Source organism: Vulpes vulpes, chromosome 1 (assembly GCF_048418805.1).
Source record: "Vulpes vulpes isolate BD-2025 chromosome 1, VulVul3, whole genome shotgun sequence".
Lineage (NCBI taxonomy): Eukaryota > Metazoa > Chordata > Mammalia > Carnivora > Canidae > Vulpes > Vulpes vulpes.
In genome coordinates this window covers 140636872-140778396 of record NC_132780.1, presented here as the reverse complement: position 1 = coordinate 140778396, position 141525 = coordinate 140636872, and the positions used below count along the sequence as shown (strand labels likewise).

Sequence of the window (141525 nt, the reverse complement as noted above, 5' to 3'; positions counted from 1 at the left end):
GAAAAAAAAAAATCACTGCCAACATTGAGATGGGTTTTACTTTGTTCTTGCTCCCTTCCACACACTTAACATATATTCTTAGCTCATTGGCCATCTTCAGACTTCAAAAGGTGATTTTTAGTCAAATAGTGTTTACATACCATAATCTATTTGGCCTATTTGGACAGTATAGGTCGTTTGCAATTTTTCACAAACACAAAAAAATCCTTAAATTCAGAAAGGTTTTCAGAAAAGAGGTGATTAGAGTTTTGGGGAAGTTGGCTAGAGAGATGGGGTGGGTGTGGCTGTTATGTTCAATGGAGGCTACAAGAAAAATTAGTCCAGGGGCTCCTCCTTTATGTGTATTGGAGGTGTCTGTAGGCAGCTGCTCTGCATGGGCTAGGGACCCATCCTATCCAATGTATTGAAATTAAAGATGGTGAAATCTTCATCTGAAGGACTAGAAGATGGGCAGTGGGGTTCCTGTCCTCTGCCCTCTTGCCCTGTGAGAACAATAAATAGTTTGCTGTCCTTGCCTTGCACAGGTGTCTCTGAGCCATTAGCCTGGAGGAGTAGTCCTCCCCCACTCCCCCCCCCCCCCCAACTCTATATGTCTGAGCTCTGGGTTTGGGCAGTTGACAATTAGCCTGAGATGAAGAACGGTTGTGATCGGAGTACAGAAGTGGGAAACTGGGAGGCACATCTACAGAGTCAGGGGCGTTCCCAGCCCAGGGGAAATATACAGTCTTGATGGAGCGGGGGGCGGTGCGAGAGGCTGATCCCTAGATAGGCATGGGTCGATCCTGGAAGGCTGGGAATGGCAACGAAGAAAGAAGAGGAGGGCGTGGAGGAGGAGGAGAGCACACAGACGAAAGCCGGTGATGTAGGATTTACAAACGGAGGAGGCGTGGGCTGGTGACAGGAGGAGGGCCTGGAGCCGCAAGGCTGCCCGGAGCGTGCATGGGATTTAAAAGAGAAGCGTGATGGGAAGCTGACCGGCGAGAGCAGAGGTGGGGCACAGGAGGAGGGGCGCGGGTCCGGACGGCAAGGGATGCAAGATGGGAGAATAGCGGCTGTGCACATTTGGCTGGCACTTGGCAGTCTTCTTCCTTTTTGATTCCCCTAATTTCCTCTTTTCGCTGAAGAAAGCGAGGTTCGGAAGGGCTAGGTGGCGGCGAAGGCGGGGGCCCCGGGGGGCGCGGGGCGAGGTGTGAGCCCTGCGTCGCGGGGGTGGGCGCGGGACGCCCGCGGGTGGGGGGCGGGAGCTCCGGGGGGGGCGGGCTCCGCCGGCACACGCCGCCCCTGGCAGGCGGCCTGAGCGCGCGCGAGGAGCCGCCGCCGCCGCCGCCGCTCGGGGTCGCCTTGAGCCCCAGATTTGCGAGCGCTCGGCTCGCATGGCAGCCGCCTCGGCGCCCGCCCCCGCGGCCGGCTAGGGGTGGCCCCGCGCCCGGCCCCTTGGCGGAGCCCGTCGGATCCCGCCCCGCTCTGCGTCCCGGGGCGCGCTGCCTCCCAGCCCGAGGTGAGGACCGCGAGGGCAGGGGCGCGCGGGGCTAGGGGCGTTCTGGGGACCCCAGGCCCCGCGCCGCGGCCGAGCCGAGGCGACGGAGATGGGAAGGGGACGTGGAGAGCAGGTCCGGGGGGGGCGGGGGGAGTCGAGGTGGGAGGCGGAGACTGCCCGCTGCCGGGAACCGGCCCCCGCGTCCCCTCCGCGCCCAAGGCCGCCTCCCGGCGCTGTCCCCATCCCCGCGCAGTCCGCCGTGCGGACTCCGTGCCCAGCCCGGCCCCTCCGGCGCCTGGACCTCGTTCCGCGCTGTCCATCCTTCGCCTCCTTCCCACAGAGCCCGCTCCGGGCTCCTGTCCCCAGTCCCCTCGCCTGCCCAGCCTTCCCCGCCTCCGCCCCCCCGCCCCCACCTCCTTCCGTCCCGACGCCCCTCTTCCCCGTCGACTCGTGTCCCTCGAACCGGAATCCGTGCCACCGTCTCCGGGTCCCGCCGCCTCCCAGCCCGTGCCGTCCCACAGGTGTCCGCACGTCCGGCCGTCCATCCGTCCTTCCCTCCTGAGGCCGGCGCTGACCATGCCCAGCGGCTGCCGCTGTCTACATCTCGTGTGCCTGTTGTGCATCCTGGGGGCACCGGTTCAGCCTGCGGGAGGTGAGCGCGCCCCCGGGCTCGGGTCGCGGCCCTGCCCCGCCATCCCTCGCTTGCGCGTTGACCTCTGCCGGCCAGAGACGGCACTGCAGCCTCCCGACCCGCGGGCTTGACCAGACCTAGAGAGCCCCTTCCCTTGCGAGGCGAGGCGAGGCGAGGACTCTGTTCTGCCCCAGCCTGGAGCAGGGCCCAGCCAATTAGTGAGACCCCGCTCCTCCGAGCCCCGCATCTCAGGGAGCGGATCCCTGACTCGGTCTCACCCTTCCCACCTCAATCTCTTGCAGCCGATGACTGCAGCTCCCACTGTGACCTGGCCCACGGCTGCTGTGCGCCTGACGGCTCCTGCAGGTACCTCTGTCCAACACGTGCTACCAAAAACCCTTTGCTCACCATTTCCCAGCAGGTCCACACCCACATCCAGGTCAAGCCCCAGGGCAGAGTGTCCAGGGGCTTAAAACCCTACTGTTCACTCCTCATCCCCTCGTGGCCACAAGGCAGGCTGGCTAGCCTCTCCCGGCCCCATTTCCCCTCTGCTTTGCCTCTCTTTTCTTCTTCTGGCTTATGCCTCTCCACTCCCTACTCCTTTACTCTCCCAAAGCTGAACCAGGAATTCTGAAACGTTCCTCCTCAAGATACCAGTAGAAAGACCTGAAGCTTGAGAGTTTGGAGATTGGGGGCCATGAGGAAAGGGAGAGATAAAAATATAAAGAGAATGGGTTTAGCCTGGGAAAGAAAGGCTACAGGAGGGTTGCTGGGGAGATGCACTTAGAAAGAGTATCTTTCTTGATGAATTTGAGTTAATTGACTCACTGGGGTGGGGGTTGGGCCAATTCTGCAGCACGAGAAAAGTATGTCTGAACATAAGGAAATGAGCTGACAAGGCAAGGTATTGGAGGAGGTGGCTATGTTTGAGACACCCTGAAATACTTCAGGTCTTTGTCCTGGAATGAGGATGGGAAGAGAGTCCTTATGACCTTTCAAGGTCACTCTTTTTAAACTGTTTCTGAGCACCTCAGACATGCCAGGAATGGTACTGGGGTTATTTACAAATGTCATCTTAATTTCTTCCTCAACCCAACCTAACCCAACCTATTACAGATGAGAACACTGAAGCCCAGAGAGGTTAGACAAAGCACAAACCCAGGACTTGAAGGCTGGTGTCTCATGGTCTGACTCCATATGTATGTCCTATGACCCCATACAGCCCTATACCTACCTGGGGCAGGCCTGGTCTCTCTTAGAGGTTCTCATATGTCCTTGTGTTTTCTAGAAGCTCTGGTCTTGCCTCTCCCATCTCCTCAGATCCTCCCACCCAGAGCTCTGCCCCTGTGCTTCTCCCCACCAGGTGTGATCCAGGCTGGGAAGGGCTGCACTGTGAGCGCTGCGTGAGAATGCCTGGCTGCCAGCATGGGACCTGTCACCAGCCCTGGCAGTGCATCTGTCATAGTGGCTGGGCAGGCAAGTTCTGTGACAAAGGTAGGGGAGCAGTGAGGGTAGCTTTTGGACTGGGGACCCCGTGTGTCTTGGGAGAACATGCATCGATAACATTTATCGAGCACCTATATTTAATATTAAGCACATATTTAAGAGCACTGTCTGGCTTAAACTCTCAAATACATGGTATTTTATCATTTTAGACTTTATACCAGTTGCCTAATTCAGTCAACATAATCCTATGAGGTGGGCAAGGCAGCTGCTAAAATGTACTCATTTTACCGATGAGGAAACTGAGACCCACAGATGAGATACAACTTGCCCAGTAGCTTTGAGACAGACAGATGATGCTGGGGCTAGGAGCCTCCTGACACCAATGCAGTGTTGTTTCCCCCCACTACACCACAGAAGCTCTGGGTGGGTTTGTAGTACAAGTCATGCCCACAGAGCTTCAGGTGGGGCCTGGGCAGGTCTGGGCACCCAGACCTCAGGCACCCAGAGCCTTCCCGGTCTCCTTTCCAGATGAGCACATCTGTACCACACAGAACCCCTGTCGGAATGGTGGTCAGTGTGTCTACGATGGGGGTGGCGAGTACCACTGTGTGTGTCCACCAAGTTTCCATGGACATGACTGCGAGCGCAAGTCTGGACCCTGTGAACAGGCAGGGTGAGTACTGGCCTGTGGATGAGTGGGAGGTTAGGGGAGAAGTTGGTGATGGGAAAGGAAGCAGGACTATAGAGAGGGTGATGGCGAAGTATTAGGTCTGAGGGTCCAGGGAGCCAAAGTGTCCCTCGTCCAGGGTTTCTCAACTTTTTTGGTACCATTTGAACCGTTTCTCCAAAACCAAACTTGAAGTTGCTGAAGGTGTACCACATTAACATGTGACTGCTCTGGTTGAGAAGGTGGGTGTAGAGAGGTTAAGGACCTAGGACTCCGCTTGGCCCCTTGGAAAAGCTGGCACACAGCTCCCAGAGATGTTCCGCTCAGCAACTCTCTGCCTTGTGAGTGAGCAAATGGGCTGCAGGGCTGGACTTGTCCTCATTTCTGCTGCAGGTCCAAGTGTCTCTGAGGATAATAATAGCACGCCTGCGTTGAGCCTTGCCTTGGGGCCAGGTCCTATGCTAACCGCTTGACATTGAATTAGCTCATTTAACCCTCACAATTTGGGGGGACTAGGGGACTAGTCTTATTCTCATTTTTAAAATGGAGGCATTGGAGGCTCAGAGAGAGGGACTCAAGGTGACTTAGCCAGAAAGGGGGTTGAAGGGTGGCGGCGGTCAGGATGCTGACCTGGGCTACCCTAACAGTGTGAGTTGGCCTTACTGACCTCTTTCCCTCCCACTGCAGCTCCCCATGCCGGAATGGTGGGCAATGCCAGGATGACCAGGGCTTTGCTCTCAACTTCACCTGCCGCTGCCTGGTAGGCTTTGTGGGTTCTCGCTGTGAGGTCAATGTAGACGACTGTCTGATGAGACCTTGTGCCAATGGCGCCACCTGCCTGGATGGCATAAACCGCTTCTCCTGCCTCTGCCCTGAGGGCTTTGCTGGTCGCTTCTGCACAGTCAACCTGGATGACTGTGCCAGCCGTCCGTGCCAGAGAGGGGCCCGCTGTCGGGACCGCGTCCATGACTTTGACTGTCTCTGCCCCAGCGGCTATGGTGGCAAGACCTGCGAGCTCATCTTACCTGTCTCAGAACCCGCCACCATAGTGGACATCCCCTTGGGGACCACCTCGGCTCTGGCAGTACCTGCCACAGGGCCTGTCCCCCACAGCGTGGGGGCGGGTCTGCTGCGCATCTCAGTGAAAGAGGTGGTGCGGAGGCAAGAGGCTGGGCTAGGTGTATCTAGCCTGGTGGCTGTGGTGGTCTTTGGGGCCCTCACCGCCGCCCTGGTCCTGTCCACAATGTTGCTGACCCTGAGGGCCTGGCGCCGGGGTGTATGCCCCCCCGGACCCTGTTGCTACCCTGCCCCACACTATGCCCCGGCATGCCAGGACCAGGAGTGTCAGGTTAGCATGCTGCCAGCAGGGCTCCCCCTGTCACCTGACCTGCCCCCTGAGCCTGGAAAGACCACAGCACTGTGATGGAGGTGGGGGCTCCCAGCCCCCCACCCTCACCTCCTCAGCTTCTCAGACTGGAATAGGCCTTCGTCGCCACCCCTCTCCTGGGGCACACACACTGAAGGACCTTAGCCACACACCAGAAATATTATTTTTTTAATACATAGACTGTAAAATGGAAATTTTATCAAATAAAACTATGAAAAGTGCACATGGGCTCCTCTGCCAGAAAATCTGCCTGAAGTCCCAGCTGTAAGAGGGCCAGAGCAGAGGCCTGGTTCTGGAGCCTCAGGACTCTGCCCCGCAAGAGAACAGGGGTTCCAGAGAAGACCTAGGGTCCCCTTTTCCCCTCTGGGAAGTGAGGGAGAGGTAGAGCCACAAAGGAGAATGTAAACAAGCAGCCAGCACCCCTGCAGCTGCTGAGGACTAGGTAAGACCGAGGGGAGACCCTGTAGGACGGTGGGAGGGCAGGCTCAGGACCCTCAGCGAGAGGACTGGGATCCCTGCTGGCTGCTCTGCAGCAGCTGCTGGAATAGCGAGTGGGGCTGGCTGCGCAGGGCAGCAGGGGAGTCCAGCTCCACGACCCTCCCTGCTTGCAGCACCAGTATACGGTCAGAGTTCAGGATCGTGTTGAGCCTGTGTGAGAGAAGGTGGTCAATGGGGGGACAGCGGACAAGGCCCTAGAGAAGAGAGCTGACTTGCTCTTCCCTCTTCTCCCCTGGACAGCACAGGTATGCCCCACAGGCTTTAGTGTCTGGCTTTGTGCTGGGGAAGACCGCAGATACCCTTGGACAGTGTGCTATAAAGAGCCTGGAGAACAAGGAGCTGAGATTCATGGGGGGTTAGAATCTCTAGAACCCAGACCCCTGGGGTCCCTGAAAGGAAGGGAGGCTCTGGGTTCATGTCACCATAGGCCTTGATTCAATTCTCACTCCAGACACTGGCACACCTGTGCGCAATGGTCAGCACTGTCTTGTTGGCAAAGCGTTTGCAAATGGTCTGCTGGAGCAGTTGGTCTGTCTTCTGGTCCACACTCGCCGTGGCCTCATCGATACACAAGATCTGGAATATGCGCAGTGGGTGGGGGGAGGGGAGGGAGGAAGCGGGTTAGCCTTGGCTCCCATCCAAGTACCAGCCCCCACCTCCGGGCCCAGACCAGCCAACCTACAGCTCCCCACCTCCAGCTCTAAAAGGAAAACTAACTTAGTCCCCCAAAACCTCTCCCCAACCCACTCCTTCACCCTGACTGCCCCCTGCCTTCTTCCTGGCTCTCTTTAATGTCCCTTCCTGTTGCCTCACCTTGGCATCCGTGAGGAGAGCCCTGGCCAGACACAGCAGCTGCCTCTGCCCCAGGGATAAGCTCCGGCCCCCCTCACCCAGCTCACCATCCAGGCCACCTGCAAGGCACAGCATCCTCAGCCCCAGGTCTCAGGCCTTTCCCTGCTCCCTCTGACTACCCTGCAGGGTAGGGTAGGGCCTAGTACTCACCCAAGGACACGATCACCTCGCTCAGGTGGCACTGCTCCAGGGCCTGCCACAGGGCCCTGTCCTCATGCAGGCCCTGGGGATCCAGGTTTTCCCGAACAGTCCCACTAAACAGAAAGGGTTCCTGGGGGATGATAGCCAGCTGGGATCTGGGGGGGGGGCGGTAAGAAGGCGACAGGATATGGGATCTAGACTGGAGATGTGGCCACTTCTGTTCCTAGCACAGTTTTTTAGTGGGGACTTCCAGGAAAGCTTGGGGGGAGGGGTAAGACCTGAACAAAATCCCCACTCTGCTCCCCAGCTGATCAGTCATGTACCTATTGTGCCAGTGCTACAGGGAGCATCAAAGATACCAAAGGTCTTGACCCTATCCTTAAGGAGCTTACATCTCACTAAGGCACAAAATATGGAGAAACACTGAGAACAGGAGTGGGCTAAGCTGTGTGGGCCCAACTCTATCAGCCACTGGGCAGCAGTGGCAAGGAATGACCAGAACATGAATGGGGAGGGGACACTTCAAGGTCAGAAGTGGGCCTGGAATCAAGTCCTGAGGAGCTATATGTTTGAGCCATAAGGTAAGGCTGCCACAGGTGAGAAGAGAAGGCAGGAAGACCAGGGCCAGGGCTTGGGATCAGTCATGGGCTTTAGGACAGAGCTGCCCTACCTAGTGCATGGCACAGAACTCAGCAAAAATGATACTAGATCACTTTTGAAATTAAAAAAAAAAAAACAACCCTAGATGTGGGGATGGGGAGATGATTAGCTCCAGAAAAGGCCAATTGTGGCTGGGGGCAACCGACCCAGGTCTTGAGCTGTCCCAAGCACTGTCTGCCAAGCCTCAGGGCTGAGGACATCAGTATGGGGCACTGCCCCTGGAAGACTGGTTCAGGAGGCAGTGACTGGTGGTCTCGAATGGAGGCTATGTGCCAGAAAGTATAAGGCAAAGCTGGAAAGGTGGGCCTGGGTCAGACTGCAGACCTTGAGACCACAGCTAGGAGTTTGAACTTCGGTACTAGGATCTCGCTGTCCTCACCTGCTTGTCCTGTCCTGTGTCCTGCCACTGACTGGCCCTGGCTGCCCCGGGTTGATATAAAGCATTCCTAGCTGGACATTCCCCCATGTCCCAGTAGCCTGGTGTCCCTCTTCTTCCTCCCCCAGACCTGAGTTCAGCCAGCTCCAGCTGGCTGGTGTCCACACCGTCCAGCAGCACTCTCCCCGAACTAGGTTCCAGCAGCCGGAAGAGCACCAACAACAGGGAAGACTTGCCAGAGCCTGTGCGGCCCACGATGCCCAACTTCTCTCCAGGCTGCACACGGAAAGTCACCCCATCCAGGGCATTTGGCAGCCCCGGCCGGTATACCAGCACCACATCCTGGAACTCCACACTCCCCTGGGTCAGCCAGCCAATGCCCAGCTGGTGAGGTCCATGGGTGGGAGAGAGACAGAGATGGGTAAGGTGGAAGAAATGAGGAGGAGATGCAATGGGGAGTGGGAAGAGGGGAAAATAGGAGAAAGGGTTGGCACAAGAGGAAAGGGCATGGGCAGCAGAGGTGAGGCCCTCTGGATGGACACAAGGATGAGAGACACACCGTGAAGAATGCGACATCACACAGTGACATGAGAGGGGCTGAGAAAAACAGTGAGGACCAAAAGGAAAGGAATGAGGGGAGGCGGGACTGTCGGGAGGGTCCCCCAGGGTTCCAGTGCCCAGGCCCAGGGCAGGGATTGCAGGCCTACCCTTGGCAGCTGGCCCTGGGGCTCTTGGGGCAGGTCACAGGAGTACTCCTCGAGGCGCTCGACGCTTACCAGCATGGTTTCTGTCTGCGTGAAGCTGCTCACCAGGCCAGAGAGCAGGCCCGTCAGGGACAGAGCGTAAGACAGTGACAGGCCCACCAGTCCTGGAGGGGAAGAGCACAAGCTGCTAGCGGATGGACACTAGGATACATGTGGGAGAAGAGCTAGGGCAGGAGGGAGAATTGAAGGCTCTGGACTGTGGCACGTAAAAGAAGCCTGCCGAAGGCAGCCTGGGTGGCTCAGCAGTTTAGCGCCTGCCTTCGGCCCAGGGTGATCCTGGAGACCTGGGATCAAGTCCCACAACAGGCTCCCTGCGTGGAGCCTGCTCCCTCTGGCTGAGTCTCTGCCTCTCTGTCTCTCTGTTTCTCATAAATAAGTAAATAAAATCTTAAAAAAAAAAAAAAAAAAAAAAAAAGCCTGTAGAGAAGCAGGAAGATGCTGGGACCCAGATGGGGTCCACAGGAGGTGAGCCACAAAGGAGTGAGGTGGGCCTGGATAGGCTTCGAGGGAAGACAATGGAAGATGGGCCTGGCAGTGTCAGTAATGGGGCAGAGCAGGGAAGGGGTGAAGGTCAGAATGCTTGTTTTAGTCCCAGACCCACCACCACCTGGGCAAGTCTCTCCCTGGGACTCAGTTTCCTCAACTCTAAAATGGGAGTGATGACAATGACAATACATCCTCACAGGACCCCAGGGTGGGAGATGAAATGCTGGGGGGGACAATGCAGAGAGGGAGGTCTGGGATGCTTCTGAGTTGAGAGTGAGGCTCCCGGGGTGGCACCTGGGTTGGTGAGGCCCTGCTGGTGCTGCACCAGGGCGATGCCCGCGATAGCACTGACCACTGTGGCTCCCATGAGCTGCAGCCGAATGTCTAGCCACTGCATCGTGGCACTGGCAGCAAATTGGCACCTCTGGTTTAGCTCCAGGAGTCTCTGGTTCTCCTCCTCAAACCTGGGGGAGGCCAGGAGGGATGAGAGGCCACTCCCTTGTTGCAGTGATCCCACCAGACTCCTTCCCCGCAGAACGCAGCAACTTTTTCGGAGCTGACCTACACACCCAAAGGCCTCTGCTCGGGGGGTACAGAGGGACCATTGTTCTGCCCCCTATCCCCCATCCCTTTCTCTGCACTCACCCACCCTTCCTTTCTCAGGAGACCTGGGGCCTGCCCCCATGTGCCCTTCTTTTCAGGGGTCCTTCTCACCTCCCTCAGCTTCTCCTCCCCACTGGCTGTGGCCAGAGGCAGATTCCACGCACCTGGAGGTGGCCCCTGCGGCCCGGAGCACAGGGAGGCCAGCCAAGGTGTCAGCCAGGTGGGTGTAGAGAGGTGACAGGGTGAGGCTGCTCAGGCGCCGCAGCTCCCGGGAGGAGGCCCTGTAGTGGCGCTGCACGCGGTAGTAGAGGACGCTCAGCGCGGGCAGCAGCAATAGCAGCCAGGGCAGGCCCGAGCCCAGCACTGCCAAGAGGCCCAGCAGGCCCGCCGCATTGGCCAGCAGGATGTTGAGGGTGAAGGGCAGGCTGTCATCTGCACAGGCCACGTCGGAGGAGAAGCGGTTTAGAACCTGGCCGGCTGGTGTGGAGTCGAAGAAAGTCACTGGCGCCTGGGAGAGGGGTTGTGGTTGGGCGAGGGCAGGGCCTGGCAGCAGAGGGGCTGGGGACAGCCCTGCGGGGGAGGTGGGGTGGGGAGAAAGGCCCAAAGTAGAAAAGAGGAAAGGAGGAAAGTGTCCCCAGAGTTTGGGGGCAGAGAGGAAGGGGCTGGTGGAGCTTGGAGGGAGACCCTCTCAGGGTGGGAAAAGTAGAGACTCTCCCGGCCAGTGGTGACCCTGAGAGGCCATGCTGGCCATTCCTCTACCTCTGTGCTAGACATGCCAACTCCCCTTTGCAGGGCAGGAGCCAGTCTCTTTCCAGAAGAAGAGGACTTTAGGCTCGTGAGTAAGATTTAGTTAGAGGTCAAGAGGAACATCCTGATCGCCCGTGGCTGGACAGCAGTCTAAGTCAGTATGAGCTCATAGCTCAGCACTCAGGCTCTGGAATCAGACTGCTGGGATTCTGGCCCTGCCATTTGCTGGATAGGAGGCCCCGGGCAAAGAGCTTAATCTCTCTCTCCTTTTTAAAGGTTTTACTTATTTATTCATGAGAGACACACAGAGAGAGGCAGAGACACAGGCAATGGGAGAAGCAGGCTCCCTGCAGGGGGCCTGATAAGGGACTTGATCCTGGGACCCCGGGATCACGACCTGAGCCAGAGGCAGACCTGAGCCAGAGGCAGACGTTCAACCACTGAGCTACCCAGGCGTCCCAAGGAGCTTAATCTCTTAAAGGCCCCTGTTCCTCATCTCAAAAGCAGGGATAATAACAGAACTGCAGCTCTCAGGGCTGCTGGTAGGATCGAAAGCACCTGTACAGCAGTCAGATGCTGAGCACAGTCTGCCTGGCAGAGAGTGAGTGCTCAGCAGTCTCTAGCTGTTTATTTTTTATTTTATTTTATTTTTAAAGATTTATTTATTTATTTATTCAGAGAGAGAGAGAGAGAGAGAGAGAGAGAGAGAGAGAGAGGGGGGCAGAGACACAGGCAGAGGGAGAAGCAGGCTCCATGCAGGGAGCCCGACGTGGGACTCGATCCCGGGTCTCCAGGATCACACCCTGGGCTGCAGGTGGTGCCAAACCGCTGTGCCACAGGGGCTGCCCAGTCTCTAGCTGTTTAGATGGCTACTGGGTGGGCCATCTCAGAGACAGCCTGTCCCTTTCTTCACCTTCTCCATCCCCCAGCTCTCTGCCTTTACTTGAGGAATAATCCCCTTAGGGCAGGGGACTAGGGCAAAGGACTTCTGGAAGCACCTCCTAATGCCAATTTATAAGAAACGAATTCCTTCACAGCCCTAAGAGGCCGTGGTCCTGGAGGAGAGGCAGAACCGTGGGTGGTTACTCCCTGACAGGCAACAGGAATACCTATATAGGACTGGGTTCCCAGCCCAACTCTCCACAGAACTAGCCTTACCCAGGTCACTTACGCTCTCATTGCCTCAGGTTCCTTATCTGTAAAATGGGGATAACAGAGTGGGGGGGGGGGGAGTAAAATAAAATAAAATAAAATAGGGATAACAGTACCTACCTCACAGGGTTATTACAAGACCTTGATAAGATAACGGTCAAGAGGGTGCCTGGCTGGCTCAGTTGGTGAGGCACAATCAAGGTTCTTGATCTTAGGGTTGTGAGTTCGAGCCCCATACACAGTGTAGAGATTACTTAAAAAAAATTTTTTTAAAGGATAACAGACAAGGGCAGCCCCAGTGGCGCAGCGGTTTAGCACTGCCTGCAGCCCAGGGGGTGATCCTGGAGACCCGGGATCGAGTCCCACATCAGGCTCTCTGCGTGGAGCCTGCTTCTCCCTCTGCCTGTGTCTCTGCCTCTCTCTCTCTGTGTGTCTCTCTCATGAATAAATAAATAAAATCTTTAAAAAAAGGATAACAGACAAGAAAAGGGCTTTATAAGAACAACAACAAGGGGCGTCCCAGGTAGCTCAGCGGTTTAGCGCTGCCTTCAGACCAGGGCCTGATCCTGGAGACCCAGGATCGAGTCCCATGTCAGGCTCCCTGCATGGAGCCTGCTTCTCCCTCTGCCTGTGTCTCTGCCTCTCTCTGTGTGTCTCTCATGAATAAATAAAATCTTAAAAAAAAAAAGAACAACAACATGACTAATAATAATTGCTGATTGAGTATTTAGTATGTTCCAGGCACTATCCTAAGCACTTTCCATGTACTAATTAATTTAATCCTCATAATAAGCCTATAGGGTCAGCAACAGACTAAATATGTACACAACAACAGGGATGGATCTTAAAAACAGCCCTAAATAAAAATTGTAAGAAATAGAATGCCAGGGGTGCCTGAGTGGTTCAGTTGTTTAAGTGTCTGCCTTTGGCTTGGGCTCTGATCTCAGAGTCCTGAGATGATACCTACTAAGAATGGTTGCTTTATCAAGGAAAGAAGGGGAAACAGAATAGGGTACATAGATAAAAGGGAATGGGTAAATAAGTAAAATAAAAAAGGGAACTTATGATCTAAGGGGTGTCCCATGCCCCACAAATAAGAGGTGACTAATTCAGGCCTCTGCACTTGAAGTCCAAAACAGGAGTAACTCAGGAAGATTCTCTTCTCCCAATTTTACAGGTTAGAAAGCTACCAGCTTAAGAAACTGGGTTTGAACTCAGAGAGCTGCTCTGCTCTCAGCCTCCCCAGGTCTCAAGCTGCCAAGTGCTGCACACACCAGTGAGGGCTGTCTTCTCCTGAGGACTAGGAGGTAGGATGGGGCACCTGATGGAGCCCAAGTACTGAGAGGGTTCCCCCATGCCACCCCACCCTCCTATCCCCTCACCATAAGGACTCGACACAGCAGGCGGCGATGTAGGGTGGCGGCCGCTTGGAGGGTGCCTGCTGCAAAGAGCACTGCCCGGAGAAAGGTGCAGAAGGAGTTGACACCAGCAATGGTTGCGTATACGGTGAGGTAGAAACGGATGTCTGAGGAGCCATTGGAGGCAGTTTTTGGCAGTGGGAACACTGAGGTGCTAGGTGGTGAGGAGGGGGCTGTGGGTAACCAAAAGAAGGGCCCCTCGGGGGTCCCTTCCCCTCCCCCACGCCAGCTCTCCCCACCAGAAGACACACACCTGGAACATCAGCCCCTACCCCCACCCCCACCCCCGCAACCCCTCTGGGAGCCCCAAGCCTGCTCTAGCTCCAGCCACTCACTAGAGGTTTCCGGAGGAGAAGAGGAGCAGCTGGGCAGAGAGGAGCCCTGTGGATCCCGGGTTGGTGGGGGCTGGCATCTCCTGGGAGTTATTCTTGTTTGCCTTCAGCTGGGATATCCAGTGGGAGAGCCACCAGTCAGCAGCGTTCCTTGTGCCTGGGTGGGGAAAGGGAGGGAAAAGCTGTGACTCATCCCTTTTTTCCATTCAAACACCCCCTTAACCTTCTGCCCTTAACCCCCATCCCTGGCCCTCCCCACCTTCCTACTATCCCATGTCCTCCCCAGTGTGCACTCCTTCCCTGGGCCCATCACCCATCAGCTCTGAGGAGTGGATGATCTGGAATTTGCAGAGGGGAAGCAAGCTGTGGGGGCAGACCAGAAGATGGCTATGGTGTACACCCCTCTGGTCCCTGGGACTCTCAGAACTGGGGGTGTGTATCTTGTCCCAGCTGCTGTCCATGACTGGGGAAGCTCAGGGCTTTGTAATGATCAGTTGGAGGTGATGGCTGTGATGGGGACCTAGGACTGGGGCAGGATGAGGGGCTCTGGGGTTCACTCCCACCTTGCATGAGGAGCAAGGAGAGGAGGATGGCTAGGGCCAGGCCCAGGCCCACAGCCCTCAAGTATGCTCGGTACACGTGCAAGGCCACGGCACCCTCCTTCTTGCTTTCTTCCTGCAGCACATGGCCACATGTTTTCTCCTCCACTTCCAGCCTCTCCTTTGTTTTCTCCAGGTTCCCGACTGACTGCACTGCAGCTGTGAGGATGGGCAAGGAGGGCAGGGTGTGGATTAAGTTTGCAGGAAGACAGTTAAACTTCAGTGTTTCAGATGGGCAGGGGAGCTTTGAGGAAAACGTATCTCTATAGTGAAGTGGTGGAGGGCAAGCCCTTTCCTCAGCCCTGAGCCACACCTGAGTCAGCCTCTTGTCCCTCCTCAGCCCAGGCTTTGGGGACAGCTTGTACCAACGGCAGGATCTCAGAGGGAGGCCCTGGAAGGTAGCAAGGAAATCATCAGGGGGCTCCTGCGTATATACTATATACTCTGCCTTCCTCAATGAGTGTGCCAATCCACCTCCTATTCTTTGTGGACCCCTTCCCTGACTCTCACTAGCAGGGCCTGCCCTGGACCCCTAGACTCTGAAGAGGACTCTCCCTCTGCCTGTAGTCCAGCCAGCTCAGACACATGTTCACTCCAGGAGAGTCATAGCCATCCATGAGCACTCTGTCCAGAGTCACCTCTTGTTACTGCAGAGCTTTCTCCTCAGGCTTCACAAAATTTCTAACAGTCTGGTGGAGCCTGATTTCCTCCTGTTTCTCTCTCAGTGAACTTCCCTGGTCATGTCCCTCTGGATAATAATCCATCAGAGGTGGGGTTTTGTTAATATTTGTTTGTATTTTTAATAAAAAGATCGTTCTAAACCTGACTGTTGTCTCTTCTCTAAGGACGTCAGTGTTCCTGGAGATCTTGGTCCTCTGTGTTCCCAAAGTACCCAGTCACACAGCCCAAGTTCCAAATCCACTGGCTCCCACCCTGGCGGCCCATATTACCAGCCCGGAGAAGGCGCCCGGCCTCCATCAGCAGCACCAAATCTGCCTTCTCCAGGTACTCAGTGCGGTGGGTACAGAGTAGCCTTGTAGTGTGGCTCAGCACTCCCAGGATGCACCTATGCAGAAGGTGGCTGGCCACGTCTGCGTCCACAGCAGCCAGAGGGTCATCGAGGAGATAGAGCTCCTTTTCCTAAAAGAGGTGGGGACATCATGGGTACCAAGTCCTGGGTCCTTTGGTCAGAACCCAGACCTCTCCTAGGACACGATCTTGAGGCCGTCAGAGAAGACAGTTGCAAAGAACTCTGGGGGCTGCCCCGAGAGCAGTGGCAAAGCAGGTGAGACTTGAGGGTAAACTTCCCTCCAGTCAAGCAAGGCCAGTGCTTAGCGCTTCAAGTCACATAATTTTTTTTAAAGGATCTTTAATTCTGCCTTCAATCTGCAAAAGGGGCATGGGGTGGCAAAGGGATAAACATCTCAAGAACATGAAGGGAGAGAGAAAAAGAAACTAGATTCTGATGAAAATATCCCCGTTCCCCACTCCCTCCAAGGACCTCCTCATCTTTAATTCACCTGGTAGATAGCGCGAGCAAGGGCAATCCGGGCCCGCTGTCCCCCGCTGAGGGTCACACCCTTCTCCCCCACCTCTGTCTGGTCTCCAGCAGGCAAAATCTGGTAGGAAAGGCCTCCTAGCATTGGTCAATGGGCTCCCCAATACCTTCTACTCCATCCCTTTGCAGGGAAGAGGTAGAGGGCATCAAGAGAGCCAGGGAGCTTAGGGAGAGTAGACTTGAATTTGGGGTGATCAAGCAACAGGGTTAATCCGTAATTCTGACAATCCAATCCCTATGACAACCTTATGGAGTTGGTATTATTTCTCTTTCACAGAGGAAACCAAAATTCAGAGTAACTACCTTGCCCTCAGGTGGTTCTACAGCTAGTAAGCAGCAGGACATGAATGTAGATTCTTAGCCACCCTGTCACACTCACTACCTTTTTATTTTTTATTTTTTCTAAGATTTTATTTATTCATGAAAGACACACAGAAAGAGAAGCAGAGACATAGGCAGAGGGAGAAGCAAGCTCCACGCAGGGAGCCTGACGAGGGGCTCGATCCCAGATCCTAAGATCATGCCCTGAGCCAAAGGCAGATGCTCAACCGCTGAGCCACCCAGGCATCCCTACCCTGCCTTTTTAAGAGCAAGGATGACGATGGGCAAATTCAATGTGGAAGCTTTCATAGATTTTTACACAAAAATGTACCCCAAGCCTTCATGGGGCCTCAGGAGTGGTCTCCTTAGCTAAGGGGGGCCCATTACAGTGGAAGCACCTGTGGTCTATCAGACAGTGAGTCCCCCTGAGGGAAAAGCTTTATAATTTACCACTTAGTGCCTAGAACCGTTCCCAGTACCCGACAGGCATTTGAAAAATGTCTGATGTAGAAACAAATGATTCATGGGCATGGGATACCCCATAGCCAAAGTAAAGGTCCCCTTTTCCAGGGAAGTTCCACATTTACCTGGACAGAGTAGTAGTGATGACAATCCTGCTAGGGACATGGGGATTGAGTGGGGAAGTCATGGGTGAGATCTGGAATCTCATCCTCCTAAATTCAGTACTCTGGATTGTAGGGGATCTATTGGACTTGCCTCTAGTAACCCTAAATCTCTTAAGCCTCCCCAGGGGAAGGTGTAGGAGAAGCTCTTTTATTTTTTTTTTTTTAAGATTTTATTTATTTATTCATAAGGGACACAGAGAGAGAGAGAGAGAGAGAGAGAGAGAGAGAGTGAGAGAGGGAGAAACATAGGCAGGAGAAGCATGCCAGGAGCCGGATGTGGGACTCAATCCCAGGACTCCAGGATTAAGCCCTGAGCTGAAGTCAGGTGCTAAACTGCTGAGCCACCCAGGCATCCCAAGCCTCTTGAACCAGAACCACCAGCCAAACCTACATAGAGCTAAAGCCTCAGAGGGAACCCTAGCCTAGAGGCTGCTATGTGGAACCCCCCCACCACTACTGTCCCTTTGGGTCCTACTTGGAAGGGGGAACTACACACTGGATGCTCTAGGAGGACCAAACCTGACAGCCAGTCTCAGGTTAATGGTGCCTTAGCAGAAGCAACTTCTTCCCAGAGAAGCAAATCTCTGACTTGAGGTGTCAGGGACATGGGGAAGAAGGCAGTCAGGGGGTCTTAGGGCTTGGGCACTCACATGGAGGTCATCAGTAAGGGCGCAGGCCTCGATCACTTCTTTGTAGAGTTGGGCATCAAATGTTTTCCCAAAGAGAATGTTGTCTCGGATGGTGGCAAACTGGATCCAGGGTTCCTGGGTGGCCAGGCCAAAGCCTTTGGACAGCCCCCACACTGCCACCCGCCCACGCAGCCTGCAGAGAGCAGCATGAGGGGGCCAGCCCTCGACTAGGTCCCTCTATAACCAGCCCCCTGCCTCCCAGAAGCCTCTCCAGACTGCTGTCTTCTACATCGGGTCCCCTTTCATGTCACATGGGTCTCTGGATTGGTAGCCACTGGGGTCGAGGGGACCTAATGAGGCTGGAGGCTCAATCTGGATTGGGAAGGGAAGCAATTGCTCTTTGGCTATAGCCAAGTGGTGGTCAGATCTGGATGTGCTCAGAGAAGAGGATGGCCACCACCCTGCTCCCATTCATTCTCACTGTAAAATAAAAAGGCCCTCCTTTATCCCTCTGCTCCTCTCTAGATCCCTCCCTGCGTAACCACATTTTCTGAAAGATGAACTGATGCAGGATGTTTCCATTTATTTCTTTACTCACTATTATGGCACTGATAATACTCTGGTATGAAGCTTATGATAACTCACTTTGACTGCCTTCTCCTTTCTAGACTAAAACTCTCCCAAGAAAGGGACAAGGTCTTGTTCGTCTCTGACTCTCAGTATCCTGGGACCCTATAAAGGCATCCACCACAGGGCAGGGGCTAGGCAAGTGTTTGCTGCAGGTCAAAGCTGAGGACAGGGGACACTAGAGGTTACTCACCTGTGGAGCTCCCCAGCAACGGCGGCCAGCAGCGAGCTCTTCCCACAGCCCACCTTCCCCACGATGCCCACCAAGACACCCTGCAAGGAAGCCAGACAGTAAGCATCAGGTCTTCCTCCTGAGGCCCTGAGCTGCCAATCATTCCACGGAGGCTTCTGTTTAGGCCCGTTTGTCTGTGAAGAAAGAATTCTCCAGTCCATAGGCTGAGCTGTGCCTCACCGAGTAGGAGGTTCATATAGGAACTATAGAAGTACAGTGCTTACTTTCCACTTAGAGGAGTGATCAGTTTCACTGATCTGCACGAAAGGCCCCTGGAGAGGCACCAGAGAGAATGGAGGAAACTGCCTAGAATTTCCAAGGAAAGGTCAAAGCAGGGAGCCTGGAAAGAGAAGGGAGGGAGGGACTCCAGGATGCTGGGCTACTTAAGTTCACCTGTGGCTAGACTTCTGCTATGTCGGGGCAAAAGGCAGTGGTGCTTTGCACAGGTGCCCATTTCTGTTATTTGCAGTTTCAAATTTTCTGTTCTCCCTTCATTTCTTAGTTGTAACATACATCCATGGAGCTATCTTCCTGTACAAAAAGGAAAGAAAAATCCCTTTTCTAGAAACAGATAGTGCTCTCAGGAGCTCTGTCTGTGGTGCCCCCACTCTATCAGCCAGGATTGACCCATCTCTGGGTGGGTGCCAGAGTGAGTTGAGACCCTTCCCTGAGAATTTTCCCTTTTTCTGGCTGTAGCTGTTAAGTGGGAGGTCTCTATGCAGTCACCTTTTATGCTCAGTGGAGAGCAGGTCCACTGAAAGAGAAGCATGAGGCAGATACAGAGAAAAGCAGACAGAGGGAGAGTTCTAGGAGTTGAGTCCTGGTTCTGGGTGGCTGCTGAGATCCAGCTGTATGCATGCCTTTGGATTCTGTAATTCATCTCTATAACCTTATTATAAACTCTTGTTTGCTTAAGCTAGCTCCAGTGGGTTTCTATGACTTATATCCAAAAAAAGCCCCAACTGACAACATTAGTAAAATTCCTTTGAAAAATTCCAGCCTTGTCTTGCCTGAACTAAGAAAAAAAAAAAAAAAATACAGCCCATGCCAGAAATGTGAGCCAAATGTGGTAGAGACTAGAGAATGCTGGGTTGAGCTGTGGGGCAAAGGGTTGGACAGGGGTCAAGGGAGAGGGAAAATTCAGGACGGGGGTGGGGTGTGTGTAGAGGAACAGGAGTCCTGTCCTGCCAGGAATATTCTTTCAAGTGTTTCTTTGACGATGTATGCATGCAGTGGTGTGAGTCACAGGGTGTGATTTCTTTTCAGTAGGCTAAATAGAGGATTATCTACCCCATTTGCAAAATCCTTCTCAGAAGAGGCTACAGGGCCTCTCCCCTGGTCCCTGACCTGGGGCAGATGCTGAATAAGCTCTGGGGTCTATTCTGAGTTTGCTGGCTCCGCAGGAACAATGGAGAGACAGACGTACTTGTTGGCCTGGACTAGGTGGATATAGCTGTCTAGAGACCAGGGACAGAGTAGAGGACTCTGAGAAAGCTATGCTAGTGGGATGATGTTCAGAGAGGAGTGTAGAACCTGCTCACCAGAGCTCCTCCGTTCCTTCCCTTGGTGCTTTGAGATGCAGGCCATCTAGCTATGACTGGCTCCATGCATGTTTATCTGTCACTGAGTCTTTATCCCTCATTCATCCAGGGACTCCCCTAGATTGTCTATCCAACAACAAACCTTCTTCACTTCGAGGTGATTGATGAAGATCTCCTGGCTGGTTCCAACTGGGTCCCAGGAGAACAGGGCTTCATGGAGCTCCAACGCTGTAGATGGCTCTGTGGGGGGATCTGAATAGGGAATAAAATACTCAACTTGGACTGCTAAGGCACAACCTACCTACTTGGAGAGGGTAAACCAGGAACATGTCATTGGCTTGCCTGTCCTGTATCTACTGGCCCAGGGCTAATTCAGCCTTAGTCTTGGTCTGAAGATTCTTCCCCAGGAAATGTCCACTTGCTCTGCCTGGATTCTGCTGCCTCTGGCCCTTCTTGCTGGCACCTATGTACAGCGTCCTAGGGGCTATTGTTCCCTCCTCACCCTGTGCCAGGCTCTTCCTTCTAGCTTCCCATTACCTGGGCTATAGTAGACTTGGGGGCTGTGGCTGGGAAGGTCAAGGAAACGCTGGATCCGGTCCAAGGACACTTTGGCCTCCAGGAGGCCATTGATCACCCAAGGGAAGTTGTTGAGGGGAAGAATGAGCAAGCGCACCAGTGCCAATGCCGTGAACACCTAAGTAGGGCAGAAGGGGGATGAAGTATCACCTGAAGCCCAGGAGCTATCTGAAGGCAGACAGGGGTGTAAAAGGAAGAACAGGGCAGCAGCAGAACTGAGGGGTGGCTGGAAAATCCTTGGGTGGCAAAGGTAGCCATCTCAGAATCTTAGAAATTCCAGATGTTCCTCCAGAGATCCAGGTAGCACCTCAATAACACACAGGCCTGGGGCATTCTGAGACTTTCTCAGAATTTCTAAGTACATTGTCTGGCCCTGGCTAGAGCCAGCACTGGATCATGGATTTTTTTCCCCCCCAAAGTAATTAGAATGAGGATAAGGGAACCTAACATGGAGCCTGGGGCTAATATCAAAGAGGATGGAAGAGAGGGGGAAAAAAAAGGAATTCCTTCACAGAGCAAAGGGTGATATATTTGGGGCCCTAGAAAGTTCGGAGAACTCCCCCTCAGTTGGAAAAGGTTAAGGTAGCCAGATATCCTCCTTCCCAGCAGCCCCAAGGGCCTGAGGCTATGTCTTAACTCCATCACAGCCTGGGCTGTCACCTCTCTACACTTTCCTACAGCCATCCCCTCTTCTGGGACTCACCTTGGTAGCAGTGAGCTGGTGCCCCATGAGGACATAGGTGATGAAGATGACAATGGAGATGACAACCGGCAGGGCAGCCCACAGGTACACACAGGCTGCATCCAGGTATTTGATGACTCTGAGCCGCCCCAGTTCTTGAGCCCGGCAGGCCTCTACCCGGGCCCCCAGTGCCTGCTCCCACCCGAAGAACTTGATGACCCGAACGCCACTCAGCAGCTCTGTCATGAGCTGGGGAGGGAGACAAGAAAGTAGAGTGAAGTGGAAACCCTGCTCACAGGTGTCCACTCTCCTCCACCCAGAAGTTACTGGGAGAGAAAGAGTACTAGGCTCCTAGATACCCTGTACTGCCCTAGCACTGGTCTCCTTCCTCACCTCAGCTCTTTCTGAAGAAATACCACCCTCAAATAAATCCCTTTCAGGGGGATCCCTGGGTGGCTCAGCGGTTTAGTGCCTGCCTTTGGCCCAGGGCGCGATCCTGGAGTCCCGGGATCGAGTCCAACATCAGGCTCCTGGCATGGAGCCTGCTTCTCCCTCCTCCTGTGTCTCTGCCTCCCTCTCTCTCTATGTCTATCATAAATCAATCAATCAATCAATCAATCAATCAATCTTAAAAAAAAAAAATCCCTTTCAGTCCTGAGTTGCTTCCCCTGCCAATCTTTTTACTTTTCCTCTGTGTGTGTGCTCTAGAGTGGAGAATAAGTCAGAGCTGGAGTCCCTTCACCTTCCTACTCCCTAGGTAGAAAGTACTGAGGCGCTACCGCACTGGCCTAAAACCTCTCCTTCCATAAGAGGAAGGACTAAGAACTACTTCTCAAGGCCAGAACAGAGGGCTTTAGGAGCCAGTCGCCAGTCTGGCCCATGGCTTGGGTGGTACAGGAACTATTTCTGTAGGAGCGTACAGGTATAGGAGGCCCACACCACAGCCCAGGGTCAGACAAACCAACGAGTCTAGGCAAGGTGGGCAGGGGCTAGAGAAACTCCTTGGATCCAAACATTCACACATCCCCAGTCTGCAAGCCAGGGAGGCACTGGGAGCTTCCCGGATGGCGCTAGAGACCTAGTCTGTAGCTGTCATGGGTAGGAGAAAAGGGCCTGGGCTATGAAGGACCTTCCTCCTATTAGCGCTCTGAGCTATTCCCATAAGAGGCTGACAACTATGCTGTGCGGACCTCCAGGCCTGCCATCCTCCTGTCACTGCAGAACCCAGACACTCAACACCCAGAGCCGGCCCAGGCAGAGCACTGGCCTACTCCCTTCCCCTCAGCCCATCCCTTAGAAGTAGCTGGGGGCTCTCCTAGACCTCTCCACTCCACCTGTGGGCTATGAGATGGTCTCTGCCCTAGATGAAGAGGTAGAGGACTTGGGTCCTGGCACTCATACTAAAAGCCCATTTAGTTCCAGACAGGCTACTTCCTACCTTCTCAGTTTGCTGCTTACAGCTGCATGAGCTAATAACTGCAGTGCTACTAACAGGCCACTTTTATTTATTGCTTACTTTGTGACTGGCCCCATACCCAGAGTCACCTCATACGATCCTCACAACCACCCTCTGAAGCAAGCTATTACGGTCATTATTCAGATGAAGAAATAGAGGCCCAAAGAGGTTAAGTGACTCGTTTGAGGTGATTAAACTAGTAAGTGGTAGAGTTGGGATACGAACTCATGTCTTTCTCCAGTTGGAGCTCTTAACTTCTAGAGTATGCCCTCACCCTCAGGCACTGTGCATGGGAGGACCTGGGGACCAGGTGGGTGGGTCCTCAGCTCCAAATTGCTGAGGGACCCTAAGCAGCCCTCACCTTAACCCTTGCATCCTTGTGCTGTAGCATCTCCTGGTTGCTGGCCATGATGCGCGTGGCAATCACTTTGTTGACAGGGACCAGCAGCAGGGCCAGGATCAGACCACCCACGAAGGCCACACCCACCTGCTGGTGCAGCAGATAGAGGGTAATGGCCAGCTGCAGGGGCAGGCCCCAGGCTTCATGGAAGCTCCCAGCAAAGTTGAGCAGCCGCTCAGAGTCGGTGCCCAGTAGGTTCAAGGCCTCCCCGGCAGGAGGGCGTCTGGGTCCCAGCTGTAAAGCCTTTCGGTACAGAATATTCAGCACAGCCCCCCGTGCCTGAAGTGTCACCTTCCGTATCTCATACCCATACTGATTCTGTAGCACAGCACCCAGGACGGCCCCACCAGCTAGCCCCAGGGCATACAGTAATCCATTGCTTAGTGGTTCCTGCCCCTCCTCCAGGAAGCCCACCAGGAGGGAAAGCAGCAAGGGCCCTGAGAATCCCAGCATGGTCCCCACCAGCTTCAGGAGTCCAAGTGCCAGGTAGTGCCGACCAAAGGCCTTATACAGGGCTTTCCACAGCCGGACCCCTTCCTGCCAATGTGCCTGGAAGATACGAGCCAGGTAAGCTGGGTGCAGTCTGCGTGGAAGGTGGCAAGTGTCCTGAGGCTGCCGGAGCTCTCCACGGGCCCCTCGGGCCAGCAAGGGTGTCAGCCAGGCATAGGAAAAGCGTGACAGCCAACTTTCTCCATCTTCAGCTACCTCAGACTCCTGTCCTTGAGACAGGAGGAGCTCCTGGGCCCAGGGCCCCGGTGATGCCCCAGGAACCGCCCAGCCCAATCCATAGGCCAAGAGCGCAGCCAGCTGCAGGATGAGAAGACATAGGCGGGATAGGGGTCCTGGGAGAAGCGGGGGCAGAAGTGTGCCTCGCTGGCAGTGCCACAGCAGAGTCAGCACTAGGGCTGGGGCTGGCAGGAAGGCAGCCAGAGCCAAGGCCAATGGTCCCCGGGAGTGGCCATGAGGGGAATGAGCCAACGCCCACAAGGCCAGGCAGTGGCTGATCCAGGCCACAGCTGCCACACCCCCTGCCAGCACTTCTAGCCCTATGGGTCCTGGGCCTGCCCCTGGTGGCAAAGTCACTGGAAGGAGGTCTAGTAATGGAAAGATGAAGAGCAGGAAGGAGGCTGTGAGTCGGAGGCGCCAGCCGGGACTGCAGTACAGGATATACTCTGGATTCCTAGGGACGGGGGGACAAAAGAAAGGGAGGCACATAGTGGCTGATTGAGGGCCAGACACATCACTAATAACTCACTTACCTAGAGGCAATCAGCTCCTTTCCTGCCTTTTACACCTTATCTGTATCTCGCTTTACCCTGAAATACCAGGGGTTTTTCCCAGGAAGTCTTCCTGGCACAACCTAATCTGTTTTCCAATCTACCCATACCATTTCTGATCATTCTTTTGCCACAAACTAACAATTCTTAGTTAAGGATGTATGAAACGTGCAGTGCCTGGGTGGCTCAGTTGGTTAAGTGTCGGCCTTCAGCTCAGGTCATGATCCCAGGGTCCTGGGATCAAGCCCCACATCGGGCTCCCTGCTCGGCCAGGAGCCTGCTTCTCCCTCTCCCTCTGCCCTTCCCTTGCTTGTGCTCTCTCTCTCTCACTTTCTCTCTATCAAATAAGTAAATAAAAAAAAATTTTAAATGATGTATGGAATGTGAAGACTAATTAGGAAAAAAAATCCTAAATTTTCATACAGATAACAACCAAGAAATGAATATTCACTTTTATAAAAATATCTACCTAAAATAATCCTTAAACTCACCTGAAACACTACTAGATGAATAAAGACTTGATTTATATATGGCTTCTACACTCGATTACAATAGCCTAAATTTTACAAAGCCTCAGAATATTCTACTCTCTGACTTTCCAATGGTTCTAGAAGGTGGTATAGGTCATATTTGTGACTCCACTTGCTGAACAAAACGTCTTTTTTAGTTTTGTCTCTATCTTCTTGGCAAGCCAAAAACATTTTTAGTCAACAAAAGGGTGATCTGCCTACGTTAAAAATTAAGTACATTATACCTGCAGCAGTGCATATGAGAATGTCTTGGGGGTTTACATAATGAGAGGACTAAATCTATTGTTCCTTTTATTGGCAGGGCTGGGTTACTGAAAAAGTTTAATCCTAGATTAGAATGCTTTGGATTTCCTCTAAAAAGTCCAGTTAATCGCAGTAATATGGAGCAGTTTATACTGGAATAAAAGTCAACCTTTAAGAATTCTTTAAGATGTAGGGACAAAACACTGGGCTCTTGGAGGCCCCAAATTGGCCATCAGTCAGTCTTAAGCCCATGAGTAAGGTCTCCTTCCCTCTCTGCACTTCATTTTTCTCATCAGTATGGTGAGCAGTGAAGAGTCTGGACCGAAAGCCCTCTACAGTCCTTTCTTGTCTGAGATTCTGGATCTAACCCTTTTCAGCAATGTACAAAAACTCTTAAAAGTGAAATGCAAAAACCATAATTTCTATTGATTATATGATGGTCTTTCTTGCCTGCTCAAAGACTGAGTTCTTGAAGCACTGTGTCTATTTTTAATAGAAAGTCCTCTGAGCAGGCTTTGGATGTCTATGCTAACTGACTAACCCTCTCTAGACTTCTGCCTCATTCTATGTAAAAGACAAACCAGGATTCCTCCCAGACCAACAGATCCCAAGCTTCTCCTCCTCAAGGAAGGGATTCATCAGCCCCCTGATTCATCTGGGATAAGGACACATTCCATCTATCAGACTAGGGATCCCAAAAGGCAGACAGTAGACTTCTCTCCTGCTTTGTCAATAGCCAGAGTGAGAGTAACTTTAGACATATCTAGCCATACAGAAATAAATACAAAACCAAGGTAAGTTTGGCACATTACGGCTCCAAACCCAGGAAGATTAAGGTTTTGATTTTGCTCTTCTCTTCTACCTACTGCTTCCTCTCCATCTGGGTAGATATGCTTCTCTATTCTAGGGAATACTGAGTTCTCATGGATGGAAGGGGTGAGAAACTGGTCCTACAACTTCAACACAAGCTACCTTTATTGGCTATAAACATTGTTCGCCCAGTTTTGCGTTCAATTCATGACACGTTGCTGCAAAGTGCTAATGCTAGATTTTATTCTATTTTTGCCCTACTCCACAGACTTCACTATTCTGATTACACTCCCGCGGAGATGTGGGTTTCAGGAGAGGTCTGCAAGCACACATGGACAGATGCGTTGCACCGGTTTCTACCCACCTCGGAGTGCCCCAGTGGCAGGCACTGAGCACGGCGAGGAGCGCATGGGGCAGGGCGCTGAGCACCAGCTGGGTGAAGCAGTGGCCGGTGGTGTCCCCCTCCCACACCGGGAGCGGGTGCAACACACTGGTGTCGCACAGCTGGGCCAGGAACCGCTCCATGGTCGCTGCACCTGCGAGCAGAGCCGGGGGTGGCGGCAGGCAAGGATCCTCCCAGGTAGGGGGGAATCCGTGTTTCCAACGGCGAGGTCCAGGCAGGCAGCCGACACCCAGCGGGACAGAGTGGGGACGCGCACCCGGAAGCCGGGGTGCCGTCAGCGGGCCGGGACAGCCGGGTCTCCCCGCCTCCAACCCCGCCCCCGATCCGGGACCGCCCCTCGCTGCGGCCCGGAGGCCAGACCCCACCCACTCTCGCGTTACCTCAAAGGGAAGTGGTTCGGCTTCCAAGAGCCGGCAGATTTCGGGAGCGGTCGCCCGGCCGGCCTCGCTTGTTCCCCCGTCCCTTGTGTCTCCGACCCCAGAGATCCGGAACGTCTAACCTGAAGGTGATGCTCGCCCGCGGATCCCGAGATCCCGAGCACTGGTGAATGCAAAAGAGCCTGGCGCTGTGTCAGGGTGCTAGCCCGGCTCGCTTGGCGCCCTGTGTGGGCGGGACGACCTCTCCGGCGCCGCTCGCCCCGCCCACTCGCCGGGCTTCTGCGCGCGTGCGCACTTCTCTCCGTGCCCGCGGTGTCTGGGAGCCGACGCGCCGCGGCGGTCTGTCTCGGCCTTCAGCGGGCTTATAGTGCCTTATTTGCATGGGACGGATGTCAGCCCTAGTGCAACGTCATTTATACCCTCTCAGGTAGAGTCCTCGCTCCCATCTGTCTCCTGTTTACTAGCAGGCACACGCATTGCACTAGTTCTTAAAGCTTTGGGACTGAGAAGCCAAACGTGCATGCTACACTGATGAATAATGCCACTTGGGGACATTTAGACCATTACCGTCCTTATTCCAAGGCTGCATGGCTTTGGGGAAGTTACCTGGGCCCTTTGAACTTCAGGTGTTTTTTGGTTTTTGTTTTTTTTTTTATTAGTCCGTGCAATTGGGCAATACCACTACTAAGGTACTAATGAGAGTGTTGAATAAAATCTTTAGGGCAAGTGCCTTGCTTAAAGTAGTCCCACAATACATAAATACATTTTTTAAAGGTTTTATTTATTCATGAGAGACACACACAGAGAGAGGCAGAGGCAGGAAGGGAAGTAGGCTCCCTGGGAGCCTGATGCCAGGACTCAATCCCAGGACCCCAGGATCACAACCTGAGCCCAAGGCAGATGCTCAACCACTGAGGCACCCAGGTGTCCCAATAAATACATTTTATTTATTTATTTATTTATTTATTTATTTATTTATTTATTTATTTAAAAATATTTTATTTATCTATTCATGAGAGACACAGGGAGAGAGAGAGGCAGAGACACACGCAGAGGGAGAAGCAGTCTCCCTGAGGGGAACTCCATGCGGGACTTGATCTCAGGATCAGAACCTGAGCCAAAAGCAGATGTTCTAGCATTGAGCTACCCAGGCACCCCTCAATAAATACATTGTAGAAAAGCAGTGGGAAGAGTAGTTAGATGCACCTGGCTTTAAATCCTGACTCAACCATTGTTTAGCAATGTGGTCTCTGGACAAGTTGCTTCTTCATCTTAGTTTTATTATTTGTGTATTGGACATAGTGTTGGTACCTTACAAAAGTATGTACAGCACTCAAAAATAGCTCAACAAATAACTGTGATTGTCCCATTTAGTCTTTTTTTTTTAATTTTTTTTTATTATTTATTTATGATAGTCATACAGAGAGAGAGAGAGAGAGAGGGGCAGAGACATGGGCAGAGGGAGAAGCAGGCTCCATTCACCAGGAGCCCAACGTGGGATTCGATCCCGGGTCTCCAGGATCATGCCCTGGGCCAAAGGCAGGCGCCAAACTGCTGCGCCACCCAGGGATCCCCTGTCCCATTTAGTCTTAGTAAGAAGCCTCGTATCTCTAATATCAGGAATTAGTGTTCCTATTTTTATAAATTAAGAAATGTAGATGGATTGCTCAATGAGTTAAGCGTCGATTCTTGATTTCTGCTCAGATCATGATCTCAGGGTCCTGAAATAGAGCCTGGAGTTGGGCTGTGCATTGTGTGTCGAGCCTGCCTCCCTAAGATTCTCTTTCTCTCTCCTTCACACACCTCCCCACCCACCCACCCCCACAGGCACTCTATCTCTCTCTAAAAAGAAAAAAGAAAAAAAAAAAAAAGGAAATGTAGATTTGCATTTCACAACTGAGTTCCCCCTACTCATCTGAAGAAAGTGATACAGGGTGAAGCCCCCTCATTTGCATAACAGTCAAATGCCCTAGTTTTCTTTTTTTAATTTCTTATTAAGATTTTATTATTTTATTTATTCATAAGAGAGAGAGAGAGAGAGAGAGGCAGAGACATAGGCAGAGGGAGAAGCAGGCTCCATGCAGGGAGCCCGATGTGGGACTCGATCCCAGGACCCCGGGATCACGCCCTGAGCCAAAGGTAGATGCTCAACCTCTGAGCCACCCAGGTATCCTTAGTTTTCTTTTGTAAGATTTTTTTTTTAAGATTTTATTTATTTATTTGAGAGAGATAGCAAGGGACAGCACAAGCCAAGGAGAGAGGCAGAAATGGACTCCTCACCTGGCAGGGAGCCTGTGATGCAGGGCTCAATCCCGGGGTTCCTAGAACCATGACCTGAGCCAAAGGCAGATGCTTAACCAATTGAGCCACCCAGGTGCCCTCTAATGCCCTGATTTTCATTAGGAAGTTTGACAAAGGAGTCATACCACTGACAGGATCATTTCTGAGTGTCACAAACAACCAACTTACATTTTCCCCAGAACATAGATCATTTGAAACAAATCCTTTCTCCAGTCAGTATCATTTAGCACCTTACTTTTAACCAGTTTCCCAGAGAAATTTTACACCATGGTTTCTAAAATATGAGGCAAACGGTACAAATTTGTCTTCCTTTTACTTTTGGGGAGTTGTTGGTAAGTGGAGTGATAGCCAGGTGCGAATATGAGGTAAAGAGGGAGAAGAGGAAATCATTGGTCACTAGATAATTCACAATCCGTAGAGTAGAAGGATGACCAAATTATCCAAAATCTGGATGGTTAAAGGAAGATTCTACAACTTTGAAAACCAACTTCAGACTCATCATATCCAGATCTAATACGAACTGTCCACCTTAAAAATTAAACAACAGAGGTTATGGAGCAGCAAATGAGTTTATTCAGGAATAGCAAGAGGAAATGCAATTCAGGACACTCAAGTGATGACAAACAGTAGGCAAGTACAGAGAGCAGAGGAGGAGAGTGTCCTTGTGTTCTTTTAAGAGGAAAGGAGGGAGCTGGAAGGGGTGGTTTTGAACACAAATCTATTGGAGGAAAATGAGCATTGGAAGCGGCTGCAGGTGAGGGCAGCTTGCTATTGCTGGGCTGGGAGGAAATCTTCCTTCTTCCTACTAAGCTGTGCAAGCTTTCATGAGTTATAGTGCATGAGAGCTCCCCCTTCGTGGCTTCGTTATTCCTTTTTTTTTATGATTTTATTTATTTATTCATAGAGACATGCAGAGAGAGAGAGGCACAGGCAGAGGGAGAGGGAGAAGCAGGCTCCACGCAGGGAGCCCAACATGGGACTCGATCCAGGGTCCCCAGGATCAAACGCCCGGCTGCAGGCGTCCCTAAACCGCTGCGCCACCAGGGCTGCCCCGTTATTCCATTTTGAATGAGGTTTCCTTTATGTATTTTTACAGAACTGAGTCCGGGGGACCAGGCACTCCCAGAGTTAGTGGGAATGAGAGTAGGCAAATTGAGATTCAGCTGAGTACCTAAGAGGGGCTGGGAGAGAAGAAAATGCAATAGAGGTATTTCTGAGGAATGAAGAAGAGCTCTTTCAGGTAATAGCTTCCCAACGAAGTAGGTTCTGTCTCCCAGGTCCCTCTTGGCTTACTTTCTCCTTTCTCCTTGCACTTTGCTCCATAGTTATCAGCAAGGTGATTTGCTAGAGAGCAATGGGGCAAGTGTGGCTATTACTGAATCTGGTCAAGTTTCTTGCCACACCCAGGTGTTCATCCTACCCACATCTTTTTCATGCCTGGTCACCATTTGAGAGGTCACTTGAGTGGTGCTAGTCTGAAGGCTAGGAAGGGAATAGGAACTAGGGCTGCCCAAACCACCTGTCATTAGCTTCTTTTTCCCAAAGATGACCTTTCCTATAAATGAAATCATATAATATGTGGCCTTTTGTGTCTGGCTTCTTTCACTTAGCATGTGTTTTTGAAGTTCACCAATGTTATAATATGTATTAGTTCATTCTTCTTTTACTTCTTTTTTAAAGATGTATTTATTATTTTAGAGGTAGGGTGAGAGGGAATCTTAAGCAGATCCTGCCCTGAGCACAGAGCCTGATACAGGGCTCAATCACATGACCCTGAGATCACGAACTGAGCCAAATCACGAATTGGATGCTTAACTGGCTGTGCCATCCAGGTGCCCTCATTCCTCTTTTTAAAACAAACTTATAAAAAAAATAAATAAAATACCACTAAAAAAATAAAATAAAATAAAACAAACTTATTGAGAGCTAATTCACATAAACAATTCACTTAGAGTGTACCACATAAAGTATAAAATTCAGTGGTTTTGACTACATTCACATATATATTCAATTATCACCACAGTAAACTTTAGAACATATTCATCACCTCAAAAAGAAACCCTGTACCCTTTAGCTATCTCTCTTTTATTCATCATGTCCCTTCCCTTCCACTAGCCCTAATCCATCTGTCTCTAGAGATTTACCTACTTTAGACTTTCATATGAATGTACCATATATGTCAACTTCTGTGACTTTTTTTACATTTAGCATAATAGTTTTCAGTGTTTATGCAATTTGTAGCATGTATCAATACTTCATTCCTTATTTCTTTTTATTGTGGTGAAATGTACATATCATAGAATTTACCAGTTTAAACATTTTAAATATACATACAGTTTTATTGGTACTAAGCATTTTTATATTATTGTCTAGTCATCACCACTATCTATCTACATACTTCTTCCATCTTCCCAAACTGATACTTTATACCCATTACATGCTAGTTCTGCATTCCCCCTCTCTCAAACCCCTGGAAACCACTATTCTGTTTTGTCTCTATAAATTTGAATAGTCTAGGTATTTCATATAAGTGGAATCATACAAATATGTCTTTTTGTGACTGGCCCATTTCACTTAACATAATTGTTTTTTAGCTTCTATTAATGGATTGTTCATTGCAATTGTATAACAATATAATTTTTAAAAATATTGATCTTGGGGCACCCGGCTGGCTCAGTCAGAAGAACATGTGACTCTTTTTTTTTTTTTAAGATTTTATTTATTTATTCATGAGAGACAGAGAGAGACAGGCAGAGGGAGAAGCAGGCTCCATGCAGGGAGCCCAATGTGGGACTCGATCCTGGGACCCCAGGATCACGCCCTGGGCAGAAGGCAGGTGCTAAACCACTGAGCCCCCCAGGGATCCCCTTGTTTTCTTTGTATAAGTAGGCTTCACTCCAGCATGGAGCCCAATGTGAGGCTCAAACTCATGACCATGAGATCAAGACCTAAGCCAAGATCAAGAGTCAGACACTTAACTGAGTCACCTAAGCACCTCAGCTGTGTGTTTTTAATAGATGATCTTTATCAGGTTGAGGAAGTTCCCTTCTATTCCTAATTTGTTGAGTGTTTTTTTATCATGAAAGGGTGTTGGGTTTTGTCAAATTTTTCTTCTTTGTCTATTGAGATGATCATGTAATTTTTTTCCATTCTAGTAACAGAACGAATTACATGAACTGATTTTCAGATGTTGAACCAACCTGGCATTGTAGTTTTTTCCTTTTTATTCCTGAGTGGTATTCCATTGAATGAATATACCACATTTGTATTCATCCATTGAAGGAAGTTTGGATTGTTTCCAGTTGGGCTATTATGAATAACACTGCTATAAACATTCATATAAAAGTCTACATGTGGGAGTGCATGAGTAGCTCAGTCAGTTGGGCACCTACCTTTGACTCAGTCATGGTCCCAGGGTCTTGGGTTGGAACCGCACATTGGACTCCCTGCTCAGCAGGGAGTCTACTTCTCCCTCTCCCTCTTTCCCAGCTTGTGCACTGATTCTCACTCACTCACTTTCTCTCTCAAATAAATAAATAAAATCATTTTTTAAAAGATTTTATTTATTTATTCATGGGAGACACAGAGAGAGAGAGAGGCAGAGAGACAGGCAGAGGGAGAAGGAGGCTCCATGCAGGGAACCTGATGTGGGATTCAATCCCAGGACCCCGGGGTCATGCCCTGGGCTGAAGGTGGCGCTAAACTGCTGAGCCACCTGGGCTGCCCAGCAGCACTTTTTTTTTTTTTTAAGATTGTATTTATTTATTTGACAGAGAGAGAGAGTACAATCAAGGGGAATAGCAGGCAGAGTGAGAGGGGGAAGCAGGCTCCTCACTGAGCAGGGAGTCCCTAGTGCTCTTGATCCTAGGACCCTGGGATCAGGACCTGAGCCAAAGGGAGACACTTCACTGACTGAGCCACCCAGGTGCCCCTGGGCCAGCACTTTTTTTTTTGGGGGGGGGGCAGCACTTTTAATTGTTTCTCTAATTTTAGCCATTGTAGTGGTGCTAGATGATATCTCATTGTGGGTTTTTTTCTTCATTATGTTTTTTTTTTTTAAGATTTTATTTATTTATTCATGAGAGACACACAGAGAGAGAGGCACAGACACAAGGAGAGGGAGAACCAGGCCCCCACAGGGAGCCCAACGTGGGACTTGATCCCGAGTCTCCAGGATCACACCCCAGGGGGTGCTAAACCACTGAGCCACCGGGGCTGCCCCTTCATTATGGTTTTAATTTGCATTCCTCTGATGGATAATGATGTTGAACATTTTTTCAACTGCTTATTTTCATGTTTTTTTTTTTTTTTTTTTTTTATGAGAGAGAGAGAGAGAGAGAGAGAGAGAGAGGCAGAGACACAGGCAGAGGAAGAAGCAGGCTCCATGCACCGGGAGCCTGATGTGGGATTCGATCCCGGGTCTCCAGGATCGCGCCCTGGGCCAAAGGCAGGCGCCAAACCACTGTGCCACCCAGGGATCCCCCCCTTTTTTTTTTTTTAATTTTCATGTGCTTTTTAGTCATTCATACATTTTCTTGAGTGAAATGTGTGTTGAATTCTTTTGCCCATTTTTAAATTTTGTTGTTTTGACAAAAAGCATGTTTAATAGCATTGTATGGTGAGAGGTGGTAGCTACACTTGTGGTCAACATAGTATAACATATAGACTTGGGGAATCACTGTGTTGCATACCTGAAACTAATGTAACATTCTGTGTCAACCATACTTCAATAATAATAATAACAAGAAAGAATGGTAAAGTCAGTGCAGGAGGAGAGGAGAATGAGGCCTGAGAGGAAGAATTGTTTTTCCTTTAAGTAGGCTCCATGTCCATTGTGGGACTCTTGAGATCAAGAGTCACATGCTCTACTGATTGAGCCAGCCAGGTGCCCCGAAAGGAAGAAATTTATTATACTCACATATCCTAGAGAGAGGTCACTGCACACTCTGCAGGGCCACATAGCAAGCACCAGCATTGGTCGCGAGGTGAAGCATTGTCCATGGCCCTTGCTGGGCTTTCCATGGAAAAGGCAAGGCAGGACAGGTTAGAATTGGCTAGTTTAAAATAATTTTGGTCAGCTGTAAGCTATAGACGTGGTCCTTAGTTACCTGGTACTGGGATCTAGAGTCATTTAGGGCAAGGGAAATGCAGTTAACCCTTAAGCAATGTGGGGGTTGGGGCACCAGCACACCCTGTCTCCCACCCTGTGCACAGTCAAAAATCTGCATATACCTTTTGACTCCCCTAAAACTTTACTAATAGTGTACTGATGCCTGAAAGCCTTACTGCTAACATAAACAGTCAACACATATTTTGCATGTTGTATATTTTATATACTGTATCCTTACAATAAAGTAAGCTAGAGAAAAGAAAACAAGGGCGCCTGGGTGACTTAGTTGGTTAAGCATCTGCCTTTGGCTCAGGTCATGATCCCGGAATCCTGGGATCAAGCCCCTGTGACCGACTCTGCTTGGCGGGGAACCTACTTCTCCCTCTCCTCCTGAGCTCAAGTTCTCTATCATTACCTCTCTCTCTCAAATAAATAAATTAAAAATATATTTTTTAAAAAAGAAAAGAAAATGTTATTGGGAAAATATAAGGCAGAGAAAGTACATTTATAGTACTGTAGTATGTTTATTGAAAAAATTCCGTGTCTAGGGAGATCCCTGGGTGGCTCAGAGGATTAGCGCCTGCCTTCAGCCCAGGGCGCGATCCTGGAGACCCGGGGTCGAGTCCCACGTCGGGCTCCCTGCATGGAGCCTGCTTCTCCCTCTGCCTGCTTCTCCCTCTGCCTGTGTCTCTGCCTTTCTCTCTCTCTCTCTCTCTGTCTATCATGAATAAATAAATAAAATCATCTTTAAAAAAAAAATAAATTCCATGTCTAAGTAGACCTGCACAGTTCAAACCCGGGCTGTCCAAGGGCCAACTGTATTGGCTTAGCATGTGAAAGTCCTATCAGAAGTAGTTGGTAGGCATATGAAAGGGATGCTTGAAGGCTACTCTGGGAGGGGCAGACTCTCCTCAGCCAGAAAAGTGTTTTAAGGTCATACTGTCAAATACATGTCAAAATGTCCCAATATATAGAAAATTTTAAAAATATTTACAATTCAACATGTTTATCTTAATGACTTTTTTTTTTTCTTAATGACTTTTTTTTGAAGATCTTATTTATTTATTCATGAGACACAGAGAGAGAGGCAGAGACACAGGCAGAGGGAGAAGCAGGCCCCTAGCAGGGAGTCCAACGTGGGACCCGATCCCCAGACCAGGATCACACCCCAAGTAGAAGGCAAGATGCTCAACCTGTGAGCCACCCAGGCATCCCTCTTATGATCTATTTTAAATACTTTTTTTTGGTCAAAAACTCAGAGTTGTATTTTTTTAAAGAGTTTATTTATTCATGAGACACAGAGAGAGAGAGGCGGAGGCGGGGGGGGGGGGGGGGGGGGCGCAGGGACACAGGCAGAGGGAGAAGCAGGCTCCATGTAGGGAGCCTGACACGGGACTCGATCCCGGGTCTTCAGGATCTCGCCCTGGGCTAAAGACGGTACTAAACCGTTGAGCCACCCGGGCTGCCCAGAGTTGTATATTTTTAATACATTCAATGTACAGGAAGTGTCTGCCATATATATATATACTGACAATGTCTGTCCTCTGTCAAATACTTCATCTTCCATTGAAATAAACTAATCATGGCCCTGTGATAACAATAATATCTTACTCTGAAGTTGAATGGCTAAATAGACTGAGAAGATATGGCATCTTGCCGTGAATTTATCCTTGAATGCAATAAAGTGACTTCATCTTCTGCATTTCTTGCCTACATTCTCTGCTTTGTTCTCACAGGCTCCTCCCTCAGGAGGAGTTTTGATAGTAGTCAGAGCAAAAGACTGGAGGTAAGTGAAAATTTCTTTTATCCTGTCACCTGTTGATGGAAATTTGGATTGCTGCATCTGTTTGACACTGCTTCCTAATCCACAGAGAAAACTGTGGCACTCACCACCACACCTACCACTGAAAGCATCTGTACTCATTACACTCTGTCCTTCTCCTGCATATATATAGCTGGACCATCTCTGCTCCCAAAGCCAAGTCCTTGACTTGGATACTAGATCTCTTCTCCTCTCAACTACTCAGAGACACTGCACCTGCCAGCCATGTGCCCCTCTGCCTTCAGTGTGTCCTGTTTGCATAATCTCCATTAGCAAATATACGAAACTATATGATCTTTCACTGTGATTGTGATTGGGGTTCGTTGGAAAGACATCATTTATAGGCACAACAGGGCCTGTAAATAAAAGTATGAAAATGAAAAATTAAAGCATAAGGTAGCAAATGATAATGTACTAAGTTTCATGGCTTCTTTAATAATATAAGTTCGGAAGGTAGATAAGTGTGGTTTTAGGTGGTATAGAGAAACAGAATGGAGGACAGCTTTCTGAAATGCTATATTTATCAGAGTTCTCAGTCACAAGCAATGGAAATAGATTCTGGTTTTTTAAGTTAAGCTATAAATAGCTCACAGAATCACTGGGAAAATTGGAGAACCAGGCTCAGAGCCTAACTGGCTAAGACCACAGCCAAAAATCACTCCATAAACACTGTCTGGTGAGGATACCGCTGTCCACTAGATGTCACACCTCACACCGCTGACATCATCAGGCTGAGAACTGAGCTCCACAGGACTGCCAGGAACACTCTTCCATTGATTCTGCTTCTTTCCACCAATAAGTCCAGAGTCAAAGTCTAAGGTAACTGCATCTGATCAGCCCAGCCCAGGTCAGTGCCAGCTGCAGAAAGGGCTGGGAGAGCACATACTTGACATTTTCAGCTTCTAGCATGACTAGTGGGGTCTGCATAAAAGATTCATAAGATTGGAAATTCTGTGATGCTGAGTAGCCTCCCCCAACCCCCTCAAGAAAGCAATGTCCAACTATCATTGGCCAAACCTAGAGGGCAGGAAAAGAAAGGGAAATGTTGGTCAAAGATGGAGCAGTGGTCTAGGATGATGGAAATGATTCTTGAGGAAGCCTAGGAGGAGTATTCATGGAAAGAAAAGCTAGGGGGCCAAGTGCCTTGAAGAATTCTAGGAAGGGTAGGAGTGCACTTTGTATTTGGAAGACTTCACCAAGGGCAATTTTTTATTTTTTATTTATTTTTTTAAAGAAATTCTAAGTTTTTTTATTTTTATTTTTATTTATTTATGATAGTCACACACAGAGAGAGAGAGGCAGAGACATAGGCAGAGGGAGAAGCAGGCTCCATGCACCGGGAGCCCGATGTGGGATTTGATCCCGGGTCTCCAGGATCGCGCCCTGGGCCAAAGGCAGGCGCTAAACCGCTGCGCCACCCAGGGATCCCCAAGGGCAATTTTTTAAAAAATATTTTACTTATTTATTCATGAGAGACACACAGAGAGAGAGAGAGAGAGAGAGAGAGAGGCAGAGACACAGGCTCCATGCAAGGAGCCTGACGTGGGACTCGATCCCGAGTCTCCAGGATCAGGCCCTGGGCTGAAGTAAAGGCGGTGCTAAACCACTGAGCCACCAGGGCTGCCCACCAAGGGCAATTTTAGTGGAATGTCAATTTCAGTGGCATGTTGAGGTCAAAGCCAATTACAGAGACTTGGGAAGAAAATGAGGATAAAGACTGGGAGGAATCTGGCATCAGAAATATTGAGGGGTGCCTGGCTGGCTCAGTTGGTGGAACATGTGACTCTAGATCTGGGGGTTGTGAGTTTGAGCCCTACTTTGGGTGCAGAGATTACTTAAAAATAAAATCTTAAAAATATATATATTTTGAAAATGTTTGCCTCTGTTAATCATCACAAAAACACTATGGGTTTTGATTACTCATGAGGATGATTATCTTTCAGTGGGTTTTTTTGGGGGGACACTTGCATTCCTCTTTTGTGAACTGCCCATTCATATCTTTGCTTATTTTTCTATCGAGGTGTTTTTCTCCCAAGGAATTGCAGGTGCTTTTCATTGATTACCGGTGTTAACCCTCTATCTGTCATATGTGTTGCAAATATTTATTCCCCGCTTACTGTCTTTGGATTTCCTTTACCGTGTCTTTTGCTATACGGTTTTAAATTTTATGTTGCCAAATGTGTCTATTCCTTTGTGCATCAGAACGTTGCTCTCATCCTATAGTTACACAAATGTTTGACATGATTTTTCTCTAATATTTTTATTATTTTCTCTGGATCTTTTTTAACCCACATGGCCTGTCAGTTAACACATGTACAAGTGTTTCTTGAGTGGAATTGCTAGGTCATTGGTTCACAAGTGTTCAAATTCACAAGATGGTGTCATGTTGTTTGCCAAGTAGTTGAACCAAATTACACTCCCATTAGTAGTGGATGAGAATTTCTATATTTTCTGATACCTGGCATTATGAGGCTTCTTAATTTTTAAGAAACTGGTGGCTATACATAGTATCTCATATAATCTTTTAAAAATCCTTTTTGTTTTTGTTCATTTAGATATAATTTACATACACATATGTATGCACAGATCTCAAATAAGTTTGAGCAGTTATGACAAACTATCATTGCCTTAATCAAATTCTACAACATTATCATCACCCCAGAAAGTTCCCTCCTACCCCTTTCTAATCAATTCCTGGCCCCCACAGAGGCAGCCAAAGTTCTGGTTGTATTGCCATGAATTAATTTTGCTGGCTTCCACATTTTATATGAATACAGTGTGGGTTCTTTTGTGTCTGGCTTCTTTTCTTTAACATTCTTTTTTGAGATTAGTCTATGCTATTGTATATGTCAGCAGCTTGTCCTTTTTATTTCTGTCTAATATTCCACTCCAAAGCTGTATCCTCATTTATCTTTTCATCTGTTGATGGAAATTTGGGTTGTTTCCATCAGAAAAACTGCCAGCAGAAGTTATTAATTTTAATAAAGTCCAATTTGTCTTTTTTTCTTGTATGGCCAGTGCCTTTTACATCCTATCTAAGAAATCTTTGTCTATGTCAAGGTTGTTGGGGTTTTTTAAAAAGATTTTATTTATTTATTCATGAGAGACACACAAAGAGACAGAGAGACACAGGCAGAGGGAGAAGCAGGCTCCTGGTGGGGAGCCTGACACAAGACTCAATCCCAGGACCCTGGGATCACTCCCTGACCCTGAAGGCAGACACTCAACTGATAAGCCACCCAGGGTCCCTCTACCTCGAGATTGTGAAGGCATTCTATATTGTATTAGTTTTCTAGGGCTATATGATCTGTTTTTCACTCATAGTACTTCTGACATCAAACGTGAGTTTTTTTTTTCCATACCAAGCATTTTCTGCAAACATCGACTGAATGTCTTACAATTCATTTCTTTTTTTTTTTTTTTTTTTAAAGATTCTATTTATTTATGAGAGATACAGAGAGAGGCAGAGGGAGAAGCAGGCTCCATGCAGGGAGCCCGACGTGGGACTCGATCCTGGGTCTCCAGGATCAGGCCCTGGGCTGAAGGCGGCGCTAAACCGCTGAGCCACCGGGGCTACCTAGAATAAGTTCAGACTCTACAGGTTTAAGGGTTTAATCCCAAAACTGCCGTCACTTCAAATGCCCGTTGAAAGTTCCAGGTTGCCACCTGCACTTCTGACCAACTGGCTATAACTTGTGAGAATTCTCACAACTCCCATCTCAGATTCAATAATTTGATAGAATGGCTCATAGAACTCAAGAAAATCCTTTACTTATTATTACTGGTTTATTGTAAGAGACGCATCTCAGGGTTAGCCACATGGAAGAGACACATAGAACAAGATATGGGGTAAGGGACAAGGAGCTTCCTCTGGGCATGCTATACTCCTAGAACTTTGATATGTTCACCCCATCATTTAGGGGTTCCATTATTTAAGCATAATTGATTAAATCATTGGCTATTGGGAATTAACTCAATCTCCAGCTCCCTTCCTTTTCCTAGAGGTGGGGAGTGGATGATAGGACTGACACTTCTAATCCTCTAATGAAGCCTTGGTCTTAAGGCTATCAACCCCTTTACCCCCAAAGCCATTTACAGGTTCCCAGCCACTAGTCATCTAATTTCACTCAGTTGATTACAAGGATTTTAGAAGTTCTGTGCCAGGAACTGGGGACAAAGACCAAACATATTTCTTTCTACCTTTTTTTTTTTTTTTTTTAATTTTTATAAGGTTCTGTAACCAAACCAATGTGAGTTCCTTCTTTGGTGAGTCAGAAACTGCACCAGGTTGAGTTGTCACACAAAGTACACTTTATTTGCAGCAAATAGGATCACAGGGAATAGCTTGCAAAGTCATGGCTCCTGAAGCAAGGGTGGATGGGTTCCTTTTCTTTAGGGTTAGAATGAATATTTAGTTAGAGAAGCCTTGTAATAGGTACAGGTGGCAAAGATAGTGCAGGTGCCTTAAGGAAACATGCCTATACATACATTGTGTGTTATGTAAATGAGGCTTGTGTTCCTCCCTGGGTGGAGATTTAGGATTCTAATGAGATAAAGGTAGTTGTCAATCATTCCATGGTCTTTCCGTGATCCATCTGTGTAAGCATGAGTTAGGGGTTAAGTTCAAACTGGTCTGGGCCACCTGGGTGGGCAGGAGGTCCTGTCAGGGCTGTCTTTATTGCTCCAGGGGCCATTTTGCTTTCCTTTGCCTGAGTTAAAAGATAAACTGGAAAGAAGAGGTTAAGGAAAAAGTAGGATAAAGGTCAGTAAGTACAAGCAGGTGGGCAGTAAAGATCAGGTCTTGGAGACTATCTGGTGACAATTTCACTTAAATTTATTTTTGTCAACATATTGTAAACAACAGAAATATAGAGATAATATATAATAATTTTGGTACATTACAAAACATAATTGTTCTATAAGTACATTGATTGTATTTATTTTTTTAGTTTCAGCTCTATCAAGGTAATTTACAAAAAACTTGTAAGACATTTAAAGTATACATCATGATATTTTGATAAATGTATATATTGTGAAGGGAACCCCCATCTAGCTAATTAACACATCTATCCCCTCACGTATTTATCTTGTTTTTTTTTTTTTTTTTTTTTTGGTGATAACATTTAAGTTCTACTCTCAGCAAATTTCAGTTATATAATACAGTGTCATCCAACTGCAGTCACCATGTTTTATGGTAGACCCTTGGAACTTAACTCATTTAAAAAAAAATTTTATTTATTTGACAGAGAGAGGAGAGCAAGAGAGAGAGAAAGAAAGAGCATAAGCAGGGGAAGTGGCAGGTGGAGGGAGAGAGAGAAGCAGGCCCCCCAAGGAGCAGGGAACCCAACTTGGGGATTGATCCCAGGACTCCAGGACCACGACCTGAGCTGAAGGCAGATGCTTAACCAATTGAGCTACCCAGGTGCCCCTCATTTTTTTTTGTTTTTTTTTAAGATTTTACTTATTTGAGAGAGAGAGAAAGAGATAGCACAAGCCAGGGGGAGAGGCAGAGGGAGAGGGAGAAGCAGGCTCCCTGCTGAGCAAAGAGCCCAACACAGGGCCCAATCCCAGGGCCACTGGATCACAACCTGAGTCCAAGGCAGATGCCCAACTGACTGAGCAACACAGGCACCCCCAGAACTTAACTCATTTTATAGCTGAAAGTTCATACCTTTTTACCAACCTCTCCCTCCTCCACCCCCAACCTCTACCTCTGGCAACTACTTTTTTACTCTCTCTCTTTCATTTTTTCCCCCCTCACACCTTAAGTGACACTGTGCAGTATTTATCTTTCTCTGGTTTGTTTCACATAGCATAATGCCCCCAAGATCTATCCATGTTGTTCTAAGCGGCAGGATTTCCTGCTTTCTCATGGCTGAATAATATTCCCATATATATAATCACATCTTCTTTATTCCTCCACTGATGGACGTTTAAGTTATTTCTCTATCTTAGCTACCGTGAATAATACTGCAGTGAACATGGGAATGCAGATATTTCTTTGATATCCTGTTTTCATTTCTTTTGGATTTATATCCCGAAGTGGGATTGCTGGAACATATGGTAGTTCTATTTTTAATTTTTGGAGGAAACTTCATGCTGTTTTCTTTCCATAGTGACTGAAATTTACATTCTCACCTGTGGTGCACAAGGATTCCATTTTCTCCATATTCTCATTAATGCTTCTTATTTTTTGTCTTATTTATTTATTTTTTTTACATTTATTCTATGCAGAATTTACTCCTGGGCCATAAATTTTTGCTTCTTCAATTTCTTCTGGAATATCTTTTTCTGTGCAAACTCCTCTTCTGGTTTAGGAACAATCCTGCTCTTTTTCAGTAAGGATCATCTCAATGTGGCAGGGAGAGCACATGTTTGGGTTAATCCGACCTGAGCCCTGTAAATTTTATACCGCATCTTGGGGGCTTTGTTCACCTGGATGTGCTCAATGACCAGAGAGTCTACCTCTAAACTCTTAGAGGTAGAGAGGTGTCCCTCAGGACACCTGGGTGGTTCAATCATTGAGCATCAGCCTTTGGCTCAGGTCGGGATCCTGGGGTCCTGGGATTGAATCCTGCATCAGGCTCCCCACAGGGAGCCTGCTTTTCCTCTATGTCTCTGCCTTTGTCTCTGTGTCTCTCATGAACAAATAAAATCTAAAAAACAAAATACCTTAAGTTCAGCATTTACTCTCTGCATTTTTAAGCATGAGCAGTAAAAATTCAGCACCAACCCAGTCAGCTCCACTGTTTGACCTGGGCACACCTACCAACTCCACCATTGTAGGGAAGAAATGACACATGCTGCTTCTGCAAAGTGACATCTTTCAGATACTTGATGGCTTTTCAGATATGCATACCCTTGATGGCCTGGGCAGTTTCATGTGTGTTCGTAAAGTGAGCATGAAGATTTGAACCTCTTGACTTGCATGATTTGGTAGGGTTTTCTGGATTAAGCGAACAGAGAACCATTTTCAGAGGTCACCTCAGGCCACTTAGAGGAAGAGCATCTTTTGCCTTTTTTGATGATAGCCATTGTAATAGGTGTGAGGTGGTTTCTCATTGTGATTCTGATTTGCATTTCCTTGATAATTAGTGATGTTGAACACCTTTTCATGTACTCGTTGGCCATTATATTGTATGTATTCTTCGGAAAACTGTCATTCCGTTTCTCTGCTCATTTTTACATCAGATTTTTTTTTCTATTGAGGTGTATGGGTCCTTTATATTTCAGATATGAACCTCTTATCAGATACATAGTTTATAAATATTTTCTTCATTCTGTAGTTTGCTCTTTTCAATTGATTGTTTCCCTTGCTCTGTAGAAGCTCTACAGTTTGATGTGGTCCCACTTGTTTATTTGCACTCTGGTTGCCTTTGCTTTTGGTGAATAATCGAAAATATTGTTGCCAACACCAATATCAAAAAGCTTACCTCCTATGTCTTCTAAGAGTTTTATGATTTTAGGTCTTAGGTTCAAGTCTTGAATTCATTTTGAATGGATTTTTATGTATGGTGAGAGATAGGGGTCTAGTTTATCTTTTTGCATGTGACTGTCCAACTTTCCCAGCTTGATTTATTGAAGACTCCCCTTTCCTGATTGTGTGTTCTTAGCTCCTTTGTTGTATATTAATCAACCATATATGCATTAAGTTTATTTATGGGGTCTCTATTCTGTTCCATTGATTTAGGTGTCTGTTTTTATGTCAGTGTCACACTATTTTGATTACTATAGCTTTGTAATTTATTTTGTAATCTATAGATGTATATATATGTATATATATATTTTTAAGATTTGTTCATTTATTGTGGCGAGGAGGGGCAGAGGGAGAAGGAAGAGAGAAGCTCAAGCAGACTCCTCGCTAAGTGAGGAGCCCAACATGGGGCCTGATTCCACGACCCTGAGATTGTGACCTGAGCCAGCAAAATCAAGAGTGGGCTGCTCAACCAAGGGTGCCACTATTTTGAAGTATATTTTGAAATCAAGAGGTGTGATGCCTTTAGCTTTGGTCTTTCTCAAGATTGCTTTGGCTATTTGGGGTCTTTCATGGTTCCCTACAAATTTTGGGATTGTCTGTTCTATTTCTGTGGAACATGCAATTGGAGTTTTGAGAGGAATTGTTTTAAATCTGTAGATTGTGTCAGGTTTTATCCGATAGGTAGTGAAACGGAATAGAGAGGCCAGGCAAAAGTTGGTCAAAAGAGGCTTTTCATGGGATACTCTCTGGGGGAGGTTCCACGGACCACAGGGGAGGGAGGGGGGGGAGTCTTGGCGGGGGGAATCACGCCCAGGCAAACCGCAGGGGGTTCTATAAAGAGTTTTTGGTGGGAAGATGGGGCAGGGTGGCATTCCGATTAGGGCAAGGGTTACAGGTCTTTGTAAGATAAGTTAGGTGGGGCGGCAAGGTGGTCTTATTGGGAGGTTGCCGGCCTGGGATCGCCGTTTTGAGGTCCCCAGTCTTGCCAGCCCAACAGATTGCTTTGGGTAGTAGGGACATTTTAACAATCTCAATTCTTCCAATTGATGAGTACAGATATCTTCCCATTTATTTGTGTCTTTTTAAAAATATTTTATTTTGTTTATTTGGAAGAGAGAGAGAATGAGTGGTGAGGAAGAGCAGAAGGAGACAGAGAGAGAGAAGCAGACTCCTGCTGAGCAGGAAGCCCAAGATGGGAGCTCCATCCCAAGACCTGGAGATCATGACCTGAGCCAAACGCAGATGCTTAACCGAATGAGCCATCCAGGTGCCCCTATTTTTGTCTTTTTCTGTTTCTTTCATCAGTTTCTTATAGTTTTTAGTATACAGATCTTTCACCTCTTTGGTTAAATTTATTCCTAGATAATTTGTTATTTTTGATGCAAAAAGGTTTCCTGGTGGGGTCAAGTAGTATTTCATGGTTTTGATTTGCATTTCCTTAATGACTAATTATGTTAAGCATCTTTTTGATGTAGTGTGAGGGTTGGGGTTCAGAGCTGACAGCCAAGAAAGAATTTTTCCTCAGTACAAATAAGGTGGTTTTATTAAAGGAAGAGACCAGACCCTGAGCAGAATGAGCTGCTGCCCCGGGATTGTGAGGAGCAACTGATTGTATACTTTAGAGTTAGGTGAAGTAAAAATAAAGGCAGGTTTTCAAAAGGACTTTCATGTGCTAAAGAAGACTCTCAGGACCCTGGAGGCTTAGGTATTGTTAAAGTTAAGATTGTTTTTCCCTCTAGCAAAACATTAACATTAAGACAATTGGGAGTTTCCTAGAAGAATAATATAATCTGCTTGCCTCAAGTATTTGTCAATGGGCTGCAGATTATAAAGTCATTTAAATTTTTCTTTCTCTTTGGTTCCCCACATCATTTCTTGCTCTTATTGGCCAGTTGTAGGTCTTCTGTGGAGAAATACCTCTCCAAATGTTTAGGATAGGTTTACTTCTAAATAACAAACTGTGGGTGTAGCCCTTTGTGGTTCGTGCTTTATTGGGGGTTTCATCTTCTAGAATCCATACTTTGGAAAGCCCTGGCTGTAATCTGAGTCTCAGAATCCACAGCTCAGGGGGCACCTGGGTGGCTCAGTGGTTAAGTGTCTGCCTTTGGCTCAGGTTGTGGTCCCGGGATCCTGGGATGGAGTCCGGCAACAGATTCCCCACAGAGAGTCTGCTTCTCCCTCTGCCTATGTCTCTGCTGCTCTTTCAAATTAATAAATAAATAAAATCTTAAAAAAAAAAAAAAAGAACCCACTGCTCAAATTCACTTGGTTTGACAATATTCTAGCAGTGAAAACTGTTTCACTGGTCTACCTGTCTGATTTTCTGTCTTTGTTCAGTTTCTGGTCTGAACATTCCTCTCTTTCCTCTCAACTCATGGATGCATTCAAGAGGATTTATCCCCCCCACCCCCGCCAGCATTTTAGTTGTTTACAGTGGAAAGTTTCAACCTTGACTCCCATTTCACCATGTTACCAGAAACAAAAGTTGAGTTTTCTTGAAATTTAAAAAATCTATTTCATGGGATGCCTGGGTGGCTCAGCGGTTGAGCATCTGCTTTCAGCTCAGGATGTGATCCTGGAGTCCCGGGATCGAATCCCGCATTGGGCTCCCTGCATGGAGGCTGCTTCTCCTCCTTCTGCCTGTGTCTCTGCCTCTCATGAATAAATAAATAAATTTAAAAAAAAATCTATTTCATATATATTTTTTAAATAAATAAACAAAAATTATAAAAAAATCTTTCTTTTCAGTTCATTTTGGGATGCTCTCTTGGGCGAGGTTCTGTGGCCCTGCAAGGGAGCGAAGCCAGGGAGATGGCGGGCAGGAAATCGCGCCCGCCCAGGGGAGGGCAAGTGGGCTTTCTAAGCAGGGAGGGGTAGGGAGTTGTGTGTCTGTAGGGGTGATAGGTATTAGGGCATGTTACTGGCGGACTTCGGGTGGTCTGCTGGTGGTGGGAAAGTTCCGAGGTGAGGGCCATAAGGTGGAGGGTCCACTGCCATTTTGTTGGTGCCTCCCAATCCCCTTGATCCCACTGGCCCAACACTATTGACCTACTATCATTCATTATTTTTTACTTCTGCCTTTTCTAGGACTTCCTATAGATGGAATCATGTAGTACAGACTTTTGGGCCTGACTTCTTCCATTCAGCACAATGTTTTGGAGATCCATCCACATTCTTACATGTGTCAGTGGCTCATTCCTTTTTTGTTGCTGAGTAGCAATCCAGTGTTTAGATATATCACATTCAGGTAAGTTTTGAGATAAGATTTCTGCATATTACAGGGCAGAGAAAAAGTCAATAAACAGAGGAAGAAGGGAGCTATTAACATGGAAGATTAATATAGACAATTTCTGCTGTATGTTCTTTTTTTAAAAAAAAATATTTTATTTATTTATTCATGATAGACATAGAGAGAGAGAGAGGCAGAGACACAGGCAGAGGGAGAAGCAGGGTCCATGCAGGGAGCCCGATCCTGGGACTCCAGGATCACGCCCTGGGGTGAAGGCAGGCGCTGAACCGCTGAGCCACCCAGGGATTCCCCCCCGCCCCCCCCCCCCCTATTCTTTATTAAAGAAAGTCTGGAGATGCTGGGGTGGCTCAGTGTTTGAGTGTCTGCCTTTGGCTCAGGGTGTGATCCTGGAGTCCCAGGATCGAGTCCCACATCCAGCTCCCTGCATGGAGCCTGCTTCTCCCTCTGCCTATGTCTCTGCCCCTCTTTCCGTGTCTCTCATGAATAAATAAAATCTGAAGAAGGAGAAGGAGAAGGAGAAGGAGATCCCGCAAAATAAACTTATAATTCTAATTAGTTTTCTTACTTGATCATGTGTTGGATTTATTGCCCCAATAATATTGTGCTATTCGGTATTTTTATGTTCCTAAACGCTGCAAATACTCTAAGTATAAATACTGTCTCCTTAGATAAGAAGAAGATGATTGGCATAATGCAAAACATAAAAACCCCTAACTGTGCTAGGTTTTTTATTTTTACAAAAAGATTGAGTCTGGTCTCATTTAAATTAATACCAAAGAATGAGAATAATTGTGAAAGAAGCGCCCTCCAGAGGCAGGAAAGCATTCAAATCATTTACACTTAAAATAGTACTTGGTTACAAAATTACACAATCACATGAGCCAAGAAAACATAATTTATTTCCTGTAACTGATTAAATCTTAACAACTCCAATACCACTAGTGGGTTGGTACCTTAAACTTGCCAATTAATAGGATTGCCATGTCTTCTGGTTTCAACAGACTGTGGCAAAGCAGCTTCTTCAGGTAAATTCTAGTCTTTTCTTTTTTTTTTTTTTAAGATTTTATTTATTTATTCATGAGAGACACAGAGGGAGGCGAAACATAGGCAGAGGGAGAAGCAGGCTCCCTGCAGGGAGCCCAATGTGGGACTCGATCCTAGGACCCCGGGTTTACGACCTGATCTGAAGGCAGACACTCAACCACTGAGTCACCCAGGTGTCCTTAAAGTCTTGAGATTATCTCCTCCTCTTCTTTCTGATATGTCTCCTGGAGGGTGAAATGGCTGTGTGGCCTCCTCTAAATGGGGAGAGAGAGTCTTACATATGCTCTCACAGAGTCTCTGGCGCCACTGGTTCTGAAGCAGTTTTCCTTATCTGGCTTCTGATCGCTGGCAACCTTGTTGGCTACTACCCTTGTCTGCATGCAGTGAAGTGTTGGTTTAATCTCTTAGTTTAGTCATGACTCAGTGGTACCTCCACTGATTATTGTCTCTTATTGGCTCCTGTTGACTCTAAGGATCTCTCTGAGTCTTACCTATGTCCTTGAACCACCTGGGGTTCAAGCCGAAACATGATTCCTCTGAAACACAGTGGGGTCTCAGGAAATTTCGGAGGCTGTTTTATGCTCTCTTTGCCTAGCTAGGGCACATTTCTATGTCTACACTTCTACACTTGGCAAAGGGGGGAGGTGAAAAGATATGCAGGTTACCCACCTCAAAACCCAAGTTCTTTGCCTTACAGAGACTTCCCCTTTCTTCCCTGACTCAAAGAATTTTTAAAAAAAGATTTTATTTGTTTGTTTGTTTATTTAACAGAGAATGAAAGAGAGAGTGCACAGAGGCAGAGGAGCACAGGGAGAGGGAAAAGCTAGATCCCAGGACCCAGAGATCATGACCAGCGCCAAAAGCAGATGCTTAATCAACTAAGCTACCCAAGTGTTCCTCATAAAGCAAAGTTAAGTCAGAACTATAAAGCAGGTTCAGGATTCCAAACTCAATGAAAATTCACCATGTGATTAAATTTGGCTTCTTACACAGCACACAAAGCAGGACAGAAGACAAACCATACAACAAACAAGATAACAGAAGAGTAAAAAAAAAAAAAAAAGGGGGGGGGATCCCTGGGTGGCGCAGCGGTTTGGCACCTGCCTTTGGCCCAGGGTGCGATCCTGGAGACCTGGGATCGAATCCCACGTCGGGCTCCCGGTGCATGGAGCCTGCTTCTCCCTCTGCCTATGTCTCTGCCTCTCTCTCTCTCACTGTGTGCCTATCATTAAAAAAAAAAAAAAAAAAAAAGATAACAAAAGAGTATAGGAAGTGAATGAACCAAAAGCAAAGTCAGTCTGTGGGTGCCTCGGTCTGGTCCAGGTCAGCTCCTGGCACTTAACTGCTTCTAATGCTCAAGCAGTGAAGGGTCTCTGTTATGTTTGGGGATCAATCTGGCAGAGGCTTTGGCTTTGGCAGTAGTTGCCTTTTTTAAGTGATCAGACATAGAAGGGTCATGTCTGAAGAGTCTGACAGTTTGCTGCCAAAATCCTTCCCTTTTTAAAGGGATTGAATCAGTTGCAGGTCCGGGCAGCCCTCCGCTGTTTCTGCACATTATCAGTTCTGGGGTTGTGAGGTGATGTTGGTCTGGGCAGTATTTCCTAGATGGGGTACCTTTAACATTGCTTGACATAGGCTCCTGCTTGACATGAGAGACTCCATTTTTTCAATAAGAAAAAGGGGTGCCTGGGTGGCTAAGTCAGTTGGATGGCCAGCTCTTCATTTTGGCTTAGGTCATGATCTCAGGGTCCTGGGATCAAGCCCTACATGGGGCTCTGAGCTCAACAGGCAATCTGTTTGAGGATTCCCTCATCATCTCCTTCTGCCCCTCCTTCTGCCCCTCTTTCCCTCTCCCTCCCTAAAATAAATCTTTAAAAATAATTGATAAGAAAAAGAAAGGCAGGGCACCTGGGTAGCTCAGTGGTGGAACGTCTGCCTTTGGCTCAGGTCATGATCCTGGGGTCCTGGGATCAAGTCTCGCATCAGGCTCCCTGCAGGGAGCCTACTTCTCCCTCTGCTTATGTCTCTGCCTCTCTTGCTGTGTCATTCATGAATAAATAAATAAAATCTTAAAAAAAAAAAAAGAAATCTTCTGCCCACTTTTCCATCGGAAAAGTAGAGGAAGATTTCCGATGGAAAAGTAGGCAGAAGATTTTTTTTTTTAAGATTTTATTTATTTATTCATGAACGACATAGCAAGAGAGGCAGAGACATAAGCAGAGGGAGAAGCAGACTCTCCACAAGAAGCCCAATGTGGGACTCGATCCTGGACCCCAGCATCATACCCTGAGCCGAAAGCAGACGCTCAACCGCTAAGCCACCCAGGCATCCCAGGCAGGAGAATTAATAAATGAGTAAAATAAAATAAAACGGCACGTGCCTTATATGCTTTAGGAAACACATGTATACCAAAGGGCTGGGAGACCAAAGTATGAAAGGCTTTCACTTCATTGAGGCATTTTGTGATTTTGCATACAGGTGTCCCCTCCAAAATGAAGGACAAATTGCCTTATTTGTGCTATGTACCACTAAATGAAAAAACAAAGAGACAATACTCAGGTGAGTTAAGAGACAGTGTTTTCCATACTTAGGTGTACTACTCTGATCTCCTTACCTGGTCACGTGAAATGAAGCCACATTTGAGTGGGACTCAGAGGAAGAGAAGTCTCTGCAGCTGGTCTAGTCTACAATGCAACTTAGTCCTTTTGATCCCTTTGATATGCAGTGTTTGTGGCAGAGGCACTGTATGGAACCTGTGGCAAGTTCTGACAGGAGAATGATAACAGAGGCCCTTGACTGTGACCTTTGACAAGTAAATATTCTCTCTTTGAAAATCAGCTCTTGGTTTATCAGCGCAGCGGTTTAGTGCCTGCCTTTGGCCCAGGGCGCAGTCCTGGAGACCCGGGATCAAATAGAAATGATCTACATAAGGTGATGCTTGAGCAGATCCCGATGACCCAAGTGGCTCACAGTACCCATACCCCTACTTCTACTGCGTTACTGCTTCCATCACTGTGACCTGATGAGATGTGTCCTGTTAGCAGTTGACTGTGATGGGAAGACATCTCTATTAGTCTATAGCTACTTTACCTGATATGTTGGCATTAGAAATAAATGGACTGCTGCACTCTTATGGCCCCAAATTGAGGATGTTGGGTGTAGGCAGGACTTCAAGAAATCCATCTATGTAGTTTTCCCAAAAGGAGAGAAAGCCAGAGGCAAAAATCTGCACTGATTCTTGGACAGAGGCTAATGGCTTGGCTAGATTGGGAATTAGAAGTAATATTAAAAGTAAGTCTGAGAGGAAGAACATAAATGAAACACTCAGAAGGGTCCCAAATGTGAGACTCTGTCAGGCTTCAGTTGCAGATTGCAGATATAACTATAGTTGAAGGGGAAAAGGATGTGCTATTAGGGATTAGGTGGCTTATACAATAGTTGAAAGGGGAATAAATTTTACATGGGGCTTGTAAGACCAACTTCCTGCCCTTAGACTCTCACCAATTCTTCTATGGTTGGGTAAGCTATAGCTGCCAGCACAGGAAACTATTAAATTAATGAACTAGTAACCACAGAGCTGGTTTTTCTGCCATGATCCACAGCAGCAAAGTAGATACTCATACCCCAGCAAAGTAGTAGAGATTCACACTCTCCTCCTCTGTACTTAACTCGGTTAAGTCAGGTTTGTTTTTAAGATTTTATTATTTATTCATGAGAGACACCCAGACAGAGGCAGAGACATAGGCAGAGGGAGAAGCAGGCGAGGAGCCTGATGCAGGACTCCATCCTGGGATCCTGGGATCACAACTTGAGCTGAAGGCAGATGTTCAACCACTGAGCCACCCAGGTGTCCCAGTGAGTCAGTTTTAAATTCAAGTCTTCATGTAAGTGCAAAATCAACAGATTCTTCATCATATCTGGAACCCTAAGTGCAACAGGATCTAAGACTCAGCTTTAGCTTTCCAGACCATGTGTGTTGAGCCAACCAATCTATTATAGTGAGAATATCGGTGTCCTAGCTATAGAAGAGGCCTCGCTCTAAACAATCTAAACAAGTAGACAACATGACCTGTTCTGTAAATGGTGTCCAGCCTTTACTCTAGTTAGCCTAGGGCTGCTCTATGAGCTTATGAACAAAGTGGTCATGGGGTGATTGATGGGGTTATGCAAGGGCTCAACAATATGGACTTTGTCTTACTAAGACAGACCTAGCTAGTTCCAACTTGGACCCCTTCCCTTAAGGAGGGAGAACTAATATGTCTTCACTATAGAAGAAACTTATTTTGGATTTCTACATATTTTCCCTGCCTACCATACTCTGCCAGCACCACCATGCAGGAAGTTATGGAATGCCTTATGTATTAAGATGACATTCCACATATCACTGCTTTTGACCAAGGGAATTCACAGTGAAGGAAGTAGGGCAGTTGGGATATACAATTTAACCCCATGGTACTCCTTTGTCTTATTGTCTATTTTAGCTGGCCTTATAATATAGACCTTATTGAAAATAAGTCTTAGTTATTTGGCCAATCAGAAGACAACATCTAGGGCAGCCTGGGTGGCTCAGCGGTTGAGTGTCTACCTTTGTCTCCGGGCGTGATTCCAGAGTCCTGGGATCAAGTCCCACATCGGGCTCCCTGCTTCTCCTTCTGCCTGTGTCTCTGCCTATCTCTGTGTGTCTCTAATGAATAAATAAATTTAAAAATCCTAAATAAAAGAAGACAACATCTCATAATAGTAGAGTGGTATGCCATAGAATGTGCCACACACTCTGGACCAGGATCAACTGTAATGGAGCTACTTTTTTCTTTTTTCTTTTTCTTTTCTTTCTTTCTTTTTTTTTTTTTTTTTTTTTGAGCTACTTTTTTCATACCCAGAATTCACAAGTGGTGCCTCTTACAGTGACACTTGCATCTGTAAGAAATCACCACAAATTTAGTGGCTCAAACCAACACATTTATGGTATTACAGTTCTGAAGGTCAGAAGTCTGAAATGGTTCTCACTGAACTAAAATCAAATGTCATTATGGCTGTATGACTTTTGGAGGTTTTAGGGGCAAACCTGTCTCCTTGCCTTTTCCAACTTCTAGAGACTGCTCACATTCCTTGGCTCATGGCTCCCTTCCATTTTCTTTTTTTTTTTCTTTATTAGGTTTTTATTTTAATTCCAATATAGTTAACATGCAGTGTTATATTGGTTTCAGGTGTACAATATAATGATTCAACACTTCTATACATCACCCTGTGCTTATCACAGCAAGTGCACTCCTTAATCCCCATCACCTATTTCTCTCATCCCTCCACTCATACCTCCCCCCTGGTAACCATCAGTTTGTTCTCTATAGTTAGGAGTCTGATTCTTGGTCTCTCTCTCTCTTTTCTTTGCTTGTTTTGTTTTTTAAATTCCACATGAGTGAAATCATATGGTATTTATCTTTCTTTGTCTTTTTTTTAAAAGATTTTATTTATTTATTTATTCATGAGAGACAGAGAGAGAGAGAGAGGAGCAGAGACACAGGCAGAGGGAGAAGCAGGCTCCATGCAGGGAGCCTGATGTGGGACTTGATCCCAGGTCTCCAGAATCATGCCCTGAGCTGAAGGCGGCGCTAAACCACTGAGCCACCCAGGTTGCTCTATCTTTCTTTGTCTTATTTCACTTAGCATTACACTCTCTAGCTCCATCCATGTCATTGCAAATGGCAATAGAGGGGCACTGGGTGGTTCAGTGGTAGAGCATCTACCTTTGGCTCAGGTCCTGGGATCGAATCCCACATCGGGCTCCCCACAGGGAACCTGCTTCTCCCTCTGCCTATGTCTCTCTGCCCTTCTCTCTGTGTCTCTCATGAATAAATAAAATCTTTAAAAACAAAAAACAAGAAAACTCCACAAATAGCAAAAGAGAAATAAAAACAAAAATAAACGATTGGGACTATATAAAAATAAAACCTTCTGTACAGCAAAGGAAACAACAAAACTAAAAGGCAACCTACTGAATGGGAGAAGATATTTGTAAATGACATGTCCAATAACAGGTTAATATCCAAAATATATAAAGAATATATACAACACCCAAAAAACAAATAATCCAATTTAAAAATGAGCAGAAGACATGAACAAACATTTCAGAAGACATACAGATGGCCAATAGACACATGAAAAGATGCTCAACATCACTCATCATCAGGGAAATGCAAAGCAAAACTACAATGAGGTATTACCTCAAACCTTTCAGAATGGCTAAAATTAAAAACACAAGAAACAGTAAGTATTGAAACACAAGGAACAGTAAGTATTGACAAGGATGTAGAGAAAAAGGAACCTTCTTGCACTGTTGGTAGGAATGCAAACTGATAGCCACTGTGGAAAACAGTGTGGAGGTTCCTCAAAAAGTTAAAAATAGGGCAGCCCGGGTGGCTCAGTGGTTTAGTGCCACCTTCAGCCCACGGTGTATCCTGGAGACCCGGGATCAAGTCCCACATCAGGCTCCCTGCATGGAGCCTGCTTCTCCCTCTGCCTGTGTCTCTGCTTCTGTGTGTGTGTGTGTGTGTGTGTGTGTGTGTGTGTGTGTGTGTGTCTCATGAATAAATAAATAAAATCTTAAAAAAAAAAGTTAAAAATAGGTGTGCCTGTGTATCTCAGTTGGTTAAGTGTCTGCCTTTGGCTCAGATCATAATCTCAGGATTATGGGATGGAGCCCTGTGTCAGCCTCCTTGCTCAGCAGGGAGTCTGCTTCTCCCACTCCCTCTCCCCCTCTCCATGCTCATGCTCTCTCTCTCAAATAAATAAATAAAAGTTAAAAATAGAACTTCCCTACAATCCAGCAATTTCACTACTGGCTATTTACCCCCAAAGTGCAAAAACACTAATTCAAAGGGATACGTGCACCCTTATGTTTATAGCAGCATTATTTACAGTAGCCAAATTATGGAAGTGACTCTCTTCCATTTTTTTTTTTTTTTTTTTTACGATAGTCATCAGAGAGAGAGAGAGGCAGAGACACAGGCAGAGGGAGAAGCAGGCTCCATGCACTGGGAGCCCGACGTAGGATTCGATCCTGGGTCTCCAGGATCGCGCCCTGGGCCAAAGGCAGGTGCTAAACCGCTGCGCCACCCAGGGATCCCAACTCTCCTCCATTTTCAAAGCTGGCAATGGTTGGTCAACTCTTTTTTTTTTTTTTTTTTTTTGGTCAACTCTTTTTCATGCTTCATTATTGACATTGAGTCTTCTGCCTCCCTCTGTCATTTATAAGGTAAAATGTGATTACATTGGGCCCACCTGTGATTACTTGTGATTACATTGGGCCCACTGGATAATCCAGGATACTCCCCCCCATCTCAAGGTCAACTGAATAGCAATCTTAATGCCAGCTGGATCCTTAATACTTCTTGCCATGCAACTTAACATATTCACAAGTTTTAGGTATTAAGATATGGCCATCTTTGGGGACTGTTATTCTACCTACCACATCATCAACTCTGAACTCTGCTAGGGAAAAGTTTGACCAGTTGGCACAATAGAGAGGGTCAGAGTGCTACTTGGCCACTTTGGGCTCCTCACTGCAATGGGTCAACAGGGAAAAATAAAATTAACAGCATTGATTGGAATCATTAATCCCAATTTGCAAGAAGAAATAAGTTTGTAAATACATGATGGGTTCAAGGAGCATATAGATGGGACCTGGAGGGCCCCTAGGGGTACATCCTTATATAACATGTCCAGTACTAGACATTAATGAAAGACTCCTTCAATCTCTTGTATAAGCAGGACCACCAAGGGCTTGGATCCCTCAGAAATGAAATTTGGGACACACTCTGAGGAAAGCTGAAGTTCTGCCTAAAGGCATAGAGAATATGGACCAACTAGAGAGGGCAGAGGTCATAAATTCCTACAGTCTTCTGCCATTAGTTGTGGAAATGAAAACTATAGTCTCCACCCATATTTCCTTCCTTAATTTTTCCTAAGTATATTCATATATCTAAACTACTCTTTTAATTCCTTTCTCACCTTTAAAAAAGTTTATTATTTATTTAAGCAATCTTTACACCCAACATGGGGCTTGAACTCATGACCCTGAGATCAAGAGTTGCATGCTCTTCCAACTGAGCCAGCCAAGTGAACCTCTTTTCCCACCTTTTTTTTTTTTTAAGATTTTATTTATTTATTCATGAGAGACACAGAACGAGCGAGAGAGAGAGAGAGAGAGGTAGAGACACAGGCAGAGGGAGAAGCAGACTTTCATGCAGGGAGCCCGACATGGTACTCGATCCCAGGACCCCAGGATCACACCCTGGGCTGAAGGCAGGTGCTAAACCGCTGAGCCACCCAGGGATCCCCTTTTCCCACCTTTTGAAAAACATAAATGCCATAATTGGTGATTGATGACTTTACAAGTTAGTCTTGTCATGAGCACAGTATGAAGGCACACACACAAGTTGTGGCTTTCCACAATGTTAGCTTTATTCAATCATAAAGCAAAGTTAAATCAGAACTATAGGGGATCCCTGGGTGGCTCAGTGGTTTAGCGCCTATCTTCGCCCCAGGGCATGATCCTGGGGTCCTGGGATCACAGTCTGGGATCCCTGCGTGGAGCCTACTTCTCCCTCTGCCTGTGTCTCTGCTTCTCTCTCTCTCTCTCTCTCTCTCTCTCTCTCTTTCTCTCTGTGTGTGTCTCTCATGAATAAATAAAAAAAATCTTAAAAATAAAACTATAAGGCTAGTTCAGGATTTCAAACTCAATGAAAATTCACCATGTGATTAAACTTGGCTTCTTACACAGCACACAAAGCAGGACAGAAGACAAGCCATACAACAAACAAGATAACAGAAGAGTATAGAAAGTGAATGAACTGGAATGCCTGGGTGGCTCAGCGGTTGGGCGTCTGCCTTTGGCTCAGGGTGTGATCTTGGAGTCACAGTATTGAGTCCCACATTGGGCTCCCTGCATGGAGCCTGCTTCTCTCTCTGCCTGTGTCTCTGCCTCTCTCTCTGTGTGTCTCTCATGAATTAATAAATTTTTAAAAAGTCTTAAAAAAAAAAGTGAATGAACCAAATGCAAAGTCAGTCTGTGAGTGCACAGTTGAGATAGGCCTCAGTCTGGTCCAGGTCAGCTCCTGGCACTTAACTGCTTCTAATGCTCAAGCAGTGAAGGGTCTCTGTTATGTTTGGGGATCAATCTGGCAGAGGCTTTGGCTTTGGCAGTAGTTGCTTTTTTTAAGTGGTCAGACATAGAAGGGTCATGTCTGAAGAGTCTGACAGTTTGCTGCCAAAATCCTTCCCTTTTTAAAGGGATTGAATCAGTTGCAGGTCCGGGCAGCCCTCCGCTGGTTCTGCACATTATCAGTTCTGGGGTTGTGAGGTGATGTTGGTCTGGGCAGTATCTCCTAGCTGGGGTATCTTTAACTGCTTGCGTCATTGCTTGACACAGGCCCTTGCTTGACATGAGACTCCATTTTGCTCTCTACAGTCTACAGAAATATCAGGATAAGCCTGGGCAGAACTAGGGGAGAAGTGGGCATCAACAGACACTGGACTTACAGCTGGATGCAGTGAGTGTTGAAACCTGAGGTTGTCTTTTTGGGAGGAGGCAGTGAGTGATTTTATGTGTATAAGGGATATTTAGGGGCACCTGGGTGGCTCAGTCAGCTAAGCTTCTGACTTTGTCTTAGGTCATGATCTTGGGGTCCTGGGACTGAGACCTGTGTCAATTTCGCTGCTCAGTGGGGAGTCTGCTTGTCCCTCTGCCCCTCCACCTGCGTGTGTGCTTTCTCTCTTTCTATGTCTCAAAGAAATAAATAAAATCTTAGAGAGGTATCTACAGTGTGTTAGAATTACTTTTTGGAAGGCTAAAGGAGAAGAATGTATGTGGATAATGCAGGAGGGATTTTCTGAGACTTGTTCTCTACATTTCTTTTTAAAGATTTTATTTATTTGACAGAGAGCACAAGCAAGGGGAGCAGCAGGCAGAGGGAGAGGGAGAAGCAGGCTCCCTGATAAGCAGTGAGCCTGATGCGAGGATTAAGGATCATATCATCCCAGGACCCTGGGACTTGATCTGGAGCTGAAGGCAGATGCTTAATCAACTGGGCCACCCAGAAGTCCCTATGTTTCTCATCAATACTGTGAACTGCACAATTTTTCTTTCTTTCTTTCTCTCTTTCTCTCTCTCTTTCTTTCTTTCTTTCTTTCCTTTTTTTAAAGATTTTATTTATTTATTCATGAGAGACACGGAGAGAGAGGCAGAGACACAGGCAGAGGGAGAAGCAGGCTCCCTGCATGGAACCCATGGAACCCAAAGTAGGACTAGATTCTAGGATCCTGGGATCATGACTTGAGCCAAAGGCAGACGCTCAACCACTGAGCCACCCAGGTACCCCCACAATTTAGTTTCAATCATTTTATTTTCTGTTTGAGTTAGCCAGAGTTGAGACTTCTTGCTTATACCTAAAAAGCCTTATTGACACAGCCTCCCAGCCTGTCTTATCCCTCCCCTTATCTCTTCACACCTATCAATTTCTTATTCCTAAAACACAGAAAAAATAAGATCACCTTATTTTGTCATGCAGAAACCTCCAAAGGCTTCCCCACTACTCACAGGGAATACACTAGAGTCCTTAACTCTGAGATGCAAGGTTCTCACCAGGCTGATGTCAAGCTGCCTTTCCAAATGCATCTTTGCCTGCTCCCTTCTAAAAGTCCAGTGAGATTGTCTCTGGGGACTCTGAGAATTGCCAAGAACGTTGCAATATAATCTTTTCTCAGGATAAAGGAGTATAACCTTTGACCACCCCAGTCCTTAAGAAGGTCTCTATATGCAAAACTTACAAACAAATTACAAACAATTGTAACAATTGGACTTAATGATTCACTGCCTCATGATTTATCTTTTTTTTTATTGTATTCAAAGAGGGTTGCAACTACCCCTACGGTGACATCAGTCTGTACTTTCTAATTGATTAAGTTCTTTCCAGCTTATCTCTTAACTCAGGCAAAAGACCCTGCAAGCAAAGCAACCCCTGATGAGAATGGAAACTACCCCCCAAGCAATAAGGACTGCCCTGAGCCAGGGAAACCCTGTGCAGTTGACTCTGACAGTGATCCACCTGCTCTTTCCTGCCCACCTGCATGTACCGACTGACTTTTCCCCCTCGTTTTCCTTATATAAACCTGGAAATATTGTTAGCACTTTGGTGACAGTCTTTGAGATGCTAGTCCATGGTCTCCCTGTTGGTGGCTTCACCAAAATACATTCCTTTCTTGTTTCACCACCACTCGTCTCTCTGCCTTTGGATTTTGTCAGCAGTTGAGTGGCCAAACCTGGTGTGTTTGGAACCCCAGGAGCCAGGTGTTCTTGTACCCCTGTGCCCCGACTACAGTATCTTGAACAGCCATAGAAAAAAACAAAAACAAAAAAATACCCTCTAAACCCTATGAGCTTTTCAAAGATAGGGACCATGTCTTTCTCATCACTGTAGACCAAAACCTAATAATGTTCTTGGCATCTATTATTATTAGAATTTTAAACAATTCAGGGATATTTAATTTTTTTTTCTTTTTACAAGCAACGGTGTGGATTTGAGCTTGTTTAAACTAAAAATGAAATCAATTAGATGGTGTAATGGTTGATTTGCTGTGTCAGCCTGGCTCAGCCATGGTGCCCAGATATTTAGACAAACATTATTCTGGATGTCTTTGTGCAGGTGTTTTTTGGATGAGATTAACACTTAAACTGGTGGATTTTGAGTAAAGCAGATTACTTACATAATGTGGCCTTATGCAATCATCTGAAGGGCTTAGTAGAACAAAGTGGCATCACCAAACAAGAAGGACTTCTGCCAGCAGACGGCCTTCAGACTTGAAGTGCAGCTCTTCCCTCAGTCTCCAGCTGCTGGCCTATCCTGCAGACTTCGGACTTGCCAAGCCATCACAACTGCATGAGCCAATTCCTTAAAATAAACCTCTATATATATCCACATCCTGTTGGTTCTGTTCCTCTGGAGAACCCTGACTAATACAGAAGGTTATTAGGTTATTGTGTGTGGTATGAAATTTGGCCTTTTCTAGCACAAAGTCCCTAAAACTCCTGGAATTTCCTGATAAGAGTGTCTGGTTATTCATAAGGTGATGTAGGGTAGGATCCTAGATAGCCTTAAAGTGGGACTGGTCATCAGAAAGACCAAGTGATTAGAAAGTTGGAACTTTCAGCCCCACCATTGACCTCTGGGAAGGGAAAGGAGAAGGCCTGATGATTAAGTTCTATAAACTCTTTAATTAGGAGATTAGCTTCTGTGTTGGTTAAGTACATCTGCATGCTAGAAGGGTGGCACACCTCAGTGCCATGAAGATAGTCCCTCTTGTGCTCAGGACTCCTCTAGACCTTGCTCTTGTGTACCCCTTCATCTGGCTGTTCATCTGTACAACTTATAATATCCTTTATAATAAGCTGGTAAATGTAAGGAAGTGTTCCCCCCAGCTTTGTGAGCCATTCTAATAAATTATCGAATCTGAGGAGAAGGTTATAGGACCCCCTCATTTATAGCCAGTCAGAAGCACAGGTGACAACCTGAACTTGTGAATGGCATCTGAACTGGGGACAGTCTTGTGGGACAGAGCACTTAGCCCATGGGATCTGACCCTAGGTGGACATGTCAGAATGGAGTTAAGTTTGTAGGATATCCAGTTGGTGTCCACTGAGAATTGGAAAATTGCTTAGTGGTGTTGGGAAAGAGTTATCCAGGATTAATTCCAGAGTTATCTCATGAAATCCAACTAAATTTTAAAAATTATTATTATTTTTAAATGTTTTATTTATTTATTCATGAGAGACAGAGAGAAAGAAAGGTAGAGGGAGAAGCAGGCTCCCTGTGGAGAAGGAGCCCAACGTAGGACTCAATCCTAGGACCTGGGATCATGACCTGAGCCAAAGATAGATGCTTAATCAACTGAGCCACTCAGGTGCCCTAAATTATTATTATTTTTATTTTAAATAGGCTCCAAGCCCAATGTGAGGCTTGAACTCATGACTCTGAGATCAAGAGTCTCATGCTTTACCAACCTAGCCTGCCAGACACCCCTACCAACTAAATTTTTAATAACTAGATCTTTTTTATTTTTATTTTTTTAGAGTTTACTTATTGACAGAGAAATGGAGCACAAGCAGGGGGAGCAGCAGGCAGAGGGAGAGGGAGAAGTAGGCTCCCCACTGAGCAGGGACCCTGATTCAAGACTTGATCCCAGGACCCTGGGATCACAATCCTAGCCAAAGGCAGATACCTAACCAACTAGGCCACCCAGATGCCCAAAAACTAGATCTTGAAAAGAAAAAGAGCTGAAGTAACTTCTGGAATATAAGCAGCTGGAGTTATTTAGACAATTGTCACTGATGTGACTCAGCTTGTAATAGTTTTTCATTGGTGTCTCTCACTGATAAAACTTCTAGGAGAGACTAAGTGATTGGCTCAACTAGAATTGGGTATCTATCTATGTTTCAATCAGCTCTGACCATAGCACACAAATATGGTTGGAAATAACATATCTCTTTGGGGGGAGGCAGTTTTCAGAGAAGGATGAATCACTGTGAAGACCTCAACAAATTATGGCATACTGTGTGAAGAATATTATAATTTCATTTCTCAAGCTACATTTTCTTGGTCCCAACTTGACCATAAGTTCTTTGAGAACAAGAAAGTTGAGGTATAATTAATAATTCCTCAGAACTTAGCTCACACAACTAAAAATCTAACAGAGATCCAACCTATGTCTAGGTTGGATTCATTCTAGTCATGTGTCTGATGAACCAGTGACAAGGGCCTGATAAACTAGGCTATGGACTGCCCTTGGGAAGAACTCATTCTAAGGGAAGAGAGCATCTGACAGGTAAATTTTGACTAATGGCAAAGTCTTTTTGATGACTAATTTTATGTATCAAGTTGATTGGGCCCTGCGGTGCCCAGATATTTGGTCAAAAATTATTATCGCCATGTCTGTAAGAGTATTTTTGGATGAGATCACATTTAAATCAGTAGACAGAGTAAAACAGACTGCACTCCCTAATGTGAGCGGGGCTTATCTAATCAGTTGAAGGCTTGAATAGAACAAAAAAGACTGACCCTCCTGCAAGTAAGAGGAAACTACTGCCTGATTGTTTGGGCTAGGACATCAGTTTTTTTCTGCCTTCAGACTCAGCTGAAACATTGGCCTGCTGGCTTTAAACTAGAATCATACTGTTGGTGGTCCTAGATCTCCAGGTTGCTGACTACAGATCTTGGGACTTCTGAATCTCCAGAACTATATGAGCCAATTCCTTAAAATCTGTCTCTTTTCTCTGTCTCTTGTTCTCTCTGTAGGCTCAGAGACCATGCCCTGTGGCCTCTCCAGCAGAGTGCTGGACTTCCTACATAGCACCTTAGGCTCCTCAAAGCAAAAGCTTTCCAAAAAGGAGGAAATGAAAACTACCAGTTCTTTTTTTTAATGATTTTACTCATTTATTTGACACACAGAGAGAGCACAAGCAGGGGGAGTGGCATGTAGAGGAAGAAGGAGAAGCAGGCTCCCCGCTGAACAGGGAGCCCAATGTGGGGCTCAGTCCCAGGATCTCAGGATCATAACCTGAGCCGAAGGCAGAAGCTTAACTGAGTGAGCCACCCAGGCACCCCACCAGTTCTTTTAAAGGCCAGGAACAGAACTAGCCCAGTGTCATCTCCACCGAACTCTATTGGTTAACATGAATCATAGACTAACCTGCATTCAGAGTTGGAAGGGACCACACAAGGCTACAATTATTAAGAAGTGTAGTTCATTGAGGGCCATCTTTGCAAAGCTACCACAGATAGTTTAGCTGGGTATCAAGTCTAAGTTGAAAATCATTTTTCATTCAGTATTTTTACTGCATTGTACCTACTGAGAAGCCAACACCACTCTATCCCAAATCTTCTGTACATGGCCTCCTTTTGTCTCTCGAAGATTGTAGGATATTCTTTTTATTGTCAGTGTTCTGAAACTTCCAGCCATCTTTCAATGGGTCTTTTTCATTCATTGTATGTATTGGGCACTCAGAGAGACTTCCAACTTGGAGACTCATCCTTTGGTTCTGGGAATTTTTATGTATTATTTTATTTCTTTGATAATTTCTTCCCCTCTCTTATCTCTGATCTCTCTGGAGTTTTTATTAGTCAGACGTAAGATTTCCTGAACTGATCATCTAATCTTTTAAAGTTTTATTTTTCCCCAATGTCCATCTCTTTGGCATTTGTTCCACATTCCAGGGGGCTTCCTTGTCCTTAAACTCCACTCTTCAATGTAAATTGTTATTTTTCCCCTTTTTGGGAAATATTTATTTTATTTAATTTTTAGACGGACAGAGAAAGAGAGCTTGCACAAGTAGGGGGGAAAGACAGAGGGAAAGAATCTTCAAGCAGACTCTCCACTGAAGATGGAGCTGGATGTGGGGCTCAGTTTCACTCATGATCCTGAGACTATGACCTGAGCCAAAACCAAGAGTCAGGTGCTCAACTGACTGAGCCACCCAGGCACTCCATTGGTCATTATAGTTTTAATTTCCAAATACCCTTTTCTGGTTTTGTTTTATAGTCATTTCTCTTGTCTCATGGTCACAATACCATCTCATGTCTTTTTGAGGATATTATCTCATTTAGTTTTAATTTTCCTTGGGCTCTCTTTTCTTTGTCCCTCAGAGTTTCTTTTTCCTTTATTTTTTTCTTTTTAAATATTTATTTATTGAAGTAATCTCGACACTCAACATGCAGCCTGAACTCATGACACCGAGATCAAGTGTCACACATTTTTCCAACTGAACCAGCTAGATGCTCCCCTCAGAAATTTTTAAAAATTTCTGATGTTCAGGTTACAGGTGGTTCTCAGCTGGTAATCCTTGGCTGTAACTTGTATTTAAGAGAGAGACACTAAGAAGCTGAGTAGCTCTAGGTGCATGGCTTGGGCTTGTGGGTAAGTGGGCTTCATTGCAGAGTTCCTCAAATGTTGGTGTGTATACACCTTTTTTCTGGGGGTGATTCAGTTTCTTTAAGGGAGAGTCCTTCAGTCTCCTGGCTAGGAATATAGGCTTGCCTGCCTGCATTCTGGAAACAGGTTAAAAAAAGGATTGGAAGGTCTTGCCAGACTGTTGTCCTGTTTTTCAGTATGAAATCTCATCACCATGCTCTGCTGTGGAGACTGCTCTAGAAATAACCTCCCATCTGTTGGGGAATGAAGGGGGCAGTCATCTGGCTACATGGGGGGAAGAGGCCAAGGGATCCAACTACTCCTCATACCAACTTAAAACCCAATTCTACTATTTCAGTAGCACCTCCAATCCCACTGTTGGAGGTACCTGGGGTCTCTAAGATAATCAGATTTCTGTTTATGAATCATCTGGTCTCTTTTGGGACACCTCTCTGCATGCCTGTTTTCTGTTTTGCTGAGTCAGTTACCCATCACCATTTACTTTCTATCTTCCTAAATTTTGTTAACATCTCCTGTCGTTCTCATTATTCCTCTTATTTCCTTTGTTCTTGAATATTTGCCTTCTTAGTTCCTTTATTGTCTTTTTTCTTTTCTTTTCTTTTTTTAAATATTTTGTTAACCCTTTATTTGTAATGAAAACATAGCCAAATGTTACAGTATTATTGAATGTAAGAAAGAGGAAGGGCCATTTTCTTCTTTTTTTTAAATTATTTATTTATTTATGATAGTCACACACACACAGAGAGAGGCAGAGACACAGGCAGAGGAAGAAGCAGGCTCCATGCACCGGGAGCCCGACGTGGGATTCGATCCTGGGTCTCCAGGATCATGCCCTGGGCCAAAAAGGCAGGCGCCAAACCGCTGTGCCACCCCAGGGATCCCGTCTTTTTTCTTTTTAAATTGAGGTAACATTCACATAATAAAAAAATAACCATTTAATTTTATTTTTTATTTTATTATTATTTTTTAAAATAACCATTTCAAAGTGAACAATCCAGTGGAATTTAGGGCCTTCCTATCTCTGAGTAAGATTACATTCTGAGGTACTTGGGGTGAGGACTCTAACATCTTTTTCTGGGGCACACAATTCAACCCATAAAGAAGATGTGAATATTAGGTAGGAACCAGCAACATCTGCCACACTTACTTGGACAAAGAATCATTGGGTTGGGGCACCTGGTGGCTTAGTTGGTTAAGCATCCAACTCTTGGTTTTGGCTCAGGTTGTGATTTCAGAGTTCTGGGACCGGGCCCCATATCGGGCTCCCTGCTCAGCAGGGAGTCTGCTTGAAGATTTTCTCCCTCTCCCCCTCTCCCTACTCATGTTCTCTCTCTCTTTCTCTCTCTCAAATAAAATAAATAAATCTTAAAAAAAAAAAAAAGGAATCATTGGGCTTGTCATGTGCAGCAAGGTAAGGAGGTTGTCCAGGCAAGGGTAGCCTGGGATTGGCATTAGAGCCCCTGAGGGAAAGGAGAGCTTCTATTTGATGTGGTGGCCCTGTGTGGGATGTCATAGGAGAGTGTTCACATTGGGGGATATTGTGCATCAGCCTGGCACAGGGTGTCAGAGTCCAAGTGAAATGAGAAGGGTATCTGCACAGGGGAAGGAATGGTGATGGCAGAGGGAGACCAGTTACATACAGAGAGACTGATCGATAAGTAAAGTTGTTGAGGATCCAAGTTTGTCAGTGTCACATAAGAAAGTAATGAATATGGAAAGGGAAGAAACTAGATTGAGCCCTGTGGAGTTATACCATAATTAGTGATACCTTTGTGAACTCATGTTTTTCAAGAAGGAGATAGATAGATAGATGATAGATAGATAGATAGATAGATAGATAGATAGATAGATAGATATGTAAATATAGATATGTATATATGTGTGTATATACATACATACATTTTCTAGTTCTGTGCACTGAGAAGGCCAGGATATGGTGATACCCCAATAGCAATGAACACACCTACTACATAGATCTTGGATTCTAAGTATTACTTCTCACTGAAAGGAGCCAAGACTTCTTTTTTTTTTTTAATTTTTTTTTAATTTATTTATGATAGTCACAGAGAGAGAGAGAGGCAGAGACACAGGCAGAGGGAGAAGCAGGCTCCACGCACCGGGAGCCCGACGTGGGATTCGATCCCGGGTCTCCAGGATCGTGCCCTGAGCCAAAGGCAGGCGCTAAGCCGCTGCGCCACCCAGGGATCCCAGGAGCCAAGACTTCTTACAGGAATGTCTGACTCCACCACTGGAAAGAAGGAAAGTACAAGATAAGCTGAATATTTTGTCATGCCCAAAAAGAAGGAAGTACTCAAAGAATAATGGAAATGTGTCAAAAGAACACAGAATGAGCTCTCACTGGCCAAACTGGGGACAATTTGAGGATCAAAATAAACAATGATAGTAACAGATTACTGTTCATTGAATATAATCGGAAACTACTAGTCTATAGTTGGATAAAAGAATGAGTAGATTATATGATGAACAGGACATTTACAGTTTCAGATACTTCTCCACAAAATACTTACAAATTCCTAAAGAAAAAAGACACTTCACAGTAGATAAGCCTGGCAGATATTACCTTCATCAAGTGATGAAAGTACACCTTTTCAGCACTGGGAAAGAATGTTTGAAGTCTTGCACAACCTGATAGGATTCAATGAGAGGAACATATCATCCCTTCTATATTATTCCTACCAAAGATGTGTAACCTGAATCCAACCATTAGGAAATCCCAACAGAGCCAAATTGAGGCACATGAATTAACTGGCTTATATATAGTCCTTTAAAATACCAAGTCATGAATGTCAAGCAAAGAATGAACTGTTCCTAATGAATGGAACTAAAAAGATAAAAAAATGAAATGCAGTATATGATTATGATCTGAATTTTTTGAGGACAACTGGAGAGTCTTGAACAGAATCTGAGAATTAAGTGGTAGTTATATATCAATGTTATTTGTATTTACTGGAGTTATGTCCTGATTTTAAGAAAAACCTACTGAAGTACCCAGGAGCAGTGAGGCAACAAATAGCAATTTACTCTCAAATCATTCAAGAACAAAAAACCTCTATAATTTGTATAACTTGCAAATTGTTTCCCAACCTTAGGTCAGGAATGGATTACAAGTATGTCAAGAAATTATTCCTTTCAGTCCTGCGTAAGAATAGATGGAGACTGGGTAGATAGGTGGCTGGAGTGGACAGAGTCAAAGACAATGAAAAATGTAAAAGTTGGGAAACACTAGATAAAGGGTTCCTTCTGCCTAGAAGGCTTTACCCTGTACTTCTGCCTCCTCCTCACCTTCAGAACTCAACTCCAACATCACTTGTTTTGGAAGACCTCCTTAGCCTCTATTCCCAGGTTAGATCTCCTTACTATATGTTTTCAAACCATCCCGTGCCTTTTTTTCATTGTATTTACCACAGTTGTAATTTTAAGTTTATGAAAGTAGGGTCTTCATCTCCTCTTCCTCCTCCTCCTCCTTTTTAAAAACTTTTAAAATTGAAATCTAACATACAGAACAAAAAATCTTAAGAGTATAGCTTGATGAATTGTCACAAAGTGAACACATCGTGGTCAAGAAATAGAACATTCCCAGGATTCCAGAAGCCCCCCTCATGTAACCATTGAATTTCAAACATCATAATTAATTTTGCCTGCTTCAAAGAACCCAGCATAAATAAAATCATACAGTTTGTAGATTTTGTGTGTCTGGCTTCTTCTATCTGTGAAATTCAAACAGTTATGCATACAGCTATATAGTTATTGCATACAGCTGTAGTCTATTTTTTGCACTGCTATATGGTATTCCATGGTATGAATATGAATATATTATAATGTGTTCGTTATAAAGTGAAATTTTGACTACTATAAGTAATGCCATAAGAATGTTTTTGTATGTCATTTTTATTGGGGGAAAACACAGAATACTTAACCTTTTAATCATTTTTAAGTGTACAATTCAGAGGCATTAAGCTTATTCACGTTTTTGTACAACTATCACCACCATCCATTTCCAGAATTTTTTTCTGTACATGTCTTTTTGATGAATATATGTGCATATATCTGATGGGCATATATCTTAGAAATCCTGGGTCGTAGCATATGTTCAACGTTAGTAAATACTGCCAAACAGTTTTCCAAAGTGGTTGTACCAATTTACATGCCCATCAGCCCTGTATGAGAGTTCTCATGACTCTATGCCCTTGTTTACACTTGGTATTATTAATCTTTAAATTATTCTTTTTTTTTCCTCTCTCCTTCAGAAAAGGAGTGTGTGTGTGCATGTGAGCAGGGGATAGGGGGTAGGAGAGGAGGGGAGGGCAGGGAGGAGAGGCAAAGGGAAAGAGACAGAGCAAGAACCGCACGTAGGCTTCATGCCCAGTATGGAGCCCAACTCTGGGCTCTATTTCACAACCCTAAGATCATGACTCTAGCCAAAATAGAGTCAGAAGCTCAACCTAGGCTCCCTGCTTTTTAAATTATTCCAGTTAAGTGTTTAGTACAGTGTATCTTTTTCTATTTCTATGATAACAAAGTTTAGCACCCTTTTGCATACTTTTTTTTTCTTAGAGAGAGGGTGGGGAGGGGCAGAAGGAGAGGAGGAGAGAGAGAAAGTCTTAAGAAGGCTCCATGCCCAGCATGGAGCCAGATATGATCCTTGATCTTCACAACCCTGAGATCATGACCTGAACCAAAATCAAGAGTCAAGCACTTAACTGACTAAGCCACCCATGCACCCCACACCTTTTCACATACTTAATAACCACTGGATAGCTGCTTTTGTTAAATGATTGTTCAAGTCCTTTGCCTATTATTAATTGGATTGCCTATATTTTTCTTATCAATGTACAAGTTATTTGTATACTCTAGTATGAGCACTTTGTTGGTTAAATGTTTTTGCAAGTGTCGTCCCTCATTCTATGACTTATGTTTTCATTCTTTTAATGGTGTTTTTTGATAAACCAAAGTTTCTAATTTAAATATTTATTTATTTATTTTAGGAGGGGAGGGGCAGAGGGAGAGAGAATCCTGAAGCAGACTCTCTGCTGTACAGGGAACCCAATCTGGGTCTCAATTCCAAGGCCCCGAGATCATGACCTGAGCCAAAATCAAGTGTCAACCACTTAACCAACTGAGCCATCCAGGTACCTCCAAAGTTTTTAATTTTAATACAGTGTTATGTGCCAGTTGTTTTATTTATAGTTAGTGTTTTTTGTGTCCTATTTAAGAAATATTTCTTTGCTTATTGAAAGTCATGAAGATTTTCTCTTACGTTAGCTTCTAGAAAGTTAATTGTTTTATCTTTTACAATCTAAAATTTGTATGTAGATAGATTATTAACCTGGATGGCTCAGTGGTTGAGCTTTTGCCTTTGGCTCAGGTCCTGATCCTGAGGCCCTGGGATCAAGTCCCGCATTGGGCCCCCTGAGGGGAGCCTGCTTCTCCCTCTACCTGTATCTCTGCTTCTCTCTATGTCTCTCATGTAAAATAAATAAAATCTTAAAAAAAAAAGTCTTGGGGCACCTCGGTGGCTCAGTCGGTTAAGCATCTCACTTGATTTTGGCTCAGGTCATGATCTTGGGGTCCTAGAATTGAGCCCTGTGTCAGGCTCCACACTCAGTGGGGAGTCTGTTTGATATTCTTTCTGTCCTTTGCCCTCTGACCGCACCCCCCCCCCCCCCCCCCGTGCATGTCTCTCTCTCTCTCTCAAATAAATAAGTAAAAATATTTTAAAAATATCTTTATATATTTTAAAAAGATATAAAATATCTTTAAAAAACTAACACCAGGGACGCCTGGGTGGCTCAGCGGTTGAGCATCTGCCTTTGGCCCAGGGCATGATCTCGGAATCTGGGATCAAGTCCCACATAAGGCTCTACACGGGGAGCTTGCTTCTCCCTCTGCCTGTGTCACTGCCTCTCTCTCTCTCTCCCTCTCTCTCTCTCTCTCTGTGTCTCTCATGAATAAATAAATAAAATCTAAAAAAAAAAAAAACTAACACCAACAACAATATTAACAGCTAACACTAATGTTTAGGGATCCCTGGGTGGCGCAGTGGTTTGGCGCCTGCCTTTGGCCCAGGGCGTGATCCTGGTGACCCGGGATCGAATCCCATATCAGGCTCCCGGTGCATGGAGCCTGCTTCTCCCTCCGCCTATGTCTCTGCCTCTCTGTGACTATCATAAATAAATAAAAAAAAATTTTTAAAAAAAGGCTCCTTTAAAAACAAAAAAACCACTAATGTTTATTACTAAGCATTTCCCCAACCTTTTAACATGAAACCACTAGCATGTACACCAATATATCCCAAAATACAATACACATACCTGGAGTAATTCTAGAGATTTATGTAAAACACACATGAAGTTGTAAACGCTAATAGATAAGTGTTTGCTTAATTCTCTAAAAGATGATTTGCATATCAAATTTACATATCTCTACACCCAGCATGGGTCTGGAACTCACAACCTCAAGATCAAAAGTTGCATGCTCTACCGACTGAGCCAGCCAGGTGCCCTTGTTAGTTTGGTTTTTAAATTATTTCATAAGCATTCTTTTCTTTTTTTTTTTAAGATTTTATTTACTTATTTGAGAGAGAGCATGAGAGAGAGAGAGAGAGAGAGAGAGAAAGAGAAGGAAACAAGCAGGGAGGAGGGGCAGAGGGAGAGGGAGAAACAGACTCCCTACTGAGCAGGGAGCCTGATACAGGGCTCTATCCAAGGACCCTGGGACCACAACTGGAGCCAAAGGCAGACACTCAACTCACTGAGCCACCCAGCAGTCCCTATAAGCAGTCTTTTCTACTGGTCACACAGACCAACCCTACTACCATATAGGAAGGGACTATACTAAGGTGTGAATCCCAAGAGACAGAGATCATAAGGGCCATTTTGGAGGCTGGCTACCACATCTTAGGAATATAAATTGCTTGCTAGCACACCAGTAATTACACCTGGACTTCAAATTCATAGGCTACAATTTTTCTTCTCTCTCTCTTTAACTCTTTTATATTGTAAAAATTTTCAAACCATACACAAATATGCATGAAACGTAAACGTGCAGCTTACTAAGTTATGAAAACCTGTTATCTGTGGAAAAACGATCACCCAAGTAAAGACATGGAATGATGCCAATATCCTAGAAGCTCCCCACCATCTCCTGAATCAGAACATACACCTTTCCATACTTATAATGACCACCATGCTGATTTTTATGGCCTTCAGATTGCTTTTCCTTATAATGCATCACCGAAGAATGCACTCCTATTCACTATAGTTTTGTTGTGCCCGTTTAAAATTTTTTTATAAATGGAATCATGCAGTATGTACTAGTTTTGTAACTATTTCCTTTGGTTCAATGTTACGTTCTTAAGATTTATTTATGTTATTGAATTAAGCAGTTTGTTAATTTTCAACTCTGTATGGTATACCATTCTATAAACATACCAAAATGTATCCATTTTACTGTTGAAGAATATGTGGACTATTTGTCTATTATAACAAATCTGTGAGCATTTTTTTAAGATTATTTATTTATCTGAGAGAGAGAGAGAGAGAGAGAGATTGTGAGTGGGGGGAGAAGTAGAGGGAGAGGGAGAGAGAGAATCCCAAACAGATTCGGGTGGGAACCAAGCACGGAACCTGATCCCACAACCCTGAGATCATGCCTTAGCCAAAATCTAGAGTCAGATGCTTAACCGACTGGGCCACCCAGGTGCCCCTTCTGTGAGCATACATATATATATCTCCCAGTAAACTTGTACTTGCATTTCTTAGGATATGTATTTAGGAATAGAATTGTATAGTCATTTTCAACTTTAATAGATAATGCCAGACTGTTTTCCAAAGTGGAACTGTTTTACAGTCCCATCTGCAGTGTATGTCCCTTGTTCCACATCCTCACCAACACCTGGAATTTTACCCCTGTTAGTAAGTGTAAAGTAGTAGTTCATTATGGCTTTACTTTGCATTTTCATGATCATTTGTGAGTTTTTACATGTTTATTTGCCATTTGGATTTCCACTTTGTTTTGTTAATTTTATTTATTCATTTGACAGAGAAAACACAAGCAGGAGGAGTGGCAGGAAGAGAGAGGAGAAGCAGGCTTCCCATTGAACAGGAAGCCCAATGTGGGGCTCAATCCCAGGACCCTGGGATCATGACCAGAGCCGAAGGCAGACACTCAGCCAACTGAGACACCTAAGCACCCTAGATTTTCACTTTTGATCACCTACTCAAGTATTTTGTCCATATTTTGATTGAAGTTTCTGGTTTTTTGTTATATTACAACTGTTGTTTATATATTGTGGCTATGAGTCCTTTTTTATGTGTAGCACATACCTTTTCTGACTCCATTCTCTTAGTGGCGTCTTTTGATAAGCAGGAGTTAATAGTAATGAACTCAGTTATATCAATCTTTTCCTTATCAGTTGTGTTAGCCTAGTTCCCCCCAAACCAGAGCCACATTGTATTATCAGAGAGTCTAGGGAGCAGGTGTGAGGGACAAGGAGAGTGACACAGGAAAGTAAGGATAACCAACAGGAGGATGGTTTCATCAACCTGATGGCCACTAAATGAAAGTGATTGCTGGATCTGGGGCCTCTGTTCTCAATTAACAAACTGTTTCATAAGATCATCTTGGGAGAGGTGAGGTAATAGAAGAAATGGGGGAAAATTATTCATTGGCTCTTGGCTTTTGCTGATCAAAGTTCCACCCCACTGGGCATTATCTCCTTCACACTTGGAAGTTGCATGTATGAGGATACACCTTAAAAATCAGACAAATGAAACCCTTTATTGTCATTTTAGAGGAGTTTAGGGACTTAATAGTGATGATGCATGGATTGAATCCACCATGTTTAACATAAAATCATATTTTCTAATTGGTTATTGGTAGTATATAGGAATTGGTGTTACCAAAGTACTGCCATTCCATTCACTGAGAAGCAAGTGCCTAGGCTCAGTTCTCAACTAGACTGTCAACATTTTTGTCCTCCTACTCACTTGGCACATAACTTCCAATAAAGTTATAAACACAAGTAGAAAAAAAAAAAACACAAGTAGAAGGTTGGCAATAGTTGTGTTCAGCTTGCATGTAAGGGTCAGAGTGTCCTTGGCTTCAAGCTAAAAATCTATCCCAGGTCCTCCCCACCCTGGGAAGCACTTATATCTCCATACACAGGAGTGAAATCTCTGACTGCTACCCTTACTTCTAGACTTATTTCAAAGCCTAGGGGATCTGTGGGATTTGCAAATATTCACAGGGGAGATTTATCTTGTTTTAAAGCCTAGGTCTCTTTTCCCTTTTCAAAGTTTTATTTATTTTTAATTTATTATTTATTTATTTATTTATTTGAGAGGTGGGAGGGGCTGAGGGAGTGGGAGAGAAAGAAAGAATCTTAAGCAGATTACACATTGAGTGCACAGCCCCATGCAGGGCTCAATCTCATGACCTTGGGATCACGACTTGAGTGGAAACCAAGAGTCGGATGCTTAACCAATTGAGCTAACCAGGAGCCCCTTCCATTTTCAAATTTTATCTGTCATTGCTATAGGTCTGCTATAGTGAGTGTGTGTGTGTATGTATGTATGTGTAAACCCATCTCACCATTTTCATCAGAAGTCTAGTAAGAGCAGGCACCTGGGTGGCTCAGTTAGTTAAGTATCCAACTCTTGGTCTGGCTCAAGTCTTTTTTTTTTTTTTTTTAAATATTTATTTATTTACTTATGATAGACATAGAGAGAGAGAGGCAGAGACACAGGAGGAGGGAGAAGCAGGCTCCATGTACCGGGAGCCCGACGTGGGACTCGATCCCGGGACTCCAGGATCATGCCCTGGGCCAAAGGCAGGCGCCAAACCGCTGAGCCACCCAGGGATCCCCTCTGGCTCAAGTCTTGATCTCAGAGTCATGAGTTAAATCCCCACTTTGGGCTCCATGCTGGGCATGGAGCCTACTTTTTATTTTTTTTGTTTTTTAAAGATTTTATTTATTTATTCATGAGAGACACACAGAGAAAGGCAGAGACATAGGCAGAAGGAGAAGCAGGCTCCATGCAGAGAGCCCAATGTGGGACCCAATCCCGAGTCCGGTGCCCTGGGCCGAAGGCAGATGTCCAACCACTGAGCCACCCAGGCATCCCTGGAGCCTACTTTTTAAAAAGAAGTCTAGTAATTTAAGAGTTTCTTAAATTAATGACAGACAGTAGTTTAACAGGATATTAGATCTTCCAGGTTGTTAATTAGATTCTTCCTGTTGTCTTAGGAGTTTTAGCAAAGGCCTCAAAAGCAGAAAGCAACACTAAATGAAAGTGATTGCTGGATCTGGGGCCTCTGTTCTCAATTAACAAACTGTTTCATAAGATCATCTTGGGAGAGGTGAAGTAATAGAAGAAATGGGGAAAAATTATTCATTGGCTCTTGTCTTTTGCTGATCAAAGTGGATGTCAGGTACCCCTCCCCTCACCATCCACTTCAAAGGGAAATGGGAAGAGATTGTGACCAAATCTGCCAGCTTTACTAATGTTCTACAGTTTGTATAAGAGAATAAGGATTGTGTTGGAGAGTTATCTGTGGGTTCTGAATTTCTTCTTCTGCCGCTCTGGGGAGGGAGAGTGGTTGTTCCCTTTGCCTAAAGCCAGGTGAGTTGTTAGAGGCCTCCACTAGCACCACTCAGAATGTTTGGCCTGTATCTCCTGGGGTGGTGTTCGGAAGTTGATATCAAGTTTGGGATTGATATCCTAACTCCCACCTGATGAAGTCCAAAAGCAAGATGTGGGCTGACTGGCTTCCCTGGAATGGCAAGTAAGGTGTGTGGCATGGAGAATGAAGTGCACTGCCCTTGTCAGCAGGGAAAAGATGTATAAATTGTCCTGTGGGTTAAGTGTACCTAGAAGGAAGCCAACCTAGAATCATTTTATTTTATTTTATTTATTTTTAATTTTTTTTTATTATTTATATATGATCATCACAGATAGAGAGAGAGAGAGAGAGAGGCAGAGACATAAGCAGGCTCCATGCCCCAGGAGCCTGATGTGGGATTCAATCCTGGGTCTCCAGGATTGTGCCCTGGGCCAAAGGCAGGCGCCAAACCACTGCGCCACCCAGGGATCCCCTGGAATCATTTTAAAAGGATCCTTCTGGGGCACCTGGGTGGCTCAGAGGTTGAGCATCTGCCTTTGACTCAGGGTGTGATCCTGGGGTCCTGGGATCAAATCCCGCATCAGGCTCCCTGCACGGAGCCTGCTTCTCCCTCTGCCTGTGTCTCTGCCTCTCTAACTCTGTGTCTCTCGTGAATAAATAAATAAAATCTTTAAAAATAAATAAATAAAAGGATCCTTCTGAATCTAATAAAAAATGGGCAGAAGACATGAGTAGACATTTTTCCAAAGAAGACACACAGAAGGCCAACAGAGACATGAAGCGGTGCTCAACATCACCCATCCATCATCAGGGAACTACAAATCAAAGCTATAATGAAATATCACCTCACACCTGTCAGAATGGCTAAAATCAACAACACAAGAAACAACAGGTGTTGGCTAGGATGTGGAGGAAGGGGAACCCTCCTGCACTGCTAGTAGGAACGCAAACTGATACAGCCACTGTGGAAAACAGTATGAAGTTTCCTCAAAAAGTTAAAAATAGAACTACCCTATGATCCAGCAATTGCACTACTAGATATTTACTCAATGAATACAAAAACACTAATTCAAAGGGATATATCACCTCAATGTTTATAGCAGCATTATTTACAACAGCCAAATTATGGAAACAGCCCAAATGTCCATCAACCAATGAATGGATAAAGAAGATGTGGTATATAGATATATGGACTAACATTCAGCCATAAAAAGAATGAAATCTAGCCATTTGCAATAATGTGGATGGAGTTAGAGAATATCACTCTAAGCAAAATAACTTGGTCAAAGAAAGACAAATACCACATGATTTCACTCACATGTGGAATTTAAGAAATGAAACAGACAAGATTAGGGAAAAAAAAGAGAGGCAAACCAAGAAACAGTCTCTTAACTATAGAAAACAAACTGATGGTTAACCAGAGGGGAGGTGGGTGGTGTGATGCCTTAAATAAGGTGATGGGGATTAAGGAGGGCATGTGATGAGCACCAGGTGTTGTTTGTAAAGGTTCATCACTGAATTGTACACCTGAAACTAATATTACACTGTATGTTAATAAACTGAAATTTAAATAAAACTTAAAATTGATCCATCAATCAATCCTTTCTATGATGTGTGCCAGAAAGGGACACCAGGAGAGTGAGTTTATTTATTTATTCATTTATTTATTCATTTATTCATTTATTCATTCATTTATTTATTTATTTTTAAAGATTTTATTTATTTGACAAGGAGAGAGAGCACAAGCAGGTGGAGCAGCAAAAGGAGAGGGAGAAGCAGGCTCCCCACTAAGCAGGGAGCCCAAAGCCAGGCTCCATCCCAGGACACTGGGATCCTGACTGGAGCTGAAGGCTGACTGAACCACCCAGGTGCCAGGGAGAGTGAGTTTTATGTGGGATGAATCTCTAAAGCCAGGGGCTGGGGGTGGGGAGGAAGTAATAGGCAGTCAACCAGAGAAGGGACATTACCTAACTCTCAGCAGGAGAGTCGTTAAAAAAGCCCACAAAGGTGACATAAGAGAGAAAGAGCCAACATTTGTGAATACTCCATGCCCACAGGGAACCAGCTTTCCAAGATGACAGTATCCTGCACAACCCAGGAAAGACTGAGGTTTCCCCCTAATCCCTTCTCCTGCACCAAATGCTGGGGGAGGGCAGTTCAGAAACAGCAGCTAGTCAGTGAGAGAGGAAAAATATACACTGAGTAAAGGCAGGGATGTGGAGAAGCCTGGCATACCTTCCTTCATCACAGTAAGTTTCACATCTGTCTAAGGCAAGAGCTGGAGAAGGGGAGAACCTTTAGCTTGAATGAATTTTAGAGCTGTACTTCTTATCCTGGACAACATATTTCTACTACTGAAGTAAGACTACTCTTGTGACTGAAAAATACTTAACAAGGGAAGGGATCTGCAAGAGGTTTCATGCAGGGCCTGGAGAGAACTATGCAGAAGGCAGATGTGAAGGGGAAGCAGAAGAGTTTTCCAATTTTATCCCATGGAGAGCAAATCTCTTGGTAAAAATATTCAGTATTAGAGAAGGATTGAAGAGGAGAGTTTGATAACAGAGTATAACTAACCCTAATTTAAAATGTATTGACTCTGGGGGGCACCTGGCTGGCTCAGGTTGGAAGAGCATGCAACTCTTGATCTTGGAGTTTGAGTCCCACATTGGATATAGAGATGACTAAAAAATAAATAAACTTAAAATTTTTTTTTAAAATGTAGTGACTCCAAGTATCTGGACCTATTAACAGTTCTTCAGTGTGGGTAATCAACATTCACATATTGGCTAATAAAGACAGGGCATAACCCTCTGGCAGATTTTTTATTTTTATTTTATTTTTGAGTAATCCCTATACCCAGTGTGGGACTTGAACTCACGACCCTGTAATCAAGACTTGCATGCTCTACCTGAGTCAGCCAGATGCCCCATATTTTATTTTATTTTATTTTTTATTTTTTTTTGCCGCCCCGCCCCTGCCCCATATTTTAAATTATTGTTTCATCAAAATAATTTTATGGGGTTTTTATTGTCTATAAATTATATAAAAACCCAAAAGTCAGAAAATGCAGATGAGAAAAAAACCCAAAACAACCAAAAAACAACTTCATAATAGTCACATTTGGGGAGGTTATACTGTGGTAGGAAATTATCCTTCAAAATCTCAGTGTTGGGGATCCCTGGGTGGTGCAGGGGTTTAGCGCCTGCCTTTGGCCCAGGGCGCGGTCCTGGAGACCCGGGATCGAATCCCACGTCAGGCTCCCGGTGCATGGAGCCTGCTTCTCCCTCTGCCTGTGTCTCTGCCTCTCTCTCTCTCTCTCTGTGCGACTATCATAAAAAAAAAAAAAAAAATCTCAGTGTTGGGGCACCTAGGTGGCTCAGTGGTTGAGCATCTGCCTTTGGCTCAGGTCGTGATCCTGGGGTCCTGAGATCCATTTGCACATCGGGCTCCCTGAAAGGAGCTTGCTTCTCCCTCTGCCTATGTCTCTGCCTCTCTGTGTCTCTCAGATTTATTTATTTATAAATAAATAAAATATTTTAAAAAAAATCTCAGTGTTTTACACAACAAAACTTTATTTCATGCTCATGGTATATGTTCAGCTAAGGGTAGGGTGTGGTACTCTGTTCTACACAGTCAGAACCCAGGCTGACAGGCTGTACCATCTGGAATACGTATCTTCCTTGGTTGCCACAGCAAGTGAGGACAGAGCGTGGAATCTTATAACTATTCTTTCCTGATTGGGCCTGGAAGTGCTTCCATTCAGTCTGTCGTGGATAAAAATAATCACACGGCCCTCTTTCTGAAAGAGGGAAGAGAGTATCCTTTTTTGTGCCCCAAATGAGAGGAAAGACAGATACCAGTGAGCTCTGCCAAGGTCTGCCAGATTCCCAGATCTCCTAATCTCACCAAGCCAGAGATGATGAAAATCATCTTCTCTGGACTATTTTATTTTTTAAGATTTACTTATTTGAGAGCAAGAGAGCAGGGGGAGGGGCAGAGGAAGAGGGAGAGAGTCTTCGGCAGATTCTGTGCTGAGCAGAGAGCCCCAGGCAGGGCTCCATCTCACAATCCTGAGAACATGACCTGAGCTACAACCCAAAAGTCAGATGCTCAACTGACTGTACCACCCAGGTGCCCCTGGACTATTTTACAAGGCAGGTCAACTTACATACCTAATCAAGTTCAGTTTGCCCCAAGTGCAGCAAGCCAATCACTAAGACTTGCAGATATGTGGCAGAGTATGGAATTTATTTGCAAGGCAGCCAAGCATGGAGATGGGAGAACAAGTCTCAAAGCTCCCTTCCTGTAAGAAGGGGTCTTGAGAATTTATGAGATTTTAGGGAGAGCACAGGTAGATGTGACTGGAAGCTAGAAAGGGTGACTAAAGTTCAAGGAATTGCTGATCTATGCAGGCGCAGTCCATCATCATGTTTCTTCATATGTCGCCTATTTGAAGATACAGTATTGACATGATCAGGGGGTGAAGAGTTCAGGCTCTTCCATGTCAAAGGTCACCTGAGGACATTTGTGCAAGCCCAGGAAGAATTTCTTGACCCATCTGAACCAGATGGCAGTGGCCTCTTAGCTCCTGGAAAACAACTGAAGCAAGTATCATGTGACTTGTACCTCAGAGAGCTTTCATCTGGAGAAGTGGTTATCTGTCCTTACAGTGTGTTATGTGGGCTGCCTGCTGTTTGGAAGTAGACAGAAAGTTTATTGTTATAAAAACGGGACTTAGGTTATAGTTTGAGGAGGAGTTTTTCCCATTTTCACTCTGACAGGCCTTTTATGCTATTTAGCTGGTATAATCGAATCTCTGAGTGGAGGTCTCTGTTGCACAGGATACATTATGAAATATGTTCTAAACTGTATAGAAACTTTATAATTCATCCGTTCTGGTTAAAAGCCATCACTTTCCCATATTGCTTTACTTTCTTTTATTTCTATCATTGATACTGGTATTTTCTTTTCACAAAGAAATCTTATTAACAAATTTTCTTTATTGATAAATTACAGAACTAAAAGAAAACAGAATTGGAATGAGATGTAGATGATAAGCATTTGGCAAGTTTCACTCATTCCCTCACTATTGCTTCCCAGTATACAGGTAATCCCAATTCATGTTTGAACAAAATTGCCTGTCCATCTGTGAAAAGTAATTTTAGATTTTAATAGACTATGTAAGGATTCACACATAAAATTCCAGATAAACTAAATATGGAAAACAAAATCATTCAAGTGTGAAAAAATATGTGGAATATATTAATAACCTTGACATGATGGAAGACCTTAGGCCATGAAACTCAAGTCAGGAATCAAAAATTCAAATGCCCAGAGGAGCAAGCAGGTAATGTTAAGAGGTGAAGTAAGTTCAGTGCAAGAAAAAACCACGTACTGGGGCACCTTGGTGGCTGATCCTGGGGTCTTGGGGTTGAGTCCTGCCTCTCCCTCTGCCTATGTCTCTGCCTCTCATGGATGAATAAATAAAATCTAAAAAAAATAACTAAAGAAATAAACTACCTACTAAAAAAATTTATTTTTACTGAGCTCTAAGTAAATGGCCTTATACAAACACGTGGAATTAGATATATTTAAAATCTAACATGGAAACATACACATTAGAAAGTGGAAATCCTTTATGGTTAAAAAAAAAAAAAAAACTTTTTCAGGGGGGTAAATCCCTGGGTGGCTCAGCAGTTTAGCTCCTGCCTTCGGCCCAGGGTGTGATCCTAGATTCTCAGGATTGAGTCCCACATCTGGCTCCCTGCATGGAGCCTGCTTCTCTCTCTCTGTGTCTATCATGAATCAATAAAATCTTTAAAAAAAAAAAAAAAAAAAATGTTTTTTTGTTCTGCCTTTGCTTTGGAATCAGAAACCTGATTTTCATACCGATTTCAGATTTTGCGTTCCTAGTTCATTTATGAAAACCGTCAATGAATTGTTTTGTTTGAAAGAGTTCGGTTAGGGTCAACTTTTTTTCATGTTTGGACCACTGTTTTTCTCCTTTCCTGTGTTGACATTTTTCTTTAGTTTGCAGGCCGGGGCTGGGGGCCTACTGCCGGGCGTCCAGGAAAACCCCGCTCATAGACCCGGGGTTCTGAATTGCTCACAAAAACCTCTCCAGGCCTCCTGTCAGGATATGGACCCCTGGGCCACGACCACAAGCATTCTGGTTGAGAGAGCAAACAAATTTACTCTGATGTCTGCTCTGGGTTGGACTCTCACCCGCCTCCCCTACTCCAACTCATCCCCAGTCCTCATTTTCCCACCCCCAATTTCCAGCGCCAGAGATCAGACAAAACGGAAAGTAAAACGATGGCCATCGCGCGGCTTCCGTGGGGGCCGGGGCGTCGGTGGTCATTCCTGCCATACCTGGGCCAGACCTAACGTTTTGGGGTTACTTATATCCCGTAGCTTCCAACCACTCCTTGTCCCCACGTAAACTAACAGGCTTGGGGGTCAGGGCAAGGGCGAGGATGCTCCTGCCACGTCCCAAGGCCTCGAGCATCCCCGGAAAAGCCCGCTCAGCTGCGGCGAATCCCTTCCCTTCCGCCAGGGGCTACCCGCTCGGAGGCCCCCGAGGTCACGTGGCCGCCGGGGGAGGGGAAGTGGGCGGCTCACCCGCCGCCATCTTGCGGGTTCGGGGCGGAGCGTGCGGGGCCCAGGTCGCGCGCTCCGCTTCCCCTCCCCTCGCTGTGCCTCGCCCGGGCTCCTGCGCTCCTCCCCGCTTCGGGCTTCAGTGGCCGCTCCCTGAGTGGAGGAGCGGGGAGCCCCGGAGGGCGGGGGGTGTGTCGGACGCGTGCTCGCGCGTCCAACCGCCGGCGGCGGCCGCGCGCCTGGCCGGGCCCCAGGGGCGGCGCGGGGCCGCGGGGAGGGGGCGGCTCCGGCTGCGGGGGCGGCGCGTGGCGGCCGCGGCGGCCCGGGCTGCAGCTGCGGCGGCGCGCTGGGGCCCCGCGTCCGGGGCGCCCCCGGGTCGGAGCCGCAGCCGTGGCCGCTGCTGCCGGAGCCATGTACCGCAGCGGCGCCCGCTCCTCCGTCTCTTCGCACCGGCCTAAGGAGAGCGGCGGGGGCGGCCCGCGCGCCGGCCGCAGCTCCGGCTCCTCCTCAGGCCCGGCTCGCCGCGCCTCGCCGCCGCCCTCCGGCTCCTCCTCGTCGCGGAACCCCGCTCGCCGGCCCCGCTCGCCCTCGGGGCACCGCGGCCGCCGGGCCTCGCCGTCCCCGCCGCGGGGTCGCCGCGGCTCCCCGTCCCCGCCCCGCGGCCGCCGGGCCTCGCCGTCCCCGCCGCGGGGTCGTCGCGTTTCCCCGTCCCCGCCGCGGGCCCGTCGCGGCTCCCCGTCGCCGCCGCGGGGCCGCCGACTCTTCCCGCCGGGCTCGGCCGGTTTCCGAGGCAGCAGCCGGGGGGAGTCCCGCGCCGACTTCTCCCGGGACGGCCGCGGAGACCATCCAGGCGACAGCGGCAGCCGGGTAATCCCACCCCTCCACCGAGACCCCCTCTATCCCCCCAGCCCCCTCGCTCGGGCTTCCCGCTTCCAGGAACGCCCGCATCCCCGGCGCCCGGAGGCCTCCAGGCCAGAGCCCCGGGATCGAAGGCCCGCCACCCCCCAGGGGCTCCCTCGGCGACGCCCGAGCCTGGAGGTGCCCTGTCAGCCCCCGGATCCTCTTTTGCACAATAACGGACTCGGGACCCAGACGGGCGCCTGGTCGGGAGGCGGTGCGCCGGTTCAGGAATAGGCTGTTCCTCTCCCTGGAGGTGAAATGCGGAAAAGTTTGCCAGGGTGAGGAGAAGGTCCTCCAAAAACCCTGTGCCTGGTACTTGTTCAGTAGTCGGTGTTTTCTCGGAGTTGCGTGATTTGGTACCCCCTTAGACCTGAGCTGCCCCGTGGATCTTAGACAGAAGGCTGAAGTGTCTTTGTGGCCAGTTAGGGTTCGCCTAAGTCCCCTCAGCACAGACGCCTAGAGTGTAAACTGCCGGCGAATAGGAGCTGTGCGTACCCACATTGTGATAACTACCACCACTTGCCGAGTTTGGTGGCAGGATTAATGCTCAGCCCTTCACTTGACACATTCCTTTTGAACACTCAAAACCTACAGCCTTTTGAGGCGAGGCAGTGAAAATTGTTCCTTATTGAGTAGCTGAGGTAGCCAGAGAGGTGACAGTGTCACACAGCTAAGAAGTGGCATAGCTGTGATTCAGTGTGTAACTGCCTGGTTCCTGACACCCGTGAGTTTAACAGTTATAAAGGGACAGAGCATGAGGTTAAGAAGTTTAGTTTAGGGGCACCTGCCTGGCTCGCTTGGTAGAGCGTGTGCCTCTTGATCTCAGGGTTGCGAGTTCAAGCCCCACGTTGGGTGGAGAGATTACTTAAAACATAAAATCTGTATGTATTTTTTTACAAGTAGGCTCCAAGCCCAGTGTGGGGTTTGAACTCATGACCCAGAAATCAAGAGTCCCACTCTCTAGCCAGCCAGGTGCCCCACAAAACAAAATCTTAAACATTTTAGTTGTAAAATTGACCTCTCACCAAACCATCTCTGGCCTGGGACTGGTGTTTTGGAATTTGTTTTTGTTTTCAGTTCACCGTTCTTTTTTAAACCCCATGACAAAGTCTTGTTTTCTTGGGTGGTCCTCCAAAAGCATCAAAGTACATCTAGTACTCAAAGTACCAAAGTACTCTGGTCATAGATGAATTGACTTGTCACTATATTAAGATTTTCATAGTTGAGCAACTGTAGTCTGAGGAAGCAAGCGGTTCTACAGAAGAAGCAAAGAAAGTTGAATACTGGTTTCCATAACCTCCCTTTTCTCCAATGCTCCAGGCTTTTCTGTCTCAGTAAATGACATCACCCATTGCCCAGCCAGAAACAGATCATCTCCCTTCTCCCAAGTCCATGCTGTCAGTCACCTCATCTAACTTCTCAGCTCTACCTCCAAGATACATCCCCCAAACTGTCCTGCCACCTCCCTAGTCTAAGTCCTTTTGCCTGGATTATTGCATTAGGATCCTTTATACTCTTGTTACCACCCAGTTTATTCTGTACCCAGCCATCAAAATAGTTTTTTAAAAAATCTTCCATTTTATACATTTGAGAAGTATTTATTAGACATCTACCATGTGTTAGGCACTGTTCTGGGCACTGGGGATACAACGTGTGAAGTCAAAAATCCCTACTCTTCATAGAGCTTATATTCTCTATGGGGAGGTTAGATAATAAGAGAGAGAAGTGAAATATGTTGCCATGTTTAATGGGATTAAGTACTAAGAAAAAACAAAAACAGAGAAAGGAGTTAATATTCTTTTTTTAGTAGAGTAGCCAGGGAAGGCCTGGGAAGGTGACTTTAATAGAGACCTAAATGAGATGAGAGTATGAGCAATGCAAGCATCTGGAGGAAAAATGTAGTCCGATCATGTCACTCTTGTGCTAGAAATCTTTCTGGGGCTTCTACTACATTGATAATAAAATCCAGATTTCCTAACTGGCTGCTTCGTCTCTCCTGTCACTTCGCTGCAGTCACACTGGCTGCCTTTCTGTTTCCCAAAACATGCTAAGCTCACTACAGAGCTTGTTCCTTTTTGCCTGAAATATTTATTCATTTGTTTGCGAGGCTGACATCTCATCATTCAGGCATCAGGTTTAATAGTATCACCTCAGAAAAGCCTTCTTTAATGATCCTATCTAAACTAGCTCCTTTTCCCTAATCTCTTTTTTGTTACCATGTTTTAATGATTTTATAGCACTTAACCACTGTCAGAAGAACTTGAAAAACACCTGTTTTTTGCCTGCTTGCTTTGCTAGAAATGTATAGATTCTGAGAACAGACTAAATTTACTCTTGTAGTCCCATGCCCAGTACTAGTAAATGAAAGAATGAAAGTTCATTGATGGGGGGAGAGTTGCAAGTATGGTCTTCCGTCTAAGAAAATGATTTTTTTTAATGTGCTTTTTTTTTTTCTTTTTTTGGAGTAGTATCTTACCATAGCCATTTCTCTCCTTGTTGAGCAACAACTTTATGACTAAGGAGGAGTGCATTTTGGGTATAAGGATGTTTTGATCCCATAGACTATTGCATTATCTTTTACTTTTGTAGAGACGCTCTCCTGGTCTGCGTTCTGACTCTTCTTTGGAACAGAGCTTAAGGATCACTGTTGGCAATGACCATTTCTGTGTTGGCATACCAGAACGGCGGCGGCTTAGTGATCGACTGGGGTCACCAGTGGATAATCTGGAGGATGTGGACAGGTAGGCTTCATTTGAGGCAGGGCACATTATAATAGTGCTGGAAGGTGGAAAAGTTGCTCTTTTCTGAATAATGTATTTGAAAGAGTGGTGCCAGCACTGAAGTTACGCCCTATGTCTGGTACAAAGTGTAGCATTGGAAAAGGCTTTCTGAGTGGGGAGAGTATACTGATGTAGATTCTGTTGCTGAAAGAATGACGTAGAAGAAAAGGCTTCAGAATGTCATCCTGGTCCAACTGGAAAGCTGAGGGGACAGAAACAGAATTCTCCAGATTGAAAACAGTTGAGATGATAAGGATTCTAAAATACTGGAACTAGGATCCTTTCTACAAAGAAAAGTTCTGGACAAAATAGGAAATCTTATTTTAATGGTGTTATTTTTCAGCTTGATCAGGTTGAAATATAGGTTCAGAAAGAGTTTAGATAAATTTATGTCTAACATGTATCAATATTAAATATATAAGCATTGGGACCCCTGGATGGCTCAGCGGTTGAGCGTCTGTCTTCAGCTCAGGGTGTGATCCTAGAATCTGGGATGGAGTTCCACATCGGGCTCTCTGCGAAGAGCCCACTTCTCTGTGTGTGTCTCTCATGAATAAATAAATAAAATCTTAAAAAAAAAAAAAAGAAAAGAAAAAAAATAAGCATTAATATAAAGTTAAAGCTCTTTAAAAATGTTTAATTTCAGTTATTAGTTTATAGTTGTTGAGTGCTAAGGAAGGACAAATACACTCCACGGATTATTAAATATAGGTCCCCAGGCATTAGGAACTTAACTATATATGGGAAGTAATTAATCCTATTAGGTATGTCTCACCTCATAAAAGTCAGTAAATAAGAATGGGAATATAGGGAAAGCACTCAGAGCTGGGAACCATGTCTGTTATGGTCTCTGCCCAGCACACTGGGAGTTTTTGCAAATAATTAGCAGTAGCAACAAATCAATGTAACATTCCTTAAAGCTGAGACTGTCCATACATTGGTACACTGAACATAGACAGGTGGGGGACAGCTGGGCAGGAAGTCTGAAGACTGGTGCTACTCTTTGGTAATATTAACTTCAAAGCTGCAGTGGCAATTTGATGTGGCAAAGCAAGGCAGGACAGTTCTAGGTCATATAACATAGCTTCTGAAGATAGGGCTCCAAGGTATGTGACTATATCCCTTAATTGAGGCAAAAGCCCTTGCCCTTCTGGCTGCTTCTATTTTGGGAGATGATTGAGTAGGTGGTGCATGATGTGACTTCCTTCCTTCCTTGTTAAGGTTTTGAGGTAACTTTAGAATTTCCTCTGGTTAGGTGTAGGTTGTCACCTCCCCTTTCCATAAGCTTTGTTATGCACATGTGCTTCAGAGAGCCAATTGTCTTTTTTTAAGTTGTAAAAATTAAGATTTTCCTTTTAGGGAGTTTGAGACCCAGAATCATGTGTTTTAGAGAGACAAGTCTATTTTAGAGAAAATGAGATTAAGGTTCTAAAAGGAGCTACCCGTGGGGCACCTGGCTGGCACAGACCGTAGAGCATGCCACTCTTGATCTCAGGGTTGTAAGTTTGAGCCCCATGTTGGACATAGAGATTACTTAAAAAAAAGAAAGAAAGAAAAAGAAAGAGAGAGAGAGAGAAAGAGAAGAAAGAAAGAAAAGAAAAAGAGAGAAAGAGAAGGAAGAAAGAAAAGAAAAGAAAAAGAGAGAGAGAGAGAAAGAGGAAGAAAGAAAGAAAGGAAAGAAAGAAAGAAAAGAAAGAAAGAACCAGTCCATTATTTAGATTTTTTGTTCCCTGTACTTTTGTTCAGTATGGTTTGGTGGATAATTACTGTCTACTAAAACCAGGTCATAGGACCATTGGTGTTTTCAGGATACCTTCTGACTGTGTGTCCTATCTTCAGCTAATGAAACAGGCCATTTCCATCTTTTGTATGTAGGTATTTTACACTTTTTCCTGGGGGCACCTAGCTGGCTCCCTGGGTAGGGCATTCTACAGTTCTCAAGGTTGGAAGTTCAAGCCCCATGTTAGTTGTAGACAGAACTTAAAAATAAAATCTTTAAAAATAAATAAATAAATATCTACCTGGGACCCTGGTATTCTTTCTCTGCCCTTGTTGAATATATTAAATTTGATATCCATTTTGGATTACAGCCAAATTACCAGGGTTGTCCATGTTCTCACCTTGGCAGCTCTGTGTATATTACTCTTATTCTGGAAAGGGAACATGTTGTATAAAGGCAGGTAGCTTGTGATTTGTGAATGTGAGGTCAGTTTCCCCTGTTAACAGCCAAGTACTCTGCACATTGTATGTTCCATTCATGGAATTCTCAACTCTTCCTTGCCCTGACAGAGGTTGAAGGAGCAGGATTTTCCCCCTCCGATTTGCCTTAGGGAAGAGACACAGTTTTCTTCTAGCATTTTGGGGAATCAGCAGAGAAAGATTGGGAAGTTTGGGCTCTGGAGGATCTTTTTTTCTTATTTTTTTTAATCATATACATTTTTAACAGCTTTATTGAGCTATAATTCATATACCATAAAATTCACCCATTTAAAGTGTACAGTTCAGTGACTTTTACTATATTCATAGAGTTGTGAATCCACTACTATGATCAATTTTAGAACAGTTTTATTACCTGTACTCTTAACTATTTATTAGTTAACTCTACCACCTGTTCTAGCTTATCATCAATCTACTTTCTTTATAGATTTGCCTATTCTGGATATTTCATATAAATAGAACCATACAGTATATGGTCCTATGTGACTAGCATCTTTTACTTAGCATCATGTTTTTCAAGACCCCTTCATGGTATTTTTCTTTTTTTTTTTTTTAAGATCCCTTCATGTTGTAGCATATAATAGTACTTCATTCCTTTTTACTCTCAGTAATATTTAATGATATGTGTTTTGTTTATCCATTCATCAGTGATGAATGAATGGATAAATTTGGGTTGTTTCCACTATTTGGCTATTGTAAATAATGTTGCTATGAACAATTGGTATACAAACTTTTATGTGGATATGTTATCATATGTGTTTTTTTAACTTATTTAATGTAATTCATAAATACAAAAGTACAAAGAGGGAGTTCTCCTCTACTTGCTAGATGAAATGTTACCCAATTCATGAATAGCTTAATAAAGCTAATTAAATCTTTAAAAAAACAAAAAGTAGATTAGGGACACCTGGGTGGCTCAGCAGTTGAGCGCTTGCCTTGGGCCAAGGGTGTGATCCAGGAGTCCCAGGATTGAATCCCATATCAGGCTCCCCACAGGGAGCCTGCTTCTCTTTCTGCCTATGTCTCTGCCTCTCTCTCTCTCTCTGTGTCTCATGAATAAATAAAATATTTTTTTCTAAAGTAGTTTAGTACAGTGAGCCCCATGTACCCATCACCCACATCTAACAATTTTTTAAACAAATAGACCTTATATTAGAAAAGAGTTGGACTTAACTAAAGTTTTCAAAGAGAGTGTGTCCCCAGACTGTTCTGAGCTGCAGGGTTATGGAGCCTTTTGTAGGGCTTACTTTTACTGCAGCCAGTTCTTTTTCTTATCCTTTGGGAGACTTGAGGAAGGAGGACATGAGTTTCTAATAAGCCTATGTTTACATGATAGTTCTTTTTTTTTTTTTTTAACTGTTGATATGTCTTTTTTCATTGTTTTTTTTGTTTTGTTTTGTTTTGTTTTTTTTTCTTTTTGCCTCCTTTTGCTGGAGATTACAAGTCTGGACTGAGACTTTCTGGGAGTCATCTTGTTATTTCTAGCTTCTTGATATTTAGGGCTGTATTAGATCTTGAGCTAGTATGTCATTTAGTGGTAATATATAATAGTTCTAGTGCAGAGCTGAACACAGAAGTATGGATGAATTTGCCACTACCTGTGGAGCCTGTTTTTCCCCCCTACACTAATACAATCAGAGACTTTTTTTTTTTTTTTAAGATTTTATTTTATTTATTCATGAGAGACACACAGACTGAGAGAGAGAGGCAGAGACACAGGCAGAGGGAGAAGCAGGCTCCTCAAAGGGAGCCTGATAGGGGACTGGATCCCAGATTCCAGGATCACAACCTGAGCCCAAGGCAGGCACCCACCCACTGAGCCACCCAGGTGTCCCAATCAGAGACTTTTTTATGGTAGATGGTGGTATAGCAATGGAATAACTCACACATGTTCCTCCCTGGAACTAGGTATGTTCATGGCTAACAAACCTATAGAGTAAAATGTTTTACTCTAGTTAGGTTTGCTTTTCAGAGATCATCCTTGGTTCAATCCCATTTTTTACTATTTTATACTCTATGGAAACCTCAAAATTCCCTAGATTCTTGGGGAGGAGGTGAGTTATAAGAACCTGAATCCTCATGGGTGGCATTCTTTTAGAGGAGGAGTTAAAGTCTTTCATAAAGTTATTTGTAGGTCTTACCTGGGTCTGAAACTGAACAAAGGCAAGACTGGTGAATGAGAAAAGGCAACTCTTTGATGTTCTGCTAACTCAGTCCCAGAGAAAGCAACTAAAAAACAAAATGAAAGAAAAGATATCTTAGAAACTTGAAAAAAAATAAATAAATAAAGGCAAGTACTAGAAACTGCAGAAAACTGAGTGGAATGTGAGTGACATGTAAAATTTTAATTCAAATTACTTAAAAGTTGTATGCTCAGAGTACTGGAGGATCTTTATTTCTCTGTGATTAAATCAGAAACTTTTTTGGGGGGCAGTAGAAGCTCTATGACCACAGTACCCAAAAAGATTAGGACTATTGTGTATGGTATAGAGCTCTGGACTGAAGGGACAAGTTCTATTCTATATTTTTATCTTCATGTAACAAAGGTCCAAGACCATTTTATTTCTATGAAATAAAAATATATTGTGAGCCAAACCATCACATGCTCTTTCCCAGATCCAGGATTAGCAGAGTGCTTGTGGGAATAGAGGCAAAGTAGAAAAGAGGGAATAAGACAGTCAGTGAAGGAATTTTATGGTTTTTAATATATGAACTAGCAAAATATAGCATTGGAGAACCTTCTAAAACATGTGAGAAAATCATGCCAATTGTATAGCTCAGTAGTTTAAAAAAAAATGTTTCCCACAGTGAAATACTTCTTTTCCAAATGATATATAGAACTTTACCTCATAAACAGATAAAATTGTGGCTAGTACAGTTTCACTATTGTGGAAGGCTCAGAGCTATGCAGACTCTGCTTGCTTGCTTCCTTTCTAGATTTTATTTATTTATTAAGAGCATGAGTGGAGGGAAGGGAAGAAGGCCAGAAGCAGACTCCCTGCTGAGCATGAAGCCCAACATAGGGCCCAATCCCAGGACCCTGAGCCAAAGTCAGATGTTTAACTGACTAAGCCACCCAGGTGTCCCCTGCTTTCTTAGCATGTCCTTCCTTTAGCAGCTCCTGAACAGTCTTCAGAATCTCTGTAGAACATAGCTTGAAAATCATTGATCTGGCCTGGTGTTTCTCAAATTTTAAAGTATATACAAATCACCTGAAGATCCTATTAAAATGCAGATTCTGATTCAGTAGGCCTGAATGGAGCCTGAGAATCGACATTTCCAAAAAGTTCCCAGGTAATACTGATGGTGCTAACTCAGATCACACTCTTGGTAACGAAGAGCTAGAATTTAAGCTAGTGCAGAGTTGTGTAACTTAGGGCTTTTTGTAGTCTGGTAGTGGTATTTTCACATCTCCCAAACTCGTGTGATATTTTTCATCCCCAAAGCCTAGTCAAAGAGCTCTAGGCTAAGAGCTCTGTCTAGACAGACTAGTAATAACTCCCGTTGGTTAGAGGCTGATGCTACTTGTGCCCTGGGGAAAGGGAGAAGAAATGTGCCATAGGTTTGTTCTTAGACTTCATGATTATCGTGTTTTGTCCTAAGTATTCTGTAGCCCTCTGGAGAATGTCAGGCTCTTAATGTCTGGTCTTGCTCTTTCCAAGTCTACTGTATTCAGTGATGCTTGTCTCTTTCTTCAGGGATGAATGTCAGGCTCTTAATGTCTGGTCTTGCTCTTTCCAAGTCTACTGTATTCAGTGATGCTTGTCTCTTTCTTCAGGGATGACCTGACTGATGATTCTGTCTTCACTCGAAGTTCCCAGTGCTCTCGAGGTCTTGAAAGATATATTTCCCGGGAGGAGGGACCTCTTAGTCCCTTCTTAGGACAACTTGATGAGGACTACCGGACAAGAGAAACTTTCCTGCATCGTTCTGATTATAGTCCCCATATCAGTTGTCATGATGAGCTGTTGCGGGGAACAGAACGGAATAGAGATAAACTCAAAGGCTCCTATGCCATACGACCAGAGGAAAGGAGCCGGGAAGCCAAACGACCCCGTTATGATGACACAGAGAAGATACATAGCATGGGAGGTGATCACACAACTTTTACATCAGGGACCCGCAACTATCGACAACGTAGAAGAAGCCCAAGCCCTAGGTTTCTAGATCCTGAGTTTCGAGAGCTGGACCTTGCCAGGCGAAAACGAGAGGAAGAGGAGGAACGGAGTAGGAGCCTGAGTCAGGAGCTGGTTGGAGTTGATGGTGGTGACACTACCTGTCCCATTCCTGGACTGTCAGGGGTTCTAACAGCATCGGAGCCAGGGTATTCTTTACATCGTCCTGAGGAAGTATCTGTGATGCCCAAAAAGTCAATTCTGAAGAAACGGATTGAGGTGGACATGGAGCCTTCTATTCAGGTCTCTGCTGCCTTTCTTCTAGGGTCTCTTGCTAGTCCCCCTAATATCTTAAAACTTGGTTACTTTCCTGGGGTGGGGGGGTGCCCGTAATGGAATCTTTGTGATATATCCTGGACCAACTTTGTTATGCCTATGAGCTATATCTTCCAGGATTCTCCAAAGGAAACTGTAGGCCTTGTAAATACATCAGTAGACGGCTTCTATTGTCATATATTAGGCTTTCTAAATAAACATTTTTGAGTATTTAGTATAAGTTTTTTTCTTTAAATTGGATAGTCCTGTAGGAATCTGAATATGGGTGTCTTGGAAATGAAGTTTGAAGGGCAAAAGGAGGAGATTATCTGAATTTTCCTAATTTCTCTTTAGAGAAAAGATTTATGAGTGGCAAGACACTAGATCAGAAATCATGTGATTCTGATTCTGGTCCCACTGCCACCAACTTGGTGTGCGATTTTTAGGCAAGTCACCTGACCATTTCGGGCTTTGATATTTTTTTCCTTGTCTATGAAAAGATGAGCATGATCACTAGTTTTTAGCTATTCTCTTAGGAGCCAAAAGTTTCTGAAGAAGGACCTAAGGGCACATAAGGAAGCAAGGGGAGGCCTGATCAAGGGTTTCACAGTTTCTGATCCTACTTCTGTCAGAGCAGCTTCAATTTTATATGTTGTTTTTTTCCCTCCTTTGAGGGACCCATGGAAAAGAAACTAGCTAGAGCATTCTAAAGTCCTTTTGAATTCATATTTCTTGGTAAAGTTTACAACAGATGGGCAAAAGTGAGGATTCATGCCAATCTGCCTTATTTCCTGTTCTCCTTGCTTCAGCTGAAGCATTTGGAGAGGTGGAGACCCGAATCCTCAACCTGACTAAGGATACTGTACCTCCCTTTCATTCATACTTATCATTACTCTATTAGTTCAAGAAGAACCAAATATTTATCTCAATTACTGGTTTTCTGAGATTCTGCATAAAGGCTAAATCAGTTGTGCTTGTCTTTGCAGCTTGAGAGTTTTTCCAGCAGTACCAGCTCCAGCCAGGATCACCCTGTGTACTCTGGTCACCCATCTCTTCCACTAAGTGGTGCTATTGCTGCTTTTGCCTCAGAGATTGAAAATAAGGGGACTATGGTAGAGACTACCCTGAAGGAACCTCAGGGCAACCTCTACCAATGGGGTCCCCTCCCTGGGATGCCCAAAGACAACAGTCCTCTCAGAGAGAAGTTTGGAAATTTTCTGTGCCACAAGGAGAAATTGAATATGAAGGCTGAGGGGCCTGAGCGACACACAGACTTCTTGCTGCCCCATGAAAGGGCTAGCCAGGATGGCAGTGGTTTTTCCCGTATTTTGAGCATGTTGGCAGACTCTACCAGTACACAGGAAAAAAGGCGCCGTAGTTTCCCTGACATTGAGGATGAGGAGAAATTTCTCTATGGGGATGAAGAAGAGGATTTAAAGGCAGAATCGCCACCAAAGCCCCTTGGGGGTTCTGATGGTGAAGTCTTGAGACAGAAGGCAAGCCCCTTGCCCTCTTCAGCTCCAGCTGTAAAACTAGAATCAATAGAAGAGACCAATCCAGAATATGCCAAGATTCATGACTTGCTCAAGACCATAGGGCTGGATATTGGGGTAGCAGAGATTAGTAAACTGGCCGCCCGCACCCAGGAACGACTTCATGGCAAAAAACCATCACGTTCCTCTGCTGACCACCGTTCATCAGTTGACCGGCACTTTTCAGCAGACCGCTGTTCCTCAGTTGACCATCGTTTCTCAGCTGATCGGCACTCCTCAGATTCTCACAGACTGGAGAGCAGGGAGGCACACCATAGCAATACACACTCCCCAGAGGTGTCCCATCCACATCCAGTCTCCCCTGTAGATCCTTACCTGCTCACAAAAAACAGCCCCCCATTCCTGAAGTCTGACCAATCAGTGGGTCATATTGCAGGGCCAGAGGTAGTTGGTAGTGGGTTTCAGTCATCTGTGGCTGTCAGATGCATGTTACCATCAGCGCCATCTGCCCCCATCAGACTTCCACATCCTGCTTCATTATCTCAGTTTCACATGCCGAGGGCCTCTCAGTTTGCTGCAGCTCGGATACCTCCAAACTACCAGGGACCTGCCATTCCCCCTGCTTCCTTTGATGCCTATAGACACTATATGGCATATGCAGCCTCGAGGTGGCCCATGTACCCTGCTTCTCAACCATCAAACCACTCTCTACCTGAACCACACAGGGTAATGCCCATTACCAAACAAGCTACTCGTAGCCGTCCCAATCTCCGTGTGATCCCCACAGTGACTCCTGATGAGCCCAAGCAGGAGGAGTCAGTGCTAGGCTCAATTCCTACTGCTCAGGTGCCTGTCCAGGTGTCTATCCCATCACTCATAAGATACAATCCGGAGAAGATCTCTGATGAGAAAAACCGTGCTTCCCAGAAGCAAAAGGTGAATATTAGCTTTGGGCATTGTGTGCCTGAGCCTTCCTTTTTTTTTTTTTTTTTTTTTTTTTATTTATTTATGATAGTCACAGAGAGAGAGAGAGGCAGAGACACAGGCAAAGGGAGAAGCAGGCTCCATGCACTGGGAGCCCTATGTGGGACTCGATCCTGCGTCCCCGGGATTGTGCCCTGGGCCAAAGGCAGGCGCCAAACCATTGCGCCACCCAGGGATCCCCTGAGCCTTCCTATTTTGACATAAGTTGATATTTGTCTTTTATAGGGACTAAGGCTCTTTTACTTAAAGTTTTTGGAGGCTGCTGTCCTCACTCTTAAGTAATGTACATATCTTCTCTTTTTTTTCATGTTTTTTCATTAGTACTAAACTAAATCCAGGCCCCGGGTCCCACTGCGATTTCTCTTTTCTTTTCTTTCTTTTCTTTTCTTCTTTTCTTTTCTTTTTTTCTTTTCTTCTTTTCTTTTCTTTTCTTTTCTTTCTTTTCTTTTCTTTCTTTCTCTTTCTGATTTTATTTATTTATTTATTTATTTGTTTATTTATTTGAGACAGAGAAAGAGACACAGGTCAAGGGAGAAGCAGGCTCCCCACGGGGAGCCTGATACAGGACTTCATCCAGGACCCCAGGATCACACCCTGAGCTGAAGGCAGATGCTCAACCACTGAGCCAACCAGGCATCCCCCACTGTGATTTATTGACTTTTTTAACTTTCAGGACTTAAACACTATGGGTAGGAGTTGAAAACTCTGAAGTTTTCAATATGACCTTGTTAGGGAGTGAGGAACCAAAATTGGATTGGCTGAAGGAGAATCTGTAAATCTGTTCTTCTCTTAGTGAATTTCAGATCTTTTTCCTATAGTGATTATGTGGGTTGAAAGCTAATACCTGGTTGTTGCTTGGTAATTTAACCCAAGAAATAAGCTTTGCTTGTTCTGGCTAATTTAGAGTCTAGGAATAACAACATTTTTTAAATGACATTTAAAAAAATAGTTTTTATGCTCCAAAGCTCATTGTGTTCTCAGGTATAGGAAGGGAGCAGTGACTGGGGTAAAGATATAATAATTCTAGATGTTTTAAAACAGCAGGTAGGGGCGCCTAGGTGGCTCAGTTGAGCGTCTACTTTCAGCTCAGGTCATGATCCGGAGAAGGTCATGATCAAGTGCTGTGTTGGCCTCCCTCCTCAGGTGGAAGCCTGCTTCTTGCTCTCCCTCTGCCCCCCCCCCACCACCATTTTGTGCTCTCTCCCTCTCCCTCTCTCTCAAATAAATAAAAAATTTAAAGAAAAACCAACAGGTAAAAATTATGTAGGTATGAGAATACAGAATAGCAGATTTCAAATAGAAAAATTAATGCATACTCTTAATTTTAAAGGTCCTTAGTAACAACTCACTTTGTTTAGGAACAAAAAAATAATATGTATAAATTTGGTTTACTAATAAGGAAAACCTAAGGAGAAAAAAAAGGAAAAATTGAAGGGCCAATCATTTTTTTTCATTTTAAGAGAAATTTAGCTAATTCTTGAGAAGATAAAAATCATTTCTTCTTAATGTTTAATTGTACTTGGACACTCTGAACTTCAGTCTTTTGGGAAGGAGGAGGACTGATTCAATACAGACAACCAAAACCTGAGACTGCACAGACACCGTTTGGAGACTGAGTACTTTCCTTTTACTTCCTCTTCAAGAACCTAGCAGTTAATTCAGGGCTGATAATAAACAGGTTTTCCACACTAGTCCATTATAGACAAGCTATATTGTTTTTTTCCATCAAATAGTAGTAATACAGTTGAAACATTGTGGGCTTTTGGCTATTTGTGACCTGGATTTTATTTTATTTTATTTATATATCTGGATTTTAAATTTTCTTAACAGTATGGCCTTGGATATGTTACTTGATCTTTCACAACTTCTGTTTTCTTACTATAAAATTGTCATGAGAATTAAATAAGATGATACATGTAATGCAACTTACACAGTGTGTCCCCTATAACACTTACTAGTTTCCTTCTTGTTGGCTCCCTTTGAGCTCAGAATCACTGTCTAATAGTTGCTGTCAGTAACTTTAGGTTAATATTTATAGTGTAATGCTTCCTGAGGCTCTTGGAGGGTTCAGTCGGTTAAGCATCTGATGCTTAATGTTGGCTCAGATCATGATCTCAGGGTCATGGGATTGAGCCTCACATTGGGCTCCATGTTGAGTGTGGATCCTGCTTGAGATTCTCTATCTCCCTCTGCCCCTCCTAGCCCCCCTCCCTGAAAAAAATAGTATAGTGTTTCCCTACATAAAAATAATGCTTTCTGAGCAATGTAGCTCAGAAAAAGATAATTTTATTCGGGATAATTTTATTCAGAATGAAATACCACCTTTGCTATAAAGTCAGAACTTTTGTGTGCAGACATTGGGATCCTTGGGTTCTGAAATCATCTACCATAAAGGCTTATGGAAGAGAGCAATAGAAAAGGGAGGATGGGGGATCCCTGGGTGGCTCAGCAGTTTAACGCCTGCCTTTGGCCCAGGGCGTGATCCTGGAGTCCCGGGATTGAGTCCTACGTCGCTCCCTGCATGGAGCCTGCTTCTCTGCCTGTCTCTCTGTGTCTCTCATGAATAAATAAATAAAATCTTAAAAAAAAAAAAAAAAGGGAGGATGTTGGAGGCTGAAGGATGTTGTATTTTGCAGGTTATTGAAGAGAGGGAAAAGCTAAAGAGTGACCGGGAAGCTCGCCAGAAGAAGATGTACTACCTCAGGACCGAATTGGAGAGGCTTCACAAACAACAAGGTATCAGACACTCCTGTGCATGACTGCCTTTTTGCAGTAACTTGAGTAGGAGACCCAAATGGAGAGCTGTGAGGACTCTTAGGTTCAGTGACCTAAAGCCTTATACTTTAAAAAAATTTTTGACTTAATTAGACTTAGAAAAAAGTTACAATAAAAAGTTACAATAATAGTGTAAAGAATTCTCAGATGTTCTCTATGATTATTAGCATTTTATCGTATTCTATCCTTTTTCTCCCCTCTCAGTCTTTGTGTGTGTGTGTGTGTTTCCTGAATTCTTTAAGTTTTAGATATTATTATAGAATTCTTATAGAATTCTATAGAATTCTTATAGAACTTATAGAATTCTATAAGTTTTAGATATTTATTTATTTATTTTACTCCTAAAAACTTAATTGTGAAGGTGAACATTCTCCTAACAACAAAGAATTCACTTGCATAACCATAGTACACTTACCAAAATTAGGAAGTTAACCATAATGTAATGGTAATCTACTGGTCTTATTTCTATTTCATTGATTGTCTTAATCCCTAAAGCAAAAGAGAATGCAAGATTATGCATTGCATTCAGTTGCCATGTCCTTTTACTCTCCTTTTTCTGTAACGGTTCCTGAATCTTTGTATTTCATGACATTGACATTTTAGAAGGAAAGTCACATATTTGTAGAATGTCCTTTAATTTTGGTTGGTGTGATGCTTCCTTTTAATTACATTTAGGTTATACATTTTTGACAGGAACATCACAGAAGTGATGCTGAGTTCTTATCAGATGTTGATTTCAGTCCTGTTACTGGTGATGTCAACTTTGATCATTTGGTTAAGGTGGTGTCTTCAATGGTTTCTTCACTGGAAAGTTACTATTTTTATCCTTTATAATTAGTAAATAACTTACAGGAAAGATGCTTATAGGAATAAATATTCAGTTACTCCTCAAATTTCCTCTCACTAGTTTTAGCATTCATTGGTGATTCTTGACTGAATCAGTTATTATAATGGTCGTTAAATAGTGATTTTTTTAATCTCATCATTTTTTCTGCCTTTATTAGTTGGCTTTCTACTGTGATAAAGAGCTTCCTGTCCATCCCTCTTCTTCCATTCATTAATCCATTTATGTCAGTATGAACTCATGGACTCTTCATTTAACAAGTTACAATAATTTACTGTCATTTATTTTCATGGCCGAAGTATCCCAGATTTGGCCAGGGGAGTCCCTTTTAAGTTGATTACTGTGTCCTTTAATATGTTCCCATCATTTTTGGAGTACTTCTTTTTGGCACAAAAAGATGTTCCATAATGCGTCTCTGATTCCATTTCTTCATCTGTGCTTTTAGGAATTCACATCCACACTGAGGAAAGAACATAACAAGGCTTCTAAATATTACAGCTTGATGAGAGTCTGGAAGAACAGAGTGGGAGGAGATACAATTTCTTCTGTTTGGGTTTAGATTGTTTAGGGATGAAAATTTTGTTTGTTTATTTATTTATTTGTTTATTTATTTATTTTTTAAAGATTTTATTTATTTATTCATTCATAGAGATGCAGAGAGAGAGAGAGTAGCAGAGACACAGGCAGAGGGAGAAGCAGCCTCCATGCAGAGAGCCTGACGTGGGACTCGATCCAGGGTCTCCAGGATCATGCCCTGGGCTGCAGGCGGTGCTAAACTGCTGCGCCACTGGGGCTGCCCAGGGATGAAAAATTTAGATATTAATCCTGTGAGGATTATTTTATCAGGACCATGAGTTTGGAATAGGAGGTAACATTAGGTGAACCTGAGGCAAAACCTTACACTCAATGTAGGTACTGGTGAAGGGTCCTTAAATCAGATAAAGTCAAATATGTGGCTGAATGTTTCTTGCCCCATGAACAATACTGTGGTTTTCTGAAGAAGACTACCACCGAATTCATTGTTTGATTTTTAAAGATTTATTTATATGAGAGAGAGAGCAAGAGAGAAAGCAAGGGCATGGCAGGGTGGGAGAGGGAAAGAGAAATGTAAGCAGACTTCAGGCTGAGCATGGAGCCCAGTGTGGGGCTCGATCCCAGGACCTTGAGATTATGACCTGGCCAAAACCAAGAGCTGGATGCTTAACTGACTGAGCCACCCAGGTGTACCTGGATTCATAGTTAACAACACAAGGACAAATGCATACAAACTTGTATATACCATTTTGGGGATTCATGGAGTTCCTGAAGCTGCCTGTAAATCCTTAGCTAGTAACTCCTCTATAAGAGATAATGTTATCACTCATCCTTTATCCTCCATAGAAACTTTACCTAGGGGGTGCCTGAGTTGATTAAGCATCTGCCTTCAGCTCAGGTCATGATCCTGGAGTCCCGGAACAAAGCCCTGTATCAGGCTTTCTGCTCAGTGGAGAGTCTGCTTCTCCCTCTCCCTCTGCCTCTTCTCCTTATCCCCCCCCCCCCTTTCATAAATAAAAACAAAATCTTTAAAAAAAAAAAAAAAGGGAAAGAAACTTCACCTAAACTAGCCCAGGTGGAAGGAGAGTCTGTCTTGCTTTTAGGAAGGAATGTTTTAAGGGAAAAGATTTTGTGACCATAAACTTGGGAGATTACTACTTATGATAGAAAAATGGCTTGTCTTAACCTATTTTCCTTGTGTTTCTTCTTTTTGACATTTGACTACTCAGGAGAAATGCTACGCAAGAAACGAAGGGAGAAGGATGGCCACAAAGACCCACTCCTGGTGGAAGTGAGTCGGCTTCAGGATAACATAATGAAGGACATTGCAGAACTTCGACAAGAGGCAGAAGAGGCAGAAAAGAAGCAGTCTGAACTGGACAAAGTGGCTCAGATTTTGGGAATTAACATTTTGGATAAATCCCAAAAGTCGTCACATGACAGTAAAGAGACCATAGAGAAGCCTGGGAAAGCAGACAAATCTAAGAGCCCAGAAAAAGTATCATCATCCTCAAACTCCTCTTCTAACAGCAAGGTAACAACTCAGCTTTTCCATTTCTATTCCGTCTTTTATTTCATGGACTCCTAAAGAAGCCTTCTAACTGAGCATTTCTTAGTTTCCTTTTCCAGCCTGTTCTTACTCTTATTAGAGTTATTTTTGTAAAACACAGATCAGATCATGGGACTCTACTTCAGAATTTTTTTTTTTTTTTTTTAATTTTTATTTACTTATGATAGTCACAGAGAGAGAGAGAGAGGCAGAGACACAGGCAGAGGGAGAAGCAGGCTCCATGCACCGAGAGCCCGATGTGGGATTCGATCCCGGGTCTCCAGGATCACGCCCTGGGCCAAAGGCAGGCGCCAAACCGCTGCGCCACCCAGGGATCCCCTACTTCAGAATTTTAATAGTTGTCATTGCCCACAGAGTAGAATCCCAAATCCTTAGCATTCAAGGCCCTTCGTGTTTCTGTTCTAGCCTTTACTCCTTAACCCACTCAAGCCTTGTCTCTAATCTTCTTGTAACTTACACATACACCATTTTGTGCGTTCACAGTTAGCAATAGGGTCATCACCATGCTGCATGGCCAGTGAGTATATTTCAGTTCTCAAATCAATATTTGATACAGGGAGCCACTGTCTCCTAAAAATGCTTTCTTCCCTTGGCTTTTCTAACATTTCTTTTCCTCCTAGTATGCTGGCTGCTGCTGCTTATTAGTGTCTTTTGCTGCCTATTGTCTTAATACCAGATCTTTAAATATTTCAGTTCTACAGGACTCTGTTGTAGCTTAGTTCTCCAGAGTTCTGCTCTCTTCCTGGGTCATTTCATCCAGGTCTATGCTAAAATACCATGCTGTCAACATCTGGTTTTGTATTCTAGCTCAAATGAGTCTGTGAGGCCCAAATCTGAATGTCCAACAGTCTTAGTCACCATTTCCACTTCATTGTTTCATAGACACTTTGAAATCAACATATCCTAAACTAATGATGTGTTTATCCTTCCTCTTTTCTGCCTTCAGTGTTACCCATCTCAGTGGCCCTACTGTCCAACAAGGTTTTTTTGGTTTGTTTTTTGTTTGTTTTTAAAGATTTTTAATAATTTGAGAGAGAATACGGGAGAGAGCACAAGCGGGGGAGCAGCAGAGGGAGAGGGAGAAGCAGGCTCCTTACCTAGCAGGGAATCCCATGTGGGGCTCTATCCCAGGACCCCAGGATCATGACCTGAGCCAAAGGCAGATATTTAACCGACTGAACCACCCGGGCACCCCTGTCCTACAGTTTTCATGCCAACAACCTACCAAGCTTTCTTAGTGTTTCCCTCTCCCTAACTGCTGCATGCTGAGTCAATGACAGATTCTTCCAATTCTCCCTCCAAAGTAAATCTCAATTTCATCCATTTCACCATCTTTATTGCCTCCAAGTTCAAGCCACCTATAATTTTTGCTTCTTTGATTACACTCTTAATCCTTTCTCCACATACAGCCAGTGATTGCCATACTCTTTTGCCTACCTCTTCAGCTTTGTTTCATGCTCCTTTTCCCCCTTGCTCATTATAATTTCATTACTGGCCTTTTCTTCTTCTTCCTTTTCTTCCTCTTCTTCCTCTTCTTCCTCTTCTTCCTCTCCTCCTCCTTCTCCTCCTCCTCCCCCTCCTCTTCCTTCCCCTCCTCCTCCTTCCCCTCCTCCTCCTCCTCCCTTTTTTCTTCTTCTTCTTCTCCTAGTTTTTTTTTTTTTTTTTTAAAGTAAACTCTAACCCCACCTTGGGCTCTACTTCACAACTCTGAGATTAAGAGTCACATGCTCTACCAACTAAGTCAGCCAGGTGCCCCTCATTACGGGCCTTTTCATTTCCTTAAATACATCATCCCCTGTAATGTCTTTGCATTTTCTCTTCTTTCTGGTTACCGTGTAGATTTCAGTCTTTCCATATCACCTAACTAACTCATATTCATCCTTTTTCTTTTTTTAAGATTTTATTTGTTTATTCATGAGAGACAGAGAGAGAGAGGCAGATACATAAGCAGAGGGAGAAGCAGGCTCCCTGTGGGGAGCCTGATACAGGACTCGATTCCAGGACCCTGGGATCACAACCTGAGCCAAAGGCAGATGCTCAGCCACTGAGCCACCCAGGTGCCCCACTCATATTCATCTTTCAGAGCAAAGCTTAGATTATTACCCTCTCTTCCTTAATTTCCCAGCCTCTTATATTTGCCTGATAGACACTCTTATAATACCATGTCATTTTCCTTCTTAGTATTTCTGATAGTTGTAATTATATAATTACATGGGTTCCCTCATTTGGATTTTAAGGTTGAAGGGATTAAGGACAATTATGTCTCATTCTCCAGTATAGTCCCCAGTTCATAGTTCAGTGCCTAACACATAGTAAATGAGTAATGCCTAAGAAATATTACACTACATCTTACACTCCTTCCACCTCAAAACGCACTTTTCCAGATGTGCAATATGATGTTATACCTCTCTAATTTTGCATTAATAATCCTCTTAACCTAGAATTACCATTCTTCCACTAAGGCCCAATTTGATTTTTTTAAATTAACATATAATGTATTACTGGTTTCAGAGGTAGAGTTCAGTGATTCAGCAGTCTTATATAATACCCATTGCTCATTACATCATGAGTCCTCCTTAATGTCCATCACCCAATTACCCCCCTCTCCCCTCTAAGGCCCAATTTGAATATTACCTACTCCATGAAAAATTCCTGAATTCTACCCCAATTTAGTCTACCCTAATTTAACCAGTCCTTTTTTAATATATTAAAGAATATATTAATATATAGTCAGCCCTCCTGTAATATATTTTCTTTGTAAGGTTTATTTCATTCTTTATTATCTAAAACTTGATTAAGATCATGTCTGTTCTCATGCCTGTCTCCTCCACTAAGTAAGAACTCCCTGAGAATAAATATCTTTGTGTTTCTTATGGCATCCACTTTGTCTAGTATATTGCACATGTTCAATTCATGTTAGGGAAGTAGAGAAGAGGTTTTCTGTATCCTGTATCAACCAATCTCTAATTTTTCCATGTTGGGGATCCCTGGGTGGTGCAGTGGTTTAGCGTCTGCCTTTGGCCCAGGGCGAGATCCTGGAGACCCAGGATTGAATCCCACGTCGGGCTCCCTGTATGGAGCCTGCTTCTCCCTCTGCCTGTGTCTCTGCCTCCTCTCTCTGTGTCTCTCATGAATAAATAAATAAAATTTTTAAAAAAAGTTTTCATTTTTCCATGTCTTCCTGGGAGAGTTCTCATTTTTAACCAGGTAGAACTATACTCTTTTTATACCAGGGTCATTGAGTGGCTTTTGATGGGAGAAGAGTTTGAAAGTTCTGGCCATTCATTCATTCATTCATTTATTTATTAAGGTCTGGCCCTTTATAGTTGAAATATACATTGTTTGGGGTCCATTTGTACACTAGCCCCATAATGACCTATCTCCTTGATTTGAATGAGGCTTCATGTTCTCTGAGGCCAGTATGGATATGTTATAATTCAGTATTCATTTCAGTAGAAAGGAATGTTGATTCTACAACCTCTTTACTACCTGGTTGGTATTCTTTCTATGCCTCTCTTTAAAATGCAGAGTTGGTTTGAAATTTTCTTTCTCTTTCTCTTCATTTCATGAAAATAAACACATATACATACAATTACACAATTCATTTACCTAGAGACAACCATCAGTAATATCTTGGTATATATTATTTCAACTGTTCATCTTCTGTTTATTAATTCATTAAACAAATATTTACCAATCTCTAAGAAAGCGATAGGCACTATTTTAGATAGGGGGAAGTATAGCAGGGAACTATACAGACAAGGTTCTAATTTTCATGAAATAGGAGAAGATAATAAACAAGTATGGGTTAGGTAATGACAAGTGACTAAAAAAAGAAAACAGGATAAGGGATATAGAGTAGTTATAGAAAATTATTCGTATAAAATGACACTTGACAGTCTATGTCTATTTACATATTTTATTGATTATCCAAATGTATTTAGTTTCTTCTTTCAATATATCATGAACATCTTTTCCACATTAATAAATAGATTTCTATGGTATAATTTTTTTTGGTATAGTTTTTTTTTTAATTTTTTTTTTTAATTTATTTATGATAGTCACAGAGAGAGAGAGAGAGAGAGAGAGGCAGAGACATAGGCAGAGGGAGAAGCAGGCTCCATGCACCGGGAGCCCAATGTGGGACTCGATCCCGGGTCTCCAGGATCGCGCCCTGGGCCAAAGGCAGGCGCTAAACCGCTGCGCCACCCAGGGATCCCTTTTTGGTATAGTTTTTAATGACTTTATTTTTTCATTGTTGCACAAATACCAACATTTATTTAACCAATCAGATCACCTTCCATTTGACTTAATAATTTACTTTGGATCAATGTCAAGGAGTGGAATTGCTAGGTCAAAGGGTAAAAAGAATTTTGAAGTGTATAATATATATTCTTAGATTATCTTTCAGAAAGATGATGCCATTTAATATTTGCCAGCAATGTATACACGTTCCCATCCCTTACCTGCTGGATATGATTTATTGAGTGACTTTTGAATAAGACTCTAGTAGTAATTCAAAGATTATCTTTGAAATCTGTTTCCCTTTCTCTAGCCTGTCTTCCTCTTCTCACCAACCTTAGTTCCTTGATCTTCTCTCCTCATTCATACTTCCTCCCTCCTTCTTCCTCCCTCCCTCCCTTCCTCCTCCTCCTTCCAAATTATTTTTTTCTGTGCCTCTTTCCCCAACATTAATCAAAATTCTCATTTCCTGAGTACCTTGTTCTTAGCTTGCTGACACATGAATTCATATTAAGGTATTTATTATTGACAATCTGGGGAGTCTATGTGTTTCAAAAAGGATTCATGTTAACTCAGAGGTGTTAAATTCTAATGATGGTATTTTAGGCAGTTTGAAATATTTTATCCAGATTCTTTTAGTCATCCCATGTGGATGACTGCCTGCTTTATCTGTGCACAACATCAGCCCTACTCTCCAGTTTTGCATACCAGGGTGTGTCTGTGATAAGTGGGTTCACTATTATGTGTTTTCTGCATTTTCTTAACCTGTTAGTTACCTCTTCCATGTTGCTTTTTTTCTTTTTAGTTATCATTATGATTTTTAAATTTAATGTATTTTATTGCATAGGGAACAGATTCAATATCTATCGAAGGTTATATAGTAAAAAGACTCCTCTCCATCCTTGTTGTGTACTTCGCCTCTCCAAAGGCAGCCAGTGTTTCCATTATCTTGAGTATTTTCCTAAATATCTTAGGATGTATAAGTAAACATATTGCCATTACAATATATTCTCCATGATAAGGTAGTACTATGGAATCTAGTTCTGTTTGAGCCTTGTAGACAGATTTCTCATGAGATTTTCCCCCAGATTATTTATAGCTTTAGGTACTAGAAATATGTCATATGGCCCTATATCTGCTATTGCAGTAAGCTACCTGCTTTTTCTGAGAGAAGACAGATCTAGAATTCCTTCTGAGTGCAGGTGTTTTCCCCTCTAGGAATCAAAGGTAAACAGTGAGAATTCCCATACTAAAAGCCCCAAGCCTGCTGAGAGCCCCCAGCCAGCTGCTAAGCAGTCTGATCAGCCTATTGCTGCCTATGAGTATTACGATGCTGGCAATCACTGGTGCAAAGACTGCAACACCATCTGTGGGACCATGTTTGACTTCTTCACTCATATGCACAATAAGAAGCACACACAGGTAGGTATCTTGCCCACTGTTATTTCCATTCTTGCCCTCCTTCTCCTCAAACTTCTACACCCCTATCTGCATTACAAAGCTGGAAAATGAAACATTCTCCAATGGGCAGGAGCCCCAATCTGAAGAGCCAAGAGATACCAACAAAGGAGACACCATCCCCAGGGCTCAGTCCAGGGGACCTGCCTGTAACTAAACACCATGACAAGTGTAAGTGAGGCTTCTGCCTCTTTTGATTCCTTGAGTACCTGATTATTTCTTTCATTTTATCCATTGCTAGTACTTGCTCTAACATTTGTTTACCTTTTCCACAGGTGATTTCCGTTTAACAGTTGGCAGAGAGGGTGGGGGTGGGTAGCTGGGGGCTTCTGGTCCTCCTGGTGTGGGGGAAAAAAAAGAAAAAAGTGGGTCATTGAATTTTAGTGCTGTTGTGTGAGCGCCTCTGCCTCTCGCAAATAGACACTGGATCCTTACAACAGACCTTGGGCTTCAAAGACCCAGAGTGAGGCCAAGCAAGATGCTGTAAAGCGTACTGACAAGATAACTGTTCCTGCAAAAGGTATGTCCATCCCCCCATCTCCCACCTCCTATGTAGTTTCCTTACATTTAGCCAAAGAAGAGGTGCCCCTGAACTAAGGTGCTAGGAAGTAGCATAGGGCGAGGTATAACCATTTTGTTAACAAAGGTGTAAGAATGCCTTCTATGTGGAAAAATAGTGTATTAGATCCTGAAGAAATAAAGCGAGATCTATAAAACAAAAATGATCTTTACCTATATGGCCAAAATTCTGACAGATGTTAAACTTATACATACCTACTTTAAAAATAGAACTGAGGGACAGCTGGCTGGCCCAGCCAGTAGAATATTCAACTCTTGATCTTGGGGTCATGAGTTCAAGCCCCATATTGGGTGTGGAGCCTACTTTAACAACAAAAGAAAATTTAAATGCACCAAAATCTTATTCATTTGAAATCCAGGTTAAAAAAGAACAGTAAAAGATACAGAAATTTAACTACCTTTTCAACTAAGAACTCTAAAACATTTTTGAACAGTTGTTATTGGGGGTGAGTTGAGAAGTAGGAAGTTTCTTTGTCTTTATATTTCTCAATTTTTTATCTTCGTAAGTCATCATTGCTGCTCCTTTAGATCTATAGAAGGTAGATTTCTGAGTAATTAGTACCAACACGATAGATCCTCATACAAATGGTACTGAGCTAGCTATTTGGGAGTATAGTTTTTAAATTTCTTATGCTTAGTGGTAGTTGGAGTTTGAGGAGTATCAACAACAGAAATGAGTCTGGCACAGGAAATTCCTGAATTAACTAGTTAGTGTTCCCAAGAGGGAGAAGGGCTAGAGGTCCTAAGTACAAGCTTTAAATTAGAAGACTATGCCATTTGGATTCATCTAAATGACAGTGTGGGTAAGGTCCTATATACCATTAACTTTTTTATTGCAAAGGGGAAGTGGGATTTCCTTTACTTATACCTGGGTGGAAATGACTTATTTTCTTGACTTCTGCTGCTTTCAGGTTCTGAGTTTCTGATTCCCATCACTGGATATTACTGCCAGCTCTGTGAGGAGTTTTTGGGGGATCCAATCTCTGGAGAGCAACATGTGAAGGGTCACCAGCACAATGAGAAATATAAGGTTGGTCTTTGTAGTAGTTGTAGAGTTTTCCACTTTCTATAGTAATCCTTTTGACTTTGTCAAACAACTTCAGAGTCAGAAAAAGTCACTCATACTTTAAATTCCATTTAATCACTAGGAAGGTGTCTTCAATACTATTAAAAGATGCTGACCTGGTAGAACCATCTGTATCTTTGAAGATGACTCTACGTTAGGGGTTTCTACCAATTGAATTCTAACAGTAAACAGGGCCAAGATTTTCTTTCTTATTGTATTTTGACCAGTTGTTGAGCCTGTATCTTTTCTCTTCCCAGAAATATGTGGTTGAAAACCCATTGTATGAGGAGCGGCGGAATCTGGACCGCCAAGCTGGCTTGGCTGTGGTCCTAGAGACAGAACGGCGACGGCAGAGTGAGCTAAAGCGCAAACTTAGTGAGAAACCAAAGGAAGAGAAGAAAGAAAAAAAGGCAAAGGTCATGAAGGAAATAAAAGAGGATGACAAAGTCTCTGAGGAATTAGAGGACCAACTCTCTGAGGGTGGGAACTCCCCTGAAAAGACTGAAAATAAAAGGAAGGCTAGCATCAAACTCCAGTTAAAGGAAGAGGTAAAGAAAGAATCACCACCATCTTCCTCTTTTGGGAAATTCAGCTGGAAGAAGCCAGAGAAAGAGGAGGAAAAAAGTTCAATGGCCCCAAGTATTTCTAAGGAAGAGGTTGTAGAAAACAGTAAGGACAAAGAGGATGGCAGAGCTGAGGCTGGGAAGGCAAAGCCCATAAAAATCAAGCTCTCTGGGAAGACAGTTGTTGCACATACGAGCCCTTGGATGCCTGTTGTCACAACTTCAACCCAGACAAAGATCCGACCCAACCTGCCTATCCCATCCACGGTACTCCGCAAGTCTGGTTCAGCCACGGTGAGCAAGCCAGCTCCTCTTAACACCTTTCTATCCATCAAGTCTTCTGGAACTACTGCTAAGCCTCTGCCAGTGGTTAAAGAGTCTTCAGCTGATCTCCTCTTGCCTCCCGACATTATTTCCAAAGCATTTGGAGGGGAAGAGGTGATTCTGAAAGGGTCTCCAGAGGAAAAAATGGTACTGGCTGAAAAGAATGAGCCATCCCATATACCTGAGCAAATGCTGCCACCTCCTCCACCGCCCCCTCCACCACCCCCTCCACCACCCCCAGTCATACCTCATCTAGCTTCCCCATCTCCTGCTCAAGCAAATGCTGTCTTAGCGCCGGTCAAATCAAACCCAGCAGTATCTCCCACTCTCAGCCCTGGCTTCCTGGGTCCTAACATTTTGAATCCTGTGTTGCCAGTAGCCATCATGGCCTCAGCACAACCAGCTGTCATTCCTTCGGATGAGACGGCTCCTGGGGTGAGTGAGAGTGACAGGGACCAGACCCTTTTCTCTGTGTTAGTGCGCCCTCCACCTCCCCTCTCAAGTGTGTTCAGTGAACAAGCCAAAAAATTGGAAAAGCGAAATTCATGCTTAGCTACAGCCAATGCTAAGGACCTATATGATATATTCTACAGTAGTGGTGGAAAGGGGGCCCCTGAGACTAAGCTGAGTGGTGGTCTTTTGGCCAATGGGGAAAATAGCACTCTTTCTAGAGTCGAAAGTTCAGACACCTCTTCCACTTCTACGTTGAACAACAGTGCATCCCAAGAGGAGTTGCCTCCAGATAGAAATTTGATGTCTGCTCCTTTAGTCAGCAACCCTGAAAAGCCCATTGCAAAAACTGTGGTGTCTCTAGGGAAATGGTCAGTTGTGGAATGCACAGACTCAAAAAGCAGAGGCAGTAGCTATGGCTTCCTACAGCCTCTGACAAGGTTGTGCCAAAGCAGGCCTTATGAAACTGTTACCCCAAAGACAGACACTTCGGCCATGTGGACTTGTAGCTCCTTACAAAGTGATGCTAATAGGGATATATCTCCAGGAGGAAAAATTGAACTTGACCTGGGAGAGCCAGGGCCACCAGGTGTAGATCCAGACCCTCTGCTGTCAGATATACATGGTCATATCATGGAATCTCAGAATTTGGTAGAAGCCCACCTTATGGAAGCTGGTAATCAGGATGAGGAAAACCAAGAACTCCACAAATCAAAGGATTGTGGGGAAAGTATGGCAGAGGCAAATATTGAACTAAAAGAAAAGAGACCAAAGCTTTCTGAGGGGATTGTAGGAGAGAGAACAGGTATCAGTGTTGAGCCCAATAGCATAGAGGATTCTAAATTGAACAGTGGGAACAGATGTGCATGGGAGGAAGAAATAGAACAGCCCAAGTTGCAGATGACTGACAAAAAGGCTGAACAGTCCAAGAAATTGATGACAGGAAGTGAAACTCAAAGTAAAGTAGTGATTGACTTGAGTGCACAGGCTCTCTCTTCCACAAAGGCAAAAATAGACTCATTTCCTTCAGAAGCTAGATCTCTACTCCAGAATGCACAAGATGTACCTGTGAAAATTTCTGCCCCAGAATTGCTTCTCCAGTCCCCAGCCAGATCAGATACATGTTTAACAGATAGTGCAGAGGAGCAAGGAGTCTCAACTGGTAATGAAGAGTGGCTAGAAAATTCAGCTCCAGAATCAGCTTCTAGAACTAGTTACAGAAGCCTCAAACTCAAGAGAGAAAGATCAAAAGACGTTCAGGGTAAAATGATTTATGAACTGGCTGTTTGGGATGAGAATAAGAAGAAGTCAGAGACCTGGGAGAGCCCAGAGAAACCAGAAGCAGAAGCCTTAGAGCTACAAGATGTCCATCCAGAATTAACTGTGACAATAGAAAGCAAGGCCTTGGAAGACTTTGAAGTTACAGACTTAAAAGTAGAAGAGCTTGCTGCCCTCGGGAACCTGGGGGATATGAGTGTTGATTTCTGCAACACTCGAGTAGACCAAGCACATAGATCTCCAACTGCCCTGTCTCAGAACGTATGTGAAGAAAATTCTATGTCACCTGTAGGATGTAATCCCTCCACTCTCACTGACTTGGAATCAATCCCATCCTTTTCTGAGTTTCCATTAGATTCTCCCAAAACCCTGGTGCTTAACTTTGAAGCAGAGGGTGAACAAAACTCATCTAATCCCAGAAGTGGAAGGATCACTCCTAACATTTTGAAAAGTAGACTTCCTATAGAAAATGTTGACCTTGGTTTGGGGAGCCTAGAGGGAACACACCAAGCACTTGACCTATTAGCAGGAGGAATGATGCCTGAGGAAGTAGAAGAAACTTCTCAATTAGAGAAACAAGATTCACTCAGATTGGAATCGGAAACAATTAACCCTGCTGGCCTCGGGCCATCTCCTTGCCTTCCAGACCTTGTTGAATTTGTTACTCGGACATCTGGAGTTCAAAAAGAGAAGTTATGTTCTCCTCTCTCTGAGCAAGGTGACCCTCCTGGGTGTAGTTCCCTGGAGATGGGACCACTACAGCTAGAAATACCGAAAGTATCCATTACACAGGTAGCAATTCCTCAAGTAGACGAGGATAGTGACCACCCTTTGAATTTGGTAAAATCTCTGGCCTCAGGGTCCCCTACAAGGGAGCAAGTAGTTGGAGGCAATATGGTCCCTCAGGAAATACCTGTACAAGAAGCACCAGTTGCTGCCACCCAGGACCACACAGCATCATGTATTCATGACTAAGAATACACATCCAGAGCTACTTATGGATGAATCAGATTGGCTTCTAGAAATCAGGTGCCCAGATGATCCAGGACTAGTTGGCTATCTCATCTGGAACCTACACTAAGCGATGTCGTCAGCATCTTACAGTAAATGTTCGTGGAAGCCAAAAAATTTACCTCTTTTCCTTTTTTCCCTCTTTTTCCGTAAGATACCAGACAAATCAATCATAACTTCTATACATATCTGTAAAAAAAAAAAAAAAGTATTTTCTGTTAATTTTTTTTTCTAATTTACTTTCTCTTTGTCATTAAAATCAAATGTCTGTCTGGCTCACCACATAGTGTGCTTTGATTGTATTTTGGCTTTGACTCTGCCATTTCTGGAATGTGGGGGAGGAGGGAGACAAAGCTGACTTCTCCAATTGCTGTGTTGTATTCCTACCCAATTTCCTGGGCAGCTGATGGATCTCTAGGAGAAACACCAGAAAGCCTGCTGAAATGGAAAACTACTAATGAAGGAAGGATTGTTCATCTCTTAGGCTTCCATTTGGATGGGCCTGCCTTAACATTGTTTGAAATGCAGCGTGAGTAGCTCTTTTGTTTACTGTTTACTTCCTTGTGCCATGTCAATCCCATACTTCCTTTATTCTGTTGCCTTTGCTTGAGATGGGTCCTGCTAACTCACAAACCCGTTTGGAAATGGCCTCAATAAACGTGGAAGAAAATCTAGCAGGTTTCACTTTTGGAAGACGACAAATCGGTAAGGCTAATTCATGGCTGAATGCTAGGAGCAGATATGCTTTTTGGGTCACTTTTATTTTTGAAATGGCCTTTGTTCATTGTATTGTGATCCAGTAATACTTTATGTTATATTGTTTAGCAGCCATTTCTGTTCTGAAGAGATAGAAGAGCTGAAACTTGTTTTGGGATTGGACTCATTCTCTGTTCCACAATCCATATGTATTCCTTCCTCTACCTCTCCCTTTCCCAAGTTATTATCTCCACCATAGTGTGATGTTTTGGGTTGTACATTTTGTTTAAAAGATTAAAGAATTTTTGAGTTGGCTTGGACAAGTTTAATTTTATTTTTAATGTGTTAATTAATTGGAATAAATGCATTAACCTCATGTTTCTTTCTGGATTTTTGTTTTGAAACCACACACATTTGAACTCCACAGGAAAACTAGAAATATGAACTCCTGCTGTCCTGTTGTCTGTCTCCTCCCTCCTAGTTGTTTTCTCCCCACTTGTTAGGGCTACTTCTTTCATGTCAGATTCTGAAGTTATGTAGTCTATGCCTCAGTGCTGCCTGGTTGGGTACTGAGTAGGTGACAGTGGTCTGGTTTTGGCATCTTCCTATTGGGAAGCTTTTCATATATCCTTATGTTGGCTCTCCCTATGTTACTCTGGAAGCTGAGCTCCCCCTAGAACATTCATATTCTTGCTGAGGGCACTCTTAGGGATCAGAGAGCTTAGTCCTCAGATTCCCTAATCTCTGTTCCGGTTTCCTTTTGACATCCTTGTTAGAAATTTGTAACCTGGCTGAACAGAGGCGTCAGAGTCTTGTCTTCTACCCACTCAAAAACAATGCAAAGCTGATCTATTTTCCTAAGAATTCTTTTTTCACGGTTAACTTGTGTGCAGAGCTGCAGAATCCTATGTTGAATTTGGGGAGGCTATTTAGTTTTTCTAGAGCCTTGGTAATGTCTATTTAGAAGATGTCCTGACCTGTTTTTCATTGTGTTGTGGAAAGAATATATATTTGGGAGTTAGGTCCGTGAGTGTTCCTCAGCCATTTGCCTTGCTGTGATTTTGGACAAGTTCACTTCACTGTGCCACGGATATTTTTTTTCCTTCTTTAAGATAATAATCATTATCTCCACCTTAGCCCCAGATGTGTCCAGGGTCATGCCATCCAGAGTAGTCCTCCTAGGTCTGCTTTTTAGGCTGAAGCCTGAGTTTAATGCACCTTTCTGGCCTGGAAACCATAGACTGGCTCAGAAGGTGTCCTTTAGATGAACATAAACCCAGGTGAGCATCAGAAATATATTTGTTTTTCCAGAGAACCACTCCTTCCCTATTCTAGCAGCCTATCTGCAGGGATTCAGAGAACCTACAAGTTTAAAATGCCAGTTAATATTTTCAGGCCTATTCACTTAATAAATTCACCTCCCTCTGGGGAGATATGAATGGGTTTAGAGTAGGGAGGGGTTAATCTTATCCAGATCTCACTCATACCTTTACTCCTTCACCAAGGGAGTCAGAATCTTTCTTTAGGTTAGGAGGGGGACTCTTGGGAAGGGTAGGGAAAGGAAGAGAGACAAAATCTAGGAAGTACAGAAATAATTCAAGTAGTCGGGGCTGGAGTGCTTTGAGCTGTTTCTCTTCTATTTCTTGAAAACTTCAGGCTTTTTCTAAAATAATGCCTACTTGTAAGAAGCAATGGCATTCTTCATATCTGCCTTGAACTAGCAGAGGGAGAGCCTTTAGTCTGGGCAGGAAGTGTGATCCCTTTTTGATCAGTGGGATCTAGCTCTGGAGCCTATCCAGAGAAGCCCTGTGAAAGGAAAGGCAGAACTCTAACCCAGTTGCCAGCGCCTAAAGATAGGCCCTATTTCTTTTTATTAAATACTCTCACAGCACTGAATAAATGTTCACCTTTGGATACAAAGGCACATGCAAGGAGGGGGCTCTAATCTTTACAGGTCACTTATGATATCATATATAACTACTTTAAAATTCTGCAAACATCCGAAAAGTTTTTATTGGACTCCCTTAACTATGAGAATGCATTATCCGTAGTTAGGTTTAAATTCGGGCAAACATCTAATTTTACCTAAGTTGTGTAAATAACCCCCCAAAATTCCCATTGGCTTTGTGAATGGAGACCTCTTGCTTTCTAAGCCATCTTTCTCCTATTCACAGCGAGCTTCAGGGCATATAAGACTCTTAACCTTTCTCGTAAGTATTCCCATTGTACCTAATACAGCTCCATCTCTCTAAAAAAAAATTAAAAAAGTCAAAAAGTTAGCTAATGCTTTGGTATCAAAGCATGTCAGGATATATATTCATTTTTCAGGCTGCCAGGTTCAGGGACTGAAGAAGAATGGTAAGGTGTTGGGTGGGGGTTGCAGGAAGGGTTGGACCTACAGATACAGGCATCCAACAGGGACATTAAGTGTATATTTAGAAAAGAAAAAAGTGGAGGCAGGTTCAGAGAGGAGACTGCCTATAAAGAAAGTGAGATGGTTTTGAAAAATATATTCCTGGGACACCTGGCTGGCTCAGTTGGTAGAGCATGTGACTCTTGATATCGAGGTCATGAGTTCAAGCTCCATGGTGGGCCTAGAGCTTACTTAAAAAAATATATTCCTAAACCTTGGTTCTCACATTAACAAAACATACCTACCAAGCCTGGGATAAGAGAGAACCTAAGCAAGGTCTACATTTATTAACAATTTTGTGAGAACATGGACCAATGAAAATAGTTTGTAATTGTGAACACATTTCTTTAGAGTTTTATTTTATAATAATATGTCATTTTTAACCAGAAAAATTATGTATATGCTAACAGTATTCATTGGGAAGCCAAGCAGTTGAACTGATAATGAACCTCTACCATTAAAAAAAAATTGCCATGCTCATTTGCCCTCAACCCTTACACTTTCAAAGGACCATGTATGTTTTCACTGCACAGTATGGTTCTACATTTATATGTTTATTTGATCAATCTATTCCTCTCCACACAACTAGATCATAAACTCTCCAGAGCAGGAAGGCTGTCTTTGCTTATGGTTTTTTATCATTGTATCCCCAGCGCACAGATGCCAGACACGCATAATTTGCTCAATAAAAATTTGTTAAAAGAATCAACGTGGTAATAGTAGCTTTTTTTTTTTTTAACTGATTGTGAATACTCAACGATTTATAAGTGAGTAAAAGCTACAAATTGCTGACCGTATTTGTTGGGTACTTAGCACTCCAGAAACCAACTATCCCTGCTTATGTCCTGGATCTTTGTATACAAAGCACTGTCTATGGCAATGAATGCATACCGAGGCTGCCAGTAACCTCTTCAGTTCAACAGCATTCTGGAATAATAGTGTCAGGCCGGGAAGGGGACACATTGCCCCTGAAGCTCCTGAAAGAAAAACAGGTTGGGAATGGGGATAAACTGACCTTAGAGTTAGCAATCAAAAGCTTTGGGAACTTTGATATTCAGATGGTTACCTTTTCCCTTCGAGCCAGATTTCATAGGCATGTTGAAATCAGTCAAACCCCAAATCTCTGATCTGGCCCAACATCCTCTTGTCACCTCATCAGAAACCTAAGTCAAGTTGCCAGTTTGATTTCTGAAAGGAAACTAAAAGCAAAAACAGTTTCTGTTGATGGAAGGAAGAGGAATGCTTTCACTTTTTATTCTGTATTTTTTGTTTCAACATCCTGACAATAAAATGTATTTTATATAAAATATAAATATTTCATGCACATATAAAATATGTACACACATGTAAAATATGTAATTTTATGTCAGTAACGATTATCATGTTGTGGAATTATAGACCAGGGTTTTTTTTTTCCTTTTGCATACTTTTACATATTAAAAAATAGTGTTTTTTTTTTTTAAGTGTGTCTCCCACTCAGTGCATCCCTGTCTTCATTCCTCTCATCAATTTTCTGTCATTACAAATAGATCCTCCTTCTATTTCCTCAAGACTAAATTTCTCTACTCCCATCAATGCTGGGCAATATTCATTCTTAAATCTCCATTCTTGAAGAATTTTATTCTTTTGGGTTTTTTTTCTCTCTTCCTCTTCCCTTTCTCTTGCCGCTATCTCTTTAGCTGGTTATGCACTTCCACGTGTACAAGCATTTGGACATGAAATTCTATAAATCAAGCTGCCTATCTTCACAGAGCTTACTTTAATGCAGGTACACAAAAGATATCACAAAGTCTTTGTTGCATGCAAGAGAATAGAAGGTAACTTGTATCTATATGTATAGAATAAAGGCTTTACAGGCTTTTGTTATTTCCACTTGTGGAGGATCAGGAGAGAAAGGTATTTTGTAGAAAGCAATGGAAATGAGCATGTTTAAGGGAAGTAAATAAGTAGGGTGAAAACAGAGGCAGAGTTACATGATACAAGGGTACAGAGAAAGATTGCAAAGAGGTAAAATCAACCATTTGGAGGTATCCTTTTCTTTCATTTCTCTGATGCTCCATCCCTGATAACTCCCCAGCTCTCCTATAGCCTACCTACACAAGGATGCCTATGAAGACATTTACTGATTCTTGCCTACCTCTCTTCCTTTCTTTTCAGGAGCAGTTGCCAAAGTCCGAAATTCCAGAAGGAAGGACTACAAAAGACATCTCTGCCTCAGGGAGGCAGGGATAGAAGCCACAGAGACCAAAGAAATGATGAGCACCTTGGAGGTCAGTAGGCAGTCACTTCTAGCGTCTGATTTCCCGAAGGTAGGTATGGCTGCTGGGTCAGGGATGGGTTGTGGAAAAGTCCCTGTGTTTTTAACCACCAGGAAATGGCAAGTTGGGTGAGCAAATATGTTGTGTATTTATGTCTGTATCTTTGTAGCAGTAGAAGAGGAACAAAATTAAGATAGGCATAGAGATGTATATTTTAAACTTGTCTCTCCTCATCTCAATTTATCTCCTAACATCCATCTCTCATTTTGTGCCATGATATTTATGTTAAAGCTGTGCCTTTCAGGTATTCTCATCTTTGACCCTGGGCCCCCATGTTCCCAGCAAGTAGAACATCTTCTATCTCAGTTTCATTATTGGTCCATTTAAGAATGAAGGTAAAAATTGGATATGTCCTTAGAGGAGCAGAGTGAGTAGGCAAAAGAGGTGAAGGGAAGGGAAGACAATCACAAATGTGGTTGAAAAATCCTGGGATTTCAGACTTCAGGACTGCTGTCTATCAGTTTCCACTAAGTCTTACTATCTCTCCTGTACACACATTGAAACATCTGGCACACAGAATTAGGCAGGAACCATTTCTGACTACCAAGGAAACCCTTTACTGTGTATCTAAAATGCTAGTAGGTGCTTCATTTACTCCTTTTTGCACTTGGGACTGTGGAGGATGAGAACCAAAATAAAATTTAGGTGACCTTTAAGTCCTTGAAACTCTGAGATCCATTTAAATCTGAGCTGCTCTTGATCCAGATTTACCCTTAAAACTGTTAGCCTACTTTTGTTCCTGATTTGTAAATCCAGGCATTTTTAGAGTCCCAGAGGTCTACCCAAATAAATATATGGTTTGGGTAGGCTTTGGGAATACTCCTAACATTACAAGTACCAAGAACTGCATAATATCCAACCAAAGCCATCAAAAGAGTAAAGAGTAAGGGGTAAGAAGTATCTCAGGACCTTTGGCTATTGAGCTTAAATCAGTTAGAGACTACTCATTCCTAAGGCATGACCCTGTAGATGAAGCAATGGAAAGCATTCTGGTGCCAGAGCTGCCAACACTTTGTCTCTACCACTTTTAACTTTCTCTCCCTTGCTCCAGCCCAAGATCTGTTTCTCATCAGCTGCCACATTCCTCTGCTCAGGCAGGGACAATCAGGGCTATTGGTCACAGTTTCATTCCTAACTATGACTCACCTACCTCCATTCTCCAGTGGTATCTGAGGTACACCTCCAAAATGTGCTCATCTGGGGGATCCCTGGGTGGCTCAGCGGGTTAGTGCCTGATTTCGGCCCAGGGCGCAATCCTGGAGTCCCTGGATTGAGTCCCACGTCAGGCTACCTGGACAGAGCCTGCTTCTCCCTCTGCCTGTGTCTCTGCCTCTGTCTCTCATGAATAAATAAATATTTTTTAAAAATCTCATCAACTAGTAGATACACAAAATGTAGTATATTCATGCAGTAGATTATTCAACCACAAAATACAGTGAAGTATTGACACACAGTGCAACATGATGAATGAACCTTGAAAATATGTTAAACAAATCCCATTGATGGGATTTTGAGTTATTTCCAGTTTTCGGCTATTATGAATAGCGCTGCCGTGAACATTTGTATACAAGTGTTTATGTGAACGTAAGTTTTTCAGTTCTTTTTGGTATATCTTGAGTCACAAGGTAACTCTTTAAAAATAAAGTTTTATGTTAAAGTATAAGGTGCATATAAAAAACTAAAGTACACACATCACAAGTGTTAAGCCCCCAAATTTTAATGGAGTGACCACAGCTAGGTAACCAATACCCAAATAAAAAATATTAAATATGACCAACACCCCTGAAGCTCCTCTCAGGTCCTCTTCCAGTCACTACTTTCCCAAAATATAACCATTTTTCTGACTGTATCTCAGGTATTGTGTTTTTATTTTTTATTTTTTAATGGAAATAAAATTCACATAACAACCACTTTAAAATGAACAAGCGAGGGACGCCTGGGTGGCTCAGCAGTTGGGCGTCTGCCTTTGGCGCAGGGCGTGATCCCAGTTCAGGGATCAAGTCCTGCATTGGGATCCCTATGGGGAGTCTGCTTCTCCCTCTGCCTGTGTCTCTGCCTCTCCCTGTGTCTCTCATAAATAGGTAAATAAAATCTTAAAAAAAAAAAATGAACAAGTGACATTTAGTACATTTACAATGTTGTGTAACCATCATCTCTGTCTGGTTCCAAAATCTTTTCATTACCCCAAAATAAAACCTTGTGTCTATTAAGCAGTTAGTTCTCATTCCTATCTCTCTGTACCCCTGGCAGTTACCAATTTGCTTTCTGTTTCTGTGGATTTACATATTCTGGTTAATTTCACATAAATGGAGTCATAGGATATGTGACCTTTTCTGTCTGGCTTGTTTCACTTAGCATAATGTTTTTGAGGCTAATCCATGTTATAGCATGCATCAGTAGTTCATTACTTTTTATGGCTGAATAATATTCCATTGTATATGTATAACACAATTTGTTTATCCATTCATTTGTTGATAGACATTTGGGTTATTTCCACCTTTTAGCTACTGTGAATAGTACTGCTGTGAACATTCATGAATAAGTATGTGTTCAAATACCTGTTTTCACTTCTTTAAAATATATGACTAAAAGTGGAATTGCTGAGTCATATGATTATTTTATGTTTAACTTTTTGAGGAACTGCCATACTTTTCCACAGCACCTGAATCATTTTACATCCCTTTCAGCGATGTATAATGGTTCCAATTTCTCCATATTCATAACACTTGTTAATTTATTTTTTTAATATAGCCATCCTAGTGTTTCATTGTGCTTTTGATTTACCTTTCCTTGATAACTAATGATATTGAGCATCTTTTCATGTGCTTTTTGGTCATTTATGTATCTTCTTTACAGAAATCTCTATTCAAGTCATTTGCCCATTTTTTAACTGGATTGTCTCTTCTAAAATTGTAAGGATTCTTATATATTCTGGATACTAGACCTTTATCAGATTTATGATTTGCAGGTATTTTCTCTCATGCCTCATGTTGTCCTTTCACTTTCTTCATAATATCTCTTGATGTATAAAATTTTTTGATTGAATGCAATGTATCCATTTTTTTCTTTTACTACTTGTGGTTTTGGCATAATATTTAAGAATCCACTGCCAAATACAAGACTATGAAGACTTAGCCCTGTGTTTTCTTCTAATAATTTTTTAGTTTTAGCTCTGATGTTTAGGTTGTTGATCTATTTTGAGTTAATTTTTGTATATAGTGTGAGGTAGGGGTCCAACTGCATCTTTTGTATGTGGATATACAGTTGTGTCAGCACCATTTGTTAAAAAGAGACTGTTTTTTCAACATTGAATGGTCTTGGCATCTTAGTTAGAAATTGATTGGCTGTATATGTATAGATTTATTTGTGGACTCTCAATTCTATTCCATTGGTTTATAACCCATCCTATTGCCAGTACTACTCTATTTTGAACACTGTAGTTTTTTTTTTAAAGATTTTATTTATTTATTAAAAAAAAAAGATTTTATTTGTTTATTCATGAGAGACACAGAGAGAGAGAGGCAGAGACACAGGCAGAGAGAGAAGCAGGCTCCATGCAGGGAGCCTGACATGGGACTCGATCCCGAGTCTCCAGGATCACACCCCAGGCTGCAGGCGGCGCCAAACCGCTGCGCCACCGGGGCTGCCCCGAACACTGTAGTTTTTTGTAGTAAGTTTTGAAATTAAGAAGTATGAGATATTCAACTTTGTTCTCTCAAAATCATTTTGCTGTTTGGTCCCCCTTGTAGTTTCATATGAATTTGAAGAATGGCTTTTCATTTTTGCAAAAAGGGTCATTGGAATTTTGATAGGGATTGTTTAAAATCTGTAGATCACTTTGGATAGCATTACCATTTAAAAATATATTTTTTATTTATTTGAGGAAGAGAGAGAGCATGAATAGGGAGAGAGGAAGAGGAAGAAGCAGACTACCTGCTAAGCAGGGAGCCCAATGTAGGGTTCTATCCCAGGACTCTGGGATCATGAGCTGAGTCAAAGACATATGCTTAACTGATTGAGCTACTCAGGCGCCCCTAGCATTACCATTTTGACAGTATTAGATCTTCCAATCCCTGAACATAGATGGGATGCCTTTTTGTTTGTTAAGTCTTCTTTAATATCTTTCAGCAGTATTTTGTACTTCTTATGTATGTCTTTTACATCCTTGGCTAAATTTATTCCTATATATTTTACTCTTTTGTATGCTATACTGAATGGAATTGTCTCATAATTTCCTTTTGGATTATTTATTCAGATGTATAGAAACACAGTTTACCTTAATGTGTTGATCTTATCCCCTGAAACTTTGCTGAACTTAATTTCTTCTAGTTTTGTAGTTGTGGATTCATAATATATAATATAATATAATATAATATAATATAATATAATATAATATAATATAACAAACATAATATAATATATAATATAATATAAATAATATACATGTGTATAGGATCATGTCATTTGAGAATATATTTTTATTTCTTCCTTTCCAATTTGGTTACCTTTTATTTATTTTTCTTGCCTTATTGCTCTAGATAGAACTTCCAGTACAATGTTTAAAAAGCAGTGATAAAAGTGACGTCCTTGTCTGGTTCCTACTTAATTATACAGTTGTTCGCAGTATTATCTTATTATAATGCTTTCTTATTTCTGGAAAGCCCCACTTTCATTTCTGATTTTAGTTATTTGCATCTTTTTTTTTTTCCTAAGTAAATTTAGCTAAAGTTTTGCCAATTTCGTCAGTGTTTTCAAAGTACCAACTCTTGGTTGCATTGATTCTCTCTGTTGTTCTTCTGTTCCCTGTTTCATTTATCTCTGCTGTAACCTTTATTTCTTTCTTCCTACTGTCTTTTAGTTTGGTTGGCTCTTTCTTTTTTTTTCTAGTTCCTTAGGGTATAAAGTTAAGCTATTGATTTGAGATCTTCTTTTTTAAAATGTTCATAGTTAAATTTCCCTCTTGGCACTGTTTTCACTGCATCCCATGTGTTTTGATATTTTTTTAATTTTCATTCATCTCAAAGTGTTTTATCATTTTCTTGTGAGTTCTTCTTTGACCCATTAGTTACTTAAGAGTATGCTTTGTGAATCTTCCAGTTTTCTGTTACTAATTTTTAGCTTTTTATATTGGAGAAGATATTTTGTATGATTTCAGTCTTTTAAAATATATTGTTTTGTGGACTAACATATGATCTATTCTGGAGACTGTTTTATGTGCACCTGAGAAGAATGTGTATTCTGTTTTTGTTTTTGAGATTTTATGTATTTATTCATGAGAGACACAGAGAGAGGCAAAGACATAGGCAGAGAGAGAAGCAGGCTCCATGTGAGGAGCCTGATGCAGGACTCGATCCCAGGACCCCGGGATCATGACCTGAGCCAAAGGCAGGTACCCAACCACTGAGCCATCCAGGTGCCCCTGTATTCTGTTTTTGGTTGAAGTATTTTATATATGTCTGTTAGGTCTACTTAGTTCAATGTTGTTCAAATCCTCTATTTCCTTATTGAACTTCTGTCTAGATGTTCTATTCTTTATTGAAGTGAAGTATTGGAATCTCCACCATTATTGTAGAACTATCTATCTCTCCTTTCAGTTCAGTTCATCTCCATCCTTATGTTGTTTTATCACAAATTCCTTTTTTTACGTTGTGTGCTGATTTATAATTATTTTGTGCATTTGCCCTTTAAATCATATGGGAAACTAATGGAGAGTTACAAATCAAATATACAAGAATACTGGCTTTATATTTACGAACATGGTTACTTTTACTGGATTTCTTTCTTTATATGGTTTTGAGTTATTGTCGAGTGTCTTTTCATTTCAGCCTAACGGACTCCCTTTAGCATTTCATGTAGGACAGGTCTACTAGTGATGAACTCCCTCAGCTTTTGTTTCTCTAGAACTAAGGTCTTAATTTCCACTTTTTTTTTTTTTAAGATTTTATTTATTTATTCATGAGCCAAATATTTGCCTATTAAGTCCAATGTTTGGGCTTCCTTGGTGACGGTTTCTGTAGGCTTCTCTTTCTTTTCTGTGAATGAACCGTACTTTATTCTTTTAATCCCTTGTGATTGGGATCCCTGGGTGGCGCAGTGGTTTGGCGCCTGCCTTTGGCCTAGGACGCGATCCTGGAGACCCAGGATTGAATCCTACATCGGGCTCCCGGTGCATGGAGCCTGCTTCTCCCTCTGCCTGTGTCTCTGCCTCTCTCTCTCTCTCTTTCTCTCTGTGACTATCATAAATAAATAAAAATTTTAAAAAAATAATCCCTTGTGATTTTTTTTTGTTTAAAACTGAACATTAAAAAAAAAAAACTGAACATTTTTGGGGGTTTCCTGGGTGGCTCAGTGGTTTAGTGCCTGCCTTCCACCCGGGGCATGATCCTGGAGTACCAGGATCAAGGTCCCACATCGGGCTCCCTGCATGGAGTCTGCTTCTCCCTCTGCCTGTGTCTCTGCTTCTCTCTCTCTTCATGTCTCTCAGGAATAAATAAATAAAATCTTTAAAAAATAAAAAATTCAAAAAATAAAACAACATTTTGAATATTACAGTGTGTCAATCTGGGAATCAGATCCCCCTCCCAGGGTTTGCTGTTCTTGATTATTGAAGGCTGTTGTCATCCATTTGTTTATTGACTTTTCCAAACTGTTTTTGCTAAGACTGCATTTCTTGTTCTGTGTAATTACCGAAACTCTGTTCCATTATCTCAGCAATCAGTCAGTGACCTGACAGAGATTTCCTTAAATGACTAGAGTAAAAACACCACCACCACCTCTCCACATTTTTGTAGCTTGGCTCTGAGCTGGTGTACTACTTCAGTGCTAAACCAATTTGCCTGAAACTCTGCCTTAGTCTTCACCTCTGGATTGCATGGAGTCTGAAAATCAGCCAAAGCTGCAAGCCTAGGGTCCTCTCAGGTCTTCTCTGAACATACATCTATCCCTGGGCATGTACTCTATATGCTGTATTTCCCCAATCACTCAGTAACTCTTCAGAGTCCTTATTTCCCCATGTAAGCTTCCTTCTCAGTCTCCTACTTGTCAGGCTTTTAGATCCATCTGCTGCTTGTTCCATTCTCTGTCTCTTGCCCTAGGCAGCCACCAGTAGTCTAAGTTTTTAAATACTTTGAACAGATGCTGCTTGGAAAGTTGCTCTAAGCTGAGGGGGCAAAACAAAGGTCAGATTCAGCATGGGTCCCTCAGGGAACCACCAGACAGGGCAGAGTGACAGCCAGTCTTTTGATAATAAGGGTGCATCTATCCTCCCCTGGTACTAGCAAGTCACACCAGGAATGTGGACTGATGTCCCACAGCCACCACCGAACCGAGGAATGGGGGATGGTAGACAGGTAAACAAAAATGCTACAACGTTTTGTTACTGAAATTTAACAGCTGCTTTTTTTCATTAAGCACAGCACTGGTTGGACTCCACTCTAAATTTTTTTAGATTCCAGAATTCTAAAAAAGTTGCTTCTGTCAGTTTTTGCCAGCATAATGCTAGCTTCAGTGGAGGACTGGTTCTTGTAACTCTCTACTCTGCCATTTCTATGATATCACAATATTATTTAACTTTTTGAGGAACCATCAAACTGTTTTCCTTTTTTTTTTTCATCAAACTGTTTTCCTTTTTTTTTTTTCATCAAACTGTTTTCCATAGCAACTGCACCATTTTACCCTCCCACCAGAAATGTGAGTTTCATTTTCTCCACATCTTTTCCAACACTTGTTAGTTTTGGTTTTTCTTTTTTGATGATCACCATCCTAGTGGATGTAAAATGGTATGTCCTTACGGTTTTGTTCTTTTTAATTTTTTTATTATTATTTATTTATGATAGTCATACAGAGAGAGAGAGAGGCAGAGACAAGGCAGAGATACAGGCAGAGGGAGAAGCAGACTCCATGCACTGGGAGCCCGACGTGGGATTCGATCCCGGGTCTCCAGGATCGCGCCCTGGGCCAAAGGCAGGCGCCAAACCGCTGCACCACCCAGGGATCCCCGTCCTTACAGTTTTGATTTACACTTCCTTAATAACTAATGATGTCAAGCATTTTTTTAATGTGATTATTGCCCATTTGTATATCTTCTTTGGAAAAGCATCCAAAATTTATGCCCACTATTTTTTATGCCCACTATTTAATTGGATAACTTATCTAAGATCCATTTTTTTATACGTGTCATTTTCTACTTTTTTTTTCTTACACGGTTATCCTAAAAGTCATGCATTAAGAAAATAAATACAGGGCAGCCCCGTGGCTCAGCGGTTTAGCGCCCCCTGCAGCCCAGGGCATGATCCTGGAGACCCGGGATTGAGTCCTCCATCCAGCTCCCTGCATGGAGCCTGCTTCTCCCTCTGCCTGTGTCTCTGCCTGTCTCTCTGTGTCTCTCATGAATAAATAAATTAATTAATTAAAAAAAAAGAAACTAAATATATAGCTATTTAAGCTATTTACAGTGTCAGAACTTTACACAACATGATGTGATTCTTACATACAAGAAGCAGCACAAGAACTGTATAAAAAGATGCATGTTGTATTAATTAGGACTCTTGGTTGTAACAGAAACCTAACTCAATCAAACTTAATAAAAAATGGATAGGGGATAATTTATTACTTGACAGTGGGAAACTGGGGCAGAGTTGGATCCAGGAGGTCAGAGATGTCATTAGGACCCTTCTTTTCCTTTTCTCTCAGTTTTAGTTGACCTGGTTTTCTCTTTACTAAGAGGCAAGATAACCTCTACAGTCTCAAGCTGCTGTGGTCCTTACAAGGTTTCTGTCTAGAAAATGAAAGTATATTTTTCCTAATAATACCAAGAAGTCTCATGGAAAAGCCTCAGGGAAGATGAATAGTGTGACTTGGGCCACACTCCTTCCCCTGTACAATTACTATGGCCAGCTGGATGAAGTACTCAGACCAGGCACTGGTCAGAAGCTCACCATGGAAGGCAGGGTCTACCCTTACTGAACAATCTAGACTAAGTTGAACTAATGTGGAATGGGGGAGATGAGGTTCTTCAGAGGAAATCCTTCTAAATAGAAAATAAAATTTCTCCTATTGAGCTGCAAAGATTCAGTGCCACTTTGGTTTTTGTAGCCCTTCTCTTTGTCACTTTTTATCACAAGATGTATGCTCAAGTTCTTTACCCACAAGATGCTGCCCTGTTTTTGGTGAGGAGGGTGATAATAAGAGATTATGAATAAAAATGTTATAGCTCTGCCTGTTCCAAAGCCTCAGAGAAGAAGAGAAAAAGCCCAGTTATTTTGGAGTTGGGAAGAGCCTGGAACTTGACTATTGATTCTGTGACTTTGAGTTTCATAGAGGAACTGAGAAACTTCTCTATAAAAAGGTAAGCTTTCGCATTTTTCTGAATTCATAAGAAACCTTTATTTTCCTTAACATAGTCTCATGACCTGGAAGAACTGTTCTTATATATTGTAAAAAATGAGATGAGGAAGTTGCCAATAGTTCACATCACAGAGCATTGTCACCATCTGTCAGATCTATAAACAAGCTGACCACCATGTTTCACTCCTCTTATTTTTTCTTAGTTTCCAGCATGTGGATACATTTTTCATGCTGAAGATTATTTGGATATAGTTATTTTTATATATTTTTAGATGAAATACACATTTCCAAGTGATATTTGAGAAACCAAACCCATCTATCTTTGTATGAAAAACCACCACTTAAAGCTGTTGTTGATTTCTTCATGAGCATAAGTTGAGGGTAATCATGGTGAAGGATCAGAGGGTCATTTCTTACAGTTTTGATTGTGAATTTGCCCAGCTGATGCCACTGAATCATAAAATGTAGCCCAATCAATAACCTCAAGCAGGTAACCATAAGTAGCTATGTACAGAATGTTATATACAGAATGCTCTCAACAGGTGCATGTAATGGTAGCAAGTAGATGCTAGAAAACAAGGGAGAAGGTCAGACTTGCTAGTGTGTTTGAGAAAACATTTCAATCTGTTTTTATTTTGTGTGCATGTTTCTATTTTTATTTTTTTAAGTAACATAACTGGCAGAAAGTAGAGCTTTCTAGTTAGAGGAGGATATTCAGAAGATGGAATGAGAAAGCACACACGTTATGTGTAATAAAGGTTAAATAACACAGTGATCAAGAGGTAAGACTAATTTTTCATTAACATACCAAAACTGAGTGAAACTTCTCAAGAATCATCTTTAGAAACAAATTTTTTGATAATGGCTTAAAAGTCATAAGCATATGCCCATAGGCTTGAATAAGTCTACAAAGATATAAAGTAAGTGGACTTTATAGTTGTAATCAAAACTCACTGCAGTGCTAATTTGACACATTATAGCAGTCATATTTGTAAGGTGCTTTACAGTTTATATAACACTTTCCCACATTCTCTCATTTGCCATATATTTAATGATAGACATAATTGTGCTACAAGCTAATTAAGCTTAATTAGTAAGTTCTTGTGAATGACTGCAATTAGTGGGAATGGTTTGCTGCCAAAGCAGATTTTCAGTTCTTTTTATTTTATTAGTTATTTAGCATTTATAATCAGGATTGGTTTAAATCATATTCCAGTTTGCCTTATATACAGTGATCCTCATGGATATGAAGAAAAAACTCCCAAGTTCTTAGGCACCTAAGCTTCCCTTGCTCTAGGGCTTTTGTTGTAACAAAACTTTCAACTCCTACCCAGTCCCCTCCTAACTCCACATCTCCTGACTAGCCCTCATCTCCTCACATTTGAGGGAGACTTGTATATAACATTTAACATTCTTTCACCAATAAATATGTGTTGAGCACTGTATCAGAGATTAAGCAAGGCATTGGAAACATACACAGTGTTTGGCAAAGCATTCCTGGTCCCTGGCCTCATGGAGCTCACAGACTAATGGGATAGGCAAAGCCTAGATTCAGTGGGTGGTGGGGGGTAGTGGGGTGGGCAGGAAGTTGACCTATTTTACTCTCCCACTAAGCTACAGTGTAGCTTTTATCATGAGTCTCCATTTGCCTTTTTCCCCCCTCATTTTGAGCTCTCAAGTAGGGAAAACACAGTTGTCATTGATTATACCCCATTGGCCCTCCAGCACAGGATGCTATAGGAGAGAGTGACTGGGTCCAGTACCCTGGGACTGAGTAGGGGAGAGGGATGTGAAATTAGGCAGGAATTAGTGAGATGAAGATATTGAGGAAGTAAGTTCCCAGAAAGAGGATCGATAGCATTTGCAAAGGTCCTGAGGCAGGAAAGGATTTGGCAGGTTTAAGCAGCTCATTTAGTGTGGTTGGAGGGAGAAACAGGAGAAATGGCTAGAACTGGAAAGGTGGAGGGCCTTAAGGTCAAGTTAAAAACTTGACCCTGAGGGCACTAAGAAGCCATGGAAAAGTTTTAATGACATTCCCCTGTTTCTTGCCACCCATTATTTACCTGGAGAGGTCCTCTTACCTTTAGGTACAGAGGTGCTGTGCAGACAAGTATAGTATGGTTTCAGACTGAAACACATGGGCAGCTTAGCAGAAACTATACTTAGGAGCAGGGAGTGGAAAGAGTATGAGCTTGAGAGACTTGGATCTGTATGATTTGAACAAATCTCTTAACCTCTCCAAGCCACTTTCCTATTATGCACAATTGTTAATGTAGCATTTAAACACCTCCAGATTGTTGTAGGATCAGAAATAACAAGTTCTGTGCCTCTGACTGGTACTCCATAGGTGGTTGCTGTCACTATTTTAACAGTGTTCTCTTGCTAACACAAATTTGAAACTCTTCTTTGGGAATGGAATCGCAGAATCACATACTGCCAAACTGTGAGGAAACCTCAAAGATCTGTCTGTGTATGATGTTTGCATCCCTTCTGCAACACTGCTGATCAGTTGGTTTGTTGTCCAGTGTAATTTATCACATCCAGAGATAGGAATCTCACTACTATCTGAAGCAGCCCACGTTTGGGCTCTGTAAGAAGGTTCCTTTCTTGAACAATCCCAGTCTGCTTCTCTGTGACCTCTATTCAGGGGTCTCAGCAGTGCCTCCCAATGCCTCATCTATGTGAGAGCCCTCAAGTGTTTGCTGCCATTATCTTCACCACCACTCACCTCAAGTTGAAAAGCTTGTTTCTTTGGCTTCAACAATAAAAGGGTCAATTCATCAGAAACTACAACAGTCCAAAAACATAAATGTACCTAACAACAGAACTTAAAAACATGAAGTAAAAAGTGTTAGTGACAGATGTTAATAAAAATAGGGGCACCCAGCTGGCTCAGTCAGTGGAACATGTGACTCTTGATCTCACGGTTGTGAGTTTGAGCCCCACGCTGGGCATAGAGATTACCTAAAAATAAAAGTCTTTAAGAATAATAATAATAATAACTATCATTCACTGTGCACCCACACTATACTTGGTGCTATTATACACGGATACATCTCAATCAGTCCTGTCAGTTGAAAAAAAGCCTACAAGTAACTAAGCATAACACAATTATACAGATACTGTGACAGGTCTGTGCAGGAAAAAAGGGGGTATTGGTGGGGCACCAACGGAACAATCATCTTTTTATGAAAGAGGGACCTGCCTCTTAGATGACACAAACTCTACCCTGACAACTGGTCAGGTAATACCTGCACTCAACTGGACTTAGCCATTTGTGGTATTTGTTAAAATATCACTGTAGAGGCTTTAGTCACACAAAATATTCAAAACAGCCACTGTCAGTAACTACAAGTGCATTCCTACAAGAAGTGTTCATTTTCTCTGTTAGCATTCATTACAAAGCTTTTTTTTAGAGACAGAATAACAGAAGCCAGGTAAGGAAGAAGAGTAGAATACTGTGATTTGCTGTACTTGGAAATGGATGGCCAATATTTGGAAAGGAGGAGGCTTAACTAGTCTTTTTAAAGCACTGAAATAGAAGAGACAAGGCATACTGTGTTTGTCATGGCCATACAATACAGGAAGGCCACAGAAAACGGGAGCAGTAAAGCACTTGCCCCACTGACTTAATGCAAGTTGGGTGAAAGCATCATGATGCTCACACTCCAATGCATGTTTCTTTGTGTGGGGCTCTGTGCTGGTGCAACGGTAAAAATGACCTCTCTAGGAGGCTGAGGTATGTGTCCAAGGTGATCCAACACAGAAAGCTACAGAGCCTTGGGAAAGGATTGATGTGCTCCAGAAAATTCTAAGGATAGTTCCTTGGGCAAATGAAGCTAACCTTCCTAAAGGAGAATAAATACAATACCTATGAATAACTACAATGAAGTCTTCCCAACCTCCTGAAATGGGACCTTCTCCATAAGAACCATAGAGAGCAAAAAACAGTGAACCTCAAGCTGTCTGATTTAAGAAGAAACAAATGAGAGAGGCAGGAACATGAGTAAAATATCAGGGGAGACTAAGACTAATATTTTCCAAGTTTGTTAAAGAAGAAGCCCATCAAGAAACAGTTATAAAACTAAGGATCTTGAAATAGTTCCCAAAACAAGAAATGAATAATAAGAAAGTATAGAAAAGTTTATTTCATGGTGTGCAGCCTTCCACCTTTAGAAGTCAACAAGGAGGATAAAACAAGTGTTATAAGGAAAAAGTACTGTTGGAGACAAGTGAGGAAACAGGAATGTTGAGTGAAAATTAATAGACACCAGTCCTATCCCATTACCCACTGAGGGAACTGAAGTCCGAGAGGGTCTCAGACTCCTGAGACACAAATAGGACTCCTTTCACTGAGCAGAACACAGCACCACAGATGAAGGCTAAGTTAGCACATCTGCCCCCTTGAGCTGTTTCTGAGCTGACTTACCAAAGGGGAACTTACTCCAGAAAACTCTTCATTTCACCACCTAATATTTCGAGGGATTGTTTTCTCCGCTGGGGCACTGGCGCACAGTAATCAGCTCTCTCTCCTGCCCCTCATTTCCTGAGCTACCTTTAAAAAAAATAAAAAAGTTCTCTTCAGGCATTATTACTATTACTATTATTTTTATTATTAGGAAATTATTCATATATAAAGTTCACCCTTCTAAGTTATACAATTTGTTGATTTGTAGTATATTGGTGTGGTTGTGCAACTATCACCACTATCTAATTCCAGACCATTTTTATCTCCCCATAAAGAGACCTCATACCCCATTAGCAGATATGCCTAATTGCCCCTCCTTCAAACCCCCAGAAACCACTAATCCACTTTTCTGTCTTTATGGATTTCCCTATTCTGGACATTTCATGTAAATGGAATCATACAATATGTGGTATTATGTGTCTGGCTTCTTTCATTTAGCATGTTTTTTTGGCTCATCTATGTTGTAGCGTGCATCAGTACTTCATTGTTTTTATGACTGAATTCTGTTCTACCACAGATAGGCCACACTGTTCATCCATTTATCAGTTGATGGAGTTTTCGCTGGAGTGAACACCAGTACTATGAACGTTCATGTACAAGTTTTTGTGTGGACATATGTTTTCATTTCTCTTGGGTATATGCCTAGGAATGTGATTGCTAGATCATATGGTAACTCTCTTTAATAAATATTTTGAGGAATTACCAGAATGCTTTTGCAGGTGGCTGCACTATTTTACATTCTGATCAACAACACATCCTTCCTAACACTTGTTATTACTCATTTTTTAAAATTATAGCCATTCTAATAGGTCTAAAATGTATCTCATTGTGATCCTGATTTTCCTTTCTCTAATGACAAATGTTGAGCATCTTTTCATATGATTATTGGCCATTTGTATGTCTTCTTTAGAAAAATGTTTATTCAAATTCTTTGCCTGTTTTTAAATTGGGTTGTCTTTTTATTGTTGAGCTGTCACTCCTTTATATATTTTGATTATTAGGTCCTTATCAAATACTATGTTTGCAAATATTTTCTCCCATTCTCTGTGGGTTTTCTTGAAGTGTCCTTTGAAGCACTGCTGAGCTACTTTTGACAAATATTAAAACACCTTAAAACTAAATTAGGAATATGTAATTGCTGTCTGAATTATGCGTTTAAATTTATTTTTTATGCGTTTAAATTTAATAAGCATTGTAATTTCATAAGAAAACCATTGTATCCAGCCCACCTTTTGAGGCTTCCAAAGAGTCTTGAGTTCATTATGGGATCCATCATAATGATAGGTATCGCCTTTATAGCAGTTATGTGCCAAGCACTGTTTGGGCACTTTGCATTTATTACTCAGTTCCCACAACAATCCTGTGAGGTAGAGATTAATCATCATACTCACTGTACAAATGGGTGCAGAGGGAGGTTAAGTAATTCGCCTGAAGCCAGAGAGTAAGTGGCAGAGATGCTCTCCAGATTCCTTTGCTCTTAACCATCTGTGAGACTGTCAAGGCAGAATTAAGCCTTTTCAAAAAATGCCTGACCCCTCGCTTTGAGGGAATTACAAGTGTTTCTTGACGTCTGCACTCTGGACACTTTTCCTCTCCGTACCAAGCCAGAATCTAGTGCCATCCTTACAGGTGTCTTCATTGCTCTCTTCCTTTCCCGTCTGGCTTTAAGCTCCTCTCTCATCTACACGGGTCAGAGGCTTTAGATTTTGGAAAGAACTGCGAAGTCGCCTTCCTCTCCCAGGAGTTCTAAATTTCTGACAGCCAATAGGCGCGGAGGAGCTGCAGAATTCAGCCCAATGAGGCTCACAGCGGAGCTATGGGTGGAGCCAGCGAAGGGGGCGGGAACCGAGCCCACCTCGGTGCTGCCTACTGTGTGTGGCGCCGGCTGCCCTGTGCAGAGCCATGAGCTGGACCTGCCCGCGTTGCCAGCAACCCGTTTTCTTCGGTGAGGCCCGGGCTGAGGAGGGGGAGATGGGATGAGTGTGAGCCGGGGTGCTCCCTGAGGACACGAGAAACTGGCGACGGTGTGATCTCAGACCCCCTTTCCACCTCTGGGGCCCAGGGCGCTGGGGCCGGTTGGAGTTGACCTCTCCGGGATACTCCCCATCGTCTCTAGGAGGCAGGCGGGGCTGAGGAGGGAAAAGGGGGCGCCCACTGCTTGGCCTGGCTTCCCACAGCCCGGTTCCACCTTGTTCCCCACAGCGGAGAAGGTGAGCTCCCTGGGCAAGAACTGGCACCGCTTCTGCCTGAAATGTGAGCGCTGCCACAGCATCCTGTCCCCAGGAGGGCATGCAGAGGTGAGGCCTGGCCAGGGCACACAGCCCTATGTCTGTCATTATTCCCTAAGTACTAGCCCTCAGTTTCTGCTCAGGAGGCTCACCAAAGACAACCTCAGCAGTTAAATATCGAAATCACCTACCTGGAGAGCCCCACACCAGCCAGGATTTGGGATGCCAGACTTGTGCTGGTGGACCCCATGCTTTTTGTTGGGGAGGGGAGGGAAGCGGTGCTGTTTTCTGACCTGCTCTTGCCCTTTCTCCTGACCACAGTGGCAATTGTGACATGCCAGCTCACCCTCCACCCCTCCCAGCCCCACCAGCCCAAGCCAATGGACAGACACATCTGGTAGTCTGTCTTGAGGGAAGGCCTGTGGGACATAGGAGAGCCTCCCCTCCTTTGGCCCTGAGCAGCCCTCTTTCCTCTGCTTGTGCCTAGCACAACGGGAGGCCGTATTGCCACAAGCCATGCTATGGGGCTCTCTTCGGACCCAGGGGTAAGTACCACCCTAGAAGAGGCCAGAGGACAGCAGAACCCTTGTGACTGAGAGCTGGAGACAGGCTGACCACCCCTGTTTTCTCTGCAGGGGTGAACATTGGTGGTGTGGGTTCCTACCTCTACAACTCTCCCACTCTCACCCCGGCCAGTACCACTCCCCTCAGCCCCAGCAGTTTCAGCCCCCCCAGGCCCAGGACTGGCCTTCCCCAGGGCAAGAAAAGTAAGTGAAGTTGGGCCCCAGCTACTCCTCATCCTCAGGCTGGAACAGGGTAGGACCAGGTGGCAGTCTCCCACCTAGTCCTCTGCCTCACATTCCTACAACTTTGTGGCAAAGTCTTCCCTTTTTCATGGCCCTTTTTGGGGGTTCCCTCCTGTCAACTGCTGAGTTAAGAGGTAAATGGGGTAGGTGACATCACCCCCATTTTACAGGTGAGGAGACCAAGGTTTGGAGAGAGCCAGTGGCCTTGTGCAGACACAGCTAGTCAGAGGCAAAACTAGCCTGGAATTCAGGCCTCTCCCAGGCTAAGGTGTTCCTTCCTCCCATCCCCTAGAGTGGGCAGTGACACCATGCTCCCCAACACCTGACACCCATGCCCCGACCAGCTCGTGTATCAGCTCAGGTTTCCTGAGGATTGAGTTGCTGACAGGGTTGAGCAGGTGGGCATCTGAGCCCCTGGTAGGAGAAGGAAGTAGGGGGTCCCTTCTGTAGATAGGGAGGGGCAGGAAGTGGGGTCATAGAAGACTCAGCTCTGCCCAAGAAAGCAGACTCAAGGCCACCTGGGTGGGGGGCTCTGGGGTGAGCATGGCTTTTGGAAGAAGCCATGTGCAGGCTGGTGCTGGTGGGCCCTGCTTAGGCCTGGCCCCCACCTTAGCCCTAGCCAGGGTCTCTTCCCCTTAAAGGCCCTCTCCACATGAAGACATTCACTGGGGAGACTTCACTGTGCCCTGGCTGTGAGGAACCTGTCTATTTTGGTAAGTGACAATGGAAAGCTTGGGGAGGGGGCAAAGATGGTACAAAGCAGGTAGGTCTCCTTGCACTGCCCCTAGAATTACCAATTCTCTCCACCACCAGCTGAGAAGGTGATGTCTTTGGGCAGAAATTGGCACCGACCCTGTCTGAGGTGCCAGCGCTGCCGGAAGACCCTGACTGCTGGGAGTCATGCTGAGGTGAACAGGGCAGGGATGGGTGCTTATGTTGGAAGGAGGGAGGTTGGAGATGGGAAGAGAGAGCCAAGCTGAGATGGCTCTCTTTCTCTCTATGTCTCAGCATGACGGCGTCCCCTACTGCCACATCCCCTGCTACGGCTACCTCTTTGGCCCCAAAGGTGGGCAGCCCCACCCCAGACAGTGGGCCTAAAGTATGGAATGTGGGTCTGTGGGGATGTGTGGACAACTTCCCCTGTGGTCAAACATACCCCAGACCCCTCCCAATTCCCTTCATCCCTAGCCCAATACCCCCCAGCCACAAGGCCCTTGGTGATGGGGCTCTCTCCCTCAGGTGTGAACATTGGTGATGTGGGCTGCTACATCTATGACCCCGTGGAGATAAAATCCAAATGAGATGCTCACAGGAGAGGTCACTCTTAACTCAGGCCTCATATCATCCCCTCCATGGTCCAGTGGGAGCTACAGAATTCTCCAGTCCCACAGGGGAAGGTGGGCTTCGGGTAGACCAGGGAGTCTAGACTATGCTGATTCCTCCCTTTCCCATTCCTATCTGGCCGGGGGACACAGGCCACCACCTTTTAAAGAGTAGCCTCCTTGCCTTCCCAGTCCCTTTCCATAGCAAATTCTATAACTTCAAGGTATTTTAAAAATGTGTTTATTCTGGTTTCTCTAATAAAATGTTGGCTCCCATGCCTTCAACTCTTCTTTGGGCATGAGGCCTAAACAATGGTTTGGAGGATGGGAGGTATGGGGTGGGGGATGCATTACCCTGCAAAGTGCCTGGAAGGTAGAGAGCCAGCCCTGGGAACAAAGAGCTCTGTTATCCTGGTACCCTGGTCCTGGGCAGCACGCAGCATCACAGTGGACAGCATGCCCACCAGCCTGTTGGTGTCAGAAGTCATCATAAAGCAGTCCCTTCTTTAACATCATCTCTAGAAGAAACATATTATTCAGCATCTTGTTTGAGCATGACAACAGATAGATCCTGTGGTGAGGTCTGCTAAGAGGCTTCATTATCCATTTGAGAGATGAACAGACTGAAGCCCAGAGAGGGAAAGCCACATGCCCAAAGTCACACAGCAAATTAGTGGAAAAGTTGGGATCAAATCCCAGGGTCAGACTGGCTTCCTATCCAGGGCTCATTCCACAACTCACTGCTGCCCCAAATCCATGGGGCATCTTCATTTACAGAATTTTCCCAACCATGAAAAGGGTACCAGAATTATTCAGCAGCCCACTGCATTCTAGGAAATCACCTAGTTGCTGGAGACCAGATAGTCAAGGCTGAATAAGCACAGAGAGAGGGCATTGGTGGCAACCCCAGCCCTGGGGATGGGGCTTGATGCCCCTAGCCCCAGGCACAGGGCCTGCCATTTTGGTCTTCCAGCCCCTGCTGCAGAACTTCTGTGGAATCCCTGATACCATTCAATCCTGGACCTGCTTCATGGGCATCTCTTCCTTCTGAAGGCTGGATAGGGCACTAGGGAGGAAGGAGTCCTGAGCAATGGTGGGTTTTAGCCCATGGTCCTACCACCCGGGCCTGCCCTAACAGGGCTGGCCTACACCTCTTCCCAATTGCTGGTGTACAAACATGTACTCCCATGAGTGACTCCCACACATGCTTGTATACATCTCTGATTTATAGGCATACCTGAGTGTGCACACATCCACCTCTTCCTGGACAACCTTGGATATCCACGTACACACACACACGGACTCATGTATACTTTTACACATGCAGTTTACCTACCTCAGTCATACACCCATGCACTTGTGCACATAAGCACCAGATACACGATGTGCAGACACATCTCTAAATCCTACCTAAGGCATCAGGTACTTGAGCATTCGTTTTCACATGCATGTGCTCACACAGACACAAGCAGTTCTGTGCACATACCTCCTCTCCACGTCCTGGATGGTCTCTGGCAGCTGTACTTGCTTCGTCTCTGGTAGCAGGAGGGCAGTGCAGGCAAGCCAGCAGGGCAATCCCCCCATAAGTGAGCTTGGGCAGTGACAGCCATACTCCCAACTACTAAGGCCACCAGTGGGGCCAAAGAGCCCCACAGCTGGCACACCAGTGCAGTCAGCCCCATCCCTGTCTGTTCAGAGAGAGGATGGGGGGAAGGGTTGGTGTTCACATCTACTTAGGGTCATGCCTCACAGGGCTCCCATCCTGGGATGGCAAGTCCTGGTACCCTTTTTTCCCCAGATGACTTCTTTCAGGTTGTCCTCTCATCTGTCCAGCGACCCCCAAGGCAGCATTCACCAGAGGAGGGGACCCCCATTCTGACAGTACCAATCAGGTACTGCTGAAGGAAAAGAAATATCATCAGAAGGGGGCTGGGGAAAGGGTAATGTGGAAGGAGGAGGGCCAGCAGCTCCTAGGACCCTGCTGTGTTGGTAGAGGAGGGGCAAGGCTTTCTAAACACACCCAGCTGCCTACACGTCTTCTCCACACCTGCCAATAGTTAGCTGAAAGGGCACCAGGAAGCGCCTGGGTGGCTAAGTCAGTTGAATTTGGCCACTGGATTTTGTCTCAGGTCATGATCTGGGAGTGGTGGGATGAAGCCCCACCTCAGCTCTGTGGGAGTCTGCTTGAGATTTTCTCCCCTTTCCTCTCCCTCCCCATCTGCCCCTCTCCCCACTCGAGTACTCAGTACTCAGGCTCTCTTGCTCGCGCGCGCTCTCTCTCTCTCTCTCTTACTAAAATGAATAAAATCTCTAGAAGCCCCAGGCCTTAAGTCCAGAAACAACCCCTGGGCTTTGGTGAATGGGAAGGAAAGGGCGGATGGCGCTTTTTGTATTAAAAGAGATCCAGAAAAGAGTGACCTTGCTCAGGGTCACATAGTAAAGATAAAATGCTCTTCCTTGTCCCAGACTTAAGCACAGATGGCTCTGATTTGCTCTGTATTCGAGGTGTGTAAGGAATGGGTGGGAGGAACTGGGCTTCAGTGTGTGTGTAGGGTGTTGGTAAAAAGATGTTGACTACAAGCCCTCCCCCCAGGTGGATTGCCTGGGACGCAGGCTCCCCTCACCTGAGCACAGTAGGGTACAACTCCGACGTGAACAGGTAGGCAGTGGTGAAGGCAGTTTCAGAAAAACTTTTCCCTATCACCACCAAAGTGGTGCACCAGGCCCACATCTCTGGAGGAAAAAGGGGTTCAGGTAGTGAGCAGGCCTTGTGCGAGACCCAGAACTCCCAGAATGGGAGGTTCCCCTAGTGGAGGGCTTTGAGTAGGGGATGGAGGGGCTGTGCTCTTGGCCAGGAGGCGGGGCCTCTGAGTGGGGCTCCCGGTGGTCACCAGTAGACTACTGCCCAAGGCAAGGGTGGTGCCCAGCTGAATTGCTGCTTGCACTAGACATGTTCCACATGGCGCACCAACAAGTCGACCGACAGCTTGGAGGGCACCTCTACAGCCCCGAACAGCAGCTGCTTTTGGTACACGTCCAGCCCCAGCCTTGACACATCCAGGCTCAGGCCATAATAGGAGAAATTCACTCCAAACCTGAAGGGGGTCGCAATGCCACTCAGGGTCCTTCCTTTTCACCCCCCACTCCTTGTCCTCTCTTCTTAGCTTTGACCTCTTTTTTTTTTTTAAATTTTTTTTTAAATTTATTTATGATAGTCACACAAAGAGAGAGAGAGAGAGAGGCAGAGACACAGGCAGAGGGAGAAGCAGGCTCCATGCACCGGGAGCCCGATGTGGGATTCGATCCCGGGCCTCCAGGATCGTGCCCTGGGCCAAAGGCAGGCGCCAAACTGCTGCGCCACCCAGGGATCCCGAGCTTTGACCTTTTAGGGGGACCACCTCACCCACCTCCAGAGCCCATTGCCCACCATCTTCCCTGTCCCCATAACCACCCCCACCCCCCTGTGCAGCACGTGCCAATGGCCAAAGCATCTTTACCTAATCTTCACAGCAACCCTATTTTCCAAAAGAGGCTCTGGGGCTCAATATTAAGTGACCTATCCAAAGTCTCACAGTAAGAAAGCAGAGCCTGAATCTGAGCCCTGCTTCTGATGCCCATTCCATCTTGTGACCTTCCGGAATCCCATGCCCCTAAAGGCTGGTGGTCCTGCCCTATACAGTTATAGTTCACTTGTCTCTCCTCCTCTCACACTCAGCACCATCCTGAAGTCTGCCCCTCTGTCTCCCCAGTATCCACCCCACCAAGCCCAGGCCAGCCCCGCTCCTCACCACATCACTATGCAGCATAGTGAGATGTGTTGGAGCCGTGGGGTCCGGAGCAAGTCTAGGTACAACGGTCTTTGTACCACTAGCTCTCAAGTAATCACTTCGCTCAGGGTCTGGTGGGTTAGAAGGAGAGTTTGTGACATCAGAGTTGACTGTGGGCCTTAGCTAGGCACACTGATCTCTCTGGGTCTCTACTCCACTCCTTCAACAGCAGGGGTTGGGGATGCACTTGCAAACTGAGTAGGGTGGGCCCTGAGTTAAGGATGTGACCCACCAAAGCCAGGTAGGACATCCTGAAGAGTTCATAACTCTACTGGGGACCAGGAGCTTTTCCTACACACACAGTGGGTCCCAGGAAGAGGGTGCTTGACATAGGCCACACACACTCACATGCATACACACATGCACCCCCCACACACATGCACTTGCATGCACTCACATACATTCATCCTCACCTCCTGGCTCAGGCTGTCCTCACCCATGGGCCACCCATTCAGCCTGGAACAGTGGAGCAGGTACCTGTGGGCCTCCTCCACATGGCCCTGGGTCAGAAGCCAGTGTGCAGACTCTGGCACCCACCTGGGGGATAACAGGAGGCCCTTCAGGCAGAGCCCCACAGCCACATCCCTCTCCTGGGCATTCCACAGCCTATCAGCCTCCAGGCTCTTGCTCATGCAATCTCTCAACATGGAATGTGCTTTCCTTCCCAAACCCTCACCTGATGAACCTTTATTCATCCTTTAAGCCCCAACTTATTTTTTTTTTAATTTTTTTTTTCCTTTAAGCCCAACTTAAAAGTCACCTCCTACACATCCTTGCCCAGGCCTAGGTTCACCACAGCCTAGGATTGCCTTCTCTATTCAACCAGATTGATATCATTCCCAATACCTCAGGCCCCAGCATCAGCCACCCACCTCTCCCACAGGTGATGGGGGCATAGGATGAAGGAGAGACATACATACAGAAATCCCCAAGGGGCATCAAAAGTCAGTTTATTTTTGGGAAGCAATGAAATGCCTACCCTGCCTGGCTTCCTACCCTCTTGCTTGGGCTCCCCACCCCAATGCTAGTCCTGCCTCTCCATCCTTGTCTCTCTTGTCATTCCTTCGACCATCTCCATCCCTCTGAATCTACCTTTCAGTCCTGGTCTCTGTCACTTTCCCTATCTTTTTTTTTAAGGTTTTATTTATTAATAAGAGATACAGAGAGAGACACACACAGAGAGAGAGAGAGAGAGAGGCCAGAGACACAGGAAGAGGGAGAAGCAGGCTCCATGCAGGAAGCCCGACGTGGGACTCCATCCCAGGTCTCCAGGATCAGGCCCTGGGCTGAAGGAGGCGCTAAACCACTGAACCACCCGGGCTGCCCCTTCCTCTCTGTCTGATTCTGTCTTTGTCTCCCTACTGTTTCTATGTTCTCTATTTCTCTGCTTCTCATGTCCAATGTCATCTTCTTTGGTCGTTCACTCTCTCTTTTCTCATTTCTCAGTCACTGACTTTCTTTTCATCTCTCAAATATGAGGACATTTCTGTATTCAAACCTCAGCCTCTGATTATTTTTTTTTAATTTTTTTTTTATTTTTTATTTATTTATGATAGTCACAGAGAGAGAGAGAGAGGCAGAGACACAGGCGGAGGGAGAAGCAGGTTCCATGCACCGGGAGCCCGATGTGGGATTCGATCCTGGGTCTCCAGGATCGCGCCCTGGGCCAAAGGCAGGCGCCAAACCGCTGCGCCACCCAGGGATCCCTCAGCCTCTGATTAATTCTGTGTCTGGCTCCCTCCATCTACCAGTCCCGTATCAGGTACCTGACCAGTGCCAACAGCATCACGCATCACATCCCTTGTCCAGAAGATGCTGTCCAGGACACCTGCCTCAGTGCGGTGTCCCACGTCCAGCCATTCCATTTCTGGGCTCAGGGCGGGGGCCAGAGATAGTTAGCAAGGACCAGATGGATTCAGTCTCACCCCTGACAACTGCCTCCCTCCAGGCTTCTAGGCCCTGCCCGTCCTTTACCTGTCTCACCCAGTAGCATCACGATGATGGTGAAGCCAGCCAGAGCCATGCCAGTGACGCTGCAGGTGATGACAAACATGATGTAGTTGACCAAGGCTGTAGATGCCAGGCCTAGCACCAGGGAACTCATGTAGGCCACCAGCAACAGACAGTGCTGCCCAAACCTGTACAGGGGTCATGCAGGGTCAGCTCCCTATAGAAGGGAGCCCCACGACAGAGGTAGATTAAGCCCAGAACCCAACTAGTGGTAGAGGGTTCCCCATCCCTCTCCCTTGCTGGCACCCCCACTGCACCCCACCCATCAGACAGGTATCCAAAGGCCACGGCCCCCACCAGCACACAAGCAAAAAAAGAAAGTGGAAGTGGCTTTGTTCAGGTCTTTCTGCTTGCACACGAGGTCCCACTGCAGGAATAAACAGAGAGGGGCCTCCCATCAGCACAGGCCCTTTCCAGCTAGCACCAACCATTCCTCTGCAGACTCTGGAGCCTTCTGAAGTCAACGGTCCCATCCTGGTACCTCCAATGTCAGACCCTCATCTATTCATCCCAACTTGGGTAAGACACTTTGCCCCTCCCCAATCCTGCAGCTTCAGCTTCTTCCTTGACTTTGACAATGGGTCTGCTCCTCTCCAGATTCTGCCCCCATCTGCATTCACTTCTAGATGGATTATATAAATTCCAGACCTAGGGCCAAAAAGAAGAGAAAGAAGGAGACCTATATTGTTTCTCCTCCTACTACTGTAGAAGCACCCTTCACTACTCTCTCCCCAGCTCCCTGGAACTGTCTTGGCCCTTATCTGCCTTAATCACCTCCCAATTGATAATAGCAGCTCCCATGTATGGGCTCCTTACTACAAGTCAGGAACTAGGCTCAGTGCTTTAAATTCATAGATCTCATCTACAGATAGGTAAACTGAGACTGGGGAAAGTAAGGTAATATGTGTCTAATGCCCACATAGTAATCACCCAAGGCAGTGGCAGGCTCATCCCACTCACGTGTCCCCCAGCCTCCCCCTCAGGCACCTCTGTTGCAATGGTGGAGAACTCCAAGCAGTCATACTCCTAGACCTGAGGGCAGGGCCCTGTGGAAGGCTCACCCTCCAGCTGCCCAGGGCTCTGACCCACTCCCCAAAACATGGTGTTGGGGAGGGCCTGGGAGTGGGTGAAGCAGAGGCAGGAGCTGAGGGTGCCATCAGGCTCCTAGGGCAGGTGGGCCATGCATCCTGGTGGCTGAAGTTGGCAGGGGCACCAGGCAGGGCACAGTGGTGGGCAGGTACAGCAGCCAGGAAGATAGGCAGGAGGAAGTGCATGGGCAGCAGCACTCGGGGCAAGACCATCAGGGCCACGTTCCACAGTTGGAAGGGCCCAAAGCCGTCCACCTGGTCCAGTAGCTCCTCGAATCTCATGCCACCCACCCACCAACAATTCTCAGTGTCAGTTTCCTCTGTAGTGCTTATTGCAGCACAGCCGATCCATTGCTTGGACCCTTGGACTCTGGAGGTAGGAGCAGTTAACTGAGGAGCAGAGAGCCTGCAGTCAGAATCCAGCCCTCAGGCTTAACTAAGCCAGGACTGGGCCCTCCCTGGCCATCAGGTCTTCAGGGATCCCTGCCTGTTTGGCTCAGAGCCTGGGGATAGGGCTGCCATCTATTCAGAGGTCATGACTCTGTGGCTCTGGGACTTAGATACAGTGCTCAGGGACCAAGTGGGGTAGCCTTGGGTTGCCATGATGGGGTAGCTGGGTGTGCAGGAAGTGCTCCCCTAGCCCCTCGATCAACAAAGCTCCAGGAGTCCCTAAGAGGAGGAGCCCTCTGAGAGAGGAGGGCATGAGACAACTCTTCCTGGCATGCCCTTTGTCTTATTAAGATTTAGGTCAGCCTTTCC

General features: G+C 44.6%; 5 protein-coding genes across 15 annotated transcripts; 3 read left to right on the top strand and 2 right to left on the bottom strand.

The window, feature by feature from the left end:
* The first annotated feature begins 807 nt into the window (after positions 1-807).
* DLK2 (delta like non-canonical Notch ligand 2) lies at positions 808-5831 on the top strand. Of its 4 annotated transcripts, none has more exons than XM_072732496.1 (6): positions 808-862; positions 1999-2129; positions 2411-2474; positions 3472-3602; positions 4083-4227; positions 4909-5831. In XM_072732496.1, coding segments are annotated over exons 1-6 (1209 nt in total). In that variant the 5' UTR covers positions 808-860; the 3' UTR covers positions 5645-5831. The 4 variants fall into 4 exon arrangements, with proteins under 4 accessions (XP_072588597.1, XP_072588613.1, XP_072588608.1 ...); XM_072732512.1 differs by having other exon boundaries at positions 814-989; XM_072732507.1 differs by lacking the exon at positions 808-862 and adding an exon at positions 927-1132.
* On the bottom strand, positions 5760-26807 carry ABCC10 (ATP binding cassette subfamily C member 10). Of its 5 annotated transcripts, XM_025990955.2 has the most exons (22): positions 26528-26807; positions 26109-26280; positions 22846-24064; positions 21050-21277; positions 20308-20464; positions 19913-20022; positions 18191-18270; positions 17392-17563; positions 15757-15855; positions 15187-15376; positions 14550-14627; positions 14201-14395; positions 13641-13794; positions 13270-13459; positions 10153-10496; positions 9680-9849; positions 8843-9003; positions 8266-8519; positions 7109-7254; positions 6920-7017; positions 6570-6682; positions 5760-6256 (listed from the first exon to the last, which is right to left on the bottom strand). In XM_025990955.2, the coding sequence occupies exons 2-22, from the start codon at positions 26267-26269 to the stop codon at positions 6103-6105; spliced, it is 4473 nt and encodes a 1490-aa protein (XP_025846740.2). In that variant the 5' UTR covers positions 26270-26280; positions 26528-26807; the 3' UTR covers positions 5760-6102. The 5 variants fall into 5 exon arrangements, with proteins under 5 accessions (XP_025846740.2, XP_025846741.2, XP_025846742.2 ...); XM_025990956.2 differs by lacking the exon at positions 14550-14627; XM_025990957.2 differs by lacking the exon at positions 15757-15855.
* Positions 26808-81015: 54208 nt separating this feature from the next.
* On the top strand, positions 81016-130606 carry ZNF318 (zinc finger protein 318). Of its 3 annotated transcripts, none has more exons than XR_011996258.1 (12): positions 81049-81614; positions 84237-84388; positions 90423-91062; positions 92061-93503; positions 96188-96287; positions 98934-99238; positions 104735-104938; positions 105395-105494; positions 106465-106583; positions 106877-110774; positions 115512-115663; positions 124901-130606. XR_011996258.1 is itself a non-coding variant. In XM_072732443.1 (10 exons), exons 1-10 carry the CDS (start codon positions 81159-81161, stop codon positions 110207-110209), a joined length of 6852 nt encoding a protein of 2283 aa, XP_072588544.1. In that variant the 5' UTR covers positions 81016-81158; the 3' UTR covers positions 110210-111317. The 3 variants fall into 3 exon arrangements, 1 of the variants encoding a protein (XP_072588544.1); XR_011996259.1 differs by having other exon boundaries at positions 124884-130606; XM_072732443.1 differs by lacking the exons at positions 115512-115663; positions 124901-130606 and having other exon boundaries at positions 81016-81614; positions 106877-111317.
* CRIP3 (cysteine rich protein 3) lies at positions 130596-134117 on the top strand. Of its 2 annotated transcripts, XM_025990953.2 has the most exons (8): positions 130596-131430; positions 131688-131782; positions 132201-132258; positions 132349-132480; positions 133161-133232; positions 133333-133427; positions 133528-133585; positions 133759-134117. In XM_025990953.2, the coding sequence occupies exons 1-8, from the start codon at positions 131388-131390 to the stop codon at positions 133818-133820; spliced, it is 615 nt and encodes a 204-aa protein (XP_025846738.2). In that variant the 5' UTR covers positions 130596-131387; the 3' UTR covers positions 133821-134117. The 2 variants fall into 2 exon arrangements, with proteins under 2 accessions (XP_025846738.2, XP_072588564.1); XM_072732463.1 differs by lacking the exon at positions 133528-133585 and having other exon boundaries at positions 130983-131430; positions 133759-133903.
* A 735-nt stretch (positions 134118-134852) lies between these two features.
* On the bottom strand, positions 134853-141048 carry SLC22A7 (solute carrier family 22 member 7). The gene is given in 17 exon segments (XM_072732430.1): positions 134853-134907; positions 135328-135401; positions 135403-135456; positions 135458-135533; positions 136466-136574; positions 136720-136800; positions 136803-136936; positions 137630-137739; positions 138082-138205; positions 138492-138538; positions 139416-139463; positions 139465-139535; positions 139652-139806; positions 139941-139993; positions 139995-140069; positions 140666-140856; positions 140859-141048. Coding segments are annotated over 17 exon segments (1647 nt in total).
* Between the last annotated feature and the right edge of the window lie 477 nt (positions 141049-141525).

Excerpts from the sequence above, each read along its gene's own strand:
- ABCC10 (XM_025990955.2), bottom strand. The coding sequence starts at position 26,269 with ATGGAGCGGTTCCTGGCCCAGCTGTGCGACACCAGTGTGTTGCACCCG. Across the intron at positions 14,628-15,186 it reads CGGGCGCCTTCTCCGGGCTG|GGCCTCCCTCTGAGATCCTG; the intron begins GTAATATGGGCC and ends GCTACCTTCCAG. Across the intron at positions 6,683-6,919 it reads CTCTCCTCACGGATGCCAAG|ATCTTGTGTATCGATGAGGC; the intron begins GTGAGGCAACAG and ends CGCATATTCCAG.
- DLK2 (XM_072732496.1), top strand. Across the intron at positions 2,475-3,471 it reads GCGCCTGACGGCTCCTGCAG|GTGTGATCCAGGCTGGGAAG; the intron begins GTACCTCTGTCC and ends TCTCCCCACCAG. Across the intron at positions 3,603-4,082 it reads AGGCAAGTTCTGTGACAAAG|ATGAGCACATCTGTACCACA; the intron begins GTAGGGGAGCAG and ends TCTCCTTTCCAG.
- ZNF318 (XM_072732443.1), top strand. The coding sequence starts at position 81,159 with ATGTACCGCAGCGGCGCCCGCTCCTCCGTCTCTTCGCACCGGCCTAAG. Across the intron at positions 93,504-96,187 it reads GTGCTTCCCAGAAGCAAAAG|GTTATTGAAGAGAGGGAAAA; the intron begins GTGAATATTAGC and ends TGTATTTTGCAG. Across the intron at positions 104,939-105,394 it reads ACAATAAGAAGCACACACAG|ACACTGGATCCTTACAACAG; the intron begins GTAGGTATCTTG and ends TCTCGCAAATAG.
- CRIP3 (XM_025990953.2), top strand. The coding sequence starts at position 131,388 with ATGAGCTGGACCTGCCCGCGTTGCCAGCAACCCGTTTTCTTCG. Across the intron at positions 131,431-131,687 it reads CCAGCAACCCGTTTTCTTCG|CGGAGAAGGTGAGCTCCCTG; the intron begins GTGAGGCCCGGG and ends TGTTCCCCACAG. Across the intron at positions 133,233-133,332 it reads TGAGGAACCTGTCTATTTTG|CTGAGAAGGTGATGTCTTTG; the intron begins GTAAGTGACAAT and ends CTCCACCACCAG.